Here is a 144,179-nt window from a genome sequence, read left to right on the forward strand (position 1 = left end):
ACACTAGTCATTAATGACGTCATACTACCAGCTGAGAAAGAACATCAGACTGAACGCAACAAATGCCGTATCAGTTACTGTGTGTTTTTTGTTTGTTTGTTTTGTTTTATTTGTCACAGAAATAGTTCCTTGTGACCACTGTGGGAAATAAAAAGAACACTTCCCACCAGAAATAGGCACACACAAGCGCTAACCTCACTTGTTGGAACTTTCCCCCAAAGGTCCGCTCAGGAAATAATGGGAAATGGCAACAGCGAGTGCTGTGAATATTAATGACGAGTTGTGGATCCAGCGCCCAATCCAACTGTTAATTTCCATTTTACTATTACAATGACAACGGCTGGTCTCATTGCTGTTTTCCAGATGGCACATGTTCACACCATGTTACATATTTGCAAATAAATTGTGCCAAGTTAACGTTCAGGTGGACAATAGGTGCAGGTATGTTCAAATTACCGGTAGTTCAACTTAAGGACTTTAGTTGGAACCGGAATGCAAAAAAATGTGAAAAACAATCATCACTACACCTTTTATCGATTGGGCGGCATGGTTAACATGTTGGCCTCATAGTTCAGACTCCTGAGTTCAAATACAGACTGGTCTAGCCTTCCTGTGTAGCGTTTGCATGTGCTCCCAGTGCCCATCCGGGTTCTGACACTCTAAATTGTCCTAAGGTGTGATTAGGTGAGTAAATAGTTGTTCGTTCATATGTACCTGGAAATAGGCACTGGCAAACCATTGACCCTTGTTAGGATAAGCTACAGAAAATGGATAGATGGAAATAATCAATTGACATTCAATATTCTGGATGAGACATTTGTTTTTCAAACTAATGTAAACACTCCTCCTATGTTGGATGGTTGAATAAACCTATTGAAATTTTGTTAGACCGGGTCGTTACCCTTTTTACCTCAATACCACCCGGAAAATACCCCCCCCCCCCCCCCCCCACACACACACACACACACACACAAAACAACAACCCTATTCCAATTCCCAAAGGTGTACCATCACGATGTGAAATCACGTAAATTGTGAAGGAGTGTAAATTTATTTGTGAACAAACTGTAATGTAGGTCGAACTATTATTGAGATAATAGAACAGTAATTTGGGTTCCCTCTGTCACAGTTTGGCGATGCACAATCCATGGATGGCTCAAGTAATCCAACAAATTTTGACTAAAATCTTTTTCCACGATAATTTTCCTTGATGTAAATCAATGTTGCCAAGCTGAAATATTTATATGATGGTTTGATACTCAGGGTTAGGGTTAGGGTTAGGGTTAGGGTTGATATGTTGTACTTGCTGAGGAAATTCTTCTTTTTGGACTTGTATATGCAGGAAAGAGCAGACAACAAGGCAGAGCACATTTAATAGTTTAATTATAAGCTGCTGTATACATTCAGTGATTATTCTGATGTTCATTTTGCCAGAAGCCAAGGGTGAGACCAGCAAAACATTCAGTTACAAGATCTAGATTTTTTTTTTTTTTTTTTTTGGATGCAGTCTGTTCACTTTCATTCACACAATCCACATTATACATAGTTTACTGCAAAGCAACATAAAAATCACATTGCTGATGTGTCTCAGATCTTTGTCATATCAGACTCAAGCCGGGGGTCCTCGTCCTGGTTTTACCGCTCTGATCAAAACTTTGTGTCCGATCGACAGATGTGTGACAAAAATGCTGGGTGAGCTTCAACTCTCAGTGAAAGATTTGAAAATATAAAACTTTATTTGGCCCAATGTGATGCCAGGTGGAACCCTGTTTATCAGCTTGCCTTTTAAAATTACTCAACATTTTATGTTTGCGCTGTTTTTTTTTATTTGGTTTCTTTTGCTATCTCACTCTAATGCTCACTGAACGGACACACTAATGTCGGTGCTGAAATTGCTTTTTTTCTGTTTTTTGTTTTTTGTTTTGTTTTTTTTGTGTTTTTTTTTTACATTTTCCAGTTGTCCACACAGAAACTTGATGGCACAAGAACTGACCATTAAGAAACTCTTTACAACAAGGTAGACTGCAAGTCAACAGTTGCCAGGGATAACACAGTCAAAAGAAAAATTATAATCCAAGTTCATATTTCAAAATTAAAAACCACAAAAAACGTTTTCGATATAAAAGCAAAAGACCAAAAAAAAAGAACAAAAGCAAGTTAATTTCAAGTATAACTTACTCATAGAATAACTACACAGCATTAAATATTCTCATTATACATTTTTAAATTATCTATAAAATATATTTTGGCATGTTTTTTTTTCCCATTTTTGTGTTTGTGTTACAAACGCTACTGTAGCTTCCGTTGAACACCAATGTTTATGATAATTTGTATTTTTTTTTTAAATCTGTTGAAACAAAACATTAAAGGGATTGTCACATAACAACAGGTTAATAAAAATGATAATAGTAAACTCTATACAGAGTTCCAGATAGCAAGACAAGAGTGACGATCCCTTCTATACTAGCCCCATAGTCAAAAGTCAGAAAAAAGTACAAGACTCCACGGAGCACAGAATGCGAACTTGTGCTCCGCTGGCTACAATCAAGGTTGGGTGTCGCAGATGTGACGTCATAAAACTGGATGTGAACACATGGCTTTGTCTGCCCCGCCTCTTTTTTTTTTTTTTTTCTTTTTCGCAGATAGCCACAGTTCATTTAGCTCCATCTGTGAAAGAGCATAAATACTGTAAAGAGCACAGTCTGGTGACGCTGGCGTGTCCTCGCAGATGCAAAGAAAGCTTCTCGTAGTAGTGGGGGTGGGTACAAACGGGTCGGGTAGGTCGTCATTTTACATCTGCCGCCGAAGTACATTTTGAGATGAATCCTGCGTGTCTGGTTCATTACACTAACAGAGCTCACTATACAAAGGAACAAAGAGCAGATTTCGGCAGCTCGAAACAAACTGCGAAAACCAAAGAAGGCAAATATTGAATCGTGATACAAAAAGTCATCGAAAAGGCATAACCGTACTCGGGCGTCGGCACCTCGGGTGTCCAATTTGTCCCGCTTTGGCGTGAGAGCCGGAATGCTCCGCTAGCCATGTCTATGAAGTCAACAGTAACCTGCCTGTTCACTTACTGCTTGTAGAAAAAAAAAAAAAAAGAAATATTAAGAAAGCAAACAAGAAGAAAGTACCGCGACTACAACAAAGCCACATCCACTACCTTGGCATGAGCACACAACTAGCTGCAGCACACTCTTGAATATTGCATACTGCAAATGGGTGTGCCTGGTCAAGTCCCACGGCCGGACTCTTCTTGTGTGTACGCACAGCTATTGCAGGTTATACTGTATATTTATATATGGGACGTGAGGTTCACGCAGCATGAGCTGTAAGCGTGTGGCGGTGAAGCTCGCTAAAGCACAATGTCCTTCAAGCGCTTGCTGCTGGGGGACTCTTTGTCGCGGCTGTCGTGCAGGAGCGTGTTGAACTCCCGTACCGACGGCTCACTGTCTTTGCCCTCCGGTTGCCGGAGCAGACTGTGGTTGGCGATGCGCTCGGCGTCGCGGCATTTTAGCGTGTTGTAAGCGGACGAGGGCTTGGACAGAGGGCTCTTCAAGTGCACGGGGGAAGTGATGGGGCTGGCCGCCTCGCGCCCGTTGCCGGCTTCGCGCACGGCGCCGCCGTTGGCCTTGGGGCTGCACACCTGAGACTCGTGAGTCCGTTTCGCTTTTACGTCGCCCCGCTCGACGTCCTCGGGGCCGTCCTTGCCGAAGGTGGCAAAAGTCCTCTTGGCGGTGCCGTCCTCATAATGCGGTACGTCCACCGTGGTGGCCTCGATTGACAAAGCGATGACGTTGCGGGCGTGCTCGGGAGACTTGACGCGGGCCGGCACAGGGACGCGAGGCATCCAGCAGCGGTCAGAATGTCCGAGGATGCGGCACTCGTCTTGACAGTGGAAGCCTTCGGCGGGCTCTCCTGTTCGAAAAACACAGACAATTTCATTGTTAGAACTGTTTTCTTTTGTCCATTTACTGTTTAGAAACACCCTCTAAGGCTACATATAGACAGCAGTTTGAAAAGACTCAATTCAGATTTTTTTTTTTTTCTCCCTATGCGACCCGGGGCAACATGGGGGAAGAGCAGTTAGGACATCTGCCTGACAGTTCAGAATCCCGAGTTCAAATCCAACTACTCCTTCCTGTGTCGAGGTTGCATGCTCTCCCCATGCCGGCCTGGGTTCTCTCCGGCCGCGTCGGCTTCCTCCCACATTCCAAAAACATGCATGGTAGGTGTATTAGCCATTCTAAATTGCCCTTTAATGTGACAACTGTGGTTGTTCCTCCCTGTATGCCCTGTGATTGGCTGGTAACCAGTTCAGGATGCCCCCTGCTTACTGCCCGTTGGAAAATTGATGGATGGTTGGACCTGTATCTGATCTTTTAATGGCAGATTGAACACAGATCCAAGTTTCTATGTACTATTTTCTAACATATGGACATTTGACTGTAAGCACTGAATAATTATGGACCGTATTCGGCAAAGTGTACCATAATATGAGCATTAAAACATAAATAGCATTTTGTACGCTGCCAAATTCTTGTCAGGAAGAACCTTTGCCTACTTCCAGGCTTCAATGTGGAAAATCTATCGAGGGCTCCAGCGACTCCGAATTCATTTATGTATTGTTAATCAAAAGACTTCTAACACCTTTGTGCAATTATTATTATTATTTTGGGGGTTGGAAACACAATATCATCAGAGACCGCTTGAAGCAACGCGATCAGATATCTCACAGAGACACCAGACAGGTTCCGGTGTTGTTGCCCCGGTTCCTCCCTTTCTCCGCGCCTGTCATCTGGCACCGACTCATAAATATGTAATGATGTTTTACTGTGTAGTGAATATGAGATTTGTCTGCAGTCTGTACAGACACACTTTTCTCATTCTGTTTATCTTTAAAAAGGGAATGACTTTCAGAACAGCCCTCCAGCACAAAGGTGTCATGCTCTCCCGTCGTCTGCAGACTAAATTACCTCATAGGATTGATTACAAAACGTTGGCCGCAGCACGCCTTTTAAAGATGATTGAGTCCCATAAAAGATGACAATACGTCCGCGGTGGGCCGTCCTGCCGCACAGATATGCGCTGACACATTTTTGCGCTCCAATCTGCTCATTGAGCATGAGCCAAACTCCATTTCAAGGGGCCCAAGGTGACAAGACAGGATCTCAGAGGGGGGGTTGTTTGCAATCGACCCAAATGCATACGCTTACATTTGGCAATCGCAGCTTGACAGATCACCTAATTAAAATCATTAATGATCTGTTTTTCTTCTTTGGTTCCTCGCACCTCAGCGAGGGCTCTGGGGATCGATAGCTGAAGATTAGAGATGCGGTTGTGACAGGTTGCTAGAGACCGCCCTCTTACATTACAGTCCAATCAAACTGACAACGTGGGAATGTGCAAGCAAACATGATATTCGTAAAAATGTCACTTGAGACCGATGTGAGACCACCGCGGCACCAAGAAAGCAAATCATGGGTGACCGTTGTCCAAAAGATGACATACTTAGGTCCTGTCACCTTTTATTGGGGTCCGGTCGATAAAATCAAACATTTATGGACCTTTGAATATCGGACAAATATAATGGGTCAAATGGGTGATATTATCCGATAAGTTAAATTTACTCTAACCATTTTGAAGCAGTTGTAAATGAGTGACCCCGGTGTCATTTTTACAACACATTGGCCTGGAAGTTAACTGTTTTACCCACAACCTAAACCTAGAAGTTCATACAATAAAATATATAGTGCAAACATTTCAAAACTGAAAATAAATGTAATTGAACTACTATTAACACTAACATGCATGACAATGATTATAGCCCTTATAACTTCAAGAATGCATTCTATTGCTATCACTCTATTGATGTATTTTTTTTTTTTATTATTATTATTGTTGTCACTGTTGTCTTCTGCTAGTATCCGGCAACTGGTACCAGGTCAGCCTGTGATTGGTGAAAACCCACTTATACTTTATGCCAACTGAAATGCAATGGGAGGAAACAATATTTATATCTTTTATTATTTATATATTTGTTTTTATTAGTCATGCAATTAATCAATAACATGTATTTTTGTTCGGAAATAAAATCAATAGGGCCTGAAAAAATCCATAAAAGTTGGGCCCTAATATTTAGCAAATGGAAAAATTATGCTATCAAGATCACTTCCAGAATGAGAAAATTCAATCTATTGTTCACAACCCGCACTCTTATATTTGCATGGGGGATGATTGGAGTTGCTGCACTGGTGGCAATCAAGCCGACTCAGGGTGCGAAGCTGGGGTTGTTGTTTCAAAATGAGGGATCCAATCAAACGTAAAAATGTAATCACAGCCAAAAGTCTCTTCAGTTTTACTTGTTCTACAATAGCGGCTGATTCCTGAAACCTTGATGATGCGTTGTCTTTAATTGGCTACCTGACTTAAAAAATGTGCCCTACTCCTCGGATGGAGGTTTGCACTTTGTTAATAGGGACAACTAAAAACATACATGGATGGTATTAAATGGTAAAACAAATCAAATTGGGTATAAAAGTAGACTAAACACTGACAATGAAACAGCTTATTAGGACACTTAAAGTGGGCTGGTACAGCATGTGTCAAAACCCTGAAAGGACGGGATAGCTATGTTTATCAATGTTTATCAATCAAGTTTCATGATCTTGTGTCTTGCTTTTACCATAACCTGGAATGCTGAGTAAATTAAAGCCATTCTCTACAATGGCTAATTCCATTTTGAGGTGTATCGGCAATGGACATCTGGTAGTGTTGCCGTAGAGACCACACCAACCAAAACAATATCATGATGTTATATGATATGTTCATACTGCAGGGTTTAATGCTCAAGTTTGATTTTTGAGGTCCGAATTTTTGTGTGGTCGTTCAGATTTCCAAATAAATGTGACAGGAGTGTAAAGGCAAGACAGCCCAGAACTGTTCTGCGTGAGCGTGTGATGTCACACATAGCCAGCATGCTTAACGTCAGTGTTTACGGAAGTACCACAATGACTGCCCGGATGGAGTAACTGGCTATAGTTCAATTGGCTGTCATACTGGAGCGAGAATATTTTCAATTTGTTGCATTTAAGTAGTATATTGATGAGGGGAAGGGAGAGGTTTGTGGCCATAGTATTTTATGCGTTACCAGCAACGTCTCGTTTGCTCACTCAAAGCGCGCGAGTTGGTCGCTCCAAGCGAGAGGCTTGATCGGTTTGAGCTAGTGAGAGAGAGAGAGAGTGCAAAAAAATGGAATTGGGTCACTTCAGCTTGCGGTGTGAACATGGCCTTAGAGAATCAACACTTTTGGGAGATCAGACCGACACAAGACTCTATCAAAATCACAAAAAAAAACCAAAAAAAACCTCAAACTGAACAGAATGTTTTTCTTATTACATTTGCAACAAAACAGATTTTTGCTATGTTGTTTTTGAGAGAGTACACAAATATTTACACACATTTAAATCCAAGCAAATTTGTTGGTTCAATTTTACAAATTATGCAGTGTCTCACTGATCACAGCACTAATAGTAGGAGTAGTAATAGTGGTTTCGACCGGTCTTAAGCAATATACAGAATCCACCCTGACTGAGACCGAGACATGATAAAGGAAAAAGTTTTCCAATTCCAAGATGATTAAAAATTGGTCTTGAGACCAATGTTGAGACCAAGACGAACTTGAAAACTGCAACTCTCGTATCTAGACCACCATCTTCTCTCTGTTGTTGTGTTTGACCTCTTTCGAACAATAAGTACCAGTAGGTAGCTTGAATAAGCAATGATACACAGATACAGGTGAGATTAGAGTGTCATCTGCAAAAGTCAAAGTGTGTATTGGGAATATTTGTTGAATTTTTTTCCCCCCAACACTTTCACATTAATGTCACCTGATTCATTCCTTTGTCCAATTCAAGGTCTACCTTTATTTTATATGAAACATCTTTAGAAAAGTCTCCCATGGCACGTTTGACAGTAAATCTCTCAACTGATAAAAGATTTGCCACCTTCTTGGTAATTAATGCCGCTTCCACCGACTCTTTCGGCTTTTTTCTATAGCCTAAAGCAATTTCAAAAGCATGAAAAGCCTTTGGGGCACAAAAAGAAACACACAAGCTGTATGCTCCCTACTTAGCAGTGCATGCATTTCCAGTGAATGTTTTTTTTTTTTTTCCTACCCTCGCTCTCTTGGTTCCTTTGGGGTCTATGGGAGAATAACCGGGGTTGTAAATGGCATTGTTGTGAAAGCTAAGTGCCATTAACACTCACACATCCTGTCTCTGCATGGAGCTTCATAAAACACAGATGTTGCCCTAAAGAACCGTGACGAATTTGAAGAGGCAGAATTGAAATAAAAAAGTGACCTCTGACAAAGCACAATCTTCTCCTATTCTCCCCCCCAAAAAATGTACTCGTCAAAGATTAAGTTCGGGATTCATTGAGCTTCGCTCAGCTTTGAAAGAAAACTGCTGCAGAAGCAGCAAAGATGGCGAAGGCACCTCCTGCTATGACTTCTGAGAAGAGCATGGCTAATCAGCTTCAAAATTGATTCTCAGTCTTTATTCACTGTGATTTTTTTTTTTTTTTTTATATAATTACCCCTAACCATCGCGTTGGTGTTCGCAAATGTCGGTGAAGGAAGCGGTTCTTTCGAGCTTGTCAGGGTTCTTTCAAGGTTGCCGAAGTTTGCCAAATATTCACCAAGTTCTATCTTATTTTTTCCCCCTAAATACATTCAAAATATACTTGCGACATGAGCAGTATAGGAGAACGTTTCACCTTGGTGGAATTTTGACCGATCTCTGGCGTTATTTTGGTGAATGTTGACAACATTTGACGCACCTCGATCAGCTCTAGACACACTATATTTGCCAGCGTTTACCACTTTTGGGACTTTGGAACAGAGTTCTGTGCCATCCATGTCTGAATGATTAAATGTCAGACCTATAATTGTATTGGTATGGCTAGGCGTATTTTATTCAGCAACTCCAAAAGACAGATAATATAACATCTGTTTTTTTTTCTGGTTCATCTGAAGGAAAACGTTGTCACATGACAACGTACATCTTCGTAAATCTTATCAAAATAAAGGCATAAATGTTTTTCAAAGGAATAACACAGCAAATTAATAAGTTGCTTCCTATTCCAAATGATTACCAATTTCTTTGAAAAGATAACCTTACTGTTTGAGAGTGCTGATACCTGAAGAAACCCTATTAAAATCTCACGTACCCACAGGATTACTCATACCCCCATTTAAGAACCATTAGTAGACCAAAAATAGAACATAAAAAGTAAAGCAACTTATTAGGGATCTCTGATGAGAGATGAAGGATTGTTGCATCATTTCCAGGGCTCTTAATGCTCATGCAGGTAACACGACACAGGTCTTTAGAAAAAGTAAGGCATTAAACATAGGCAGACTTCACACTGGACTGGTCCTTGGTCAGTCACAGGCACATTGAGACAGACAGCTGTTCACATCCATAGTCAACACCATCACTGTGAGGGAACTAAATTCAGGCTGTTTCCACAGAAGTCAGGCGAAGGCACAAGTACATCTCAATTCCAGCTGTAATTTAGTTCTGGCCAAGTATCACGGTTTACAGTTACTTAAAAGAGAACAAGCCCAAACATTCTTGACTATTTCCTCATAGTTTGTCACCACGCTCATTAAATTCTGAGCCTCTCTTCCTCTGATGAAGATGTCTTAACTTCCTGGCACAGAGATTTGAGGAATCCCTCAGCCCCGACAAGCTCATCGCTAAATTTGCCATCGCCTCGTGCGCCGCACGTAATGATCCCCTCTTGTCATACAGCTGGAGGTGATGTTTGTGTGTGGTTAATGGAGGGAAGAAGAAAAAAAAAAAACAAATCAGCGAAAGACTAAAAAATCCCCCCAGACGGGAACAGGGAGGAGATGCATTCACTGTCTGGAGGAGCTCGTCAAAAGAAACTCCAAGAGTTCTTTTGCGTCAACTTCGGCAAACACGCTGGAAGATCTTGAGCAGTGATGTCATCCGATGAAATACGCCAAAGAGACGGCCGGTCAGTCCGAAGGTCTGGTTGAGACACTAAAAGTTTATTTTCAAAGAATCCACAAGGCGAGTGGCTGATGCAGGAATGACACACTTTAGTCAGTCTGCTCTCGCAGCTTGATGAACCCCAAAGGGAACCAGAAACAGAACTGCGGGGTGATGAATCATTTGACGGGGAGAATGGCTGCCACTTTGGGCTCCAAACTACCTTTTTGTATTCCCCACTTTGCACTGACACTTTTGTTGTCGGTGCGGCGAGTGCCCGCACTGTGCTTGTCATTTGAAAATACACGTTCCGCCACTGACAGGCAGACATGTTGATGCCGCCGTGATGCCGGCGTTATGAAAGGGAATAATTAAGAGCAATTTACACCTTGATATGTTATACGTGCGTCTAGAATGAAGTGACACTTTGCTTTGATACGCCACTTTTCTCTTCCGCCGTCACGGCCTTTGAAATTAAACTCTATCAAATCAAAGTGCTTCGAAAAATCTATCTAGTGTGTGAAAAGACAATTATTCGAAAGAGGGAACAAAAAGGTACCTTTACAACAGGTAATGGCAAATTGGCTGCATTGAAATATCACTTTTTTTTTAACAAATAACCTCATCATGAATCTGGTCCAGGCTTTCGTGAAACAAGTCAAGATGGTATCATGCAGGCTTGCAACGGTTACTTTTATAGTTGTGAATATGTCGATTAATATACAAATCAGATTGTTTTTTCTTAAAAAAAAAATGTTAATTTCCTTCTTTTTATCAGTAATTTTCTAACTGACAGATGCAAATTCCACTAATGTCAGAAAATCTGTGTTTTCATCTTTCAGATTCAACACAACACTAATCCGTGTGCTTTCATAGCGGACTGAAGATTCTGGTCATTTGCACAATTTTAGCTCTTTTTATGATTAATTGAGTATAATAAAAAGTTATCGATTAATTTTAGGGATTGTAGAGTAACAATAACAAGTGTTGGTATCAGACTGATACCCGGCATTATTTGAAGGTATCCGTACTCACGATGGCACCCGGTAATAGTATCGGTCACCTTCTTGGAGCTATTTCATTGTTAATGTGTAATTATCCCAAATCAACAAACTTTGTGTGTGTGTGTGGGTAATTCTACTAACAAACTGTTCATTTTGAACCCGGTTCTGTTCATCAAAAAATGTGCAAAAATTAGGAAAAAAAATCTTAAAGCAGAGGAACAAAAACTCAAACAAATGCCGTTTTTATGAATGTGCTAATTGTAGAGGAGCAAATCAGAAGTTTTCAAAAACTACATGATTAAAAGTTTCAGTTCAACCCACAACATAACAAGGTTTTGAATCATGTGATTTGCAATGTATGAAGAGGTGGTGACAAGTGCCCCAGCTCTCTTGAGAGGGTTCCTAGCTTAAAAAGTTAGAGGCACATTTCATCGCACGCATAAAGTACTTTATCTGGTGCTTGTATTCGGTATCTGATCTCTTCATTTGACAGGTTACAAATTCAAACACATTTTTCTCCCAAATCAGCAAATGCACCGGGGCTCACCAGCCTGTTGTTTTGTTATTTGAAACTGTGTAGAAACCCTAAATCTTTTCAAGGAGAGTGTGTCGCGGCGCTCGCGTTTGTTATGAGGACAACACGGCAGCCGACACTCGCTGCCATGTTTCCATGAAAGGGGGTAAAATTTGCTGCTCGACAGCATCCACCCGCAGCTCTCATCACGCCGCTGCATTGTATCTTTGACAGTGAAATGGCTGTTTTGTAATTGCACTCCGTATTAATTTTCCATTCTGGCAGCCACACGGCGAAGATTGATTAAATCCAAATTGTTACTACAGGCCCTTGATGAAGCTGTTGCCGCAGAAGCGGATATAGACGAATCATATGGGAGAGCAATTCAAGGGGAAAAATGGCAAGCGCCATCAGCGCAGAGGCAGGTGAGAGCGGTAACCGGTTTGGGGAGTTGACTTCATGCTCACATGTAGTCATCTAGTCAGTCCCAAGCACAGCAGTGGAACGGGCGCTACGGCCAGCTTAGTCTCGGACAAACAGCCTCATCCACCACTCACCCGAGAGAGTCCGAGCCTCGCTGTCATCCCGGCGAGCCAATTCGGCGCGCGCGCCATAAATCAGCCCGCAGGCTCGGCTCCAGCGGGAGCGGCAAGATGGAGTGTGATGGTCTTGTTTTTACAAACAGTAGAGGGGCACCCTTACCGCGCCGGGCGAGCCATCACTCTCCGCACAGCATCGAGTCCCCTCCTTCATCCCGCAGCATCTGCTTCTTTTATATGAAGCTGAACCCGCCACCAGCACCAAAAACATCCCCGAGATTCATCCCGCGCAGCTTCCCCGCCACAGCCCATCCTTTATACGTCTCCTCCTCCTGTCCTCCCCTTTCATCTCATCAGCGCTGCCGTCCGACATACGCGGCTGTAATTAAATCTATCCCTCATCCGAAATTCTTCTCATTTCTGCCTGGAATGACTTCAAGTCAGGCAGTCATATTAATTGTGAAAGAAATTGGAATCACTGGGCGGTCTTGTTAGCTACTCCGTACGTGCGGCGGAGCCAAGGTTCAAGCGATAGCGCCAGTCAATTTATGAAGAACGGATCCAGCGTCGAATCCATCACCGGCAGAATGTCTGACAGCCCGTCACTTGCCGCACGCGTGGCTGTGCCCTCCCCACGGCTATTAAAACATGTCACTTCGGCTTAATTCTAAGCTATAAATGCCATTCCGTAGCTGCACTTGCCCGATTGTTGAAAAACAAACGGGCCGAACCGCACTCCAGGTTTTGACCTTGGCCGCTGGCGATCCAGCAGCCAGCAGGTTTTCTGGTGTGAGGAATGAATTACCTAACCCGTGTTAACAAACAATGCACTCGTGTCTAAATTGGTACAAACAGCAGCTGTTTAACAGCTGTGCAGCAGCGACGGGCGGGTGGAACAAACACCCAACAATGGACGCGCTGTTAATAAATCATTATATCATTGTTAAGTTCAAAGGCACGACCGTGGGCTATTGAACTGCTGTGTGAAGTACAAATGCGATGAGCGTTACAATAATAACGTGGGCGGGCGCTTTCTAATATCCAGGAAATGATGGGATTCTTGCACGGTATTGTACCTGGTGAACACCATCTGTAGCATAGGCAGAACTTTTATTCTCTTTCCTGGCTTTTGGAGTGGTATAAACAAGCTACAATTAATAAATGGATATTACGTCGAAAACGAAACGGCCTGTTGCAAAGCACTACATTTGCAGTGGTATTTTGAGGCATTTTCAGTTTTTTTATGCCTCATATGCCATTCAAGTTTGACAATAATGACAATGTGCGTCAAACATAACAAAATAAAGGCATGCCACGGGTTACGAAAGAGTCACAATAGCACAATTCGGCTAGAAGTTGCTTCGTTTTCCCATTAATTTGCTCTTAATTTGAAAAGTAAAATGTACTCTTCCTGTCACGGGTATAAAATAACATGAGTTTCCTGAAATGTGTAGGGATCCTGTTAAAATTTGACTTTCACACTAATTTGGGTCATTTTGAAAAACATATATTTTTTAATTGTTACTTTACACAAAACAACATAAAATATTAGGGTGTTTTTCGCAAAACAACAGAAAAAATATTGGTTTGTTTCATTTAAAAACAACCAAAAATGTTCGGACAGTTTGACACTAAAGAATAGGACCAATTTTGTCATGTTTTTAGAGTAATTTTAGTCTAGCTTGGAAACCGGAACCTCAAAGTGAAGCAGACCTGCAAACCACTGATTTAACATTCTGAAAAGAAAGCCAAAATAATTTCGTCAGACGCTAGAATGAAACGTCATTCAAAAGTCGAGTTTTTGTTCTCTGTATCACAAGTCGGCAGTAATGAGAAATACGGTGCTATGTTATTGACCTTAATGGCACATTTAGACAAACACTCCATCTGGAGATTGGAAAATAAAATAGGTTTGAATATGAATGTTTTCCATGCTTTTTAGGAGCAAGTTCTCAAAAGACAGAAATCCATCAAGGTTAATGGAAGAAACTTTCTATTCTGTAATTACTTTCCAGCGTTTGCAATAAAATATGCAGTGTGCCGTTCGCCACTGTAGCAGCACAAATGTCACCCTTGCCAATTGTCAGCTTTTCTAAATTGCCCTCCTAAAGGTAAGCTTTGCAATTAACCTGTGTTCTGGCTCTCCTGGTCCATGTCGAGAATACAACACCTCCCAAAGATTCCATGCAGCGGGTGCCTGGCATCCCAGCTGTGCACATCTGCATACTCCCCATGTGACAGCAGAGTGGACTGCCCGCTCCCTCGTATGCGATCGTCTCATTTTAAGTCAGTGGAAGACAATTTTAAATATGTGTCAGTTTATATTCAGTGTTTGAGCTTGACTGAGCTCACGTGCTAATTTGGTCCTAAAGCCCTCAGTCTGAGGCAAAACATAAAGGAGGGGGTGAGCAGTGGTATCTTTAGATGTGTTCAGCATTTCATGAAAGGTAGATAATGTAATATATGTTGTACTGATCATACGTACAAAACTTAAACAAAATAATAGCATGTTTTGAAAAGCAGTCACAATAACACAATTTGTCACGATGCTACCTATTGTTTCCATTAATTTACCCTCAATTTGAAAGTAACATTACTGTTTCCGTCACTGCAATAAAAAAAAAAACATAAACTGGATTATTCGATACCTGCAGAAACCCTGTCAAAATCTTGTGTCCAACTGTTTCTATCGGAATGGATTTTTGAATACATGTTTCTGGCATATATGTAGCTTTACAAGTGTATATTTGCAACCAAACATGGCTACCGAGCATATTATTATGTACTTTCTGTGAAAGATGGGAGAATATAAGTCAAATTGCGTGACTGTTACAACTGGGATTGCACAGGGGCAATCCACACCACTCTGCCCCCATGTCGAGAAATCAACCCTATCTCCATTCCCCCGCCTCCCAGGGTCAACAATCTATTTCCTGGACGTATTCTGTGATTGGCGCGTGTTTACCGACATGATGAAGGGGCAACCAAATATGATATAGGGGCAACAACCTTGAAAAACTTCAATTCATAAATGGCGTTTCAAGGGTTAAATGGTGATTAAAATCAGTTTCTTTGTTTTAATACACATTCAGTGGAATGTGTCTCTACATTTGTAGTTAAATATTGCATAGTAGCAAAAGTACACAGATCCAAATCACGCATTGCAAGTTGTGTTTTGATATAAATCTGTTATCCCATGATCCACCATAGAAAACTCTAATCCCACTTTGTCTATTTTCATTTCTTTTCCATTATTTCATTGATTCATGACGCTGCTTTATTTTGCCATGTGGAACAAGCAAACACAAAACCTTAGCGTTGCTAAATATGTGGACTTCAGACAAGGACAGCAAAATCCAAACCCTTTCTCTTTCTCTTTGCTTCCGACGCGCCTCAAAAAAAAAAAAAAAAGTGGTCTTACATAATTAATACAATGTGCCTTCTCATTCAGTCACATTCACTTTGTGTCAGGCAGACCTATGCGTTTAATATTCCATTTTATCTTGTCACCGAGCCCCGGTGAGGTACCCGCTCTCTCATTTCCCCCTCTACCTTCCGCTTTTCCTTTCTTCCCCCTTCGCTTGAAAAGTCTCTTCGAGGTAATTTTAACAACCTCTGGAAGTAGAACGTTGTAATACGGTGAGTGGCAGTATGAAGTATGAGGGGCAGCTTGAGCTCCGTGAGCAGAAAGACACACAATGAGGTGGAGTGGTTCACACTGGGTTAGCCATCATTGCTCACAGAGACACGGCTGTTTTCTCAAGGAACTTGAGGCAGTCAGCGAACGTTTGGACGTTGAACTACACTAAGGGGCTTCTGTGTGCTTTAGTCAGAAAAGGTACACCTGGTCCATATATGCTCCCCAACGGTCTCGCAGCTGTATGTTTCCCTACAACTTTGCAATGATGGATGTCAACATTATATAACTTCAATTGGTGGAAAAATTTAAAAAAAAGGATCAGCAACCAGTGGATACATGAGAGACATTTTTCCCTGCTAACGGGGCTCGAACTAAATTGCAGAATACAGTCCTCGTAATAATGGTTCAGGAGTTATAGATTTTTTTTTTTTTTGTATTTGATGCGCCACAGGCACATTGGGTTGCTTGGCAATCCGGTTAACACTCAATTTGCACCTTCATCTAAGCAGTCAGTTATGAGCACGGTTTTTCTGATTAAATTACTTTTATTGATTTTTTTTTTTTTTTTTTTAAAGAGTGACTGCAAAAACACAAGCTGCTGTTCTTCAAAATTGTCTTCGCTTTTCAGTAAACTAAGATATACATAAGACTGGGTAAAAAGTCGACCGGGTTGGGTAAGTCAATATACAAAATAGGTTGACATGTTTGTGCCTTTGTTTTCCACACCAACATTACTTGCAGAAACACACAGTGTTGTAAATATACATTTTGGCAAGGGAGGAAAAACTATGCCAATAAACGGAGGATTTCAGAATTTTGGAATCATTTCCAATTGGAAAAAATGTGACAAATGTAAAGTAATATTCCATTGTTTCAAAGTAAAACTCTACATGATCAATGCAGTTTGATTACTTGATCATTCGATGAATAAAGATTGGAGAGTGACAATCTTACATAGACAGTATTTGTATCCGAGACTCCAAACAGAGAAGCATTTTTTGGCAACAACGTGCAATATTTTCCCATCAAAAGGGCTATTCTTCAGCATTCAGCCTGTCAAACAGCAACAGCCGTGCTGATCTCTTTCTGGCTCCACATTACTCACCACAGCGAGAGCCGCTCCACGATACCACTTAATATGAGTCAGAATCAATAGCCTTAGCATTACCACCTGCCATCCAGTTCTGCACTCTACACTGTCCAACTAAAAAAGATCCGCACATGTGCACCAAAGGGAAGGGGGGCGGCGGCCGGTAGGGGACGGGGGAACTAATAGGCACATCTTTTTTAATTTGAGTTACATACGTAAGGACGATGGCAGGGGTCTGACACAGTGGAAGTAATTGGATTTCCCTGCATGCGCCCACTCATGATAACATGCTGAGCTGTGACACGCAAACGTTCTTATGCGCGGTGATGGGTGATGGGTGGGCAAGGAGGACGGCGGGGTGGGTGAATCTAGGTACAGCAGAGTGGAAGTGGCAGGTGTCAAAGATCCAATTCCCACCATCCGCTTCCCACTCTCCCTCTGAGGACGGCGGCCGATCGGCGACCTTCCCGTGCGTGGCTTTCCAAATGCGACGTGGCTGAACCTATGTTGAGGAATGAAGAGGTCATGCCTGCTTTATTTATTTCCTGATGCTAATGCGAGCAGAGTAGGTGCACACAACACACAAAAGCCCGCAGATCCTGAAGAAGGGGGGGCGCGGAGCCGTGGGCCTGTCCTCTTCATGCATTTTGCCCTCGTCTTTAACGAGCGCGGCATGAGAAGAGGCACATCATTAAATAGAGCCCCTCTGAGACTTGCCTGTCTGCCATTAAACTTAACAGCCGACCTCTCCCATTACCTTTTATCCTTCCCTTTAAGAGGCAAGGGACAGAGGCGCTTTGAAAAGTCAAATTTGGCCACCATCGATTGAGTCCCCAGCTTAGTTATATGAAAGAGAGGACAATAAAGCCACTTCGGTGAAGCCCCCCCGCACCTAAACCGAAGCCCAAGACGGTAAATAACCAGCAACCGATCTGCCTGATTTCGCATTAATGCCATAATTATGCTAATGCCCGGAAAGATTCGCCTGAAGGAAATATCCTTTTTTGTACAAATGGCTCTTTGTGAAGAATGTTGTTAATGTTGATTAATTCACTTAATTTGCTTATGCACCACCGCTGGCCATGATGCAGAAAACACATCCATGCATCGCGCTCAGCCGCTGACCTTTTTTCACGCTCAAGTGGGCGAAAAACAAGCGGAAACTAGCATATAGCACAGCACACTTCAGAGTGACTACTGGTAGTAATCATCTAGGTGGTGTTACAAGCATGCGCGATGCACATCAATGTGTATCATTTGCATGCTGCAACAACAACAGAACGCTCGAACAGCAAAAAACAGCAATGTCATTTTTCACCGGATCGAAACAAAACCTAACACAAGTCTGGTTTGTTCAAAATAGATTTGGGATTCTTCTCAGCCTAAAAACAAGCTATTGGATGTTTAAATGACATCATATTATTGCAAAAGATCATAGCATCGAGATTGTCTCCTGTAGCAGTCTTTCTCAAAATGGGGGTACGTGTACCCCTTATGTGTATGTGAAGGCACATAAGGGTCAGGCATCGGCAAATCTAATGCAATTTTGGTAATGCCGTGACTGGAACAGCACATTTTTCTTTTCAAATTGAGAGCAACTTAATTGAAAAATGAAGCTACTTATTGCTAAATTGTGTTTAAGTGACTCTTTTGCAAAGCGTTTTTATGCCTTTATTCTGTTAAGTCTTATGCAGATGTAGATTTTCATGATGCATTTTTCCTATACATTAACTAAAAATAAAATAGCAGAACTTGGGAATTTACCATCTCTTAATGTTTGATTCTTAAAACGATACTACAAGTAAACTTTTTGAGCGATAGAAATATGATAGTTTATGTAAAATTAAAGCTCTTTTATCATTTGCAAACAATTTTTTTAACTTGCTGAAAATGACTGAAAATAACGAAATATAAACGGTGAACAAATCCCATAAAGCGGGTGAGTCGTGATTAGTCTATATCTGAGCCTTGAGGACATGTATGGTCATTTTCAGTCAACAGCAAGTGGAAATGTGTTTACGGTGTAAATCGTGCATGTAAATGATTTAGCAGTCAAATTAATCAGAGACAAAATTTTAACTTTTTACTACGTAGATAACTAAATAATCCTTAGTATCCCTTTAAAGAATGTGTGAACGATATGAAATATTACATACAGTAGGTTTTCCAATGTAAAACATTAATTTGGATATTTTCAAACATTTCGTGCACATGTGATGGAAAGTTTCAAGGCATTTTCAATTTTCTGGTTATTTTTAGCTCACCTATCACCAGAGGCGAAACGGCCCAATTCCGAGTCTGTCTGTGACTGGAGTTAACATACAAGGTCTCTTGAAGAGCTTGGACCAAGAAAAAAGGTCCAGCCTCATCAATAGTTGATATCTCGTGTCACACGCCGCGCCGCTTGCTGCTGAGACCGAATGTCGAATTAGAGTGCGGCTGGCCAAGGTCACTTGGGGGACAGCGAGGGAGCACCGACGCTCATTGCTGAATGAAAGATAGTCATGAAAGGCATGCGTCCGAAGGCTTCCCTTTAACCTCCTGGTTATGTCTAAAGGGCTCTGCTCAAGAGTTAGGTCGGTGTCAATTATACCTATCCTGTTTTTTGGGTGAACGTAGGAGGAAACAGGAGTACCCAGAGAAAACCCACACAGGCACGGGGAGAACACGCAAACTCCAGACAAGAAGACAGGAGCCAGAATCGAACCCGCAAAGTCAAAACTGCGAGGCGGATGGGCAAACCAGTCTTTCACTGCCCTATTCGATATTAATAATTTTTTTGATAACCGATTAATCGTTTGAAGACCTAGAATCGTCCAAATCCTCAGAATACCAACTCGTCAACTGTTAGTATGATCATATTTCTCTCTTTTTGTTTTTTGTTTTTTTTTTAGTCAAAATGTAACATTTCAGAACACCTGCTTTTATTTGGAAAACTACGAACACCATTCTTCCCCATTTTCCATTTTTTGTTATCCTGTCTCAACCGATGCATTTTCCATCCCCTAGCCAGGCGTTTACCGCACAACGGTAAAAACGCGGCTCCTTATTCCAGTCAAGCTACTGCGCGTCATTGTGACGGACAGATGAGACAGAAGAACCTCAAATGGATTAATGAGGATAGAGGTGTATCTTTTTCCCACGGAAAAGGAAAGGAACCGAGAGGGGTTAAAAATGCCTTAAGGATCCCCCCCGCACCCTATTCGCTCTACCCCTCCCTCATCACCCCAGCTGCAGTGATAAGTGTCTCTTTGTATTCTGGACAGGAAAGCGTGAGCTACAATGTACTTGTCGGCGGCTGATTATTCCCAGTGATTTCAACAAAGCGTTTAATTTATATTCTTCCGAGATAAAACACATGGCTTTTTCTGTGCTGGTGAAGAGCGCGACGGTGCATGTGCAGCAGCTTCTCGCATGTTAATACTGGCCGCTTCGTCTCCGCTTCACGACTTCACTATAAGAGCTCCTAAATGTGAGTCAGTGCTACAGGTAATGGAGCTGATTATAGCCTGCTGGGCCGCGGGCCAGCTGCCTAGAGGGAGCGCGGACCGCCCGGTCGGTGTCTCATATCCTGGGATCCCTGTAATACAAGCCCGGCTTGGCAGTCTCTCGGCGGCTATCCTGCCCACTCGCGGGTCTCCTCTGGTCCGCGTGTGTATGCGTGTGCTTTCATATCAGCTTGTTTACTCCGCTAGTAACAATGATGCCACGAGTCCATTGTGACTCTGTTTATAGCTCAGCGTTGGCTCTGGAGTGAAACTAACTGCTATTTCCTGTCCTGGGGGGATGACCTCGGGGCGGGAGAGGTCCCTAACCTTTTCTTGCGCCATGGACCTCTTTCACACAAAGCACACTTCAGCACACAAACAAATGATTAAAAATATAACGATTATGCTGAATGCAAGTTGCAATTTGAGTCAAATGTCAAACAAGGACAAGTGTAGTTTGTTACTTTTGTCACGCTACAATGAAATTTTGTTCTTGTTGCCATCACTGCAGAAATTCTAGCGTTGATAGGATGATGAATATGGAAGCACAGTATTGAGTCTTTCTTTACTTTTTTTTTTTATCAAATTACACAGTAAAGGCATGTCAAAACTCGGTCCTTGAGGTCCGCTATCCTGCGTGTTTTTGATATTCCGTCATCCAATACAGCTGATATGAATGATCAGAATCGTTATCAGGCTTCCGCTGAGCAGGAAACAAGCAGGATAGCGGCATGTATTTATTTAATGTATTTATTACTTAAGTATCAATTTAATACTGAAGTATCTGGGATGTAATGTCCATACGCTTTAAAAAAAAAAAGTGAAAATATGTCTCTGGCATCGAATTGAGTTAAAACGTCAAGTAATTTATGATACTGAGTCTTGAAAATGAAAGTCATTTCAGGTCATAACACATCATCCACATTGTAACGGAGAAATTACAAAGAGAGGCAAAATTATCTCAGCAAAAGGTAGTTATGATATAATTCAGGAATTGTTTCAAATGATGTAAAAAACTTTAAATTCAAGGGTGTTTCCAAACTCTCAGAAGATGTTTTGGCTTTACGTTTTTATGATCATTTAGCATGACATGCATAGGGTTACAAGCAGACATGCTTGATATCATCCCAGTCTATTCATTTATATCCAATATAGTGGACATTTGTTCTGGTTCTATATATTTTGAGTTGTTTTAGCTACTTCCCTAAGTCTGAGGGTTCTCAGTAGAGGAGATATTGGCTTTTCCAATGATGTCTTTTATGTGGGCGGGATGTGATCCTTTCTTTCTTATTGACACACCAGTGGACACAAATAAAGAGGTTGGGTCCCAGGAGGATATTCAAATATTCTGACTCATGATAATGGAATATTTTTACTAGTTTTTTTGCGTTCCCATATTCTCAAATGTCCGACCGATACGAAGTTGGTGACTGGGTCCGGTTAATCGCAACAATTTTAGTGGTGTGCAAACAAATAGCACAGCTTAAAAGCAGCTAATCAGTCACAGAGAGTTCCCCCACAGGTTCAGCCTCAAGAAAATGTCACATTTTGATTGTGTAGAACGTTGTCAGGAGGGAAACTTTAATGTCAGTGTTGCAGGATTACCTCTACAAAGCACACTGTTACAAAAAAAAAAAAAAAAGCGGCGTAACTGAATCACATGGTAGTGTAGTTCATCACCCGGGCCCACCGCCGTGTCACAAAGACAAATAGTGCGCTCACCGCACTTCGTGACAAGTGTGTGTATGTGCGTGTAGGCGGGAAGCAGGTAAATAAGAGCAGCGTGGCAAGGCCCACCATCTTAACCTCTCCTTATGCTGAATGTGCATCATGCAGATCATGCAAATTGCCGCCCAGAAGTGGTGAACATTGCTCTGCTCCCGCAATGACCCGCTATAATGTAATCATACTGTATGAGCACAAGACGCTTCACACGGTAGGGTAACTGTGAGCATATCTATGTTGGGGAGATAATAAATAGCAAGGTTTTTAGACCTCCTATTGTCCACAGAGTAACTATATGTAGCAAAATGACCTAAAATGATTATAAAATCAGTTTGGCTTGTTGGAACTCAAGTTACACACAATGAACCAAATTAGTTCAAATTAAGGCTGGGCAATAAATATATCTAGATTTTTAACTTATTCAATGCCAGGGATATATTTTGATGTTTTTTAGGAGTCCAGACATTCAATCCCAGATACTTAAGTATTTAATTGATGCTTAAGTACATTAAGAACATTGATTTCCTGATACTTAAGTGTTAAATCAATATCAAAAACGTCAAAATATGTCCCTGGCATTGAATGAGTTGAAAATCAATACTTTGAAAATGAGCTAACATTTTCAACTGCAGGCAAAAGTAGCAAAATGTTCATTGGGTTTGTTCAAGGTCAAAAGCTTTGAATGTTGCAGGGATACAAATTTTTTTTAATCTGATATGATTGATAAAATGGGAAATAAAAAATAAAAACTATTCAGTCAGATTGCTTGAAATTGGCTCAGATTCTCTTTTCTCAAAAATGGACGGTAAAAGGGTTAAATGGATACTAAACTTATTGAGTCGTTTTCAGCAGTAAAAAGATCATAATTTGTCTACAGTATAAAATTGGTAATTACGTTGTCAAGTACAATCAATCCCTTCAAAATCACATTTTTCTACTTGCTTTTTACTGAAAATGCCATCACATATGCTGAATACTCAGATAATTACCAATTATGGCTCATCTATTATCTGGATTTTGTAGTGTTTGCAAGCTGAGTTGAGTTTATGTTAAAATGGATTAAAAACCAATAAACATTTTTCACTTATCATTTTGGACAGGATTTTTTTAATTTATTTTTTTATAGGCCAAACCTCTAAATAAATGTTTGTTGTTGTTCTTTTTAAAACAAAATAAATCTGGTTTAAAAGCATAATCTTCCAGAATTACTGAAAATAAATCTCGCTTAAACTAAAAACCATTACTCACAGGCTGGATTTTATTTAATTATTTATCGCTATTCCTGTCCAAGACCACAAATCAATAAAGGCATTCTTAGATAAGTATGAGAAAACTCAATCCTTACTACGGTGAAAAAAAAACAGAAACTATAGGAAACTTTATATGAGATTACCTGTAAAGGGAATCAACAAAAGAGAGAGAAAATGTGTTCAATTCGACAGTTTTAGAATGGATCTTGACTTTCACGACTTGTGATAGATCCATTCCCAAGTCAGTGTGCATTGGTGATACTTGCACTCTGGACTTTATTCTACTTTTCCAGTGGGCGCTAATTAGAAAATAAAACGCATTTTCACCAGGACAGATGCCAAAATTGGTGAGTTTTAGGCATGTTCAGGCCCACAGGAGGTGATTCATTTGCCACATTCCGAGAGAGCCATCCAACGCTGCATACCCCGCTCCCTAAGCATTCCTCTATCTCCTCATCTTTCCGCGATTAACCTTTAAGAACGGACTCTCCGACACTCCAGGCAGTGTTTGCGAGCAGGCCGTTTTAACATTCCGCTCCCTCTCCTAATCCAATCCATCCCTGCCCATCAAACTCCAGGCCGTTACCTGTTTTAATCCGCCTCCCATCCCCCGATCAAGCCCGGTTTCCCCACCTGCCGTCCGCCGGGGGCCGGCTTGACGAGCTGTTGGACAAACAAGTGTGATTCACTCTCTTTCTGTGTGGATTATTAACACACCTAGCATGCCACAGCATCATGAATAAGCAATGGAGATCCGGTAGCCTATTTTCCCCCTCTCTCGCTCCCTCCTCACACTCACACGGGCGAGCTGAATACCAGGATTGTGTGGAAAATGAGCTGTCAGCACAAGGCCCTCTATAAGATACATCAGACTCATTGTGAGCCCTAGAAAATAATGAACTATTCCCATTTCTCACTCCGATACGTTCAATACGCTATCCATGACAAGTGCATGGAGATAAGCAGTTTCTTTTTGAGCTGATTAAAACACACCGGCTGTATTCAGGGGAGCTTTGCTCGGATCAGGTGATGCTCCCGCCGTGTTACGACATTCCGCGGCCGGGAGATAATTTACAGACTCGGTTTGTCCCCGTATGCAAAACCCGGTAGCAAAAGACGCTTGAAAAACTTAACATAGGATCAAAACACGACGGGTTTGTTTAAATCCGTCCTCGCATCCCTCGACTTATTCCCGCTTGGAATTAAGTAAAGAACTAACGGGAGAAGGAAGGGCGGGGGAGGGGTTTATTTATTTATTTATTTTAAGAATTTGTTGATTTACTTATGCAAGTACAGCAAACAAACACTACTACCAAGAGACTGTCGCTATTTTTAAACATGAAAGCAGTGTACACGCTTGCTTAACATATTCAGATGTGTAAAAACAAAGAAAGTGATGGCAGCTCCTTTTCCACAGGGTAAAATAAATGCCAGTCAGCTTTTCTTTATATAACGAGTTGGAGTACACTATTTACATAGACGGGTGGCTGAAACACTTCCTCGTGCTGTTAGCGTTAGCACGACGCTAATATCAGTGGTTGGAATGTCTTGCAATTAAAGGTGTCAAACAATCGTTTCCGATGAATCACACCTTTGAATTTCAATTAATCACTGATTTAAAAAGGCTAAAGCAAGCAAACACTAAAGCAATCTGTGACGCATTTAACCCAATCATCCATGTTTAAAGGGACAATTTGTAAGATTTAGACCGTATTTCATTACGAACAGGAGGAGGTGCTGCATTTACCATTGTCTGTAGCTATATCAAACATGGCAGCCTCCGGAGGGGTGCCACACCCCATGTAATATAATTTAATCAGACTTACAATTACACGTAAAAAATACTGCTGGTCATTAACAACACATTTATTTGTAAGTTTTATTTAAAGTATTTATTTTTAATGAAACCGGTCTAAATCTTACACATTGTCTCTTTAAGCTAAAGGACCATGTTAGGTACAAATCAATAATGTGATTATGAGTTCATACATTTATTGATTTATTTAGCTATTTTTCAAACAAGTTGTTGCTTTAATTTTGACAGCGCTACTTAAAATACCAATGCCACAAAGGTGATATACAAATGGCAAGTTGAGCACATTGCTTTGTTGGTAACATTGATTTTATAGCATTAGCATTCAGGCTTCTCAATTTGTTTTGATTGCTGATAACATACTTGAACAATCCGCAGGATTTAATGCGAACAGCATAAACTCGTATTTAAAGTGAGGACTTTATGACATCTCTGCAATTAAACTTGCAGTATGGCTTTATAAAAAAAAAAGGCACTTCTAAAACTGTGTATGCTCAGCCTAATTCCACTAATTATTACTCTCCAGTTCTTCCTTCGATGGAAAAAAAATTGGAGCACAGATGGACACAGCTTGAAATTCCAATTTATTCCCCTTCATATTTCCTCAAGTCGGACTCGCGCTCTGCGGTGCACTTCGTCTTCCTTAACTCGTATTGCACCTCCCCACTGCTCTTTGTCACTGTCGGCCATTTTACCGCCATGGCTCCCACATTAGATTAAGCAAAATCAAAATGGATGATCCCTGTATGGAATTTGGATTGTGGATGTGATCATAAAAATATCATCATGCATGATTTGTTGTTGTTGACACGCTTGATTCGATGTTGCCGAAGTTTTATTCACTGGGAAAAAAAAGAAAAAAAATCACTCTTACCTGTCAGATAGATTTTTTTTATTTTTTTTATTTTCCCTCGCTAAGGCTGCCTACTATACTCCCTGCTCATCTCTCCATCTCCGTCTGCCTTACGTTGCCTGCTCCTCCTTCCTTCTTGCTCTTCCTCCCCCTGCTGTCAGCACAGCCCCGCCGCCTCGCACACTCTGACACCTGTCAGCATTTTCCTTAGGAGATCACAGAACTGCAAACTAGAAATGTTCCCGTGTTGAATATAGGGCAAGTTTTGCAGCGGAAACATATGAGGTGCTTTTACTTCTTTTTTTTTTTTCCCCCGATCAAATTCAACAGGGATAGGGAAGTGCTTGAGTGGCACAAAGTTTAAGGGAAGACAGAAAAAGACGTTTGCAATGAGAAAGGAAGGAGGGGAGACGCGAGATTCAATTAGGAGCAGAGAGACCCAGTGGATCCCACTGATGGAAGATGGGAATATGGAAGAATCTATGGCCCAAGGAGGGGACTTCCATTCCTGGGCTCTGGGCTTCAGGCACACCCCCACAGGGAACCGGCACATAGATGAGAAAAATTCTCCAGAGGTGAGGGGGAGCGAGGAATATGTCAAAAATAAGAGGCCTGTTCCCGGTTCGAGCTAATTGAACAGTCTCGCTTTCCTTGGTGTGTAAAAAAGCCACGAGCCTAGTTTTTTTTTATTTTTTTACCCCCACTCTAATGAACTTGAAATACCACAAAATCCAACAAACGTCACACTCCCCACTTTACTCCTACATGGGGAAATTTGACAAAACATGGATGTTAATCCCTAAAAACACAGCGGCTCATCCACATCCGCCAGGAATTACGGGAGAGAGCTGACAATCAAAGGAAGAAGCCCAAAAAAAAAAAAAAAAAATCAGCTGTCTGTTAGCTGGCTTCTATCATGACAGTAATGGCTCGGCACTGCTTAAGCTCCATTCAAGCAAATCCCTCCAGTTCCACTCAGAAAATAAAGAATTTATTTAATACTCCCCTCGTTCAGAGGTTACACTTTTAGCTATATCATCCGTTCATATGGCAGTGTTAAAGATAGCTCTTCTTTTATAGATTTTTAAGAGATTTAATGTGATTTGTTCTGAAAATACTTTGATAATCTAATCGGCCAGAGTGAGGTTTTCAAAGAGAGCTCCTCTTAAGATTCTTGGCAGGGATTCAGCAAACGATTAAGACGGACTAGAACGTTGACTCTCAGCTGGTGGGACACCGATAGTACGTCAAAAAAATAATTAAAACAATAAAAACAGGTTTAATCTGCTTCTGATGTTGGATTTGCGGTCTGGAATACATATTCATTCATTCAGAGATGGGACAAGGTTTCTCATCTGCACATCACAAAATCGAATTTATTTTGCATTTGTGTCTTATTTTTTAATGGTTTATGAAAAAAAAAAATACCTCCAAACGTAAGGACAGCCAATTTCAAAATAAAGCTGACTATACCAAACATTTTATGGACATGAATGACTTGGCATGGTTTTATTTTGAAGGTGTTCTCAGCAGTGTCATAATAACAGGTGACTTGACTCTTTCTGCTCTTACCGTTGCCCCTAGAGTGATTTATTAATTGGAACCCTCTGAACAACAACTGAAATCACCTTTAATCGCCAATTCAAGTCACTATAAAAATGATTTAACGATGCCTCCAGTATAAATTAACGCTTGAGTGCTCCATATTGGCTGGCGAGAGCCGTCGGATTACATTTCATGCTTTGAGACTTAGAACCTGAGACAGATGCTGTTCCTACTGATCACTTTTTAAGAAACCAAGGTGATTTGTATGTGTGTTCTCTGGGTTTGATGTCACTTTCATTAACTGAAATTTAAGGGGAGTGAGTTGTTCTAAATTCTCATACAGTACATTATATTTAAGTTGAAATGAAACATTATCAACAATGTACTACATTTGGGCACTTATAATGACGAGAAAATGTTTTATTCCTTGATTACATATGCTTTTCACCAAGCAAAATAATGTATATTTTTTATCCGAATACTAAAATACTTGAGAGCTGCTATAATGCTGGAAAATTAAAGATGCTCTGGTTACTTTTACCTGTGTGGTGATATTTTGCCTTTCTGGTTGGAGCAATGTTTGATTGGCAGATAAGACAATGATGGTTTGTAAATACTAAAAAAAACACGAGCAACACACGATATACATGCATTTTGTTCAACAAGACTGCTGTTTAGTGTTTGCTCAGTTAAAAAGAAAGCATTTTGAAAACAGGATATTATGATCAAATTTTGCAAAAATCTTGCTTCATCTTGTTCTCTTGGCTCTCATCTCACAGGATACGGTGTGTGTCTTGTCCCATCCCTATTTTATAATGCAGTATATTAGCCTAGCCCTTTGAGTCCAAGTTTCGGCTTCCCTTTACTTTGATTGCCTACATAAAAACGGTGTTACCCACCAAAAATGGAAAGAAGGTTCCACAGTAGTGACACAATAAAAGTGATGTAGAAAGGAGGATTGTCCATTGTGATGGAGAGCAGTCGGGGAGTTGACGGAGCACAAAGGGATTCTCTCATGAAAGAAAGCCTACATATTTATGGTGCTGCGGAGTGTGGAGGGTCTTTGTGTGAAGGTAACTCTCATCTCCTGGGCCAAGAGCACCTTTGCATGGCACTGGGAATGGTAAACATTTGCTCTGTTAAAGCCCCGGAGTTTAACGTGCGCTCCTTCTCGCTTGCTTTGTTCCCGGCCCTCACCAACACAAAACAAACATAACAATAAAAGTGCACATAGAGAGAAGCCTTCCCTGTCGTTGGGTGTTGAGCTGCAAATGCCTCACAGTAGGCATGCAAACGTTTTTGGTGAATTGTCATCTAATAGTCCAGCACAAATGCATTGCTTCACACTGTCCGATTTTTTTTTTCCAGTTAACCCATTCAATCCCAGAGATGTTTTTTATGTCTTTGCATTAAGAAAGTCAATCCTAGGTACTCGTTTAAAGATTTTCCCCCCAAAATTAGGGAAAAGATTCACAATGGATAGTGGATAGTGGATAATGGATAGTGCAAATGCATTCAATTTCCGAGCAGACTTACGTTCCACATGATAGAGCAAATAATAAAGTAGGCCAAAACAAAAAAGTAGTAGGGCAAAAAGAAAGCAATAGACTCACATTCTGATCACATGGAGTAGATGGAGTGGAAGAAACGATATACATATGAGTTTGATATTGCAACATATCATATAGTGCAAAATATTTTGTAGTTAGCAGCTTTCCTGCACTGTGCAGGATTTGTAAGGTGCATTTGTGCATGCGGTAAAGTGACTGGTAATGGAGGGTCTCAAAATAGTTTTCAGTGTAAAAAAAATAAAGTATCATCTAAGACTATTGAAAGATATGTAAAAACACATCTTTGGGATTGAATGAGTTAAGTGAACGCCAAGTGAACTCCAACCTGCCTCGAGTGTTATTTTTTTTCGTTTCCGCTATGAGCTCTTATGACTTGAAATAAATTGGATAATAGATGTCCAATAGTATTTAGACCAGTGCTCTTAAGAAATGTCTGGTGTTTTATTTTTAGCACTTCTCAGATGTTTTAGGTCTGCCTTTTTTTTTCTTTTGAGTGACCCATGACTCCCACCTATCACCAATCTTTTTGTCACAGGACATCGCACGTTATGCTCCTGAACGCCTAGATTCTATTTCGTGCCCTATTCTGAATGTAGCAATGGAGCCTCACAGCACATAAATGAACACATTTCGCAGTAAGTACAAAGTTTATTTGCTTGTTTGCATCATTATGGTTTCACCCACTGAAGAGTTGATGTGGTCTGCCAAGGAAATTCCCCCTGAAGCTCTGTGAATTGTCAATATCATTTTGTAAAATGCCTGCCAGTTTCAAGTTATATTAGGAATGTATTCTTTCTATAGAGGAAAGCCTACCAACAAGTTTTCCTAGTATGTGTATTCTGTTGTCATAAATTGACAATAACAAGTGTTTCTCATAACTTTTTCAGTGATGATTTATATTTCTCAGCCAAGCTCCCCGTAACCAATGCAAAACATATTTGGATTTAAAATTGGTACCATGCCATCCACGTCATCTCTATTAAATATTTCAACTATGTTTATGGTAATATCTCGTGGAATATTTTCTTCAGCTACTTCAGAAGATAGGTTGTGTAGCATAATTGGTTTTATTTCTCGCTCATTTGAAAGAAAAACATCAATGACCATACACACCAATATAAAACTTGACAAATTAAATGCTCACAATATTTTATGAAAGAGTCAATATATCATATATATCAGTAGTAGGTTACTTCATTTTCCAATTACATTGCTCTTAATTTGAAAATAAAAGTACCACACATTCCAAATACTGTAACTCTCACTTTGTGCATCATCTGTGTCCAGAAATTCCATCAAATCAGGCTAAATTGGTAGACTGAGAAATAATGGACAGTCAGCACATTTATCTTTCTTTGCTGAATAGCATGTGATGCTACTGAGAGTAGCGTTGACATCAGGCGCCTGTCTCAGCCAAGTTGTTACAAATGGCGTCGGGCGAGCGGCCAGGGAGGCGACGGCAGCGGCAGAGTCCATTTGCATGGCTGTCATTAAGTGTGTCTCCTAATGTTATTATTCCCCACTTACACAACACCCTCAGCCAAAATTGCTCCCAGCTACATCAACTTTAAGGAAGCCTTATTATTCCTTGACATAAAAGCGTATTTTTGTTCTGTCGCACTCATTAAAAATTGATTTTTGTACGTGAGCAACGGGGAGAAGAAAAGCGAGGTGCTTATTATGGCCGGAGTTAAAATAACACCACTGAGGGAAGACGCGGCTATTAATAAACCCTTTTTGCCGAACCGAGGGAAGGAAACTCCGGTCATCCGAAAAGTCTTCCCCAAAGCGGACACTCGTGCACCTGTGGTGTTTTCCTGCTTGTCTTAAATAGCTCCCAGATGCACGGCAACATCTGGGCCAGCTGTGGACGTCTTCATCCTCCTTCTCCACTGTGAGTGGCAGCAGTTAAGCGCCAACACGACCCTTTACACTGACTCCTGCCAGACGACGGGATGTCTTTTTAAACGCCCCAGTCAGATATGAAACATCCGCATTAACTCGCCGGCTAAATGATCCTTCTGAATAATGGATCAGGGCTCGTGGAGATATGTAAAAGTCCACCTTTGTGAGCCTAATTGCTGCCACGCTAGCTCATGGGGATTCGACGAGCCTTCAAACGCAAACATAGCCGCTGTCAATCAATGCGCGTTGCCTGAAGTTGCGTCAGAAGAGTACAATGCAGTTTTTTTTCTTTCCCACTGTCAAAAGTTGGGAGGGAAGATTAACAGTATCAAAATAACTTCTGTGAATAAATGATGGAAACTTCAACAATGTCCAATGGACACACTCCCCGTCACCAAATGACATTTACCTTTTTCTTCTGATATGTAAAGCAACACTACTATATTGTTGCGGTGGGGTCTAAACTACCAAGTGGGTGCCATTTGTGGCCCGCCATTCATATTTTAACAGCATATACCAAAAATTCACCAAAAAGGTTTGATGGTCAGGTGGCAACGATTGTGACAATGTCCTACGTTGCCAGTCGCGTCCCAAGGTCCTGCATTTTTTAGTGTTTATTTAATTTTGGGCCACTAAGCTAGTTAATTGTGTGGGCCATCCCAGTATAGCATTTCATATGATGAACCAAATGAAATTTTTTTCCGTTTATTTTATAAACATGTTTGCTTCTCAGTTATATTTTGCCAAACCCCACCTTAGGAAAGAGAAAACTTTTCACGTATCAATGTATTAATGTTGCTTTAAATATCAAAATATATATGTGTATGTGTGTGTGTGTGTGTGTGTAATAAATCAATCAAAACTGAACCATCAAGGATGCGTTTGCCATTATGTTGGAGTACAACACGAGATGTGGTCCTACCTTGGTCTGGCAGCTGGCAAACATTGGGAGGCACGGTCATGTTGAGCATTTCATTGACAGCCGTGTCAACATAGTGTCCTCGCTGGACGTCGTGTTCGCTGTCGGTCTGGTCGCTCTCCTCGTGGCCGCTGTCCTTCAAACTGTTCCCCTCCAAGTCCTTGAATGTCGATGTGCTGCACAAGGGAAGAGCGAGAAAGACGTTGATTAACTGCCACATCACCTTTGCTCATGCTCACCTTGGAGATGGCCATCTTTGTCTTTCTCAGGACATTTATTTTAAGTGTCTTTCCGCAGCTTCTTTTTTTTTCCAAATGAGGCAATTTTCTGTCTATTCTCGACATATTAAAATAACATTAGCCTCGGAATAGATCCGAGCGAAACACTCTACTTGAAATAATCCTGATATGAAGCGCTTGTATGAATCTCCCTAGAGGGACAGACCAAGACATTTTGAATGGACGCGGTGCCTTCAAGGGCATCTTGAACAAACAGGGAGTCAGTCGCTTGCTCACTTCAATCAGACAAATACTGCAGTAATCAGGAATTCCGGGAAGGAAGATGGATGTCGGAAACGCTGGAAGCATGCAAACGGCGCATCTGCCTTGCGCTGGGGCCTCGCAGTCAATAAAGCAGGATGGGGGGGGGGGGGGGGGGGGGTACAATCAACAGCTGCACGGTAACAGTCTGATTTCCCCTCATTTGAGTACCATCCCACTGGAACAAATTCACATTTATAAACAACACTAAAGAGCAGGGGAATAAATCAACATGTGTTCTTGGAAGAAGTAGCTGGGAGCGAATGTGAGGTAAAAATGAATGACGGTCCAAGGTAGCTGTATCCTTTAACATTGGCCAAGCATTCCCCATTGCGGGGCTGCAGTGGCGGCTAACGCTGACCTTCTGATGTTATCACTGTAATTGCACCTGTACCAGACCAGGGGGGCTCACTGGTATCCTGAGGGGCTTGCTTTGTGGGAATCTGCACTTCAATGCTCTTTGTTTACATAAATACAGGAAATCTTTGGAGGGGAAATTGTCATAATGGGACTTGAGGGAGGAGGGCAAAGCTGGGGGCAAACAAAAAGAAAGCCTACATTGTTGCAAGGCTGCAGGTAACAAAAGGACAATTGTGGAATCAGAAGGAGCTCCCTTGCAAAAATACACCACAGCCGGAGGGAATTATTTTGACCCCCGTGCCAATTTCCTAAGCCTGCATTCTCACGTAGATATCCAATTTTGGGGCAGAGCGGTGAACTTGTGGATCGCACATGTGCTTCACCGTTCAAAGACTTTCAGTGTCCGAATCCCTGCTTGGGCTTTCCTGCATATGAACACCATCCATCCATTTTCTATAGCCGCTTATCCTCACGAGATTCGCTGGCTTGCCGGTGCCTACGCAGCTGTCTTTGGGTAACACCCCGAACTGGTTGCCGGCCAATTACACGGCACAAAGGGACAAACAATCATTCACGCACCCAATCGTAACTAAGGACAATTTAGAGTGTCCGATACACATACCACACGTTTTGGGAATGTGGGAGGAAGCCGGAGAGAACCCATGCGGGCTTGCGGAGAACATGCAACTGTGAGGTGAACACTAGAGATTATATTTTGTGTACGATGGTGAATGGTTTTTTGTTGGCCGGGAGTGAATAATTTTGACATTCTGGTAAAATCCCACTGGGCTGGGCTGTATCATAAATTATTCCAGTATCGTCTTGTCAAACAGAGAAATTATCAGGGCTGAACAGTTTTCGGTCAACAATTATTTTATTTAATTTATTTTTTATTTTCTGACAGATTTTGCTCATTTGATCTCATTTACGATTGTCTTTTAAATAAGCTTCTGTGCAATAACCCCCCCAAAATACAAAAATATCAAAAAGTATATCATTATGATTTTGAGGATTACTGTACAAATCTATGTTAGATTTAATTCATTTTTCATGGCTACCATAAGCCAGTGTTCCACTATTCGTGCCTGTGCTAAATTGCTATTGTAGGCGCTGTCTTCTTTTATTTTTGATACATATTTATTATGAAACAAGTTTGATGTTTATAGTTGTTGGCTCTTCTCCCTAAAGTGGTTCTAGCCAGAATTCTGTGGAAAGTCGACTGTTCAACAAGGCACTTATTTAGTGTCTTTCCGAAGTTTCTTTCACATTAGCAATTAGCATACTTAGCGGCTCCTTATTCACTTTCAGGTTAAGCGCTACTTTTTAGTAGGATACTTTATTTCTCAGCATAGGGAAGATTATTCACGTCACAGAGCTCATTACTGCTGCTTCACATGGAGGCCATGTTGCTTAGCTGAAGCTAGCGTCGCGCCTAGTGTTGCCCGGCAGCCGCAAGAGAAATTGCTTCCTGGAGTTATCGTGGCATTGAAGTGATGCAAATACCTTTCAAAATCTGAATATTTACAGGAAGTTAGCAGTTGAACAGTGTTAGTTGTTATAACCTTTCTAGTTGAAGTGTTCTCATACTTGTACCCTGACCGTAATCATCTAATCGCATTCAGTTGTTAATTTGTTTTTATTGTAGTTGTTTTTTTAAACAAATACAATATGAATACTGTTGGAGGGAATTATAATGTATTTACTTCCACATCAAAACAGAGTCGACATCTGTTATTTATCCAACCAGATGCCTTAAAAAGCACAAACTAGTGTCTAGTTGACAAATTCTGACACCTCCAATATGTAGTATAGTGAGAGATAATATTTGTATATGCACGTAAGTATGCTAAAACATTTTCAAAGTGTGAAGTCAGTACTCATCTTATGACTCATTTACAAGGTCAGTGAATGGGTTCAGCTATTAAATGTAGTAATAAGTACAGTAGAATGAAAATATGACTTATTTTTTAAATAATCTGATTTGTATCAAACACTGCTCATGTATTACTATATATGAAATACGATTCACATAAGATAAAAGTAGATTCTCATGTGGATAATGGAATAGCTTTCATTGCCATGGCAACCCCACATTTCTTACGGTGTTGGCTCTTTAAGTTTAGTGGTCCTTCCTGGACACATTTTATATCACTTTAATGCTTACATTGATACGGATGATTTTCAGAGGTTTATGTTAAAAATCCTGGCGGTATGTCTCGTGTGAGCTAAAGTGAGTAACACTTCACAAATAAAAGAGGAGCCTGTGGAGGGAATACTTGTTTTAACCTGTGTTTAAAAGTATGACATTACAGTAGATTAATATGGCGGATAAAGTAGATTCTAAAACTGCGAATACCGACTTTGACATCCTGGCAATCCTGGATCTCCTACTTTTGTCTTTGATTATGGCAGTGCTGCCTTAACACATCTCGTGTTAGCACTAGCATCACTGCTAGCTTTTTCTTCCCAACAATAGGGAGACCAAAAAAACGCATTTGATTTCAAAAATAAAACTGCTTTGCATCATGTCTTGCTCAAGTATGAAATCCAAGATGATTGCTATAAGATAAATGTAGATTCTGATGTGATGCCTTGTTTGGTAATCTCTTTGCATCTTTCTTTCATTATCTTATTAAGTTATCTACAGGCATTTCTCATATTCTTTTCCAATGCCTATTACCTCCCTCTCCAAAACAAACTCCTACAAACTGCTGCAAGGTTTTCTGCGCTCTCATTAGATAAAACAATTAGAGATAACAATGGTTACAAGGTGCTTGAAACAAAATAATAATAATACCTTTTAATGAGGTGTGCTCTGCTGTTCACGTAACTGGAGTCAATTGTATAATTCTCCGTCTGTAACACAGAGCGGGATAGGGGTTGGGTGGGGTGGGGCGGTGGTTGGTGAGTAGGGAATATGGTTGGGGAGGGGAGGGGGAGGGCAGAGAGAGAGAGGTACTTTTAATAGAAGAAGAAAGTATAACAATGTTAGCAGTAATTGGTTTTCAGCAGGAATGTAATTTTACACAAAGGAGAGCGCCCTCTGCATCTTTTAAAGCACAAACACACACACACACGCACACAAACACATCGCAGCTGACTTGGAGTTGAGTGGCACACTGAACACAAGCTTCATCAAACCTCATTCACTCCTTTGCTGGTCAGCCCACCATCTTAAAAATGGAATCATTAGGCCAAGATGTGGAAGAAGAGACGTACCGCCTCCCTTCCCAAAAATGCCCCTCCCGCCCTCCCTCTTGCGAACGGCTCACTTCTAACACATTTGAGAAGATTACGCATTAATGTGGAGAAAATGAAATAAATAACAGCGAGAGAAGGAGACGAAATTAAGAGCGTACCGGGGGGAATCTTAACGCCGCAATTGGAGATGAAAAGACTTTTTCAGAATATGCATGCGATAGATCTCTGACCCACATTACTGCGTAAAGTTCAAAGGCATCCCACATTCATATTTCGCCCAGCGTTTATATTTGGTGAGGATCTCTGAACCCCCACCGCTCCCTTGTGTTGTATCAACTCCCACGAAATAAAAAGAAAAAGTGTAGGCTTCCAAAAAAAAAAAAGCATGGCGGTCCGGTGAAAAGCCAGGATGTGACCCTTCCTGCAAAGTGCGATCAGATGCAGGTGTTTTTCCGGGGAGAGAAAGCAGAGGCTTCACTTCAAATTCCAAAAATGAAGATAGCAGGTGGTGATAAGACGCTGCGGGTCGACCCCTTGACTAAACTTCCGCGTGAAGGCAGCTGTGCAGATATTGAAGGTATTTTGAAATAATAAATACAAGGCCAAAACAAACAAGAACAACAAAAATCACTTCAATGATGAAGTCAAGTCAATGTGTGCGCTTACACAACCTCAGCACCTCCTTTTAATCTTGATTACTTTAGCAGGGGGAAAAAAAAAATGTAATGATGGATGCAAGGACACACTGTACATTATGAATCAGTGTATTTGCCGTGAAGGTTATCATGATTTATACTCCATTTTTTGCTATTTAGCCCTAATTAAACTTTAACACGGCACTATGAAGAACAGATCATTCCTTAAAGGAAAAAAAAAAGGTAATTAATGTTTCATTGTGTGCCCTTAATTTGTTTTTCCACATGCATAGAACACACATTGACACATAAAAGAAGCAATCAGCATGTCTTTTAACAGAGATAGGAAAAAGGTCGTACAATTGGGTAAACAGGTAAAAGTTAATTAAATCAGATTTTTGTTCAATGACATTTTAAGACGTAACACAAAAGGTCATATATATGGAATTTGAGGGAAAAAAACTTCAACCCACAAAACTTGGACATGTGTGTTTGTGTTTGTGTATGTGTAGTCTAAACAGTGAAAAATAAAATTTGGCGAGGTGATGCCAGGGTTGGAGCGGATTAGGGAAAAAGCATTGTTTTTGTCACATGAAATGTAATTGCAATAAAATTAGAATCTTCATTTTTTTTATTTTCGTTTGACACTTTGATGCACTCGTTTTTTTTTTTTTTTCAGTTTTAGACTAAGCTGTAACCTGCATAAACGTAGTAAAAACAGTTGTTGAAAGTTGAATAATATTGATTTTATTTCCTTCGTTAATGTTACAAGGGATACAGGTTTACTTATACAATTTTTATAGATAATAATCTAAATTTGTAGGGGGGGTGGCTCAGTAAATATAATTGAGAAGCACTGACTAAGACCAAACATTGTATAAATAGAATAGAATATCCTTTATTGTCATTGTATAGCTTGTATAGAACAGAATATTCAAGAAATTTGCTGTGTAGTAGTGATGTGCCAAAAATAATGAATAAAAATAAATAGTAGAGGACCATTTGTGGTCCACATGCTGTTTTTGTGGAAAAAGGCACTTTTCTCACAATTCAAAATACATGTAAAAAATAGTCATGTAATGATTCATTCGTCATTTTGTCTTGCAAACCAGACCAGGGTAGGTCTTGGTGATTCTTGTCACATCTTGAGATTGAAGCAGAAATCATTGTCAAATCATTATAAATCAAAATTTCATGATCGAATTATAAACACCAAAATAAAATAAAATCGAATAACGGGTCTGTTAAAGATTCCCATTTATACAGATAACTCAGTTTGTGTTAGAAGTTAAAAGAACATGTTCAAAAGGTCTCACAATTTTGCAACCAAATAGAATTCAGCAATAATATAGCAAATATGTCTCACCAAACTTCTTTGTCAAATCATGTGAGAGTTCAGCATTCCCTACTAATGCTCAGTACATCAAACGTTCTTTTCTACTTCAATGATATCCTATGGTATGAAATCACATGGACAAATCAAAGTTATGTATTTATAGCGGACTATCATCACATGGCAATGAAAGCTGTCCTATCTGAAAGCTTTGCAATTTACAAGCAAGCGTGCAAGTTAGTGACTATTACAGATACAAATTTACAAGCAAGCATGCCAGTTAGAGACTAATACAAATACAAAGCAAGACTAACATGACAAAACATCCAAACGGCAGCAGGATGGCACTTTCCCCTTCCGCAACTTCAGCAAACACAGTAATTCTTCATCTGATTTAGTCACTTGCTAATTTCAAAAACGGAAGCAAGAAAATTTCCATTACTGCTACCAGTCGCCCGCTACGAACATTGACATTAATTTCACAGAGAAAACGTCTGCTTGTGCAAACAAGGCTTGTTATTCAAAGAATTCATCAGGAAATGACCAGAGTTCTTCTCGAGAACAAGAAGGAGCGTTCTTGATGAGTCACTCCCTCCCATGAAAGCCAAGCACAGAAACGCAACGCCTCCTCCTTCCACGTTAGCGACCGGCCTCAAATTGGAGGGCGTATCGATACGTCTCGCTGCGAGGGGTCAAGTTGCAGCCGAGAGCAGCCCGATAGGAGGAAGGAGGCCGCAAATGGCTCCTTAATCAGGTTGGACAATGTGTTGTTGTGATCCGAGCGGCCCCGGTTTGGCGGCCCGAGCCACTCTATTCCCATAATTATTGTTCCGTTTCATCTGGAGGACTGCGGGGAGGAATGTGACTGATCACTGTGTCACCGCCAGTAGGGAGGGGAGCCGAGGGAGCGCCTTTAAGATGGGAGGAAATGGGCGAGAGTTGACCTGCGGGACACAGAAGCATCACCCTGCGCACGACACCTCCTCCCTGTTATTTTTTTTTGTACTTTTTTATTTTAGCCTTTGCATCTTTCTCTCCAATAAAAGCGGGGTCACCAGGACAATGGACTCGCCTTTCGCCACGGAGAGAAAAAGCAATCTCCTCCGAGATTTGATTTGCCTTCCTCGAAGCGCCGGACGCACGGTGGGAAAAGAGTAAGGGTGTGCTGGGCGGTGCCAGTTCTTATAGCGGTAATCACCCGACAAGCTCAGCAGATTTGGAAAAAAGATAGCGAGGAGAAAAAAAGATAAAGAGAATGTCACAGCTGCCTCACTCTATGAATTACCAAGACGGCGGCTGCAAACTGCAATCCTTACGTTCAAGCAAACATGGGCAGATGGAGAAATAGGCACTAATAAGATCCCCCCCCAAAAAAGGGAAGCATAAAAGGTGTCACCGCCAATCTGTTCAATTTATACGTCGAGACTTTTCTGCCATGTTCTCTTTTTGTCCACCCGCAACAATTTACAGTTTAAAAATAAAGCAGCGATAACAGGGGATGCTGATAAACAATCATCTGGCAGACGGCATCTCTGTGCGGAGAGAATGCAAACGGTGAAATAACATTTACCGGTGCCAAAATAACACTGGAATAAAATGCAGGTACCACTTTACTGTGTTAGTAAGTGCTTATTAACTGTTTATGGATAATGCTTTATTAAAACTTGAAGCATTGCAAAGCAATAAACAACTGGACGTGATGGCTTACAATTAGGCAAGTGCTCTCTAGTTTACAAAGGCAGGCCATAAAACACTTAACACACTAAATTAGCCAACATTGTGCATTTTTCCCAAAGTTTCCCATTGCAGGATGAAATCGAATGCACTCGAATAGAGATGGCCCAATACCTTTTTATTCATGGGTCTATATCAATTAATAATAATGAAGGAAACACTGATCGATATTTGGAGCCAATTTTCAATTTTAGTAAAAGGGAATATATTGTCATTATAGTTAAACAAAAAATTAAGAATAAACTCCGGATCTCAATTTTGTTTCCAAGCATTTATTTTCTGAACTTTTCAGATTTGCATCATGCAAAGTGTATTTTGCCTTAGTAAATTTTAGACAACATACTTTTTGTTTTAAAATTCTGAAAAAAAATTCAACGAGCTCCCATGGTTTAACGTGTCTCAAATAGTCAAATAAAAAGTGAAATAAGTATATAGCTTCCTATAGTTTCTACAATAAATCAAGTTATTAATACATCAAATGATCAAAAACATAAAATTTTCACTATTTGTTTTCAAATTAAAACAGAAGGTGCAGTGTTCCCAAGGTCAACAGAATCAGTATAAAAGTTTCCTAAAAATGTCATTGAAAAGTGAAATTAACAGTTGGAATGGTCAAGTACCGAATCGGTCATGAATTGCCATGAATCAGTCTGTCCCTACGTTTGAATTTATCCACGACTGGAGGATGGCAAATACCCCAAAAGATTTAATTGGCTAACTAATTGTATAGATAAATTATTCACAAAGAAAAACAAATACTAACAAGAAGCTTGTTTAACGTCACAAAAGCACTCAAGTAAATGCGTGTTGATGACAAAGAAGTAGCTTACAGCTTTTAAATACGAACAATCACTGACTCAGTCTAATAAAATATTCCACAATTCGCCCATTGTCAGACAAAAACGAATGTTGACACTATTTGGCTAAAATAGTGTGTAAATCTTTGACAAAGAATCATAGATGCCTTCCAGCTGTGTGTTGGCTCCCATATTGGCTAGCCAAAATATTATTAATCAGCTTTTTAAATGTGATGCAAAGTCGTTATGATAAATTCTAAATGATTTGGAAAGCCAGGCGAGACTCGCTATATTCTCCTCCAATTATTTTAATGATTTATGAAGTCCAGCAAGAAATAATAATCGATGAACAGACAATGTATAACTCAAGCATGTCAACTTGCTGAACATCGCTTAGTTAAATGCTGAAAAGATAGCTGAGGTTTGTATGTTTCTAAAAGTAGAAAACAACCACAGAAACGAGTCATTCCTAACTGTCTGAGCCGCGACCATTTAGTCATTAATTTGTTGGAGAGAAAACAACCAAGATAAAAGGCGCACATAAAAAGAAAAAGACAAACCAGACCGATTCGATCAAAACACTTTGAAATGTATCTGTGGGGTTATGTGTGGGCAGGCTGGGGTTTGTTTAGCCGTAACATCAACTGTACTGAACAGCAGTGTTCATAGACACAGCAAGCAAAAGAAGAAGGGAAAATGCTTTTGCCAAGTGAGTGAGCTATCGCAGTAGTTCTCAAATGGGGGTACGTGGAGGCACTTCAAGGGGTACGTGAGAATTTAAGCAGCAGGTATCGGAGAACTTTATTTAATGCTGTGACAAGAATATTCCATATTCATTTTTAAATTAAGAGCAAATTGACCGGAGCGTGACATAACTTTTTGCTAAATTGTGTTTATAGAAACCCTTTGAAAAACATTGTGTTTATTTTGTTAAGTTGTGTACTGCTGCGTATTGTCAAGGCATGGGATAATCATGAGAGTGGCAGTAACGGCCCTCAGGTAGTTTTTTTTGCCATCAGGAACTAAAGGCCTTACTGATGAACATTAGGATACCTTAGATGTCGGTATTGAAGACTTCTTAAGGGTTGAGTAATGCATTTTTCGGACTATATGGTAGCAGCATCTGCCACAGCCAATCACATCCACTTCTTGGTTTGTCAGCTTCAATAACACTCTGTTAGCTACTACAGCTAACTACTAGGGCTAACATGTTTATGCTACATTTACAAAGCATTCATGTGATATCGCTCCAGTTAAGATGCGAGCGGTCTATCAAACTAAAGTAAGGGTCACGAAAGCGAACCCTCGTCAACATAAAATGACAGAATCCATGTTGTACTATTAATTAATACAGACAGTAGTTGAATGTATTATATATTGTATTTAATAATAAAATACTGTAGTTTATATAATCTAGAGAAATGGCTGAGAAAAAACATTTAAATGAACTATTTTAGAGCCGTGTTTTCAATACCGTGATATTTTTGCTCAAGGTTATCATACCGTCAGATTGTGATATCGTCCCATGCCTACTGGGGACCGCTACATTACATCGGAATACTCTGCAATTTCCCCATACCAGGAAGAAAGATGTATGGAATAAAACTAACCTGGGATCTTTTTTAGTCCTGAGTCTGCTCTCCCTTGGATGCAGACGCCTACGTCTGCATTCCCCCGTGACAGCAACTAAGCTTAACCGAGTGTTAATGCACATTTCTGCACACACAGATGCTCCCCCTTGTTGAGCTTTTCTTGTCCAAAAAACCCCCGACTTGGCGGGAATGCGCGTTTAAAGAAGGCGCCGGCTCACCTGTAGGTCTACCCCCCGCCGAGCCGCCGAGTCCCATTGTGACGACGCGAAAGACAAAGACTCCTCAGACCCATTGATGGCGGTTTATAATCTGTTTACCCCATACCGTTGAGCTACCATAACTCCCAAGAACCCTTGCCCCCTTTGCCGGCAAATATTCCACCTTCTTCCCGATAACAGTATTTCCCATAGATCCTCCGCCATCTGCCGGATTATAGATTCCCCTCTTCCTTGAGACAGGCCAGGACCCCTCAGGGAGGATCAGTGGCGAAAAAGCGTGCTAGAGAGCTTGAGGCCACAGCCATAGTTGCGGATGAGATTACATTTTCTATTTCTGCTTGCTGCGGGGAGTCAGCCCTGATGAATACTGAGAGTTATTACCATTTAATATCAACGGGCTCCCCCACACGCTCAAATTATATTCGATCAATTGTGACAGAGGGGTACACATGTGACAAACAACCTGCCACGTTCTCTGCATCATTTCACTCCATCACCCGTCAATTTAGTCCAAACCCAGCGGCCCTGTCCGGGAATCAATCATGCTAGCAAAGTGAATTATTGCGGCTGAGAGAACGTGTTAAAAGTCATCCCTTTTTCTTTGGCTTGAAGAAGAATTGGAAAAAAAAAAAAAAAAGCAATGGTCATCTGTTTGTCCTTGATGTGGAGTATTGTCCCAGCAAAGCAAATAATGGCCCCACTCAAACACAATGACACAGACGCGTAAACACAACAACACTTCCTGCTTGCATTTCCGTCGCTGTCGTTTAGCTTTCCCGTGTGAAGGTGAACAAATACTTCCCTCTCTTGTCGAAAAAGACAATCAATTGTGAAAATGGACAAGAAAGGCTAAGGAAGTCAACCTTATTTTACCCTTGTACCGAGAAGCAGCATTTATTTGCCTGTGTCTTCGACTCGGAACTCGAGGACGGGAAAGTCATCTTTTCTTTTAGCTAGGGCTGCACCCAGCCTTTATTCGAATCATCTGGCAATTACAGTATTTGATTAATTAACAAATCAGATTTAAAAACATGTTTTAAATTATGGATATTTATTTTAAAAACAGGACATTCCCTTCAATTCTGAACCACTAGCATTGGGGAAAAGCTCAGTTCAATGATGTCAAAAGTCAAACATTTTGTGTTTGGGCTGACAAAAATCCAAAATCTATTTTGAACAAACCAGATATTTTTTGTTTTGTTTGTTTCAGTTTGGCGAAAAAAAGACTTACTGTATCTTGCTTCACCGATAAAAGAGCACATCCATATATAACTTAACAAGAATGTAGTCTCTATAACACAACTATCCAATAAGTTGCTTCTTGTTCCAATTAATGTTCTCTTAAGTTGAAAAGAAATGTACTATTCCTGTTTGGGCATGAAAATGCATGAAAATAGACTTGCTGATCTTCAGTTATTCCGTTCAAATCACATACCCCCTGAAGTGCTTTCAAATAACCCCAGGGGTACTCAAACCCCCATTTGAGAAGTTCTGCCCTAAACCATTATTCGATTATTCACGAATAATGATCCATTATTTGATTATTGATTACGTGTCGATTCTTCGTTGCATCTCTACTTTCAACACAAATGGTCATTTCCTTGGTCATCCTCCAGTTATGTCTGTGATACTGTCAGCATCCTTACTGTATTGCTTTCTAATACGCAGCCCTTTGCTGGCTAGCGTGAAAGACGCTTGTGGCATTTAACTCTACCAACCATAAAAGCTCTTAACTCCAGTTTCCATGGCTATTTCCATGTAGCTCATCTTCCTAAATCTGATGTTGTTTTTCTCCAGGCCAAATATTGCACCCCTATTATTTACAATCAAGCAGCGCACTCAATATTGCTATTTCACCAGTGATCAAAATTCAGTTCCACAGAATCGACAGTATTTTTACGATCACTTAATCGATTAATCAGTCACTCCATTCATCCGTAAGCTCTCTATATGAAAAATGCCTATGATGCCTGCTTGTTGTTTTTACTGCCAGACTCAGACAATAGTCCAGACTTGTCTCCATGTCACTCAGGCCTAGAGGCTCCATAGACATCCAGTTGGAAGACATGTGATTAATTATACATACATTGATAGAAACTGCATTCATTATTCATGTGTTTTAGAGCCACCCCCCCCCCCCCCCCCCTTTCAGCATGATGAAAAGATCTTAAATAATAGGCCCCCCTCTGCAGACATCTGCATTCCAACGTAGTCGAGCGACTCTTAAGCAGCTTAAGTCAGTTGTTTTTCTGTTTGGGGAGGGGGTCGTCGCTCACCTCTGACATAATTTCTCAAACTTTGGTGGCCGTGTGACTTCCTGCGGCGGTTGTTTTGTGTTGCCTTTGTCCCGAGTGACAAGGCTGATCGGCGTCTGTTGAATAGCGATCTTGGTACGGCGTTATCAAAAGTCTGAAGCGGCGTAAGGCTTGCATTGAACACCTGTTCAGCATTCATGGCCGCACGTGCCCGCAGACTCAATCCATCTCAAAGTAAGAAAGAAGCGTATGAGATAAAGTTATACCGTTTTACATAATAATACGGCGGGAAGACGGTGAGAGAAAAATGTATCTGCGCTGTTTCCTATGAGAAATCAGCTTAAGAATTCCCCCTTCAGGGCAAGTCTTTGGGGATTTGATTTCATTTGGATCTCGGGCTAAAAAGTTTTCAGTCATCTCATCCCTACCAAAAAATGTGTAAATTGTCATGAAGGAGGGAGCTTTGGATTAAAGGAAAAAAAAAGATCTTGCAACTTTTTGCAAACGGATTTGTGCTTCTGACCCTTTGGGAACAAGCACTGCGCACATAAAATAATTAGCAGTCACTTATTTATTTTTTTGGTGTGAGAATTACTAGATAGCATTGATTCCTCTCACTCGTGCCCTACATTAGCCAGTGTTGTGGAGAGAAGTGAGGCAAACTAATTTGGAGCATGAGATATTCCCAAAGGTTTACACCCCCTCCCTTGGGCCGAGCCTTACAAACACACATTCGGAAAGCGTGCACATTATGTAAACACTGGCGACTGAGCAAACAGCCTAACTTTTCCTCACAAAAACCATAAAGAATTGAGCGTCAAGAAGAGCTAAATTAGCCAAAAGAGAACTGATTAACATTCAAACCTTACAAATTGACAACACATCGTTGTATAAAGTCCTCTTTATACCTGGATTTACAAGAGCGCAGTTACGTTTGTGTGTTTTACAGATTATTTGGGTAGTTGGTTGCTTGTATACATCGCTGATGTATACAAGGAAGGATGTGTTGCGTAATTTGATGATATCGGGTTTGCATTGACACAGTAGATCCTATCTCTTTGTTAATGATGCGGTTGCATCAGCAGCCATCCGATTCGTATCTGATTCGATCCACTTCGGAACAAGCCTGATTATATGCTGCATGCTTCAACATAGCACAATTGTGCCACATGGGCTGGAAAGAGATTTGTGTCAAAATTATTGACACAAATCTTAAAGCTATGTGTTTGTTTTGTTCTAATTCACAAACATTCACAATTTTCATGTGTTTTTAAATTATCTTTTGTAAAACATTCTATTTTGCTTATAAAGTGTAGAAGGTGTGTTTGTGGTAATCTGGTACGAACATTTATTATATTCACATAGATATTCACGTGTTGTACGACTGGCTAGTCCTCTCTATCCGCTAAGAGGAAGCCTTTGTCTGATCTTTTATTATGTGTATATTTTAAACATGTTGGTAAATGAAATACGAGCGTAATTTAGTTTTCTTGAACTTCTTTTGACTTGTCACAGAAGATGTTCTTCTTCTGCTGCTACCTCTTCTTCTACGAGAAGACTATAGTTTAACGTGTCGAGGCAAAAGAAGCTTGAAGAAAGCTAATTACAGTTTCATTTTGTTTGCGTTAACACCTGATAGGAGATCATGGAGAGGCTTGTTTTCCATGTTTCAATTTCCTCTTTTTAAACTAAAAACGAAAGGTTTGTAGTTCAGTGTAGACTCTGCCATCTAGTGGATGGAGGAAGGATAACCATTCAACAAGTAAATACCTTAGGACCTGTGTGCGTGAAATTGCATGAATGTCGTCTCAAAAATAAATGCACCTTCTGACTGAATCGCGAACATGCATTCAACTCCTCAAATAATATTTAGAAATAAGAGATTGAGATGAAAAAAAAAACCAAAAACGCATATTAGAGGATCCGAAAACCGAACCGAAAATCACAGATGCGTCACTGTCAGTAATTCTGAGACACAACATGGAAGCCGATAGGAAATTGTGTAGATCCAGCATTGAAGGTGAGCAGCGCACCCATCTTTCTGTGCTATGTCCCTCCTCACGCACTGTGACAAGGCATCTTTCCAGACATTTCAGACTGACGGAGATTTGCAGCAGCTCATTACAGACAGCAAAGACTGGGCCGGCGGATGCAGTCGCTCAGAGATGGATTGAGTTGGTCTGTTTATTGACATGCCTTAATCTGACACTGGGTAAAGGGAATTAGTCACCGCCTCCAGACATACTCCGGCTTCACGAGCCACTCCGGCAAACATGGAGGCAGTGCCCGGTATATGAGTGGAACTTCATCAGCGTTCATTAATCCCACCACCCCGGGCCACTCTCCCAAACAAATCGTGTTTACACTATGGCGCTCGGGTGATGGGGCGACGCAGCTTTTAAAGGGCAGGTGCATGTGCTGGAATATCTGCGTGTAACAGCTGCGTCAACCAGTCCATGCGTCACAAATCCAAAAATCTAAGTTGGGAACAACATTTGTATTTTTAAACCGATGCTTTAGATCAGTGGTTATCAGAGGGGGTAGGGATCAACAAATCTGATTTGATGCTTGTTAACCCTTTCAGTGCCATGAACGAAATTTTTGTCATTTAAAATGCTTAGGTTGTGTGCCTGTGAAGAGAATCTTAACCCCCAAGTTTTTCTTTTCTCATGAATGGGTAGATGATTGTTGCGGCCAGCGCTCCCCTTAATATTATGCAAAGTGAGCACTGTTGTAATGTAGTTATAAACATACGCAAACTGTTATTTTTTCATCAAAAACACATTTTCACCGTTTTTGTTCATTTTATCAAAGGGAAGGACTGTTGAGATGTTTCAGATGCTATTAAAAAAATATTTGCGTCAAAGTCACTAATGTGCAGAAAACACATCTTTTCACAAAAAAGCTCATTTTCTCCTTTTGTCCAGAATAGCTTGGTGTCACTCAAATGACCTACTTTCAAAAAGTGATTACTATAGAAATGAATAAGATAGAATCTTACTTTCTTTTCTAGGAAAAGAACGGAATCCAATCTTTCATATGGTACCAGCAATGTCTACATCAGGGGTCACTTACGTGGTGCCCGCGGGCACTGGTTAGCCCCCGAGTATCACATGAGTAGCCCGCAGGCCTATTCTGCAAAAAGCTTCAAAAAGATAGAACAATGGCGATTTTCTATGAATTTTACAAACAATTATAAATGTATTGCATTTACATTACATATTACACTTGATTTGCATATTTACTCCAGCTGTTCCTTAATTGTTGTGAAAAATCGTTAACATGATCGGTGTCTTCACATAAACTGGAAACCCTTCGTATTACAGTACCAAAGAAGTACCTCTCACTTTCAAAAAGGTTGGTGAGCCCTGGTCTACATAGTCATACAATACAATATTCTTTCGGCGTTGAAATATGCGTCAAAATGCTCAAAATCGGCTCGCACTCTAGATGATGCCTTTTCAGATGACCCAGATATCCCAAAGTTATGGTAGACCTTTGTTTCTTTATTGTGTTTATATAATTAGTGTGCCAGAACCCAATTATAGGCTTTTTTAAATCAAAACAATCACTGTTTTTCACAAATGAATTTGCAGATCGCCAAATCATAGCCAACCCCCAAATCGAGAACCACCCTTTGCGATAACCACAGCAAAGCCATGCCTCGCAGTGAACCAGATAAGCAGGTACCGCACTATGATTTTGATCCTGTTTGCTGCTAAATCAATGTGAGGCACATCTGTTCGGTCATCAACGGCAATGGTTTTACTCGGCAGCTGTCACAGTGACAGCAAAAGCATTAGCTGCTTGCCCATCATCGCCGCATCTGTAAATCCGGCTTCTTAACCGGATCGGACGCTCTCCGATGGGAATAACATCCAGCGCTACGCTTCTGTTTATAATCCATTACCGATGTTAGGAAAGAGAAAAAAAAATGTGGGTGAGAAAAGTAAGGGAGGGGCTCAACAATGTGCATTCCCGGTGAGTCAGGAGGGGAATAACGCAACAGGAATCTGCAGTGAAACATGTGTTGACCCAAGCGCACACACATAGTCGCAGTGGGAATGAAAACTGGAGCAGCCATCTCCATCAGGGAATGGCAACCTAGCAGCATGCAAGCAGGGGGTCGCTGCAAGTGAAAGAGAGGGGCCAGATGCAGTGGGCTTGGCCCACTCAGTAGTGGGGGAAGTGTTTGTTTGTCTCTATGTGTGTGTGTGTGTGGGGGGGTGGGATTAGCTGAACTGACTTTATTTAATTGAATTTGTATTTTGCCCCGACTTCAGGGGGCAAACTGTTTTACACCGCGGGGGGGATCCACGGGGGAAAACAGCAACAGACGGTGAATCTGCGCCTCCTCGACAGGGGGAAGCCGAGGTGCTACCGTATCACCGCGCGCACACATTCGCAAAGACGTATCTTGTTTCCCTGTAATTATGTCTCCATTATGAAGTTTAATCTAGCCCATTGAAATGCATCTTCCACCGGCATCCACCTTTCCACAGCTTTGATTTCTTCAAATGAAGTCCTTTCTAATCCTTTTGTTCTGCCACCCTAAACAACATGTAGTAATTTTCGGCGCTTATCAAAAGCGCCCGCTCCGCGCGCACTCGTGTTTGTATGTCAGCGTGTGTGCTAAGCCGTTATCTTGCAAGAACATATCTCTGGGCTGGATGTTTATCTGGGCTGATTGGAAGAGTTCGCCTTGTCCCAGCGCCATAGTACACAATTTTATCTTTTGTTTTTCATCATTCCATTTCTCCCAGGCCCCGATAGCTTGATGGTCGACGGTCGAGAAATCCCTTTAGTCACCCCCAGGCGTCTAATGTACTTTTACTTGTAATCTGTGAATTTAATAAATCAAATGGGGGAGGAAACAATCCCTACACAATTGAATGCTTCAACTCTCTTTTGTGCTGCGGTGAGGGGGAGGCATGGCTGTCACTATTAGGCGGAGGAGAAACAGCTGCAGCCAGCAAGTACACAACAAACACAACACGCCTTCCTCCTGACGGCTTTATAGGAAAATAGCGCAGGGCTCGGCTATCAAATCCCCCGCCAGCCAAGCCCGTCGTCCTTTTTAATGGGTGCAGTCTAAGCAGTACTGTGCTTTTTAGAACAAACAAAGCATTACAATTGTTTTTGATCGCAGTATGTGATCTAACATGGCCATGAGGTAATGCTGGAATGTAGCCACAGCCCAAAGAAAGTGAGGCATAATGGATTGTACGAGGTGCCAGAAGCCAACAACGGCTGTAAACAAATCATCGGGGGTCAACTAAGAGGTTTGCCTAAGTGGGCTCCTGAAGAAACAGACCGTCAAAAGGAATGCAAATTTTAATGCAGATATGGCATAGGTTGAGGTTCCACGGGAACCTTTTTATGTGAATATGAATCCATCGTTTTTGGAATATTCATAGTGGGTAAGATTTTTTATTTGTGGTGGATTTTTTTTTTTTAAATGTAACAACACATACACCTACAGGAATACAAACCTAATTCACAATATTTAGCCGAAAAAAAAGGTCATGTTGATGTCTGGAGACGTTCAATACCACTTCATTTTTCAAGCACTAAGTAGTAACAGTTACTGATACTGATACCATGTACCAATACCACTACTATTTTTGATATATAACACCATCCTCAAAAGCCTTACATATTCCAATATCATATTTTTCTTTAAATATGATATGCCATATCTTTGACTATAATATGCCATTACAAGTACCGATGCCTTGAAACAGGGCCAGGTATCGGTTCTCGCCCATTCCTAGTTTTGTTTATAGAAATTGTGTTGCCTAAAATAGTTTTCATGCAAAATATATACCTTTAAAAACATGTTTTTTTCACATGTTCTCTGATTGGTCATGCGACAATTTTCAGTTGACAGCAAGTGGAAAAATGTGGCTTTAAAGGTATTAATTGTACGTCAAAAAATATTTAATCGTCAAATTGATTAAATACTAAATATTAACTTTTAAATGCTGAAAATTGCTAATAAGTTTAGTATCCTTTTTAAATGCCAGGAGGTTTAGTTTGAGGCTCAACTTTTGTTGTTTTGCTTTAAAAAAAAATCAAACAAACAAACAACTCACTTTTTGCTAAATAGATTTCCAAAATGTAGACATGGAGTGTTGATTATTGAGGAAAATAGAGTTTTTGGTTAACGATTTTACAGTCTTTCCATGCTATCCTGTGTACACTCTAAAAACTAACCCAATTATAGCTTTGTCAAAAAAAAAAAAAAAAATGCAGTTCACCTTCCATTGCAAATTCACTTTCGGCAATTAAACAATTCCCTGGCAGTGTTAACATGTTTTAGGTATTTGTGCATGTTTCATATTTGCTATTTATCAAAATGTAACATGCTTGCTGAGTTCCCTAATTGGCGCCTTGGCTTGACTGCAAATCAGTTTCGCCCTGAGCTCCAACTGGAGGACCTTCCTGTTTTACTGTCTGCTCTTTTTAACAAGGCAATTACAGCACACCAATAATCACACAGCATTTGAAATTGATATTGAGGAACCAACAATGAATGCATTTCAGGGTTTGTCTTCAATAATCCGTCCTTATAGGAAAGCACAAAAGAACATTTGAGTCTGAAAATCATATTTTGTCCTAATGCAGAGGCCAGAACTGCCTGTTCAAGACTATCAGACGCTCTCTAGTAATCATCTTTTTTCCCTTCCCTCCCCTGGCCCCTATCAAAAGATGTTACTGTGCAAAATGTCAGCGAGAGAGAGCGAGGGGGAAAAAAAGAGGCAAGAGAAGTAATCTCCATCTCCTTTTTGATCACAAGTGGAATAATTGGAACCCTCTTAGGCTCATTACACAAGTTGCCCGCCAGCCAAAAGATAGCTCCAGCTGCCCCTCTCCATTCATGTCCGTGCTTTGAAAAATACTGCGTTCTCCAATAACAAGTCTTTATGAGATACAATGACAAGAGGTCCTATATTAAAGGCCAATGTTTTTTTTTTTTTTTCAAAGGGAGATATAGCTTTCAACAAGCGCAGTCAAACATCCGTCAAAGCGGAGAGCCGATAAAACCAGCTTGTTAACAATGAACCCCGTGACTGATCTGCTCTGTGCTGCTATCAAAACTATGTTTGTCATGATTATGATTCTAATTACTATTACTGTGTTAGCCAGATTAACCTTAGCGGCAGCTTTAAATCACCTGCGCTGATGGCAGCCCAGTCATGCCTATGAAGAGTGGCGCCAATGTCCCCTCAGATAAATCCACTCTAATTAGCCATGTGCCTTGCAGGGCCTATGTGCTGCTAATAATTAGCGCTACTGTAGCAAAGGTCATGCAAAACTATTTAGAGAGGATGCGGGCCGCATGGATAATGAAAAACAGGGAGGGGCGGGGCTGAGGATGGCGTTCTTCTTTGTCACCTTTTAAAGCGTCTTTTCAAATCGATTTAATTGCACGCTGCGTCGCTGAACTTCGCTTGACATGAAATGCTACAGGGTGTGCCTTTATACCTTTGGAGGTGAGATCGCTACCCCCCCCCCCCCCCCCCCCATCCCCCCGATGTTGCATCTGTTAATTAGCTGCCGCCTAATGTGTTAGAGTTTAAGTCCCATTATTAATTGTGAAAGAGCAAGGAGGTTTGTTGCGCCAATCGCGGGCACGGCCTAACGAGCTGAGGCACAAATGACGAGGCTGCGGTAAACAAGTCCCTCCGCTGAGGTGCATCTATTTCCACGCCAGTCTCACCTCCCCCGTGTGGTTTTGGCAGCATCTTAACTCCCAGGCTGCCTCCCGAGATAAGAGCTGAGGGTTTACGGGCGAGATCCGCAAGGAATTCAGTCACCTTGTCACCATCGCACCTCCGACAAAATAAGCAACAGCCTCACACTTACACAAGTATCTCAAGCAACACATATGCTTATGTATGCCAGATTGGTGTCTGTTCAACTGTTGTAACCGTCAAATGCAACTGGCAGGGTGAACTATTTCCTGCACAACACCTGAACCATGCGCTCACCTTTTTGTTTTATTTTTTGACTCCCGCATTTTAAAAACATACATGAAAGGTTCCTGGAAGACTCTGAATTATCTGTTGGTTTGGATGTGACTGGACTGTTGTGTGACGGTTTGATGTACTGAGCCTGCGATTTGCTAGTCAGCCACAGGTCCATCTAAAAATGTATTAAATTCTAGCCCAAAATAAAATGGTCTAATCAGTTTTGTTTTTTTTTGGTAAATCCATTGAGCTTGGAGTAATTTTTAAATTAAAATTGGTGATTGGCAAACTGCTGTACAACTAAAGAATTGAAAATTAAAGAAAAAAACGCTATATCCTCCTGAGATATTGTCCATTCATTTATGCCCACTGTAGTGGACATTCTTTTTTTTGTCTGTATCTATCTTTTGACTCATTTCAGCTACCCTTCCATGTATTCGCCTTGCACGTGTTGGGGTGTAATTAACTTTGCTGTCTTGAGACAAAATGGACAAGACAGGGGACATAAATATATATAAACAACTGTGTATATATATATATATATATATATATATATATATATATATATATATATATATATATATATATATATATATATATATATATATATATATATATATATATAGGTATCGGTCTGAGAAAAAAAAGGGTATCGAACATCATTAGTTACATTTAGGAGCAAAGAGAACAAACTTGTGAAGCCAGAGCCAAAAAAAAAGCAGCAACCACCAACCAATCCAACACAAATTGAGGAAGTCACACATCTATATGTGTGTCAATCGATGTTTCAACTGTGTGTTAATAAAGTCTATGTGGGCTCATGCTGTGCTCAATGCTGCTGTTCAGTGTTCTAAAGTTTAACTGAGGTGAACTTTGAAATGTGTCATAGAGCTCTGTGTTTGGAGGTGTACAATGAATGAACACTGCAGTGGGCTATTAGCATACAGAGAAGACAGCCAAGTAATTCTAATGGTAGGATTGGTCGATATTCATCCATTCATTTTTGATACAATTTTGATGGTCAATGAAGCCTATTCTTGCTGCCTTTTGGACTGGATTGGTCGCTTCTTGCTAACCACTATTCCAATGTGCTTGCCATGACAAAAATTAAGAAGAAAGTAAAAGTAAAAATGCATAAACATTTTTACTTTTACTTTCATGGCATAAAGTAAATTTATGTTATGAAGAATATGGCCAGTGTCATAAAGGCAGAGACAAATGATTTCAGCACAAAGCTAAATGTGAGTAATTTGCTTCATTTCTTTTCATTGTAGCGCTGATCAGTTTGTCACATGCTCCAACCATTTCGGCAGTTTTTTCAGCTAGACTCCATTGTGGTGTTAATAAACGATCGAAAGGCACTCGCCAAACTCAACGGGACTTCTCATTTTAGCCTCTTTCAGTCTATTAAAAAACAATAACTGAAAGTCCTTGGGTGGCTGGGAATGGAAGCATATGCATTTGTGTCTGTTGGGTTGTGGGGATTGGGTAGGGTGGTTTAAAAATGGCAAATTGTGATTACCATTGATCTCATTTGTCAGATGCCTAATCTCTGACTCATCTCCACCTCGGCCACATCCGGTGACGCCGAAGCGCCTTCCCCCGCTCTTTAAATCCCAAACAAGTGTTGAGGGAAGCGGCGCAAAGCGGAGCCCTTATCCTTTTAAAGACACTCCCGTAATCCAACTGTGGTGGGAGGAGGGAGGGGGCTTCATCCTTGAGAGGTTTATTCTGGATTAGAACTAGTCCCCCAAATTAAACCAAAAAAGTCTGTTCCTCCAGTTGCTCATGAAAACGGAGTGACTGGCTCACTACCAGTTCTGTTAACACGCCAAGTGATGGAGATCTAGAATCGGAAAAATGCTCTCGTCCACCACGTTCGGATTCGTCTCCCTTTAGTCGACCATTGGTAGCAATGCCCAAAATTTCTTGCATGCTACACGTACCTGATTCTCTTTGCCAACCAGCTTAGCCTCACACAAGCTCCTCAAGCCGAGCTATCCTGTCCCTGTTGACACGACTTCCCATGGCAAAAACAAGGCCAAATCTTCGGCTTAGAGGCTCAAATAATCATCAGCGACTAGCGTACAAATCAAAAGGCACAGCACCATAACCATGTCCTTCCTCCCCCAATGCTCTAGTTCTCCATTTTCTGTGCTCTAAAAGTAGGCAAGCACGTATAAATGTGGAGCAGAGATTTATTTTTTTATTATAACACATTCAGATGTTGGCAACTAGACAGCACTAGGATTTCTATATTGGGCACAAACGCACGCTTGTAATGGGGATTTCTGCCCAATTTTGGTGCCAGCAGTTGGAAAGTAGGCTGTGCACGACAAAGCAGCAAACAAGAACACAATATATGTATAAAAAAAAGCATTTAGAGGTTGTACTTGACAACCATCATGATGCACTGTTAATTTTACTTTGCCATAATAGAAAATTGATGTTTTTTAACTGGACTACACAAGCACCTGTAAATGAAATAAACATGTTTCAAAACAGTTGAACAGGACACCCAGGAAAAAAGAAATATAAGTAAAAGCATGATATTATAACTGCTAGTGACTAACAAATATCTAAGAAGATTTTTAATATTACAAATTATGTATTTTATGTGTTGTTTTTATATGACAATGCTGGACAATTGACCTGTGAATTTTCCTTTTTCTTTTCAAGTCAGTTAAGCCATTTTGAGAAGCTAACATAAGCTTGCAAATAAAATGTTTTAAACTCTAGTTTAGCTCATTTTGATGAGTTTTGTTTATTTGGAAGAAATATTTACAAAGCTGGATTCTTAATGTGTATCTTTAAATGTGTAAATCTTATTAACTTGAAAAGAATAAGCAGTATGAAAAAAGGTGGGAACGTATGGAAGTCCTAGTGAATAATAATTGGTTGAAAATGCTTCACTAGGAAGTAAATATTGGATTTTAATATGAGAGTTTGACTGTGCGATTTGCATATCTGCGACATAATTTAACTATAAATTGTTACATTGAGCCAACTTAGAGCTAATTCTTGTCTTTAATGAAGCAATGTTGATTTGCAAAGCTCTGTATCTGACACGTGTTACAATTTAGTTCACAGTTGGGTAAAACCTAATTAGGCTTACATTTCCATGTGCCATGTGGCTTCATAACATTGCTATTGACTCTGAATCAGGCGTCATGTATGAAGTTAAACAAATGACCATTTTAAATGAATTTGTATTGTAGAAGTTGCAATCATGAAAGCGTGCAAAAAGTGGCACTTTTTGGGGGTGGAATATCTTATTTGGAGTGATTCAATACTATATCGTGGCCACACTCAATAAGAACTCTTGAACACAGCTCTGTGACAACCTTCCTGCTTTGGTCGCCAAAGGAATCATCAACCTACATTATTAAAGCCCAGAGCTTATAAATGGTGGCTTTTTTTCTTTAAGGAGCACCAGCGCTCTACCTTTCTAACTGGAACAAGGAGCAGCTCTCAGGTGGAACGAAAGAAGTTAGCGTGACAAAAAAAAAAAAAAAAGACGACACTTAAAGCCACCTCAGTGAGGCCAAGTGCTTTTCCTTCATTAAGTTGGCTGTCTGGGCTGTGCTATGTCAAACGTCGGACGTGAGGGGAAAGTCGAAATGCCTGAATATTATTTCCTAATGCTGAAAGCGAGCAGCGGGTGGAGGCGGAGTCATTATGAATTTCAAAGCAAGGCAGTCATAACTATTATCATTAGTGATGTTTTCATCCTCTCCATGTCCCCAGCACAGAAGGAGACGCTATCATCTATTCCTGGCACACTTTCCTGTCTTAGCAACTTGACCTGGTATTATTCAAGCAAAGAAATGGATTCTCATCCCTCTTCAAGCCGCCATTGGGTGTAAATAATACGCCTAGGCCCTTTTCTGGAAACCTATAATCCCAGCAACACTAGCCCGGGCAGAAACCCGCATATATGCGTGTGAATGCAAAAATGCAAAGCACTCTTTAATGGAAAGGTGAGACTTTCAAACAACAAATCCCCGACACCTAACATCAGCAAAATTCTCTCCCGGAGCCTTCATTGTGCTGCTTAATTCTTAATGTCATCTCGCGGCTCCTCCGCTTTATGTCAAGCTCAATCACACCGACTGCTTTGAGATTTGCACACATCATGAATGAGAATAGGAGCTAAACACACGGAGCTGGGGGAACGACAGCGGCTGAGGTAGACGCGATAAAAGAGGGGGATAACAGGGGTGACGGCGTCTGGGGGGGTGAGCACGGGGGGGAAAAAATGGCAGCCGCACAGAGCAGGGGGAACGTGAGGCCTCCACACTCGGTCATAGCCCATTAGGCTGGCTGGCTGCAAGTGCTGCAGCTCATTACATGCTCTACCTCTGTTGTGTGGATGCACAATGCACAATTACGCCACCCCGCTGCTCAGACGGCCACGTCGCCCTGCGCCACTGAGACAGCTGATTTCTGCCACCGCTACAGTCCAAACCGCCATATATTAGTCCCTGATGCAAATGCAGGTTTATGTCTTGAAACAAAAGCGAAATTTGAATGTTCTCAAGTGAAATGAGGGGCCTTTGCACCATGGGGCCAAAAAAAATAAACAATGCAGCTTTTCACGACTACTTCAGTGCCACTCTGTTAATACACTCTGGTCACTTTAGAAAACATTGTGACACAAGAATAAGTCAAGCTATTTCCAGCCATGATAGTTTTCTTAAGACGTTCTTAACGACGGTCCGTCGGCAAAATGGATCACACAACGATCATTTTACACACCTTCAAGTAAAGGCAGGGGCAACGGCGTAACTTGAACGCAGTTGGGTTTCTTCCACCCGTGCCGGCAAATTGTTTGACAAGTCCTCCTACTTACTATTCTACAATAATGCATGCAGAAGTTGACATTTAATCTGATGGGGGGGAAATGCTAACTAACATCCTCCTGCTACCTCCTTGTTTTAGGCCTCCGCGAAAAGGTCACTCTTCCCCGGTGTCAGAGCTGGCTGCTCGAGGAACTTTTCATTCACGCTTAGTATTAAATAAATGTGTCTGTGCCTCTACGTTGCAGGAGGGAAAAAGCGATAAGACCATTTCGCAAAAAGAAATATTGCAACAACAAAACATTAACTTGCCAGCTGCTATTTGCCATTGTAACCCTATTTGTCATTCTCCGTGAAACAAGTAGCCAGAAAAATACCAAGTGGCAATTTCTTAAAATGTTGACGTACAGTATGACAAATGCTAATGTTGAAACCTTGGCGTGATATTTTGTATCGTAATATTCCGATATAGCGATTGTATAGACTACGGAAATCACACCGGCCTGATCATGAGTGGATGATATTTGCCATTTTATGCAAAGTCAGGTGCGATATCATTGGCCATTTTTGTGATTAGATCACGGAAATCATGATCCGCCCCAAAATCTGTTGTTGGATACGCTGTAAAGTGTTTCATTGGCTAATAATGCAGTGATATATGTTAAATATCTGTGTTAATCTACTGTTTATTGCATGAGAGAAATGCCGATATTTCCTTACGTTTCAGTCATCAAAAATCCAACCGTCATTAGAGAATGTTAGTAAATAAATTTGATCAGAATATCTAGCCACAAACAGGTTTGTTGCCAAAAATATTACCGAAACTGCATTCTACATGATTTACTGTATCATTACGTTCATGATGATATAAATAACAACTTTATTGATATTTGGTCAAAAAAAGAATGAAGGAAGATTAATCAACACATGCAGTAAAAAAAACAAATATTGAAAACTTTATGAAAAAAATAAAAGCCACTGTACGGATTGCAAACACATTTCTCCCTTGGCTATAGCAAAACTTTGTTTTCTTTTTCTGTTTAAATATGCGAGCTGACCTTTCTCCCCTAAACAAATGTAGGCCATTTTCACGGGCTACACCAAGGCCCATTACTGCAAGATGAGCTATTTCTTTTTCCGTAATATCCTCCTGGAGTCATACGTTTTCTTGAAAGCTTAATAAACCTTTGCAGGAAACAATGTTGATAATTATGCGCTTGATGGTAAACATTTGCATATTCATGTGCCCTGTTGGGACTTGAGACAGTCCGATGATTTCAATGAAAGGAAACACAATGTGGCATATTTATGTCTGAGAGTTTAATTTGAGAAATTAAAAGCGGGAGTGGGGCGGGTGAAAAAACGCCACTGGATACTCATTTAAATGGGTAATTACGTCCATGCAGTATTGCTTGCGGGGCTTAACAAGGTGCGTAATGATGTCCTGTTCCCCAGCGATAAACATCATCACGATGTCCATTTCGTCCACTCCATTTAGCCTTCTCCAAATTACATGTGGACCCATCAACCTCGGTTCAAAGTTCTTGTAGCCATGCTGCGTTCATGTCCACTAAAAGTCTTCAGAGAGATTTATGCTGCTTTGTTACTTAGTCTCACTCTGCATTAAACCCAATTTATGACGTATAATACAAAACATGTCCACATTTACTCCTTTTGGGTGGTTTTGGACAAAGCTGGATAAAAGATAGATGATTATGGCGACTACTTTGTGTCTGCTGAATAGAATATATTGTCACACGCAGTACAAAATCCACTTAAACCACTATCTTCACTTAATGCCACCATCTGTGTTGTTGGATACACTGAAGTAATACAAGAATGAAATAATCCCTTCTAACATTAGAAATGTGACATTTTCTGCCATTGTCGTAGTTGGAAATGGTAAGGAAGAAAAAAAAAAGTGTTCTTATGTGAAGGCCAGGTTTTATAGAAAGAAAAAAAATAGCACTCAGTAGGGTGCAGACCTTTGCTAAGGCCAAACTGTCATGAACTGAATCAGCGCTAACTGATGGGCTGAAGAGTAGATGGTGAATGTTTCGATGGATAGATGGACATATAACCCCTGTCCAAAGTTGCAAAAACTTACCAAAAATACAAAATTGAGTTACCAAAGTTCCTAAAATGTTGTCCATTTACATATTTACCTTGTTGTTTTTTAAGTAACATGCCCAAAAGAAACCAAAAGTGTTCCCTAAAGCCTTTAATAAAACGTTATTATCACTTACCCAACGGAATACATTTGGTAGAGTCTGCTTTACTCTAAAAATGCTATATTTGGTCCCTGTCTACATGTAGTCTAATTTAAAAGCAGCAAATATAAGTGTAAATTTTAATCAGTTTGGACAGGGATCAAGATTATTCAGACTAAAACAAAATTTTAAGTATAAGTTAGAAAAAGACCCACTCTATCTCTGAGACCCACTTTATCTCTGATTAGACTTTTTTTTTACGTTTCCTAAATGTGTATGCACTGTTTTTTTTATTAACTTTTTTTTACCTGTAATTTTGATGAACATCTGTTTATCCATCCAAACAGAGTACAATTTAAAAGCAGTAAATCCAAGTCTAAATCTGTTTGTAGTCTGAAAAAAAATATTTTTTCAGAGCAAAATGTACTCTAGAAATTGAGTGCAATTTTCAAAGTTTAAAAGTTAGTAAACAAAGGTAATTCAGCAAAACAAAACTTTGGCTTGTATAGTAAAAGAAAATGTTTCTGAAAATGAACTAAAGGTTAAATACAAAGAGTAACCAATAATTTCCAAAGGGTTTCTATAGCTGCCAAAACTGCCAACAAAGATTACCAAAATGTCACCTTAAGTAATTTCCAAAATCACCCAAAATGTCACCAAAATATCACCAAAGTTTAATTGCTCAAAATTATTATTATTTTTTTTTCCAATTTAGTTAGCATTGAAACCAAAAATGTTACCAAATGTGAAAGAAACATACTTATTGTAAACCCGGGCATTGAACAGATAAGAAAATATAAGGAAAAACACAAGCAATCTTCCCTGGAGGAGGTAATAACACGTTTGAGGTTGAGGAAAATCATTTTTTATCAACAGTTCTATCTCCCCTGTTCTTTGTGCCCTAGGCACTGCTTGTCACTTGCACATTAAGGACACATATTGTGATGTGTGGACCTTTTTTTTTCCCCCTGCCGCGCCTGACTTTACAACCTCGACTTTTCAACGTCCACGCGAAGGGCGACCCCCTTGGCGAGCTCCCATTGTGGAAGTGGTGCAACAGCGAAATTAGCAGCTTGTGTGTGTGTGTGTGTGTGTGTGTGTGTGTGTGTGTGCGTGTATGGAAGCACAGCCAAACTCATTTAGAGAAGGCTCTAAGTGCATCTCTGTCACCCGCTGTTCATTAATTTCTGACGGCCCAGGCTTTATTCGCCCTTATAAACACCGACACTTGAAAAATAGCGCAGTCTCTCTAAAGTCTCTGCCTTACAAACAACTTAAATCATTAACGGGATGATCGGGATCATCTGCCACTCAATCAGGAAAGACTGAAGCTTTTTTGGGGGGTAAGATGAAATGCTTTGTTTTGCAAATCCCCTTGATGGGAGGAGATTTTAAGTGCTCCACATACATTTGTCATTCATGCTTTGCTTGAACTTTTCGAAACAATTCTGCAGTCGCTTTCATGGGCTGAGAAAAAGTTAATTTTGCTACCATATCAACAAGCTAACAAAGCCATTTCCCTTTTAAAACCCAAGCTAGATATACTGGGCAAATAGGCCTTATTTCAATATACAACAATAAAAGGTCAAAACAATTTGAGTCACTGCTGCGATTAACTATATACGGTATTCTCAATAACACTGGCCCTGAAGTACTGTAAAAGACTCACAGCGATAACTGCAACATTTTACGGCCGACCGTATATTAAACACAAACTTACAACTAAAGAGCATTAAATGGGAACTCTTCATGCAGGCTCACTATGACGTCCGATTATTGACAATGCCTCTTCCTGAGTCAGCCCATAAGATGTGAATGATAATGTCACATCTCATGTTTCAAGTAAATGAGACAATCCATAAGAGATATTTAGAGTGTGTGGGTGTGTATCCATCACAAGTGTAGAAGGCCACCTACAATCATGTGAATGACAGCAACACATTTGCCTCTCACTCACCACGATATGTCTGGCTAGCCATGCATCTCTGTGAGATCCTCAGAACCTTGTTTGAGGCAGGTAAACCCATTATCTTTTGTAGCTAACCAGTGAAGAACACAAAAATTGTGCGGTAGTACATATACTTCTTTATATTTATACATCTAGAAATTTGCATTTAAAAAATATTGTAACGTGGACTGATTTTGAACTGTGGAATGTTATTGAAGAATATGGAATTATATTAAAAGAGAATGCCATGAGATTATATTGAATATAATTAATGTTTTTTTTGTTTTTTTCAAATGTGTTATTGGGAATGACTGTGGATTTTTGTTGAAATTTTGGCACATCAGAAATAGGGCTGGGGGAAAAAAGTCGACCTAGTCGGGTCCGGCTAAAAATAGGTCACCTAAACATATGCGTTTGGACGCGCCACCAGAACCATGTTTGTGCCTGCCACCTTTTTCATCACATACCTTTCTTACATAGATATTCAGCTTTGCATTGGCAACAAGGAAAATACTTTCCCAAGAAACAGGAGATTTCATAAGTTTGGGATACTTTCCAATGACAAAAAGAGTGACAAAAATAAAGTAATGTTTTGATTGTTAAGTGGAAAACTCATACCACAGCAGTAATTTGAAGGGGGAAAACACCATGTGTACTAATTTAGCAGCCATATGGATTTTCATAAAAGACAAGCTCATGGAAATTCCCAAAATAACAGGCAGACCTTCAACTCTCAAGTTTACACATGGTCAAAGTATCCTCTGTAGGTGACTTTAAGGACAGTATTCCATATGGTATCTGCATTTAAAATTATGTATGTGTGAAGTAAATGATAGAGTTCGTTGACCATATATGCTAGCATGCAAATGCTAGTCTCACCTGCTAACCAGTTAGCATAGGCAATAAAATAATGGGTATACCCTCTTTCAACTTTTTGTACATTAAACATGTATAAACCAAAATCAATTCATGTTCAGCCCTTATTTAAAAAAAGGGGGGTGAAGGGAAAGCTGCTCGATTATTTGATGGAATAATCAATTGGAGAGTCATTTTGTTTTAAAATTTGATATAGCCCTAGTCAGAAAAAAAATTCCAAGGTGAATTCAATAAGTTGAACATTTAGAATTTGTAATGGGGAATGATGCGAATATGATTTGTTGAATGTGCTGCTGGGAATAAATAGGGATGTTTTTTTATGGCCAATATGATGGCGAAAATGTTGCATTTTTGCTCAGTGGCTAGTTCAAAATTGAATTGAGTAAGCTGAATGATTGAAATTTCAAACGGAAGCAATGTAAGTGTGTAATATTGATGAATGTACCGTTGGAACGTATGATAACTAAGTTTTGAGGAAATCATAGGGAATGAATGGGGACTTTAATTGTATTATTTTGGGGTGAACAAAAGCAGTAGAGTTATCCAAGGGTGTTTTAGCTGATTGCATGTTTCAAACCAATGTGTATCTAGAATGAAATTGCAACGTTTGCAACTTTTATGAAATGGTGCATAGTGACTGAGACCTGTATTGATTATCAGTCAGCGAGAGAAGTCCTACTTTCTGCTTCATTTGTCACCCTCTCTCATTAATTACCAGTATAAAATGGGACGTAAAAAAAAAAAAAAAAAAAAAACACCTGGCTGAGATGAATCAATACGGTTAGAATAATTTATCTTCCTGGTATGTGCTCGTTATCTGGAATCACGGGTGTAAGAATCATTCTAACATATTCAAAAACGCATTGTAGCCAAAGGCCATTCTTTTACTGTGTAATTGTCTCTCAGAGCAAGTGATGAACTATAATTAAGCCATGGAAGACAGCTCCATGTTCTTTTGAGCGTTCGGATCTGACATCGGCAGCTCGAACAAACATAGCACAGCTTACATGCTTCAAAACAGTGAACAAGGGGGGATGTCGGGGGTTGTTCTGTATATATACTGCTTCACGTTCTCACCAGGGAGAAAACAGTATACACAAGTGCAGGTATGAGGCCTTTGGGGAGACCTGTCACTGTTTTCACAGCCAGGTCTGTTGTTTGGATACAGGATGTGTACGTGTGTGATGCAGCAACCTTTTGTCTGAAGCAGGAAACGCTTCGTAACCAGCTGCTTTACCATGAGCATGATACTCTATGACTCACGTAAGCAAACGATTGAGAAGTGCATAGATCGCAAGTCTGTATTGAAACAAATTCTTGCAATCTTCCACTAGCAAAACCAGAATGAACTCATAGCCATGCGGAAACTGACCGAAAGGACATGATTGGGTAAAGGAATGTGCCATGGAGTAAATATTGAAAAAAAGTATTGCAGTGCTCAAAAATAGTTTTCACTTTATTATTGAAATAACGACTTCTACTGGAAAGCGCTTTTGATTTTGTTATCTTGTCATTATTTAGAAATGTTCATGATTAGTTTTGCCGAGTGGCCAAATATTGCATCCAGGTAGTTTAACAATAGTTTAAAAAATAATGTACTAGAGGTCAGTTATTTAAATTACTAAAAGTATTTGTATCGGGTCGATACCAAGCCTTATTTCAATGTACTCGCAAAGGCAGTCAATTATTAGAATCGGTCACTCTTTTACGATCACGAACTAGAATTTACAAATGAATAACTAGAACATGACCATTAATTTCACAACATTTTAAAGAAATGCTTGATTGGTGAATGTAAGACTCAAATCGAAGTTAAATGTTCTTTTTTTGTTTTGTTTTTTATGGAGTGGTGTATGAAAAATGTGTGTGCTCGGTACTTGGAATCGTAATCTGTGACTACTTAAGAGTTGAATACTCGTAATGGTGTCAGCCTGAAAAAAAAAAAAAAAGTACCAAACGTTTCTACGAAAAATGTTACAAAATGTTGGCAAAATTCATATGAGGTTAGTTACTGAATTACCAAAATATTGCCAATTCATGAAAAACAGAAAGGAAACGTTACCACGATAGTTTCCAAAAATGTTGCTCAGTTAAATTGAAAGTAGTTCTCAAAAACAATACGCCCTTTTGCGTAGAGCAAATGAATCAAAATGATAGAAAGCAGCTATTCAAATCATGACGGAGTGTCCGACTCAAGTGGTTCCCATTTTCAGATGTCTCCTTGCCAGTTCCGATCCATTTCAATGCTGTTTGCCAGCGTTACAAACGGCGCTGTAATTATACCTACAGCATTTCTTATTTAAACGCAACATTTGCGCACGCTGCGGTACTTCTGTCAACGGCAGATGTCGCGGCGGGAAGCAGCGAAAACAACAGCAACTGTGCCGTCGAGGTAAACGCGCGTGGAGGTTATATCGCGGTCTCGCTGGCGTCTCCAGACACGGGGGCCGGCTGGCTCAAAGGGATGCTTGTCAACTTTAGGAGAGGTGGCCGGCGATGGAGGCTGCGTGCTAAGCAGGCCCGGCCTCCATCAAGCCAATCGAGTGGCTCCGAGACGGCATTGGCCCAGACACCTGGCACTGGCACTCATTCACCAGTCTTCGCTCCTTTCTCCCGTCTCTGTTTGCCCTCGCACGGCTCCATCAAGGCGGCTAGGAGCTTTGCATATAAGATTATCGGAATCAATCGAACCTAATTTGTCTAACTCTTTACTTTTTCATTAGGCCGGGCAAATCAAGGCTTGGCTAATCCGCTAGCAAATGTGCTTTTATTGAATGATTAAGACACGGAGGAAGGATGCTTCAGGAGCGCGTGTGAATATCCAGCCAGGCTGATGTGTTTTTTGGGGGTGAAAATTAGAGTTGCTGCCAGATGACAGCCGTTCTATAGCAGCGTTTCACAACCTTTATCTAGCCATGGCACATATTACACATATGAAAAATAGATGATCTCGTCTGAGTTTGATTTCGGCCTTGTTTTGTTGAAATCAAAGCCATTGTTCTGTTCGATGAATGGCAAAAAGTAGCTATGAAGTTCATTTTTATGGTTCTGTCAGTCACTTGCATAGTGAAACAAAGGACAAGAGAAAGGATAAGAGAAGTCATTTTGTTTTGCACCCTAGTCTAAACCCAAAACACCTAATTTGGGGAAATGCCAAGTACTGATACCTCGACAATGTATTATGGAGGGAAAAAAAGTGCATCCAAGTTGTTTTTCCTGAAGAGGAACACAACTCTACCAAAATGAGACAGTTTACACGGCTGGTGAAGCAGCGGTTTCAAGCAAGGATAACATTTAAATCTTTTTTTGGGGGGGTAAATACATTTTTCAGGTGACATATGAATCTAGTTGTGTCAAACGAACATTGATCCTTTATGCCACGCTAGTTTAGCTTCACGTTAGCTTCCTGTAACAGCTACCAGTTCCCCCACTGGCCTCGTGAATTGCCGCTTTTTCCGGCTCTGTTGAGATGCTGTGTAGTTATAAGTGTAGAAAATGTCTTTTAGCAATGTTGGTGTACCTCAGGATTACTTTGCTTTCATACCACTCATTTTTCTTTCCTATGACTCTGATCAGCTAAAAAAGATGTGACTGAGCCGATTCAAGTGATCTGAATCGGGTCATCCTAAAAGGAAGATGCATTATTTGTGGTTACATAAAAAAAATGTCCGTACCAATTCAGTTAAATGTTGCTGTACACCAGCAATAAAATGGCAATAAAGAAGACAATAAAAAAACAAGAATTGTGTAGTTTCCTCTCATCTGTGAAGTTCCATGCATCACAGTTGTCAAGTATCACTCATTTAGGACACATATCTAATTTGCTAAACAAATTGAAAATTCTGAGCAAAAGACTGTTCCTAAAAATTATCCACCAGAATGATGTACAAACCTAACCGGTTTACCCAGATCATATCTAATGCTTCAAAAATAAGTAGGGGCCGAGCAAAGCCTTTCAACTATCCAGTAGAAATGTGGCTACAGGAGCACACACTGTCGATCCTCCAAGCGTTGCCAAGCATCATTTCATATTCCCTGTCTTATTCAAGTACTGCATCAAAACCAGCTCAGACAGGCCCAGTAAATCAGCATGCCTGTAAGTAGGTCTCATTGACCTCTCTGGATCCATTGGTGCCGGAATATCTCTGGATCATCAGCTCAAAACATCAATATCCATCTTGTGTTTCTTGTTGCAAAGACCCCCAACACCCCACCTTCCTCTCCATGAATGTCAAACAAAGACTGGAGCCATCAATTACGGCCATCTGGTAGGGCGTGTGGACGCAGAACCTGGTACCGCCTGTAGGAGTGAGCATCTAACAAACCTCCACCCCAGACAAAGCAAAGACGTATATTTGCAGTCACTCACGCAAATCTCGCAGGGTTGAGAAGTGGGTCATGACGACAGAGAGATGTGTTGCACAAGAAATCCAATGAAGCAGTTCATATATTGGAAAATCTATGAAATAAAGATCAGCTGGTCTGCATACGCTGTCAGCTCAAATAGTTTTTCTCGTCAGACCTTCTCTGCTCTGTTGGAGCCGTGCATGGTATGTCAGGATAATTCAATGGCTGGCTGCGCAGAGCAACCATGCACTCACACCGCACGCCCGCTCTGCCAAATGGACGGCGGGCAGGCAATTTAGGCAATGATTATTCTTTTCCCTAGCACCTGAAATTACACGTGATGGAGCCGATTAGCCGGATCGATAGATCATCTCTCAGAGAGGTGCTCTTTTTTTTTCCCCTGCACGAAAAACAAGAAAAAGGGCAAATCATTCCTTTCATCCATTCCAGGTCGTGACGGCGAAATGCTTTCAGGCTCGGGTCAACTTCAATATCTCTCGAAATGCCTCGAACATTTCATTCAGATGCAATGACGTACGGTCACACATGCCATTTCAAATAGCTTAACCTTCCATCAGTGACGGCCAGACATTTCACTGACAGCACCATCTTGGCTGTGATGGAGTGCTAAATATCACCACAACTCGAGATATGTCAAATAGCATCTTGCCATTCCAAATCAGACCCTCGACGGATATCGGAGGGATCTTTCAGACACTCTTGAGCGATGGAGGAAGTCTGACAAAGCTTTGCTTTCGGGGTTTGCTCTCCTACGAGGTAGCCCGAACGTAGTCCAGAGCTACCGTTGGCGGATTCTCACCTCAGGCAGTGGCATGCCGTTGATGATGAGGTCAGGCTGCTGGTGACCCTGCCCGGTGAACGAGTGCTGATAGCCGTGGTTGGGCGCGGAATTGCGCGAGTTCTGGTTCTCCACGTTGAGGAAGGTGCTCTCGGAGCGCCTGCAGCCCAGCGGCAGGCTCTGCTGGTGGTAGTCGAAGTAGTTGAGCGAGGAGGTGAGTGACGAGCAACTCACCACGTTCATTTTGTCCGTCTCCTCGACATCCCGCGGCACCAGGCGGATGTCGTTCTTGCTCAGCTTCTTCTTCTTGCTTGACTTCTTCTGATTGCCGTAGGAGTACTCGGCCACCCTGCGCAAGTAGAAGAAACTGAACAGACTCAATAAAGCAGTGCTCTGTCTTGGCTTTCCTTTTGCACACAGTCAAAGACGTGCTGCCACCATCATGCCAGCGAGGATTACGATCGCTTTTCTGGGCGCCAAACAACTGCAAATGGCCCATGTCCAGGGTTGGCGTGGCCCATTCAAAGGTCAGGGAGCAAAGATTTTATAGGCTCTGTTTAAATTCATACTTTCATCGTTCAAATTTAGGAAAGCATAGTTTATGTCGCTTCTAAGAAGCTGCCAACCATAAATTTAAATTAAATATTGGATTTTACTGAAATTATTCTTTCTTAGCAGGGTTGCACCAAAAAAAAAAAAAATGCAAATGAGAGACACTTGGCTTAAAACCTGAAGAAAACAAAAACAAAAGGTCAATAAATGACTGTTAATTACACAAAACAGCATACTATGGCTTGGCTAAGTATTCTTGTTCAGTGTTTTAACTAATGTTTAAAGAGGATAATTAATTTGTGCCCCTGTTTTTTTTCCTAAATGTTAATCATATACAGTATAACAAAGGCATGTTTATTCTATACTAACCACAAGGATGGAAGACAGAAGCTTTGTTCTTTTACTAGGTATTATAAAAATAAGTCCGATGATGGCCCATTTATTGTTCAGTAAAATATCCAAATTGTTCCACCCCCATTGTTCTTTTTGATGCAGTATATAACGGGAAGACCACAATGTTTAGACATTTACAGTTATTAATGTTTAATGCATTGATAGGCATTTTTTTCTGTTAGAAACATATGCTTGTGTTTGAATGCATCACGTGCACTGCATACATAGTTAGTTCCTAGCGCACATTTCCGGTGACTGAAAATTTTGACCATTTGGAATTCTGAGTTTTTCCAAACATACCAAAGCTTGAGGCATCACATAAATATTTACTCAATCCACTACCGGGGCTACCGGAAGTGACGCTATGATGACTAGAAAACAGGCTACAACATAGGGATAATTCCCAATTTCAGATATATTTTTAGAGAATTTCGGAGTATTTTTTGGCAAGTACCGTTTTTTAATTTAAGGTGAAGACCATCACGCACAGAGGGCGTTAACATTCTGTAAAACAGCCATGAAATCTCTATCCACAAGGTTGAAGATGTGAGGACAGATTCTGAATTGTAGTTATTAATGGAACTGCTACATACCTACTATCTAATCATTTTGTAATTATAGTTATTCTCTATAGAAGAGTTCTGGGGTTTTCAATAAAGAATTTTCCAATCTTCGCTCGCTGACCTTTAAGGGGCACCCCACCCTGAGAAAGTAAACAAACTACTTTTTTTTTTTTTTTTAATATGCTTGGATTTGCATGCTCAACATTGGACATGTCACAAACAGGCAGGCAGTATGCAAACATGCCAAAAACCACAGATACAAAACAACACCAGTTCAGCCCAGCACCACCCGTATATGCAATCATAACCAAAGCAGGGGAAACCACCATTTTTTTGACTATCAAGCAAGCATACTAGCAATATGAAGATGGGTATCAAATGGGGAGGCTGCAGATTCAAATTCATTTTGCCGCCCTCCGAGTTTTGCACAAGCTCTAAGAGACAATTTTGACTGAAATAAGAGCAAATGAGCAGCACACTTGTGCTATGTTTCCTCAAAGGCTTCTCCGGGAGTAGGAAATGGAAAATTCTTCACACAAGCTTGTGGATTTCTGCAGGAGAACAGATGCTATGTCCACATGTCACTTAGCATAATTACTGCAAATAATTTGTGAAATGTCTTTCTTTCATTTATAAGCCATTTTTGTCATCACTGTGTGGAGCATATGGTTTATATTGTTCAAATGCGAGTGAGAGTCTTCTCCAGTCACGCGTGGAATATCTGTGTGATTGTCGCCCCCACTGGCCTCCCGTTTCTTCACTAAAACGCAGCTCTAATCCTCCCAACAGTTCTACAATCGCGCAGGCTAAGAAGCGGCATTGTTTTTCCCTTGCTTTCATTTTTCTCTCAGATTGCATCTTGAAAAGAGCTACCGCACTCATTCTCACCCCCCCTCCCCTTTTTTTTCCCCTGGCCCCTTGATTTAGAGAAAGAAAATGGCCAGTCGCAAACAAAAGGCAGAACGTTCTCCACCTCGTTTTCATTCATCATTTAGCATGCTGCCTTCCGCTCTATGTTGCTTCCAAATGCAAATTGGATAGTGTGTGTGTGTGTGTGTGTGTGTGTGTGTGTGTGTGTGTGGGGGGGGGGGGGGGGGGGTGTCTGAGTCAGGCAGGCTGACTGAAAACAAGCAAATAATTAGCGATAACTGCTCCTCATAGTCAAGGTGGTGATGACTGAGTAAGAAGGGCACACATCCCATCACTGCTGATTATAGCGGTAGTGCGGAGGTCTTGCGTATTGGAATTCATAGTTGGTAATTATTGCTACTTTGAGCAAGGTTTGTACCTAAGCAAGAGAAGTCATCATTTCAACCTGCAAAAGGATTTCTATTAAGCCTCTGCCAGAGTGGCATCCATCTACAGTAAATCAGACTTCAATTTAAAACACTTTGTCTATTTTTACCCTACTCAAAGCTGCTTGGAAGAGCGCTGTACTCAGCAGCCACAACATTAGGTATGATCATATCATCTCGTAGTGCTGTCAATTTATACGTTTTTAACTAATTAGTTGCAGAATTTTCCGAAATGAATCGTGGTTAATCGCGTATTTCATTAACAGTTGTGTACTTGAGTAAAATCCCTGAAATGATGTGTAATCAACAAAGAATTCCATTTCAAAGACTTCTAATAGATTTCTTTGATCTTTTAACACATTTCTTTTCATGTGAATTACAACTGTTGAGCAAAACCACCGAATCTGTTTTTTTTTCTAGTCTTCTCACACAAACTATTCTCCAAGCAACTTTTTAGAGTATATGTATGTAAACGTTCATCTTTGTTTGTGATTGTGACTCTCCTCTTAGTTTTGTTGCAAAGTTAGCAGAATTCAGCTGTTACACAAAGTAAATAAAACTGAGTTAACAAATGTTTGATGCTTTATAAAATGTTGACTAATTCCCGCTTTAACTTCGACAGCCCTGACAATAAACATTTAGTGGATTTTGTCAATCAAAACCGAGCATTGTCGTATTACTATAGGCAGACATTTTGATGTTTCTTCATAATCTTGCAGCTAATGTAGTGTCCAGTGAGTATATTAAACCAGACCATGTATAGCAACAAGTAAAATTTGCGATGCAGTATCCTAGAATGGTGATCGACCCAGTGCTTGGGAAAAAAATAACATCCAAACTTGACTTCCAATAAAATTTGAAGCAAAATATGATTATGGCTGCAGGTGAAGTCTCAAATCCAATCTATATGTAAATGCATAATGTTAATGTGGCACCAGGGCTGATTGCAGATTGATGAACAAAAACAGAGCGTTCAGTGTGCAAAAAAACTAATGATGTGCCACTTCCAAGGATATTTATTAATATTACGCTTTGAGAGCTTTTTATTTGAGCTCATCCAGACCACGTTTGAAACTATTTGTGATGAGTTTTGCCCGTGAGACATACGCCAAATTCAAAGTTGGGCTCTAGTCGGATAAACTCCGTGATCTTAGATTATGGACAATGATGAACAATCAGACACGGTTACATGAGACACGTCTGCGATTGTCACCGAACCAGCAAAGCGTTAATTGTCCGGCAACACGCCCACAAATTGAACATGACACTCATACTTATGAGCCAATTGGTCACAAAGGAAGGATTAAATCAGTCGATCACAAGCAACAATGTGCCTCAGATGGACTAATTCTATTTCAAAAGCAGCTTCAAACTAAACTAAAGAAGAAAGAACTGTAGCCCGGCCCGGAATGCTAAACGGGGGATTGCGATGCACATACACAAAAAGTGGGTCAGTACCTGCAGTTGTAGGTCCGGATTTCCTTGTTGTCCCTCTTGCACTTAACCGCCACAAAGATCATAGTGACAAAGAGGATGGCGGCGATGGAGCCCAGAGCGATGATGAAGATGAGGGACAGGTTGACGGGTCCGATGGATTCCTGGGCGTTCAGGTCCGGCGACAGGTATACCACGATGTAGGCCGAGGCGGACAGCGAGGGCTTGCCGTGGTCCCGGGCCACTACCGTGATCTCGTAGGTAGACTTTGCGTTTTCACTGAACATGCGGGTGGAGTGGACTTCTCCGTTGACTTGGTCAATCTCAAAGAAGGCCCGGTCGCCTTCGGAGATGGTGTAGGTGAGCCGGCCGTTCTCGCCTTCATCGTAGTCATCCGCCTTGACCTGGGTCACCATGTAGCCGGCGCCGGCGTTCCTGGGGATTGACACCTCGGCGGTGCCGTTCACCAGAGGCGGGTTGGTCATGACTGGCGTGTTGTCGTTAACGTCCAGCACCACGATTCGCACTGTGGCGTTGCTCGACAGGGACGGATTGCCGTTGTCTCGCGCCAGAACTTTAAAGTCAAAAGTCCTTGTGTACTCGTGGTCGAAGGATCTCATGGAGTAAATACGGCCAGATGGGTTGATGCTCACATAGGTGTTGACGTCCATGTGCTTAATCTCACCTGGGACTATAGAGTATGACACGGTTCCGTTCATGCCCAGGTCGGGGTCTTCTGCCGAGACCGCCAGCAGGCACGACCCTGGCAGGTTGTTCTCCATCACCATCTCCTGATAGTGCGGCTTCAGGAAGTGCGGCGGGTTGTCGTTCTCATCCGCCACTTTGACCACCAGCGACTTTGTGGCACGCAGTGGAGGGATGCCGCTGTCCTCAGCCTGAATGGTCAGGTTATACGTGTCCTTCTGCTCGCGGTCCAGCCGACCGTCCACCAGGATGGTGGAGAAGCTCTCATACTCCTGCAACCGGAAGGGGACGTTGCCCTGCAGCCGGCACTGCACCTTTCCGTTGGCCCCGGCATCTTTGTCGGAGACACGCACCAGGGCGATGACGTACCCGCGCTGCGCGTTCTCGCTCACCTCCACCATCTCTGTGTTGAGGGAGAGCAGGCTGATGACAGGCGGGTTGTCGTTGGTGTCCATCACATTCACCGTGACTTTGCAGTGTGCCGGGATGGAGTTGGGACCCAAATCTTTGGCCTGCACGTCAATCTCGTATATCTGGGCCGTCTCGTAGTCCAGAACGCCGTTGACGGTGATGATACCTGTCCGGGAATCAATTTTGAACGCTTCCCTCGTTTTCTCAGTGACGTAACTGTTGAAGGAGTACACCACCTCCCCGTTGGTGCCCTCATCCGGATCCGTTGCGTTTAAATCTATGACTAGAGTGTTGATCGGGGAGTTCTCCATCACATTAACGGTGTACACAGGCTCGTCAAAAACAGGGTTGTTATCATTGGAATCAATGACTTTGATGTTTAACTGAACCGCGCCTATTTTTGGCGGGTCTCCTCCATCCTCTGCGCTGATCTCATAATTGTAGTGGGACTGAGTCTCTCGGTCTAATGATTTTTGCACGACAAGCTCTGCAATTTTGGAGCCGTCTCCCCGCGTTTTAATCTCCAGTCCAAAAAGCTCATTTGGGGTTATAGAGTAAGACTGCACTCCGAAGACGCCTGAGTCTGGATCGCTCGCCCCCTCCAGGGGAAACCTGGTCCCGGGGGACGCATTTTCCGAGATCTCGATGTCAATGTGGCTCGTGGGAAACCTGGGCGCGTTGTCGTTCAAATCCTCAATTTCAACTTTGATGACGCAGATCTCCATCGAGTTGGACATCACCTCCAGGGAAATAATGCACTTGGGGTTCTGGCGGCACACTACGTCCCGGTCGATCTTCATTTGCGTGGTAAGAATCCCGGCCGGGCTGAGTTCCACCCAGCGCGGCTCCGAATTGGAGATGACCCGCAAGTAGGGCGGCTGCGGCGCAATTTGGAATCCTTGTTTGAGCGCGTCCTTTGTCACGTTCCCAATCACAGAGCCTGGCTTCATCTCCTCGTTTATTCCATATTTGAGGTTAATGACAGCCTCGGCGCCGAGCCAAAACAAGAGCAGCAGCACAATTAAATGTATTAATTCCATTTTTTTTTTCCCGGACCTGTTGAGTTCACCTTAAAAATAAAAGCTGGTTACTCACGCACCTCCGAAATCATCTCACATATACAAAAAAGTGTTGAGACAAGTGTTTTTGCGTGCATGCACATTTGACATCTATCGGAGTAGTCCTTCATGCAGTGCCGAGCTCGGTGGGGTGACGGCGGGGCTATGCGCCGCGCACGGTGTCCGGGCAGGCTGCAGTGATTTAACCGTCTTCATCCAAGTGCTGCTGTGCATGTCCTCATCGAGCAAAACTGTCTCACTGGAACACAGTGCATCATTGATCCAAAATGAACGAAAAATCCACTGAGGCAAGTCCCCTAAAAAAAATGTTGAAAATCTCCCCGGTGACGATGCTCAAAAGTCTTCCTTTGATTCGTGTTTAAATTCTCTAATTCGAATTCCTTGCACACAAAAAATAAATACATAAATAACTGAAAATATATCAACAGCTCAAGTCCGGTTTTGAACGCCTCCTCCAAGAATGTCACATCACATCAGCAAAGTCCAAGATCTGTTTTAATTCCAGCACATCCTTTCCCTCTTACATCCCCTCCTTAAGTCTTGCGGATGCCACTTTCCCCTGCAAAGCACTTGAGGAGGTGAAAACACCGAATATCAACGTCATTAAAGAAATCCGTCACAAATTAACAAGAAAGAAAAACGCACACAAACGTAGCGCCTAAAATGTGAAGCGAGTGAACACTGGAGGACCCAGCAGCTCCTATCATCCCAAATAAAAGAACTCGGGCTCGAACATGCGCTCCTCTCGCTCCACTGACGCACACTGGCAGACGCGCTGTAGCTCCAGAGTCGAGCGCTCAGTGCGTGCGGACCCGCAGTCTCCCCCCCATCGCTCCCTCTCCCTTCCACTCCCCTCCTCAGCCAATCAGGGGTTACACTGTCAGGGCTGGAGTCGCTTGTGGGTGGGGCAAAAAAAAAAAAAAAAAAAACATGCACGACGGACATATATATATATATATATATATATATATATATATATATATATATATATATATATATATATATATATATATATATATATATATATATATTTACAAGCACCTCCTCCTTGCAATTACAACATGCATACTCAGGCATTGCTTGGAAGGGGTTCACTTCAAGGTAAAAAAAAAAAAAAATGTGACCCCCTCCCTCCCAAAAAAAAGTAAGCAGTTATTGACACAAGATTAGTTACGTCGGCACAAAAATCAACTGCCTTGAAAATGATGCTAAGTTTTACTGCAATATTCAATAGTCATTTAATATTGTGTAACATTTAATAGCCATTTCTTGTTCATTGGTTACATAGGGGAAATTGCATTTGAAATCTTGTGTAGGTTGTCCTTGCAAACGTCTTGTTCCTGCATCATCTATCATAGCATAAAACAACTAGTTTGAATCCAAGGCTCCCATTAGGAGCAAAAACATTGGATTCCTACTATTCAATAGGCTGGTAGAGTCAAAATACAAAAATTGATCTGGTCGCTCGATTGATTTCATCACTTTTGAGGCGTACTTAATGTTAAAACGTAAAAAATGACAACATCCACACATTGCAAGATTTACGTAGATTAGATAGTAACACGGTCGCGTCTTCGGTCTGACTTTGAGGTTAATGTCGAGTTCTACTTCAGGCCACACGCGCGCACACTGACTATACCGAGACAGACCATCTTCAAAGTCACAAGGGTGACACCTAGTGTCCGCAGCTGCATGCATTGCAACTTCACCCTCTGTAGAGGCAAGAGAGAGAGAGCAAAAAGACAGACTTCCAAGCCAGGAGAATAACAATGGCACAATCAATTTGCTCTTTATATTGAAATGGCTTTGGACAGTTGGCGCACAAATTAATGTGCTGTCCAGGAGGTGATAGAGGACTGAGCCACAGCCAATCATTGTTCATCAATGGTGGCCACAAAAGGAAAAAAGATGGCTTTGAAATAATGTATCGTTTTAAAAAAAAATGCAAACAGATGTGCGATCATTAACTTTACCCTCAGTGCGATGGATTTACAAGCATATTTAGAGAGGATGTAATAGTGAATGATGTTTGCAATACACTGCATGAGAAGAATACCTGGCCCAGGTTTGTTGAAATCCTCTTGTTGCCAGAAACACACAGGTGTATATACACAGTATTTATCTCATTTCTTGCGCCACCTCAACAAACAAGCAGGTATCAAAAGCAATTTGTTTGCTTCTCCATAACACTTTTCGAGATGTGTCGCCTTCGCACAAAAGAGGGGGGAGAGCGCCGCAGGAATCTTGAAGCTCATAAATTCTTAACGTCAGCAAGTTAAACAACCGTAGGCGGCGGCTGGGAACGTTCGTTTTTCTTGGGGGGCCTGGGAGTGGGGGTCTGCATGTACAACACGGTAGCATGGTTAAGATGGCCGTCTTTGGCGCGGACCCGGTGGTTTTCAGCTAATTAATTTCACAACATGTGCACTGTGACTTCTAAAATAGCCTCAGGTGAATTTTGCGACTGTCCAATGTACACTCACTACTAGTTATATAATCAAGTCACATAACCATTCACAATCACCTGTAATTTATGAGGAAATTTTATTAGAGTCTTGTGCCCCAAATATGTACGTTTTTGAATGTGGGTGAAAGCTGGAATACTCCACAGAGGTATTATTAAAAATAAGTGCATGAAGCACCATATAATGTAACGCTTTTCAAATAGGGGTACAAGTACCTCCGGTACGTGAATTCAAGTCAGATGGTACGTGAGATTTTAACAGGGATTCTGCGGGTGTCAGCAAATCTAATTTGATGCTCTTTATTGCACCGACAGTAAGAGTACATATTTATTTTCAAATAGAGAGCAAATTAATTGGAATAAAAAGCCACTCTTTGCGAAATTCTATTATGGTTATTACATTGCCTAATGTAAATTTGTATTTTGTTGAGCTGTATATGGATGTGCAGGGTCACCTTATCAAATAGATAATTTTACACACTCTATTCTCTGGTGTTGTCTAAGAAAATACAATACCACTACAAATGTAGAGACATTTGACACAGGTGGTACAGCACTTTGTCTTTTGGACTGGTTAAAGGGTACTTGGCAACAAAAACATATTTCAGGGAGGGTATATCATTGATAAAAGGTTTAGAAGCACTTATGTAGGTAAAGAGCTTCATAAGTGCACTCCAAATAGGCCATTTTGCAGTTCTAGTGAGGTCATATTTACAGGAAATATTTGGATAAAAAATACTTAGGCTATAAAATGAAAAGGGAAATTAGAAAATTAGTTTGTTTCGTAACGTTTGGCAGCTAATTTTGCCCCTGGGGTCTTGTGTAACCGATTTAAACAACTCCGCTAACTAGGGCACAGATGAGTACAATAAGGGAACATATTTGTACATTTAGGGTACAGATTAGTAAACTGAAGGAACTAATTACCAAAGCGAGGTAACAGATTAGTAAATTTAGGGTAAATATTATTAAATTGAGGGAACAGATTAGTAAATAGAGGGAACATATTGGTAAATTGTAGAGACCGATTACTACATTTAGGGAACAGATTAGTGCTAAGAAAATTAGTAAACTGTGGGAAGAGATTAGCAAATTGAGGGAACATATTACTAAAAGAAGGGAAAAGATTAGTACATTGATGGTACATATTTGTAAATTAAGCGAACAATTGTAAACTGTGGGTATAATATAGAAAGTTGAGAGAACACTTCAGTAAATTGAAAGAAAGGATTACCTCTCGTTTTCTTTCTCTTGCACTAGAAGGGCTCTGAATAATGTAATGTTTACATCTCAAAAAATACAATTTTTAAGTTTCCTGGAAAGTAGGAATCTCTGAGATGCAATATTTCCGATGCCAGCCATTTAAGTTTGTGAATGGTTATATAATATGTACCCTTTGATTGGTGAATGATTACTTCAGAGCAGTGGTTTTCAAATGGGGATACGGGTACCCCTGGGAGTACTTGAAAGAAATCGAGGGGATACTCCAGATTTTGAATAAAACAAACAAATAAACAAACATGCAGAAATAATTTTAATAAGAGTGATTGGAGTCATTGAATGATTTAGGAAAATATAAATTCATAAAAGAAATTTTATTTTCAGTAGGTTATTCCATTTCATTATTTTAAAGTCAGATTCCCCCCCATACTAGAATGGTTTGACCCAACTTCCCACCTCTTGTTACCTGTGAAATTACTTTAATCCCAGAGAGGGCACATTATGTTTCATATTTTTCTGTGGACAAATATTTATTGATAATTTCTTTTTGAGAACAGGTCTGACACTTTTGTTTGATTCTATTTTTGTGGACAAATATATCATATTTAATTATTTAAATGAGTAAAGTTATTTATTTTTGTATGATTGAAAAGAGGACACTTTATGTTGAATATTTTCTTGTGGGTCAGTACAAAAGAAGTTTGAAAGGTTCTAAAATTTAATAAATTGTGGGCATGTTTTAAGTCTTTTTTTTTTAACCCCAAATAGCTTTGCACTGGTTAAAGTGTACTTGACTGAAAAAAAATATTTCACAGAGGGTACATCACTAAAAAAAGGTTGAGAGCCACCGCTTTATAGTATATACCGCCTCTGTCCCATAGTTTACTGATATGAGTCCCAGGACTATATGAAAAGGAAAATGGACACACACAAAGAATATTTTTACTTTTTCTTTAGCTCGTTTTAAATCATTCCCTGCCAGCCTAGTAAAAATGGATCCTTGACAGATATAGCAGTCAATGGCATTGAATCAGGTGTGAGTCAAGTGTTCTATGAAACGGCAGTTTTATTTATTTAGCACAAGTTATAAAAGGTTGAAAATTAACTCATCGACTGTTATCCGAATTGAACCGGATCATTGATGTCAATAGCTTTACGAATGTAGATTTTTTTTGTGATCCATTGCATTGACTCAAATATTCTGCCAGTTTGCGGTACGAAGATATTTCTTAGGTGTTTCTTCATTCCTGTCAAAGGCTGAGTGTTGCTAACCAACATATCTGAGAGTTTATTGTCCTCGGGGCCAAGCTGTGGTCTGCAAGTTTCTATCCAATTTGAGCTGCTCCAATGCATGAGGTGGATCAAAATGTTGCAGATATATTTACCCCCGCAGTAGGGTGCAGCCTGGAAAAAAAAAAGAAAGAAAAGGCAGCAGTGTGGCCCGGAGCGGCAGACTCAAACATAAACTAGCGCAATAATTTAGCCACAATGCGTTTCTCCCCTCGCAGAGAGAGCGGTGGCATATTTCATTTATGAGCTACAATCTAGCTCGGTATACTTCCTCCTGTTGACGTGCCTTTTGTGGCCTTTATTGATTGGAGCACAGTCGAGGTCCTGAAATGTTATGCAGAGAGAGAGTGGTGTCACACTGACTGCGGCGCCGCCGTTTGATTTCCAGTCAGCGTCCTTGAAAGCATTTGCTCGTCTTTTAATTAATTTCTATACTGTATTATTCATGTTAATCATTTCTATTCCAAGCACACTGGACGAGTAGTTAGCACGTCTGCTTCACAGTTCTGGCTTGTGGGGGATTTGCGTGTTCTTGCGTGGGTTTCGCTTGCTATTCAGACTTCCTCCAACAAAAAAATCCAAAAAACAGGAAAGAACCCACGTGAGCATGGGGTGAACATGGAAACTCCACACAGGAAGGCCAGAGTGATCTGGAATTGAACTCTGAACTGTGAGGTGGATGTGCTAACTCTTTTCTGCCGCGCCCACCTTGACGATAACAAGATTCAAGAGTTTTACACAATGAAATTCTTATTCTGTTCACTTCCCCCAGCCGACTACATTCCATAATCGAGCAAATAATAAAGTAGGCAATAAAACAAAAAACAGTAATAGGGCAGTGCTATTGAACCACTAATAAATGCATTCATACAATGCAAGTGGCTAAAAATCCAAATCCACATTATTGTCCACCTGTGGACAGGGAATAAGTAAAACACAGGCTGACATAACAGGAATTGAATAATTAATTGCATTTCCTGACACATATTCCGGATGGTGCCTTGCGCACTGCGAGGTTTGTTCTTTAACTTGAAGGCAACAGGCAGCATAAGGCTATTGAAGTCCATGGGAATTTCACAAGTTTGCATGGTGTTTGAAGCCATTTGAAGCACTTGTGGCAGAATGCTTGAACCGTTGCAGCTGGAAAGTACACACGGAATTTTATCTCATATCGCATATATTTTTTTTTTCTTCTGCTCTCCTGCCGAGGAATGGCACACGTGGCCGCGGTCTTGTCCCTGAAGCTGTGTGACAGATGCTGGCGTTAGCATCCCTGTGGCCCGCCTGGCAGTCAAACTTGGCAACTGGGCAAGAGACATCGAATACACACGGGTCTACGCCACCTCTTGCCCAAAGTTACCCGCCATCAAAATGAGCTCAAGTTTGTTTGTTTTTTTTTAGTTTACCAATCTTCTAAGGTTGAAAGTTAGTTGAATTGAAAGGATATTAGCACTCATTATTATCGTCTATAAACAGAAATTTTAAGACATAAATAAAATATGCTAATGCTAAACGGTTAGCAATCTCAATTGAATTAGCGTGCAACAAAAAACTACAATTTAGTTCACACGACATGTTACATGTGCTTTACATATGTTATTGTGTTCTTAAGGTCACTTATAAATGTGAGTTTAGCTATAATGGGTCAATAATTTCCTGTTTTGATTTCTTCTTAACATGCACGCTAGGCATGTTTCATTCTTGACTGCTTCCTACCTACATTTTGAACACCCAATACCAAGCCATTATAGATTATTTATATTGCCAGGTTGTTTTATCATATAAGTCCACCCTAGTGCTTTTTGGGAAGATAACAACTTAACCCATGCGCTAATATTTTCTTTAGTAAAAGACAGTTAAATTCTTGGTTTTAACTACGCAAAAAGCATATCCACAAGATGGTTTACCAAGACAAGCAATGAAGTCGAATGTCAAGATGGTCTTTGCACATGAACATATTTTTGTCACTGCATTTTGTTTGAAATGGTCCCAAAATTGTTACATCTATCTATCTATCTATCTATCTATCTATCTATCTATCTATCTATCTATCTATCTATCTATCTATCTATCTATCTATCTATCTATCTATCTATCTATCTATCTATCTATCTATCTATATATATATATATATACATATATATATATATATATATATATATATATATATATATATATATATATATATATATATATATGAATATATATTTATATTCAGCATTTAATTCCATCCAACAGGTTGGACAGAAATGTGGCCTAGGTGTTGTTGGCTGAGGTCTTTGCTCCTTCGAGTGCTATTCTCACTAGCGGTGGAATAGCTGAGCCTGTGTGACAGATGCTGGCGTTATCACCCCTGTGGCCCGCCTGACACCGGAACTTGGCAAGCACGCAAGAGACGTCAGACACACCTCGTTTAGCCTGAGCCGGAGATTACATTGGTGTTATTATGATCCTTATCGATAAAACTTCTCAAAAGTGGTTCCTTCCCAGTGCGCCTTTTGCCAGAGGCGTAAGAAAGAAAGACAAACTGACAAGCTTAATCTACCGCCTCTCGTCAATGACGATACGCCCTTCACGCCATTCCATGTCACCACCTTCCACGATGCATCAATTAGCATCGATGCTAAGCATCCTCTCGGATTTCCAGTTTCAACCACCTCAGGGCTCGGTAGCAAAACAGGCCTTTTTTTTCAAGGTTTTCCACAGCTTTTTATTTTAGGCCACTGCTCGTTTAAGGGCTAATTTTAATCTGGACCTGTTTTTTAATCCAAATCTCCCCAAAGCACATGCCTGATGGGACTAGCTGTATTGGAAAAGAAATTGGTTACATTTGCTCAGCTTTGTGTGATTCAGTCAATTCCAATAAGGCTCAAAACATTTTCTTTCACTTTGTGATAGTTTGCCATGCTGGGGTGAATCCAAGATGGATGTTTGTGGTTTTTTTCATGCTTATTCCTCGACTTGACCAAAGTGGCTTTTTTTTTTTTTTTTTTTAACCATAAGGACCATTTTTAGAGTGCAACCTTTAATTCACCAGTTTAATTCTCACAGAAATCAAAATTTATATCGCTAGTGATAAGACACCATTCTAACATTGAGGTATTTCCTACCTTTTTTTTCAAAGGATAAACGATTAGGCTTTCTGATAATTCTATTCCTTTCTTGGGAGCATACCGAGGGCTAATTCAAAGCAAAAAATAAGATAATAAAATGAATGGCTGTGGAATTTAAGTATCGCCATCTACAGACTGTAGTAAAACCATACTGGTGAGAACGTAATGAATTGGAATCAAGATGTACAATTTTAGAGATTCTGCCTCGACAGATTTTTTTCCCTTTTGTCAGTGACATTCCAGTTTGATCCATTTTCATGAGAGGTCAAGGCTTTTGCACAATAATGACATTAGAGCAGTTGCCCCATTTTGCAGCAAATACATGCAGATGTCCTTGCATTGATTGTCTGTTCCATACAAATGCTAATAGGGCGAATGAAATGTCTGAATGGACCGTTTGAAGTTGCATGGTTGGTGGGGTCCCTGAACATCAAAAGCCTCCTCTCATTTAATATGCAGTTTGTTGACATTTCAGCAATTAATAATTAGTAACCCAATGACCCATTTGCCTCTCCGATGAAAACGTGTTTAGGAGCAGTTTATTCCATTTGTGTTTGTTGGCGCTTTTGATGCTTTTAAATAACAATTAATAGACGTGTTGCTCACTCATCACCATTGTCTTGGAAGTGGGTTTCTTTTGCCCCTAAGAAAATAGCAAAAATGACCACGTAAAGTGTGGCATTTTTGTATAGTGACTCGTTTTTGTTGTGTTTCCATTTTTTGAACTTTGGAACTACTACTCCTTTTTAGTGGCATCTCTCACTGTATTAAATTCAGCAACTCTGGAAGTTAGATTTGTATACCATCGTTTAATTTCTGGCTTGCCTATCAGAAAACTGCACCACTCATGTCTGCAGAGCCATGTCAAATTTGCAAACAAATGCCAACAGTGTTTTGCAAAGGTGTCACAATAACAACATTGAATAATATGTTGTTTCATGTTCTAGTTAATTTGCTCTTAATTTGAAAAGAAAAAATGCAATGTTGCTTTCACGAAATCAAACCGCATTAAATTTGATTTTCTAATATGTGCCAAAGCCCTGTTAAAACCTCACGTACATCTTCGGGGTACATCTTACCCTCATTTGAAAACTAGTGGCACATAGTCCCCTCACCCATAAAATAAATAACACAAATATGACCATGTAAGATTGTAAGGTTGTTTGTTTTTTTCTTCAATCTGGCTCACTTTTACTGTATAGTGCACCGTTTGACAACATTTATCTTAATTTACCGGTATTTTTAGACGTTTTCTTGCATGTATAATATTTTCATGAATGCGTGATTATAAAAATGTTTAATGATTTGTTGCATAGGTGAAAAAGAAATCAAAAATGTTAGCACATTTCTTGCCCTTGCATGTTCTAATATTAAATATTCAAGCCAGTGGACAAAAGGTTTTTGCTGGGTCAGCCTCGGTCTACTATTTAAAAAAACAAAAGTACTACTGGCCATCCAAATGAAAGAATTAGGCTTTTGCTCCAGTTTGGTTGCATCTGAAGTCTAACATTATTATCTTTGCATAGGCCTAAGATGGGCACCCAGATGTTTTGGTCAGCATCTCAACCTACCAAAAAGCATCCCAGCTGACTATGCGAACAGCAATCCCAATGTGCAACAGTCATATCATTTAAATAAAAACACCTTTAACAGAAATTAAAAACCCTCTGTCATAACGACTACTGCATGAATTTATTTCTGGCGAATGCATCTCGGCCGAAACTTGAGTTATTGTGAGTATAAACAAAGCACTTCAAGTTTCTAGTAATTACCCAAGCAGAGCCAAAAATCTGCAGCATGAAAAAAAAAGATGTGAATTTAGATGACTAAAACCTTGATCCTGTTGTTCAAAAACATTCAATATTACAACAACATGCTTGTTTGACGGAATACAGCTCAAAATATTGATTCGCCTCATTTTCTTTATTGTATCTATCTGCAGTGTGTGAGATACATATCGTAATGCCCTGAGTGATGGAGATGCGCACCCATACTTTATGCAGAATGAAGAACAATTGCCAGAATATATATTTGCATTTTCTAGCACTCTTTTTCTTATTAAGGTCATGGGTGAGCTGGAGTCTATCCCAGAGGCAGTGTACAAGCTCCACTGATCACCAGGCACATCTACAGTAGACAAACAAGCATTCAGACTCATTGAACAATTTGGAGTCTTCAATAAATCAAACATGCAAAGCCCATTGGAATTTGTTGGCATTAATACCATCATTTGCTTTGCTAATATGATCATGACTAACAAAAGACGATTTATTCCTCATTCATTTGCTCCATTTAAGTTCTCACATCTTGCGTCTCTCGCAAAATCCATGCAACAATTCTTTCATCTTTCCCTTTTCTTCCTGAGAATATTGACCTCCTGACGGCGTTGTATCAACCACTCTCGAATTGTGGCCATGTAATATTTTACCAAGGCGATGATCGCTTAAGGGAAGCCCAACAAAATACGCTTGTTATTTTCTGGATGGAGTGAATATTATCTGAGATGCATGTTTTCTCGACAGCTTAAAATATGATACTGAAGTCCAACAAACCCCGCGCCACCCTTCAACAGGTGCTGTGAAGCACAATAGGCCAAATCACAGACGTAATGCCATGCTAGAGTTTTAATACAGTGCTGATTACCTTTTGTCCCCAATCAGTTGTCTTTGTTATAAGGCCACCTCGTCAAAGGCGCGGAAAATATAGACACCGACCTTGAATAGAGAACAAATTGACAAAGTGTCACCTTAAAATTCAAATGCTGGAATGACAGAACTGACCTGATGAGTGTGCCCTAAATTTAGTTCAGCTTTGTTGCAAAAGATTTTCACTTTAACAATGGGCTGGAATTGGTGTTCAGTCAGACGATGACACTACAGTTCAAATTGAGCTGACAAATGCTATGCAATGCTATCTGTGTGATTTTTTTTTTTCTTAAGTGGGTATAGTATCCGTGGGAAAATGCATGTTTAGGAATGTTTGGCCTATGTGTGGTGGAAGTGAACAATACATGCTAACACTAGCCCCTAGCTACCACTGACACTTTTTCTAACTTGTGTTTAAAGTTGGAATTTTTATTTACTTCGCAATTTGCATTTAAACATTTTATCATTTCTCATTGACGAGTCTTATATTGTATTACCCCGTTAACAAAATAGTGTAACACTTATGTTTTCATTTTTTGTTTCTCGTGTCATCAGTAGCTTCATTTCTTAGTGAGACGTGGTAGATCCTGGTCTGGTTCATATAGATATCAACATCCATTCTTTTCCAATATAGAGTCTTCAGTGAACCTCTCAAGCATGTTTTTATAATGTAGGAGGAAGTACATCTCCAAGCACAGAGTGAGTAAATTTTCAACAAAAGTATTCAACATTCAAGAACATCCTGGAATAAGTCGTGTTCAATTTTAAGGTCCCGCTGCAGTGTGTGTTCACAAGTTGTGCGGTCAGTAAGGTTTGTGCTCATTCACCGTCATTACCGATTAATCAGCAACATGTGCCCCGCACAATGCCTGAAAATGTAGTGCGTGCCATTTTGGGACTTGGTTGCCATCTAATAGCATCGCTGCCACGAGGTACTTATCTCAATGGCGACCCCTTTGGGAGGATTTTTACAGCTGTTGCCTCGTCAAGATAAATGAGTGCGACCGCGTACCTATTTTACCTCATCGGAGTGAAGCAAATGAATGGAGACATCAGATCGTTGCTCTGTCCTGTCTGTTTGTCTGTATGAGTGGGCACAGGCAACCCTACAGGCACCCATATGTTGGCTGTGTGACGAATGCAATGGCAAAGAGATGTTTTGTTTTTTTTAAATAAGGGTTAGGCATGTCACAATCATTGCAGCACTATGACGACTTATCGCCCAATGAGTAAAAACCCCCGCGAGAGTTTTTCGGATTTGATAAATCATCATTTACATGAGGTCATAGGTCATCGGCATTCACTTGTGCTGATTCGTTGCCTTCATCATCTGGTTCAATTCATTCAGGAGTCGCGAGTATCATCGCGTTAATAATAGCCATGTATCATGAGTGCTAATAGATGAAGTGATCGGATAATAGATATCATGGTGCTCTTTTCGTATCATTTTATTGCTTATGCACCATAGGTGCTGTACAATAAAATATTTTTATAAATCAGTCATTTTTTTTAATGTGTTGTCAGAGCAATATTGTGTTGTTTTTACCCAGGAGAAACAGTTTGTGCAGTAGAAAAAAACCCAGATCTCTGCCGTTGGAGGCACGAGAAATCTCATGGGTTTCTAATTTCATGAGATCTCGTCCTACGAGATCTAATTCCACCCTCGTAGTTTAACTGCTGGAAAAAGCCAACCGGAAAGCTTTTTGTTTGTGCAGGATACAACAATGTAAAAGCGCTATCTTTTTCACTCACAATGAACTCCCATACAAAGCAAATGCTTATGCTCTTGACACAGCAGCCATGTCATTAGCTAACTCATGTGAAGAAGTTATTTACGCATGTGCTTGACCTAATCATCAGTCGATTTAGAGATGTCATCGACGACTGACCACTTACATTCCTCTTTTTCGATTGATGCTCTTTTTTTATTTTTTTCATGTAGTGCGATGCCACGAGGTCAACCAACAAAAGGTGGACACATTGAGCACCCTTGGCCTTCTACGTCTCGTAGCCAGCAAATGAATGAATGAACGTGAATAATGTACGGGAAAAAAAATGACCTTGTCTCCATTTGGACACAAATGTTCTTTGAAATGATGTGATTAAATTATTTTTGCTCGAAAATCACAACAACGATACTACAATTTATAGCAAGGCTTTCTGGGAAGATTGCTGTCGTGACAGGCCTACATGAGACCTTTTTACATGGGACGTCGCGTCACGATTGAGCCATTGAAAACGTCGCACTTTATCACCTCATAACACTCAGCAACATCTCATTCGAAGGGCTTGAATTAGCGGGTGTCAACACCTCGTCTTCATTTTTGCCCTCCTGTCTGCAGCAAATAAACGCGGACTGTGTTGGCAGATTGTGTCGAAGGGCAGATAAGAGGTGAGAGTGCTTCTGCTACGTATTTGTGTTTCCAGTACGCCGCCGTGTGAGTGTGCGTGCATGTCAGCGCCATGTGTCGGAAAGCCATTCCCCACCTCGGAAAGATGTGAGTCCAAAATAACAGGCGCACGGGGCAGAAAATACAGAGAGAGAGAGAGAGGGAGTAAAAAAATAATCTCATGCTATGTTATCCCTGCAAAAACCTGACAAACCACCCCCGAGACTGATCTGGCTTAGCATTCAGTGCGGTTAGGGGCTTGTTTGTGCTTCTATGATTGCAGCGGGCTGGCTAAGTTGGCCTCATAATAGTCCAAGCACAGTGGAGCCCCAGAGGAGCCGGGCTGCCTGGGGATGGCGCTTCTGTCTCTCTGTCTGGATGCAGCAAAGGCAGCAATGCATCTCCTGGCCGGACACGCCAAATGTTTCCTCCTCTCTCCCGAACGAGACTTATTAATTGCACCGATGCCGCCTGCGCGCAGACATTGTGAATTCCAGGCGTGTATCCCAGAATGCAATTAGACCTCAGCCATTAGATGGAGCGACACATGTCTCCCCGCCTCGTGCCTGGTCTGGAATTACAGTCATGGGATGGAGAAAAGGAAGAAATTAGCATGGAAATTAGCTCTCTTCTAAGCCTTTGGCGTTGGAAGTGGCGTGAGGCTATACGCGGAGGGGGTGGTTTCGTTTGATGGAGTTCTAAGTGAAAATGTATAACAGTTTAGTTTCATGGTGAGATTGTGCCTCTCTGTAGCGTGTGATGTGCTGTTAGAAAGACCGCAACTGTACTTACTGGTGAGCAGACTGCACTTGGAAATGTGATTATAACAATTATTTTGTAATAAGTCACATTAGTAGTACATTGGTGCCTGTCTTTGGACTGACGTCTCGCTAATCGTTCTGCAAGCTCCATCCCTCCATTTATAAAACGTTTCTCCTTTGAGTTGTGACCCCGCATGAGACCGCATTGTTTTATCGTGCCATTATATTTACTGACCTTTACACGGGTCGCAACGGCGATATCGGCAGATATTTTCGAGGGATGAGCAAGTAGCAGATGTTGTGATCATCAGTATCAGTACTGGTTTCCGATCATCAAACAGAAAACGGAAGTCACATCTGCAGATTTAAGGGAACTTGGTAAACTGGGGTATATCATGTATTTGCAGAATAGGAGATCTCATGTGTCTTAATTAGCCAACCTACTCCTAGGCTGAAGAAAGGGTACACAGTATGAGCAAGAGAAAGTATTACAATAGATCGAGAGAGGCAAATAGTGTATAATGCACTATATGCAAATCATGACTAGAAGAATTGAATAATTTAAGCTAAGGGAAATAATCAGGTCATTACTGTTAGCGAAGATCTACAGTAAAGTAGGCAAAGTACATTGGGTAGAATTTTGGCATAAAATCACTCTTAATTTAGTAAGTTGTGCTCCTATTTACACCAGGGCTAAGCCACACAGTTTCTCTCCCTTCGGCGTGTTCCTGGCCCGCGTAGATCAGGTGAGTCCTGGTCTATTCTGTGCAGGCTTGGAGGTAGCTTTGCAGCCCAATCAGCGCAGCACAGACCTTTCCCTCGCCTGAATTCAAGAAAGCCCTGAGCCGCTGATGACTGAAGGGCAGCGTGCGCTTTCCCTCCATCTTTTCCTCTTCCCTATCTATCAACTTCAAACTTCAGGCTGCCGCCGCTGAATTCTGGCTTTCCTGATGCATGTGTGCAACATGAATGCACCCCTCCATCATCCGGGCTTTGATGCTAAATACCAGCATATTTAATATGATAATCCTTGGATTCATTATCTCTTGTTGCTTAGCATGTAGTCAGCGCGATGGCGCTGCTTATTTTGGCCGCGGGCGATCTGGCCCCCAGGCAGTGGGGATTCCTTTCCCCCGTGTGTCAGCTCGTGTTTACCCAGGCCTGAAGACCGAGGGTGGATCACAGCATTTCATAATCCACTGACCATACGGCAAAGCAAGGGCGGAAAAATAATTCTCTTTGTGTCAACAGTTATTTCATTCGTGGCCGCTGCGGTAGAAAAAGAGGGCGAGAGAAAGAAAGAGAGAAAGAGATGACCATACTGGGGGAATTCTGCTTCTTGATTGGCTTTCTCGGTTTCTCATTTGTGGTGTATACTGCAGCTTTATACAATACAAGCTGCACAATGAGTTTGATGTCTGCGTCCCTGCGAGAAAGGCACCCTGGCACTCTTCAAACTTTCATGCTCTACAAATTTTTCCTGGGCACACTGGCTGCTTTCCAAGGAGGTGTTCAAATAAAGAACATATGTGGAAAAATCATGTATGGTACACTATTATTATTATTTTATATGCTTTGGAAAGGTTTCTGCAATTAGGCCTCTGACAAGAATGAGGCAGTATGTGAAGTCAATAAAGACAAACGTCTGTTAAGGGTTTCTAGCTTCTTGTCATTTACCCACATATTTTGTTAATAGGTCAAACTGACTCAATTGAATTGCATTGACTAAAATTGGCTTTTTTTTGTTTGAATTTTTTTTTTTCTTTTTTGATGAATAAGAAAAACTTGGGTCACTAATGTTATTGCGGTCTCTGGGAGGGGGTCACAGCTTTAACCCCAAAAAGTTGAATAAAAAAAATACATTAAAAATAAATAAATGAATATATATATATATATATATATATATATATATATATATATATATATATATATATATATATATATATATATATATATATATATATATATATATATATATATGTGTGTGTGTGTGTGTGTGTTTTATTTCACGTGTGTTACTCAATTCAATGCAACTTTTAGGGATAAATAAATGGATAATCCAATACATTGTGAAAACTGATGCATAAAAACATGGGTTGGTGTGTGAGTTTTTCCTTTTGACCTAATAGTATACCTAATATAAGATCAATTTTATTGTTTGTTGTTGTTTTATGTTAATACCTAATTAGTCTTGCAACAAGAAACAAACCAAAACTATGTTTCAAATTCTTGTTTTTCAGGCGTGTTTTACAGCGATGAATGCAGATATCTTAAATATTTTTGGGTGAAAAAGTCTAGTTCAAATGTAATCCTTTTGGCTTTTCATAGCATTTCCGAAAGAATTGTCTCGACGCAGACCTCTCGCTAACCCGCCTACCCTCCAGCATCAACATTGCTGTTAATCGTGCCTATCGATATGTATTCATACTGCTGGGAACGCAGCACACCGAGTCCACCTGTTCTGCATCCCTCAATATTCATCAGCGTGGAACACTGTTGACGGGAGCCTCATCACGGCTCATTGCCTACATCAGGGCCCACGTTCCACGCACGCTTTTGCACGCTCCGACTGATATCTGCAGGGCGCAGGGCTGCAAAGGAGGGATCATCTTTAGGTGGATAAAGAGCGACTTTGCCAGTCGTTACCCTTGTGGATTAACCGCTGCCTTTTCTCTACTGATAAGGAGGTGAACTGCACATGCTGCGAGGTTTGTCGTTGGCCAATGAGGATCAATTGGTGACACTGTGCGGCATTGTATCGGTGTTTGGTTAGTCACTTGATTGTTATGATGTCTATTCAGTCGGTTATTTGTTCAAAAGGGAGCAACACCCTTGGTTACTTTCTGAAACTTTCTGGAGTCTAAACAAGTGACATTTCACAATGGAGTAACATTCACCATAAATTAATTAGTTTAATAAAAACATGTGAAATTAACTCTGTGGATTTTTGCTTTCAGTAAACCTTTAAATCCATACACTTTCGAATTTGTGTGACCACCCATTCCGAGCCCTATAAATCTCACTGAATTTCACAGATTTTTTTTTGTCATCTATAGGCTACAATGAACTATAAGGTCTTCCGCACCGGATTATAAGGCGCACCCTCAATTAATGACATATTTTAAAATTGTTTCGATATATAAGGCTCGCCGGATTATAAGGCGCACCATCAATTAATGACAAATTTGAAAACTTTTTCTATCACAATAGAGAAATACTCAAAGTAATAACAAAAATAACTCAAATAATAACTCTAAACTCTCAATAGCATAATAACTCAATGTCAATATGAGCAGCCTTGTTCAACTGTAAACACACAAAAGAAACAGGTAAAGCTTACTTTATTACTTCATTCCCCATCTACGGATCCCAATCTCAATATTGATCCATATCTAAGGCGCACTGATTATAAGGCGCAACATCAGCTTTTTAAAAAAAAAAATAGGCTTTTAGGTGCGCCTTATCGTGTGGAAAATACATTTTATATATATATATATATATATATATATATATATATATATATATATATATATATAGGGTCTTTTTTAAGACAAGTAAAATAAGCAGTTCTACATCAGAAAATTTAAAAGTTGCATACATCATATTTTACCAACCATGTTTGAACAAAAGAAAAAAGTGACTCAGAAAGCGAGTCTTATTTTGCACAAATTATCACTGAATTAAATAATTTTCATCCGGCCCCCTGCCAGCTGTGCCTCCTTCTGTTCAAGAACACCAAATAATCCTTGGGGTGGAAACAAAAAAGTTTCTGCCACTCTCAACATAAAACAAAGTAACAACTTTGCAGCCTGCACTTTATCTCCTCCTGAATGTCGTATTTTCTATCAACCTCGCCATGTTGCAATGGCCGCTGCTCGTGCTGTGGAGATACTTGTGAAATATAGACAATTTGTGTGGTATGCCAACGCCGAGAGTCGTACGCGTAAAACACGCTCATTGATTTAGTTCCCGCGAACTACGTTTCATTAACGTTTGCAACAAAGTGATTAATTTCAGCGCTATGAGATCTGGTTCAGCTCATGGTGCGGAATACATTTAATGTAGGTCTCTGCTTGATAAGCAGTTTGTTTGCAGTTTTTACACTAGGTATGGCTTATTAATTGGCTTTACATGGTGTCCGTTTGCTTGAAAGTCAAGCCAAGGAGCAGCTGGATGCTATAAGCAGAAAAGCCAAAGAAATAGATTCCCACACAAAATATTTCTACTGTGTGCCTTTGTGTGTGTGCTCGTGCCCCATTTATACACTCAGACGAAAAATCACTACGGTAATCATTCAGAGCTGCTCCGCATTTCCACGGACAAAGCGGCAGCCATCCGCCGCCATCGGCCTAACAAGCCCTCGGTGTTAGATGAGGTTGTAATGAGATTGAGTCGAGCCTGGGCAACTAATCTGATATTTCACCTCAGTCAGAGATGGGAAAGATATAAAAACGTATCAAGAGTGGGCACTAAGAGGATTAAAGTATGCAAACGGATGTGTGCCGGCATTTTTAATCCACTCGTGCTTAACCCTATCAAGCTGGTCCCCCCAAAAAATGGCACACAGACGTCAACGATTATAGAGCTACTGTGACCCCTCGCTACATCGCGGTTCGGTTATTGCGGCTTCACTCAATTACGGATAGCGCCGATAACCCGATTAACAGTTTATTGTGGTGTTAAAAGTCAAGGTTTCAATAACCATTAATGCTGTCTATAGTTAGTATTGAGAACAACTCTTTTTTAATAAAGAGGGCGTTTAAACAGCATTTTTTTAAACAAAAGAAACTAACAAAAAAAAGAGAAAAACACAAAATGAAGAAATGGGGGCACTGTATTGTTTTTGATGCACAACAAAGCTTAAGCTTTTTTTTTTTAAACAGTTCAAAAAAGATAATTGATTTTGCATCAATGTATTTTTTCCAATTCAAACCATCATTAATAATGATTAATTTAAGTGTGATGAATTGTTGGGGTCAAGCCAGACCCTAGATGTCACATTTTAGTGAATTTCATCAATGGTTACAGGCCAGTACAGAAGAATTGGATTACTTTGTGGAATTTTAATTTTTGTATTTTTGTTGTTGTTTTTTTTTTCTTATATATAGAGGAAAAAAATGCACCTAACATCCTAAAAAGGTCTTCTTTATTTTTTTTTTTACAGTTTTTTAATTCCATTGGACCATAAATCAAAACATCTTCTAGGAATCAATTCGAAAAATGAACAATTTTTTTCTCCTTTTTATGTTTTTATCCTTCCGATTTTCCATCCTTTCTTTTTTGCTGTAAAATGTGCATTTTCAACATGTTGTCCCCACTTATTGGCCCATTCCCATAAACAGTACATGTTGGAAATGTGAGGTTATTAATTATACAAAGTTGACATTTTGGGGGTCTACAGAAAAGTGACGATTCAGGAGATACAAAGACTACACCTGACAAATAACTCATTTATTTTTAGCTAGATATTAACCCTGAACCTTGCTTGTATGGATAACTGAATTCTGATTACTTTATTATTTCAAGGTATCAGTACTTGCACTGATAGCCGATAGTAGTATTAAACACTCTCTTGGAACAGGTTTTCTAAAAACAAAAATGACAAATTAGAAGACTAGAGGATTGCTATAATTTTCTTGAAAATGTTAAGGAAAATGTTTTAATGAAATGGGTATTTATTTTTCAAACGGATCAGAGGAAATTTTGTAAATCAAAACTATTAGAGGTATTGTTACTTGGTATCAGTTACTGTTTGAGTGCTTGTACTCCTATCGGTGTGAAAAAAAATCCCCATTTAATATAATTGTGCACCACTTCAAAGTCTGATAAAAACTCACCTGCAAAGACTTAAAATTTACTAGGTCGTTCTCTTGGCTAATGTAGCAGATCGCGCAGAGGAGGACTGCAAGGTGACACGAAGCAGGAGTCAATGCTTCACCAAGTAGGATGTAATTAATAAGGATGTCAAATTCCGAGCGCATGCATGACTTCATTTTTCTTCTTAATTGGGGGATCATTTGGAATTTGGATTGGAAGCAGATCACATGTAATGATGATTGACACCTGTGATTCCTTCACCTGTCTCCACTAGCCGTTGTTATTAATGGCCATCCCTCTTCTTTCAGGTTACCGATGAGCTCTGTTGTAACAGCTTTTGTTGCAGAGCATTGGTTTTGAGCCAAAGTGGCCTTGGGTGCTGAGAGATCGCAAATTCGAATTGACCTTTGTCAGACAGAGATTTTTGTGGCATGTAAAAATGAGATTTCTATTGATTTTGAATTAGATCGAATAAATATTTGTGATTCTTATTCTGTTTGTTCCTTGACACCGTTCAATAAGTCACAGATTTCAGATGACCTTTGCCCAAATAAGACTCCTATTCTTTTCTTTAATAATATTTCTGATGTACCTGGGGTTAATTTAGTTTCTGGTGGTCACACTCATGACCCCCATACCCTTGCTGCCTCAAGCACACCTTTTACATTTACCTTGAAACTGTGGCATAATAGCCACCTCCAAAAAAGAAAAACATCCCCGTCCCTCATTTGCTCACAACTGGGCATAAGACTACCAAAGACAAACAAAGCAAAGGATAGGATTTAGTCCCAACCAATGCAAAATTAGCAGCATTTCTAATGGAATATTTCCTTTATCACCTCTTTTCTACAGTACACTACAAATAAGTCATGCTACGAACATAGCGGGAGGCTTCTTTGCATTGTTAATGCTAGTTATTGTATTACTAGCACTGCTGATATGTGGTTATGCCGAGGTGGGCATTTTACTCTTAGCGTCTTAATAATTCTAAACATTGCTTTTGACTTCGCCTTTAGAATCAATGTGTTGAGTAAGATTGTGTACAGTATGCATTTCAGTTTATGAAACCATGACTCTGAAACACTGCACAAGCAATGACTTTCTCAGTCAGTGAAGGGACATTTTATTTCTTTCTTTCTTTTTTTTTTATCTGCTTCATACTTAGGCCCTCGTACTGTGATTTCTGGGTGCATGTATGTATACTTGCTGGATTTTAAGACTGTGTATATACGTTCTTGCTCCTAAGTATATATCCCATTTGAAACATTTCTCGCAAATTTGGAAGGTGTAACTGGGTGATAAACCATTACCAACGGTGTCAGGTGGCACAGGTTTTGACAATTCCAACACCGGATTAATATGACAAAATCTACTGTTCTGTTGGCCTTAGGCCATTGTTTTTCAAATTTTCATCATTTGGCGATCTTTCGGTAGAATGTCAGTCCGTCAGTACCAACAAACTGCCCACATCTGTGTTTCTATATGCCCGAATATGCACTTTAATAATCGCATGCTGTTATGTGCATGCATGTTTGAGTATTTTACCAAGGGTCGTGGCTTTGGTGAGAGTCTCAAAATTGAAGGTAATAGTGAAGTGAGGCTACCATCCAACCTGTAAAACAGTTATTGCAAGCTACTTCTTAAAATCCCCAATGTGTTATGATTTCATTATTGGACTTATACATCGGTGTGAAAGTATGTCACAAAAGACAGGAAGAAACGAAAGGAAAACATCACAGACATTACGCATTGGGAAGCTACGACAGCTGCAGCCTTAGCAACCGAGCTGGGTGACTACGTGGTGTAATTGGCTGCTCTGTGAAATGGAAATGGACTTTTATTATCAAATTAGTCGTGGTGAATTAAAGTACTGTTGTTCATCCTGTCCTCTCATCTGTTATTTAGTTCCTTGACGCCAACCACATTGCAGATCTTAACAGCCAATTTGAGTCCCACAATCAATCAGAGATGCATGATGGAGTATGAAAAATAGCAAAACTCTTATGGAAAATTTTGTAATATATCGCAGAAATGTAAAATACACTATCTCTTGCTGTCCTTCTCACATTTAAACCTCAGACACAATCTTCTTTCCAGGCATGCAGCACACCAGATTTTTGAATAAATTGGTCATGTCAGTGGCACTCGTGCCCTTGTGAACATCATAGTGATGGTTTGCACCTTTGCAGATGGCCTATTCCTCCCCAGTGAGCCTCTGTCCCTCACAATTATGTCTTCAACTTGGCTGCCTGCTCGACGTACAGTTGGGGCGTCTTCTGTAGGCGAAATGCACGTCAGTCTTGCCAGATGCAAACAAGAATCCACCTTTCCTTCTGTGCAACATGTGATTAATGTTAATGCGAGCGACACCATTTAAATTTGGGGTGCCCACCAAGCTCTAGAATGGAGTGAAACTGTCAACGTTTTTCTTTTGCCTTAACTCATAGCAATGGATTTACTCTTACTACATCAGTGGTTCTCAAACTTTTTTCAATGACGTACTCCCTATAAAATATTTGAACCCTCCAAGCAACGTAGAGCATTTTTTGGAAGAAAAAAAATGACTTAACAGATCGCTGTGCCATTCATGTCTGACTTAATAAACTCTGGAACTCCATTTGTGGAAGTATCTCCAGGCGTATATTTTTTTCCAGCACTTCCAGAAGATAGATTGTTTAACATCATCTGATTTATTTCAGGTTTTCCTGATGAATATATTTGGCACTAATGACAATGCACAACTGTATAAAATAACAAACGAAGGAAAACATCATTTTACATACTGCCACTGTAACAATGTAGCAAAAAGTTTTGTTCTGGTTTATTTGCCCTTAATTTGAATGGACAATCAAACAGTTCCTGTCATGGCATTAAACAAGCATTAATTACTGTATATTTGCTCTATTAAAATCTAACTTACCCTCTGAAGTGCCTCCATGTACAGTCTTAGAGGTTTACCACTATAGTAACAACTGCTGTGTGTTTCATATAGCTCAATTATATTATCTATGTATCTGCATTTACCTTTTTTTTAAGTTGGTGATTTAAAATGTATTTACTCATTTGGAGTCTAAAACATTCATAACATTCATTTGTGTTGTTGTATTGTTGGTTAATGACTTGATTGTACATCATAGTAAATGCATCATTTTACATTTTATTTGAGTTAATAATACTTTTATTAAGTAATTATGAAAAAAAGTGACTAAAAAAGTCAATAAAATTACGTACTAATTTGCCCTGTGATTGGCTGGCAACCATTCCAAGGAATACCCACATCTCGCTCAAAGTCACTCGGGATTGGCTCCAGCTCTTGTGCAACCCTAATGAGGACAAGCACTTTCAAAACTAAATGAATAGATGAATTCATAATTGCACTAAGATCGTAAATACCATGTCATTCTTACATAATATGACATGAATATTCATACGAGTGTAAATGTGATTTTAGAAATCAATTGTATAAATACAGATTGCAGTCTGGTCATTAATTATACATATAAAGTTACTTATGAAATGACAATATTAGTGCATCAATAATCAATAATCATCAATAATGATGCTGTGAACTAAATTGTGTTCCCTAAAAATCATGTGACATTTTCTGCTATTCTTATTGGGTAGCTTTAAGTAAACTGTGCAAGTGTGCACAATATACCAGCTAGTAACCTGAGAAGCCTTGTGCAAATGATAAAGACATACCATATTTTCCATACTATGTACCTTCAATGATTGGCTAATTTTAAAACTGCTTTTGTATATAAGGTACACCGTCCTATAAGGCGCATAGAATAGAAGCTACAGTAGTGTCTGGGGTTGCACTATGCATCCACTAGATAGAGCTTTCAGACCTTCCCGTTCAGCATTCTGCTCCGCCTCCTCTTCGTCATGTTGCGCTCCAGATTCAAAACGCTCAGCAAATTGTCAGACAATCTGCAATGAGCATTACAAGCCCTGAAGGGGTCTTGGTAAAGCTGTAGGGCCTAGACAATGCTTCACTTAAGTATGATAACAGACCAGCGGGATACACCTAGGGCATTTTTTCATAGACTTCACAAATCGCTCGCAGCTTAACTAAAAACTACTTGCCGTTCTTTGCTGAAGCTTTTGCTCGAAGCCAAAAAGTCAAGAACTGTGTGTTTAGCACTTCCCAAGACAACAAGAAACGGACGTTTATAGGTGTGTTCAATTAGCGAGGGGAATTAGTTGTGTTCCTGGTGTGTTCTGTGGTGTTTTGTGTTTTGGTTAGTGTCAGGGTTTTCTGTTCCTTTCTGTTCAGGGTTTCTGTTGTCTTTTCACACTCTGGGTTGCTTGGACTTTTGTTCATGTTCTTAGTTAGTTCATCTTCCTGGCTTCATTATTTTACTTTATGAAAATATTTGTCTCCCTATCAGACAGTTGTGTTGCTAATTGCAAGTAAATGTGCTGTTGATCATTGCTGATGTCTATTGATTCTTGTGCATACACAAGGACTTTTGATGTCATCTCCATTGCTTCCTTGCTGGGCGGTGGCTTTTGATCAGGAGTTGAACTGGGCACATCATCTTCTTCATTTGTTTTTTTTTCTTATGGATGCCATGATCTACAAGACGTAAATGAATAACATTAAAATGTTTCGTAACTACAGCCTAACTCATAACAATAAAGTGTCACTTACATGTGGCTGTTTCGGATCCGATGATGGAAGATTGAAAAAGGAGGAGCAGACACAGTTCTTCTCTAGTATCAAAAGGGAACTTCTTGCGTTTGCACTTCTGCAGGTTTTCATATGGCTTCCAGGTTATTCCAAATGGCTACCAGAAGTTCCGTTGCAGGGCATCGATCGTTAATGTAATATAATCGACCAAAATTTCATGCTTACTTTTTTTTCGGGTTCAAGAATTTCCTTTTGACAGAAGTTCATAAGTAGGAATTTTAACTGTATTTAGTTTGCTGTTTCCGTTCAGTTCTTGTCGGGTCATCACCAAAGTTGACGTGGTTATTCCTGTCTGGAGTTTGAGTCCTATTTTTTCCGAAGCATATAGTCAAGTCTTGTAAGTTTACTTTTTGGTTTGATCCTTTTTATGCAGTTTTTCGATATACAGTAGTTTATTTTGTAATCTTCATATTAAATTCTTATTTTGAGCCCACACCACAAGTCTGCCTTTCTGCATTCTCGGTCCGTAGCTTCTCCCATTATATTTGCATGTGACAGTTCCAGTCTAGACACACCAAAATGTGAACAAATTTACAACAAAAATACCCACACACAGCCCACAGACACCCACCCACTATATATTCTTCTGTCAGTCTTAGGCTGTCATTTTTAAAATGTTTTCGTAATTCTGACATCCTTCGACAGAATGTCGGTCCCTACTGATGAACTGCTCATTTATGCTTATTAGTACGTTCCAAATTTTCTGAGTGAAAATGATTGTTTCTTTCCCATGCTTGGTGGATAGTTTGACGTTCTTACGATTTCTGAGTCTATTCCACCCAACAGTGCAAAGTAGGGATGAAGAGTGTTGCACACTTGCATCTGCATGTAGCGTTTCCCACATGACATGTTGCATGTCACATTTGAAAGTTCATTTTCATTTCCCCAAAGCAAAACCGAATTCCACGCGGAACGATTTATCATTAAACACAGCCAAAGATGCTGCAGGCCAGGTGTTTTATCTACAGCCTCAGTGAAGCACATGAGGTGTAAGAGATGGAGAACACCGAAGAAGCAATGTGGCAGATAAACACTTGACGAAAGCTGACTGTAGTTGTTGTCGCGCAGCCTCTTGCCGCCTGACCCGTCCGTGGCGATGAATAATAAATGAGCTGGACTGAAGCTACCATTTGGAGATGGGTTCCTGATGAATGATTACCAGCTCCATTTGGTCTGTATTTGCATAGGAGATGAAAATGTCGGAAGGAAGACACATAGCTGTTGCTGTAGCGGCGCCACTAATACTTTTGTCTGCTGAGCGGGCAAGTCCTCTAATGTTATAATCAACGAGCTTGGCTGCTCATAAGAGACCGCACATAAAACTGAATAATCAAAAATGGGTGTTGGCTGTGGCGAATGAGAATACGCTTCAAATGGGTTGCGTTCGGTTGTTATGCTAATAAATGACTTGTCTGTCGCAGCAGAAAGTTTATTTTACGTTTGTCGCATTCTGCTTTCCTGTTTATTTTTAATAGCATTTACTATGGGACATCAGTTATTAACAAAGGGAGAGAGAGAAAAAAAACACAAGTTGGTGGACATAAATCAGGCACATTATATTTTAATGGCAATTTGTCCCAAGTAGCTTGCTTCTTGTGATTTATGTGTGAGTTATTTTGGTGAAGCAGCATGTGGTGCATTAACAAAGGTTCTATGCTCTTCCCAATTAAAGGTAAACGATCATGATGAGACTTTCTCTTAGACAAGAACATATTTGCTAGAGTACATTATATTCACCTCCAAAATTCGTAGCAACTGTGGATAATGTCTTTATTTTTGGCTTTGTCACAAACAGATGTATTTATTTCCTGTAGTTATAAATATCGCTAACTTATGATATCAACTAATTTCTCACATGAGCAAAATTAACGAAAGTGATTACTTGTGTGATTAAGTGAAAAGAAGTTGATAATATAATAATGTCTAATAATGATAATATCTAATATTATTATAAATATATTATAGCTAATATTTTTTGCTTCCTGTGTTGCAATGGCAGCAAGAAAGACAGACTCAGGAGAATAACATATCACAAGTTTGGGATAATTTCCAATAAATAAAAAATGACAAAAATAATGTTTAATTATTCCAAAGTGAAAAAGACATACCACAGCAGTAAAAAAAAAAAAAAACACCACTTTGGCATACGGCTCCATTCCAATCGATGGACTGCATTATACTTAGCTCCGCCCAGTCATTACCATGCACTAACTCTGTTTCATGGTTTATGCACCAAAAAGAGGATTTGAGAGAATTTATTGAAGCAAACATGCCATGGTATGCAGTTGTAACATAGAAGTCATTGCGTGTATGCAGTAGTGTCACAGGATTTGGAAATGAGGTGTTCCTGTCACAAGTCACAAGTTTGTTTATGACCTTTGGCCTCCCTTTCTGGCCTCATCGTGTACGATGTTTCGAGCTCTAATCAGCGCTCTTATTTTTTTTTTTTTTTTTTTTTGGAGGCGGCTTAATCTTGTCAGGCCTGACAATGACAGCTGATCTCCTCTGTTCTTCTTTGCAGTGGGATCATCCCACAGCTCGGCCCATTCAAACTGAAAGATCCCCCGGAATTCATAATTATCAGTAGCAGGGATTTTTTTTCCCCTTCAATTTTCTTATTCAGTAAAAGAAGTGAGTTGCATTCATCTCTCTTGATCATAAGCTTTACTAACTGAATACAAAACAGGCCTGCCAAATTTTGAAGGCCTTCCCTTTCAAAGACTTGAAGCTTTTCTGTGGCGCTGAAAAGCAACGAGGAGACAAGAGTCTTTTAGTGCTCTTAGGGTTACTTGGCTCTTGTAAGTGAATGGACGAGGGAGGAAGCATTCTGAGTGTAGGGAAGGCGAGAGACTACAAGGCTACTTACAACTCCTCCACGGAGCCCACTTGATAAAATGTTGTGCAAGCTTCCTTTTATTATTCAGGCACTTTTGGGCCAAAACATGACTGATGTCATACATGGCAATGCTCCAAATAACTTAAAATTTGTTTATTATGCAGCATGGTCATGAATATGGAGCATGTGAAATTCTTAAAAAAGAAAAAAAAACCTCCCACATATACAAATATTTTTTTCACTCTCATGAGGTCATTTTCTAGAGCTGCTTATCATCACAAGGGCCACAGGCTTGCTGGTGCCTATCCCAGTGGTCTGTCGCAGTAGGCGGGGCAAACAACCATTCACGCATCCATTCTTACCTAAGGACTATTTAGCGGAGGTGGGCACTTTGTTAGCACTTGACGAACTGCCCCTCAGTCCGTCACCAACGGTTGCCTGTTTTGCTGGCTGGAATGCTAAAAAAACTAAAACAAAATGTGAATTAAGATTGTCAGTAGTGCATTTTTTATCCTCCGTTGTAATTGTCAGGATAGACATTACTTCAGATCTCCGTCAGTTCGCCACTCGCCTTTTTGCTGACTGATATTTAAGTCAATTCACTTGTGTGTTTGTCTGCTATATTGCTGCAGCTTTAAAATATAAACTGCAATCAATCGCCAGTTGATGTGACAATAGTCAAGACTATTTGTCATTTTCAGTTACAATACAGCTTTTATTTTCTTTACTGGAGATTTCTTTGTAGTCGCTCCCTTTCTTAGTCCTGGTTTCACGAATCAAAATGCATCCTGTACACAATCTCGCTGACCAGAAGTCAAAGTAAATATTTAAAATTAAGTGTTAAGAGATTGTTTGTTTTATTTTGCTTTTTAAATATGTTTTACGTATAAGAGCATTATGGAAGGCATTTTCATGGCAAGGTCACTCTTTCATCCAACCAATGGGTGCTCAAAAAATGTGCACGCTTTCTCTGATTGGCTCTTTGCCAGGAATTGCAAGATAGACTTTTTTTTTTTAATTTCCTAATTAAAGGCGTTTCCCATCTGCATTCAATCAGATGCATTTTAATCAACATGGTGGTGTATTAAAACTTAAGGTTAAAGCCTTTAGTTTACTTAAGTTTTCAAGTTACTACTCTACAAGTTGTTACTGTTTTGTGATTCAAGTGCAGTACAACAGTAGAGTTACAGACATTGGGTTAACTTTAAGTGAAAGTACAAACGTGAATGTTCTGTCTCTAATAAGGTATGTCAATTCATTAGTATCACGCTAACAGAGCTGAATATAAATGAAGAAAAAGCTAACTTGGCGCTATTCTCGTGCATTGTGTTGAAACAAATGACAATGCTTCTTTTATTCATCATTTGTAGTTAATGGCACTTGTTGTATAGGGGGAATAGTACATAAAAAGAAAAAGTCAGCCATAAAAAAGAACTTCAATCGAGAAAAAAAGAACACAGCGTTGTTTACTTCGAATGCTGGTCAAGCTGGGAGGTAAAGATGATCAAGTAGCAGATCATTGTCACAACCTAGCATCCAAGAGGAGTTTACAAATTGTAGCGTTCATTTCATTCATTAAATAATACCCCACATTTTATTTTGAAGCATTGTCTGGCTTCCTCAAAACGCTTGGCTTCCCAACAAAATGACAATGGTGTTACAGGCAGCTTATTCTCCAAATCTCATTTAACTTCTGGACCATCAAGCTAAAAAAAAAAAGATCTCGGCCCATATTTACTGCCCAGTAAATACGTCTACTCCGCCAGGGTTATTTTAATCTTCCTTGCCTGAAAGGAGAAGCGATGAGTGCTTAAAGCCTAAGCAAAGCTGAGCGAGTTAAACTTCTCTCTGCGGTTGGATAAATCTTAACCCACGAGCGACACAACACAGTGCATTTTCATTTATGGTATTTACTAAACTGTAATATCACGAAAACATTGTTTGGTGATATCGCTGTGAAAGAGGAAATAATAAATATATAATAAAAATAATTTTAGTGTAATTGCATCATCGGTCATTTTGATTTCAACAATAGCTCCTTTCAAAGACCAGGAATCACCCCCAAGTAGATTGCGGGAGGTGGGCTGCCGGAAAACTAGTTCCCTATGATCTGGGCACCTCTGGTTTAGATTAGTGGTTCTAAAATGAGGGTACGGGTACCCCTGAGGTTACTTGAAGGAACACCAGGGGTTACTCAAGATTTTAAATAAAACAAAGATGCAGGAATCATTAAAAAAAAAAAAAAAAAAAATTGTCACGTGCCACCTCTCGTTACCTGTCAAGTAATGATGTATTTTGTGAACAGATCTCTACTATGATCCCAAAAGAGGACCCTTTAAGTTGAATATTCTTACATGGACAAATACCTTTTTCTAATTGTTTCTTTTTGATAACAGGTATGACACTTTATGTGGATTATTTTTGTTGACCAATAAAAATTAAGTTTGAAAGGTTCTAAAGTTCAGTAAATCAAACACTGATGGCTTGTTTTAAGTCTTAGTTTTGGGGGGATTTTTTTGCACTGGTTGAGGGGAACTTGGCAAAAAACATATTTCACAGGGGCTACATCACAAAAAGGTTGATATATATATACGTATATATATATATATATATATATATATATATATATATATATATATATATATATATATATATATATCTCTTAGGGTTAAATCATATTCCCACCAGCATGTTGGCCGCTTCCTGGAGCGATCATCATCGTATCATCTCCGCTCTGAAGTTGACGCTCCAACGAGTAACAGAGGCCGCGAATGGAGCGAAGTGGGGTTGGATGTCAAAACTGCTGCGCAGTCTGCATGCTCTTCAGGCTTTCAGGTGCGGGTCAGTGCAAGCATTTCTAAATTGGCTGCGAGTTCAAAGAGAATGAGAGAGCGGTGAGTGGAGTTGATCTTATTTATCTCGACGATCATACCACACACTCTGAAGCCTTTTTTTTTAAGTGATGATACTATCTACGGCTCACCAGAGCAGCACCCTTGGGCCATCTCAGCGTGGAGGTATCAGCACATAATGTGCGCCTTCCATTTGAATATGAATCCTCTTTTAGCTCTTTAGACGTGATTATGCACAAGTGGAATTATTTAAGGCTGTCCTGGATTCCCAAACTCCTGTCTGCACCACTCGTCTTCTGTGATTCATCAAACATGTTTTTCTTGCTCATTGGAAGCTGTCACAAGGATGCAGACAGATATGTGAGACGTCAGGAGAATAGCTGACGGCCTAAATCATCTTCCTGTTGACATGGAAGAAGACATTGGCCAAAGGGCAAATGGCAACATGCTCAACTTTTCTTTTGGGGGGGGCTGAGATAGGGTCAGAATGCACAACACAGACAAGTGGCTCTCTTTACAGGAAGTCTGTTGGTTTGTTGTTCCGAAATTCAGCCAGCCGGCTTGTTGATGAAACGCATTATGGTCTGTGGTGTTTATTTAAATTCACAGTCACACTTTAAACAACTGTAAGCTGGTTTTACATATTAAAAGTATATTCGGATGTGTGGTTCTGTTGCGTAAACAGACCGGCTCGCCATCTGTCCGGAAGAAAACTTCCATTTGTTTAAAAGTTTAAAATCATTAATATTGAATGACGACTGCTTGTATATTCAACTGTGAGTGCTGTGACTATTTGCATGCTGTATTTAATGATTGTAAACAATATATACTGTACATTTAGCTTACGCTGGCACGTACCTGTGTGGTACGTGTGGTCCTGAAAGGGGGGGTACACGAAGACAATTCCAGGAGTACGTTCTCAATAGATCGAAGATAATGCTTTTTAGTGGTGACAGCAACAGTGCACCTTTCTTTTCAAACCAAGAGCAAATGAATAGGAAGATGAAGCAAATTATCGCTATAAAGTGTTATAGTGAATCCTTTGCAAAACTGTGTTGTTAAGTTTTGACATGTCATAAGTGACACATTTTTTCTGCAGATGAGCCGGAGATAAAACAGTTGTTTTTCTGAGCTGCTGAATAAAATATGCATTGAGATATCTCGACAAAGTTACTCTAATTTCAAATTCTAGTAAATGAGACAAAGATGTTTTTAAGTGTATTTATTTATGTATTTATTTATTTATTTATTTATTTATTTTTAAATCCAAAAACACATTTGCTGGTTTGGAGGTTCATAGTTAATAAAAATTACTCAAAGGTTACACCGTTAAAAAAAAAGGTTGAGAAACGCTGTGATAAAATGTAGGTATAATGAATATAAAGAAAAAAATATCAATAAAATAAATGATGTTAGTATATTATAATAGTTAAATAAATAAATCAATCTTAAATATAAGTGAAAATGTGTATATGACAGTTTATTGCTTTTTGAGAAATTAATAATAAATAAAAAAAAAAATTCTTGTTCATTTTATTTTATAGGTTAAGCCTATCTTTCTAAGCACTCAAGTTAAAAAAACAAAAATTGCTAAAAAATGTATTTTTGGTTCAATAACCCACAAGTAATGAACAATAAATGTGTTTTAAAATGCAATATTTAAAATACATAAGAATCTCTCTGCTGATATAGTCAATTTATTTCCATTTTGTGCTTTTTTCAGGAGCATATCGTTCGAAACAGCGGTGGCTCTGGCGTTGGCCACAACATAGTGACATCACAATTATTTTAACACATATTTAATTCGCAGTTATCTCCACACAATGGAAATGACTTCATTTTCAATGAATCACTTTTTGTTTTTCTTCGATTCATGGAATTGTATGTTGTTATTATAATAAATGACAGGATTGTCGTAAACTGAGGATAATACTGTATGGCATTCTCTAGTTAAAAAAAATAAAATAAAAAAACAGATTTGCAACCCTCCAACCTGTGATTTACTAAATTACTTCTCAATGAGAATAGCACAGTACTTCTTCACCCGCATAGATGTAAGCAAAAAATAACAGGATTTATTATTTGGCAAAAAGCAAGCACATTTTCCAACTGTTCCGGGGTCTACCGCCAGTCTCGTAAAAGTTGGATTAGAATTATGAAGCTCGCTTAATTGGCTGACACTCAGTTCGCTCATGATTCCATGATGGGTGCAGCGGGAACATTAAAAAAAAAAAGCAGAACTTATTGGTTTTGAAAGACGCAAGGATGTTTTTTTGGGGGGGGGATCCTTGCTCGTCTCTTCGCCAAGGACTAATAAAGCCTATTACTAACTTTATTTGCAAAACGCTTGTGGGTCTGAATTTAAATGAAAGCCAATTAAAATCACAGCTTGAAAGCGAACACTAGTAGTGGCTGGCTGGCTTGCTCGGCTTTAACGAGATGATGGTAAGGAAAATGCTTTGTTTGCATTAAGCATTTTTTCTTTCGACGGATTTACTCGTCGGAGCTGCATTCTTCAGCGTCTCCCTTTTATTTATTTATTTTTTTTCCCCAAGAGTTGCACTTGTTTAAGAGCTCTCTTTTGCCCAGTGTGCTCTGCTCTCGCTAGAGTGTTGGTGAGTGAGTGTTCCTCCTCACCTGCCCACTCACTTATGCATGTGGAAGCCAAATGTGAAACGCAAGCAGTCCCTCATTCACTGAGCAAATGTAGTACAGTAAATAATACATGCAGAAACATCCGCATCTACTCAACTGTACCTCTTCGTCTCAATGATTTTTTTTCCTCTCTCTTTGCAATGCTGCCGCCCAATCGTCAAACATTACCGTAGCTATTACAAATCGTGATTTAGTGTTGTTGGGTTTGTTTTATATTTTCTTTTATTCAGGTCAAAAGAATACAAAACGTAATCCTACATTTTCAGTACTAAATTTAGTAGTTTGTCTCTCATTAATATGACGACTAAATTATTTTTAAAGAACAATTAATCCTGTTAAAAACGTGTCAACATCACATGTGCTAAAGGCTCAGGTAACAACCAATCACAGCTCAGATTGTGAACAACGTATGACAAAATCCTAAAAATAAGCTTTAAACTCAGAAATCTGACTATAACGTCAACATTCTATACATAAAATTCGAATTCTCACGGTATCATCAGAATTGTCACTTTATTCTCCAGCTTTAAGTTTTCATTTGAATATTCTGTCTTCATTCTCTGAATGGCTTTAAAGTCAGAATTCGATTTTCAAAGTGAGAATTCTGAAAATTGTCGGACTTTACAATGAGAATTTTTTTTTAAGTTCGATATATTTATGCTCGGTAGGAATTTATAGTCAAAATTTTGTCTTAAAGTGAGAATAAAGTCAAGACTCCCACTCTATTTTTTTTTAAACTTTCTTCTCAGGGTTCTGGATTTGAAGTTAGAGTTTTAACCTTATTCTCAGAATTCTCACAAGTCAAAATTTTGACTTCATCTTTTAAATTTTGATTTATATTCATTCGTTTTTTAACAATTGTGACTTTAATGCCAGAACTGACAAAGTCAAAATTCTGCTTTTAAATTGAGAATCCAAGAAAGTGAAGACTTTTAGACTGAGCTGTAACCCATGTAAATACTGTAAAAAATAATGAACAGTTGTTGAAAGTTGTTTTATATCATTTTGTTCTTTTGTTAATGTTAAAAAGATACAGGTTTAGGTATAATAAACAATTTCCATAGATAATAATCTTATTTAGAGTCAGCGCGTCATGGGGGGGGGGGGGGGGGGGGGGGGGGCATGAAAAGTTTTCTCTTTCCTGGGGGGCTTGACAAAATATAATTGAGAAGCACTGCTTTAAAGTGACAATTCTGAGAATAGAGTCAGAATTTTGACTCCTTTTTCTTCAATGGCCCTAATCCTCCTCCGTAGTTTTTTAAAATATATATTGTGGCGAGGCGAAGAAACCACACGTTGCTGTGCTAGTGGAGATCTTTACTCTTCGCATGCCATCACAAAACTGATACAACAAAGTCCAAAACAGCAAAGACAAAGCCAACGGGTTCAAAGCATCAAAGGATCATAGCAACATGCCTACTGGGTGAGAGACATGGTCCTAGTGTCCGCCACAATATTTTAATATTAAACCGCTTTTAACTTGACCTTGACCTTTTCATCTTAAACAAAACCCAATCAAATACACTTGTCGCTTTATTATTGGAGTTTAATAATGGTGACTATTTCATGCTGCAAAAAGAAAAATAAAGTGAACCTAAAGCGAAACAGAAACGGCAAGTTTACTCCGAGCAAGAAACTGTATATGCAGTGAGCGTTTTTGCAGCAGAGCAACCCCTGCAGGCAACAAAGCGCTGTAGTGTGTTTATGATGTGTGTGTTTGTGTGTGTGTTGGTGTCTGATGAAGCCAACCGGCAACTTATCTCACTTGAACAAGCGCCTGGGGAAACCGACTGTATTTCAAAGTCCACTAAAAGGTGCTTCCAGCGGCGTAGCGAGCGAGGAATGCTTTATGAACACCCGCTCGTTGCTTACCGCTCTGGCCGCCTCGGTCGGCACGGCCTCGCCCACATCACGCCGTCCTCACTTTTATTAGCTCACGTTCATAACTGTTGCTTTGCAGACAGCCTTCGCAATTACCGTGTGAGGGCACCGCTCCCACGGTCAGCAAACCCTTCGTAACCACCACCAAACTTGGTGGGTGTCGCGGCTTCTTTGGAAATGAAGATGGCTTCCGTCCAAATGTACGTGTGTGTGTGTGTGTGTGTGTGTGTGTGTGTGTATATATATATATATATATATATATATATATATATATATGTATTTTTTTATACATATGTATTTATATATGTTTTTTTTTTTTTCTGCGTGGAAATGAAGCTTGGTACTGAAGAGGCGAGAGCGGACGTAGCTTTGAAGCTGCTGTCAGCCAAATCCACTGACGCTACTTCCATCCACTGCTTATCCTTGCAGCTGTCAGTCTAATGTGGACTAATGACAAGTGCTAGATGCTGTAAGTTCAGTTCATTACATGAGGCAGCCCACTCTTAATGTGATTCTGGTGAAGCTGCAGGCAAACTGTAAACGCGGTGCTATGGCGAGGGCAAACTCACTTTCTCTTCCTTTAGGAAGAGCAACGCAGTGTAAAGAGCTCACGTCTTATTTTTAGTCGCCCAAAACACAAGAGGCGTCATGCAATGGAGCAGACAAATGCAGTGTGGGATTCTGCATATGTTTTCCATGTACAACTACAGTAAATACTTATGGATAAGCAAACAAACATGGACAAAAACAATCATATGATTTGACTGTAAGTTCCATTGTTTACTTTTTAGACATTCTTCTAGAATGCCTTTTGATCTTTCCTTGACTTATTCCTCGACTACGACAGATTTCAGACCAAAAACTATAAAAAATTTACAGAAACTCTTAACTTTACTATGTATGAATAAGAATTTGTGCACGTTGTGTTTAGCAACATAATTTGTCCTCTTTGTGTTCATACGAAAGAGCTGTTTCCAAATAGAACTCCAAATAAAGTTTTCAAGTGATTGACTTCAGATGTAAGTTGGCCTACACAGGTTGAAATAACAGTTTACTACACAGTATATAATTTGGTACATATGTGCATGTTAAGTTAGCTTTGAGACCTTTTTTTTGCTCGTGTGTGTGTGTGATTGACCGCAAGTAACACATTGAGCACCCTTGACTGACACTTTACCTCTGAAATATTGACATAATTTTATGGGTTTTTTTTCACAAAATGATGCGGAATACTGAGTTTTTACGTCTCCTCTTCAAGGTATTTATCCAGCGTCATGATTAACATCAACAACTGTTATGACCTGTGGGGTTGGTTGTGTTTGTTGTTTTGCCTCCCTCTTGAGGCGTTTTAAGGTAATTCCTCTTATTTTCTGTTGGCCTCAAACTGCCTCCGCTACAACGCATCACTACAACGCTGGTCTGCTATATGCTCGACTCCCTAAGATACTAGTTCTATTATTGGTCAGCGTGATGGGGTCACGAAGATGGCTGCCTAAAGACTTGATCTCGTGTGAGAGGGCTTTCAATTTCGTATTTACTATGCATTTTAGTGCTTAATTCAAGCTTGAATTGGTCATCCATGATTACCAAGATTGCTAGTGATGCTAAAGAGAGAAGAAGATGATTTAAATGGATATGAAGCTGTAGATAATCAAGAAATACAAAGAAATAGCTTAGCCTAGTCTACCCTTACTAGGGAATATGGCCATAACAAGCGTCACGCATAGGTAAATAAATCCTTTATATATTTTTTTATTTATGATTTTATTTAATTGTATGCATGTATATTATATATAAGTAGCACAACACTATTTTATACCAATTTTTGAAATATATATATATATATATATATATATATATATATATATATATACAATATTTATGTTTTTACCTGGGGTTTTACACGCATTAGCTAATTAAAATAGGTTTGGATTGCCTGCCACATAGCAAATTTATGTTACGTTCCCAACCGGAACTGATTAATCTCGTAAACCGGGGGCCCACTGTACTGCATTTTAAATTGCCACGCCCATATGACAAATACTGTGTGTAAAGGCAATGTTTTATGCTTCATAATTACAGTAATAATGAAGACGATGTTAGTCATTTCAATCATGAATAACTGACACATACATTAAAAGCAAACTTGATAAAAAGAATACAAACCTACCAGAACTAAACGACTAAGAGTACATCATTTTGATTCTTGGAAGAGACACTTCTGCTTAATCATTCACAACTCACACTGAAGCACGTGTTAGTCCCCAACAAAAGTGTTTTGTACTTGTGTGGAGTGTTTTCTAAGCTAGGATGCTTTCTACCATTTTATTGTAAAACAACAACAAAAAATCTCTGCAAGGGAAGCATGTCACCTTGACATTCTGAGGAGCGATGCGGTGGCCATTGAAGCTTGTGACCTTCTGGCCTCCAAACCCAATCGTTCCAAAGTGATGTAGTGCCTGCCTTGATTGGACCTCTGACCCCAGCCACCACCATGAGTCATATATCAGTCAAAATAACAGCGCCTAGGAAGCACAGATTTTTCCCAAGGCTCAAGCGTTCGATACCCACGAAAAAAAATCAAAGGAGAATGCTAAGACAATCTCGCCGCTTTATGACTAAAGTGACTTATACGTTACATCCGTGCATTACAAATTACAAGCCGATATTCCGCTTCAGTGTAGAGTGATTGCAGAGCTGAGAATGTCACCTGTGTCATCCTGCAGAGGAAGCTGACGGTGCTTAATAATTCAGCTCCCAATGTGGAGTCTTTGCATGGAGGCGTCTTGTTAAACATTCATGCTCTCAGCTGTGCCTTCGCCCCCTGGAGGACATTTGACCACCGACGCAATAACTCAAAAGTAAAAGGTTTCTCACAGACATTAATATCAATTTGATATCTCTGCTGTTGGCCTGGAACAGGTTCATGTTGCCTCACATTTTCATACACAATGCATGCATTACTTATTGAGTTATGTTCTCAAGAAGCAGTTTAAAAAGTAGGATCCTTGTGTTGAATAAGGATTTCAACATGAAATCCCCATTAATACTTAAACAAGTTGATCTTAGTATTTACAATGTGTAGACAAATGAATCAATAGCAATGTATAAATCATTCAAATCCCCTCAAAGGGGTATCTTTTTAGTTTGAACTTTTTTAGTCTGTCGTCATTCATCAAAGTGGAACGAGGGACACGACTATGATTGCAACTTTAAACTATATTATTAATTAATTATTTAATTACCATTTTACTTGCTGTTTTCTGAAAAAAAAAATATGGTTTAGGAATGAAATGACTCTTCAGTTGTAGCTGTGTCTAGCATAAATTAGTTGCTAGCTAGCAGCGTTCGAGTGCTGTTGATGTAATGGACGCAAATGACTCTGCAAACTTTGATGCCGTTGCCACTGATCACATTTGGACGAACCATGCTGCCTCATATACCGCCAGATACATCTTATAGACCAAAATTCATAGTTAGAGATTTGGAGGAGGAGGAAAAGGAGAATGACAAGGAGGAAGAAAGAAATGTTCTCCTAAAAAATGATATTCATCAAAGTGGCAATGTGTCATTTTGCTCTCTTTGTTCATAATTAGTTTTCACCCATCATTTCTTAATATTTATCCTAATACTCAAAATTTAAGTTGAATATTCTGTATGATACCTCAATTAAAAAAAAAAAATCTTAATAGCTGCAGCCCTAATATGGTTTACCAGCTGCATCTGTATCTGTTTTTGGTTTTGCTGATTGTATTAAACTAAGCTTAGAGTAGCTTGATAAAACTATTTGTTGAGACAACATGCTCGCATTTAAAATATGTCTTAAAAAGAACTCAACAAAGATGTCTAAAAATCAAAATCCATGTGCCAATGTAAGATCAGACAGCAGCAAAGAATAACAAGGTGTGACAGTGCTTGCTCCATTAATGCAATCCACGCTCAGCATTTCAATAGTTCTAGCTGCAGGCCTGCTTTTTTTTTTTTTTTAGCAGGTACTGCTTAAAAAAACATCTGCACTGTGCGAGGTAAGCGTGATGAAAAATAGACAACTTTTATTCAACAAAAACAGCAGCAGCAAAGCAGATGCTGCCCGCTTGGAATAAATTCTATTGATTCCGAGGTGGTGAGTCGATGGTTTGTCGTGTTGTGCTGAAGCGCAAACAGAAAAAAATAAAAGTCATAATTCTTTCATCGTGTGCTCTTTGGACGGCTAAAGAGTTTTTAAAAGGTATTGTTGAACTCTTTCTCCTTTACAGGAGCACAGAGCGCACACATCAATCACACTGGCCGTGTGAACAACACAAATTAGTTCTTTTTGCGCGCTAGTGATTTATAAGAATGACAGCTGGAAAATGCAAGATTACATTTATTTCCCTCCACTTTCATATTTCATTGAGAACAACATCATTCTAGAAGGTCAGTGTGGTGCTACGAGATTGTTGTTTCAAAGTACAAAAATTAAAGTTAAACAAAGCAGTTAATGAGATCTGGATTCGTGTACTGTATGTAAAAGGCTACAACTAACAACTATAATCGATTAAGAGATGACTAAGCAATAAATTTGATTTTTATAAGACATTTTAATTTCCATGCCTAAATGGTATTTATTTATTTATTCATAATTTGGCAGTGCAAAATAAATAAGTAAATAAATATGGTTTTCTTGCTGTTTGAAACATGTCTGAGGCAGCTGCCTCCAAAAGTTTCATTTTATTTATTTACAATGATAGTCTCTTTTCATAGGCTAAAAAAATATTGTCAAAATATTGATCATTGTCAAATAAAAGTGTATGTATGCAAATGATGAACATTCATCTGCTCTCATAGATGAGATTTGAGTCCTCTATTTTATTTTAAGAATATTAAATTCTAAGCGTTTGGACAATTTTAGGTCTCAAAACAATTATTTTACTATCCAAAATAATGATTGATTAATTCAATCAATAAATGGTTGACTAACCATTGCACCAAAAAGTATTCATCGGTTACCCTAGAGTGTTAATTTTTCCAATCCTTTGATATTTACATCAAAAGGATTTTTCGTCAAAAAGGAAAGCATTGAAAGAAAATACTAGGAAACTGAAATTCACCCAAATATTGACAACATCTCAAAGTTCAACATGGCACAACCATGTTGGATATAATAACACCATGAGAATGATATGAAAGAAAGTGGCCCAAAAAAAATGATCAAAACACTTTGATCAAAACACACGGATTATGTCTAGATTTTCGTCTTATATTTTAATTTGGAGTTCAAGAGCTACACCTTCTTTTTTAGCAATTGACCAGTGAGAATTTTCTTTCTGCTTTGCCCAAAAATTTCAAATTCAAATATTCAAGCAAATATCATAGAAAAGAAAATACTTTTCAATGAGCCCTAACATAAAAATGTGGTGATTTAAAAACAAATCGCAAGCCATTTATAAGGGTAAATCGAATCATTAATAACCCTAGTGTTTGCCTATTTGTTGAATAATGTATAAAGTTTTTATTCTAAAAATGTTCTGAAATGCCAACTAACAAATTAGGCTCACTATTTGTTAGGTGGGAGGTCACTCATTCAGGTTTTTAGAGGGTGTCCCTCTTGCAGTGTGTTTGCATTCAGTCAAATTGAAATTCAAGACATTCGCTGATGGGAAACTTTGAAAGAGTTTTATAATAGAGTCATAATTATCATTAGACTGTATAATGAACTACAGTGCAATGCTCACTTTGATTTCCATCCATTTGAGCAAACTTTATTGGGGTGGGGGGGGGGGGGGGCATTAAAGCGGAATAGTCAATGTCACTCCTGATTTGGACATGCCTGACCTAATCTACAAATTAAGAATTTGATACATGTGAGTAATACTGAAGAGTTTTGAAGTTGGAACCATATGTGACATTGTCAAACAATTTTTTAAAGCTATGTTCATCACGTTTGCTGGTTTTATGTTTTTTTTGTTCCTTGTTTTTTTATTGCTGCTGGCGTGTTTGGACTCGCAGGCGGCATCGTGCAGCAGTAAAAATTTCATATGGATTTTCTGTGGCCGGTGTCCATTTTCATCAATCTGTTTATGCGACTTGACGAGAAGAAAGCGCACAGAAGAAACTGGAGACGGCTACATTAGTTTTATTTAGCCCACACACGCTCGCCATGGTAACAGTCCAATGGTTTCCTTGTTTTTTTTTTGATACTTCCAAATGCAGGCGGGTGGAGGTCAGCGAGCAGACGTGCAAACATATGAGACGTCACGCCAAGGAGCGAGCGAGACGACCGATCCATCACGTGGATGACAAGCAGGATTGTCTTTTAAGCTTTCCCGTTGTAGCACACATAAATTAGCCTGGGCCAAAGTGGCATCAGTCAATGATCGCTGGAGGTGGTGATTAGCGGCGGAGCACAAGCATTTTGGAGGGGAGGGGGAGATAATCCCCATCAGCCCAGACAAGACACCCACCTTCACCTCCTCAAGGTGACAGTCTTGACTTTTTGCGAAAAGGTTGAACTTAAACTTTTGAGTCATGCTCTCAGGAATCTTAATATTAAGCCTTTTGGACATGTGCCTGGCTCATGGTCAGTCAACGTTTTAACCAAATATAGTGCTCAAGATATCGTATTCATTGGACATGTTGGTGCTTAATTCAAACTTTAATTGATTAGCCATGGGTCCCAAGATTGCTAGTGATGTTAAACGGAGAAGTAAGATTATCATTACTATGAATCTTAATACTAGGAATCTTATACTAAGCCTTTTGAACATGTATTTGGCTCATGGTCAGTCAATGTTCAAACCAAATACAGTGCTCACGATATCATATTCATTGTACATTTTAGTGCTTAATTCAATGTACATTTTAGTGCTTACTTCATTGTACATTTTAGTGCTTAATTCAAACTTTAATTGATTAGGCATGGGTCCCAAAATTGCTAGTGATGTTAAACGGAGAAGTAAGATTATTATTACTATGGAAACCTAGCTGGAGATAATCAAGAAATAAGAAGAAAACACGTGCTTCGTTACCCTCGCTTGGGAGTATAACCCTAACTAGCTCAAGTCACGTCTCTCCAAAGGTAAATAAAATTTAGTTTTTCCTTTATAAATTGTTTAATCATGATGTTATTTAATCATATGCATATATATTATATATAAGTACAGTAGTTACTAGTTATTACTAATTTTTAATATGTATAGAAAATTTGGATGTTTTTACCTGGGCTTTTGCACGTATTAGCAAATTACCATAGGTTTCTATTGCCCGCCATACGACAATTTCACTTTAATTAATGTTGTATGGTAGGGTTCCACAGTAAACTCTAAATGAGGGGCAGCACGGTGGAAGAATGGTGAGCATGTAAGCCTCACAGTTCAGAGGTCATGTGTTTGATTCTAGTTCCAGCTTTCCTGTCTGGAGTTTGCATGTTCTCCCTGTGCCTGCCTGGGTTTTCTCAGTTTTCTCTCTACATCCCCGCAGAACATGCACAGCAGATACAGTTTATTAGGCACTCCAATTTTTTGAAAGTTGCAGTTCATTTCTGTGTGCCCTGTGATTGGCTGGCAACCACTTCAGGGTGTACCTTGCCTGCTACCTAAAGACAGCTGGGTTAGGCTCCAGCACTCCTTAGTGAGGATAAGAAAATGGATGGATGGACTCTAGAACACCTCAATGAGCCCCATAGACGTTTATCAATGAAGACTTTAACCTTTCAATGCTGAAAATCCTCAAATCATTTCATGCATTGAAACCTTCATTGAGTAAGGATACTTACTCAAGGATGCTGTTATATCAGTTGTACCATGAACTAATCAGTTGCACCAGGAACTAATTATAACAAATTTTATCGTTAATCTGGTGACCGGTGGTTTGGTTATGACGTTAGCTAATGCTAAATGCTATCTTTGATGATGTTCAACAGCACTTTAAAAGAGCACAGTAAAATTTGTATCCCCTGCATCTCGTGGCGATGTGCTGTTCTGATTTAAGTTTTTCAAATAAATAATGAAATGTTTCCATGTTACCCCCACCGATGCGTTTACTGATAAATCATTGCCACTTGGGGCATTGAATTTGTATTTCTATTGACGTTTGAGGTGTCCCGCTGTGTGACTGGTCAATGAACGCATCTCCAGTTAACTGTGTGAGGAAGAACAGCACTCGCTTTCTTTTGCCTTTCCAAATGGCTTTTGATTGTTGACTGCGAGCATTTTTTTCTTTTGAAAATCTTTGTTGAAAAACAAATGACACAACATAACTCGATCGCCCACATAGGGACAGGGAGCGAAACCTGCTCTGGTCTGACTTCATTTCCCATGATTTTTTTTACATGGAAGCAGGAATTAGTTCTCGTTCTAGTATAACATAAACAGGAAGTTTAAATTCCTTTTAAATGAACGTAGCCTATCAATCGGTAAACTGCAAACAATTAGCTTGTTGGATTAAGAAAGAAATTAAACAGCACCTCAGGGTGCGAAAACTAAAATTGGGACAAAACAATGGGGCTGGTGAAATTAGTTGAGATGACGAAAGACTCAAAATACGCGCTTAAATAAAAAATCCGTTCATCAAAATTAAAAGTCAATAAGGATAGAGAATTATAAATCTGAAATTGCAAATTCAGTACAAAGTTTTTTGTTTTTTTTAAGAAATGCAAAAGTCAGACAAGTGTAACCATAATTAATGCTATTAAACAAAAATACAATTACCATTAAATATAGCCATGACTAATAAGACAACAATTGTCTTATTAGTCGAGATGCGGATTTATTTTGTGTGTGCAGACATTTATTATTTTCTGGCCATCTTCTCTGTTCGATTATCAAACTTGGATGTTTTTCAAGCTTGTTGAGGAAAGCGAGGGAGAAGTAGCATTACACATTTGTTCGGTGTCATGTTTGACATTTGGTGGATGTGGGCAGTGTAAATTTCACGCCTCCGCTCCGTTCTTAGTTTTGCTTTATAGTATTGGATGTTCAACGGAAGCTTTCCATATACCATATGCTGATCCTTTCCTTTGTTTCATTCAAGCTCTGAAGTATGAGAACAGTTAGGCTCCACAGCAGATGCTGCAATAATGCCTTCAACAGCTCACTTTCATTTCCGCACATGTTCTTCACTTGATCCCCCTCGCCGCAACACAACGCATCCAAGCACTGTTTATCTTCCATATCTGTCTTTCGGTGGTGACTGACGCAAGGCGCGGTAACCTATCTAGCGAATTCTTAGGTAAGCTCGACATGATAGTGGGCTGCATGACGTCCTCGCCTGCAAAAGTACCCTTTCCGTTTTGAGGGCACCCAACAAAATCCTGGGGAAGGGAACCTCGACTTCCCAGCTAACTTTAAGGGATTAATGTAATGATACAGAGGGGCTTGCATATACATACATACATACAATCATAGAGATGGGCAAATAATTTGAATTATTTTAAAAATCAGTCGACAGCAAGGACAAAATATTATTTTGTGTTAGCTGGGTATGAAAACTAATATAGTTATCAAATTAATTATAGATAAAACATTAACTTTTCACTGCTAAAAATGGCAAAATTAAGGGACAATCCCTTTAAGCAAGTTATGCACAATCTCTGAATGTTAAGTTCACAATTGAAACCTGTTTTAAATCATTAGTCATGATTTTTGTCTGAACATTTTCCAAATGATTCTCTTTAATTAAATTAAAACTTTGAATGAATTGTTGTGTTTATTTGTTCCATTGAAATCAGAATTAAAAAAAAATTGAGATTGTATATTTTGGCCGTATCGTCCAGCCCTAATGTCTACTATTGATTCCGAGGTTACGTACTTCAGTCTCTACTAGCCGAGGGTGGCCAGTGGGGTGGGCCGTCTCCCGTTGGTGCCCCTGAAGTGATATAAAGATACGTTATTATGAAAAATGCTTTTACTGAGCATAAAGACATGCACATGTATATGTCAGTGTCGTATCCCTAGCAACATGTGAGTAATGGGTTCAAGTGTGACACACTCGAGCCCGCACTCCACAAACCAGAAATAAACAAGCTGCTTTCCGTTAACAGTTCGATATGTGAACACGGGTGTCTTCTCTTGTCTACATGAAGTTCAAGGCGACATCGGTTCACGAAGGCGAGCGATGGTACCGCATAAAGGCTTTCGGTGTTTTTACGCTCATTCGATGAGACAACTGTGGGCACCTTCAGCCCGTGTTTTCTTTCCCGTTTCCAAGTCGACGCCATTCATCATCCTCCATTAGCGTTGTTTTAATTGGACTCTACAACTACCGTCACTTTGAGGTATACAGATGTAGCCGGTGCAGGTACTTTCCTGTCAGGCTATCTGAATTGCATATGTGGGCTACACTGATCCCAAGAAGCCTGTTCAATTCTTTGGGACACGCAGTAATGAATCGGCCAGGCAGTTTTAACTGGAGACGTTGCTAAAACGCTCCAGGGCTCGGCGTGCTATCAACGCACACCTCTCCCCGCTAATATTCCGGGCACATTAGAGATTCCTCTTCTTTTGCTATCTTTTCAAAGTTTCACAAGACCTACTTTCATAACAGCGCTTGTCTTATTTTATGAGAGCGCGCCATTTTTCCGACAAGAAATGCAGATATTCTTCAGCTGGCGAGCAAAGCCAGAAGGCATCTAATGAGCCTTTGAGAGTCTCCTGCTAAACTTAGCATAAAATACCCTGCATGGGAATATGGAGATCCAGCTTCAATTTGTCCGGAACGAAGCTTTCGAGTGTCGGTGTAATAGACACAGCAGCTAGCGCCCGTCTCATTTGTTCAATTTGCTTTTATTAATAAATAAAGGATTACCTCGTTTGCTCAACGGAAGATTGGATTTGAAAAGGGCTTGGCGTTGTCCCTCAAGCCGTCCATATTTTCTCATATAGCTCTGCTCTGTCAAACGTTGCCAATATCCCTTCCCTTGCTCATTAGTGAAGCTGGTGAAGTTGAACAGCGGACATCAAGTACAACACTTACTGTCAATGCACCGGATGTATCAAGCACGCCTATGTAAATGCAAGGTGTATGAGTTAAGATAAGATAATGCTATCGTAAAGTCGTAATTACGGTGATACGTTTCCTTTGTGGATTTGAATATATGTAAAACATGTGAAGATAAAAAAAAAACATAAACCCTGAAAGAACGGATCAAATAAATTGGGAAAAATGATTTTTTATCATTATTATTATTATTTTTATTTCATTTGCAAGTCACAAATACAAGTATTGGCCAGGTCACAATAAACTAGAGCAGTAAGAAGATTTATTTTACCTGCCCCATATCAGAAATTGGTTCCAAAGAACAGAATTAAAACAAAACATCAACGACAAAAGCAACAACATTAAACCACAAAAACAAAAAAATAAAACAAATATTACAAATGGCCACTCAGGCAGTGGCATAATGTAATGTTCACAAGTTATAATTCGGTTAGTTCAGTTGATGCTAAACAACAACGAAACTGTTGTGTGCCCGAGTACGAAGAGAAGTATGTGGTGCGTGTATGTTGAAGCAGCGTGTAAAACCAAATAAAATGAATTAAAACATAATATAATGCTGCATTGTGAACTCTGCCTCCCCGTCTTACTCTTTTTTTTTTTTTTTTTTTTTTCCCCCTCTTGGCGACAGGCTTCAGTTAGGTGTTCATGCAACAGCCGCTACCCTGAAGGCAACTTCAGCTCTTAACTTCAGCGACACAGGCTAAGCCTGGCACTTTAAGAAGTTAAATTTGGATGGCGGTGGGTGGGGCTCAGGGCTGCGGAGACTCGGGGGAAGTTAGAGGCTGCTTGTAACTTTCTAACTCATAATATGTTGTGTGTTTCAAAAGAAAAAAACATTTTTGCCCAAAAATAGACATGCTTTTTCAGCCTCTATACAATAATCAGGGGATCATTGGGCATGGAGAAGAAAGGTAGGCAAGGTTTTCATTAAACGCATTTCATAAACTTAATTCATGACGTAAAATATCCGTCAGAGGGCAAATCCGACTTATCGCATGGGTTTTCTGGTCCCGATTAACAGTGAAAAACACTGGGAACACTGAAATCTCAATATCTTAATATTCACCTGTGCTGGCATTATATATAATATTCAAAGGAAGGCAGTGTCTCGGAATGGAGGGCTGATTGGACGTCTGTGTATTTATTAGGGAATATGCTTATAAACTCTTGCTGCAATAAAAAGAACTTTAATGTCAGCCGGAAAACAATGTATTTGGTGTAACCATTTGTTTTATAGCGTTTGTACAGCAGACAGAATTCTGTGGAGCCTCACTGCATTGTATATTCAGCGTTTCCAGTAAATAACAAGCAAAGTGACTTAGCTTTGAGAAGAACATGATTTAAGTGCATGCATACGCCAGTGCCATATCCTGTCTCCCAAAGTTTGAAACGTCAATTTTTATGTTTTCAAGCCTCATAAACAAGAAGTTGCCTCCTCTTGCGCAGACAACAGTCTTGCTGCAAGTGATCTAACCATAATGAGGCGTCAGCCGCACAGACACAACGCAGGATGTTCACTTTGATAGTAAAAAATGTACAGCCGTTTCAAGTTACTCCACTATTGATGCGCGGGGGAGCCTGCGCGGGCACTGAGGCCACAGTCGATGCTACAAGTGAAGTAAGCGTCTGCACCCACTCGCAGCACGAGCCCGAGGCGTCCACTTGGGTGACAAGGATGGCAACAGATGATCTCAACGGCAAAGGTTAAGAGGCTAACATGCGGCCTTTGGGTTTCAATGGTGTTTGGCCACAAAAATATGCTGTTTAAAAATGGTGATTTGTGGGCTTATTCCTGCACAACCACATCCTAGCATTATACAGTATTTATTCCCAAATTGTTTCCACGAATTTGGAAAGATACAAATGACAGAAGTACTACTACTAATAATTATAATACGACTACTATTACTACTGCTACTAGTTTACTACTACTGAATACTATGAGTAATACTTCTACTAATAGGCCTACTACTACTACTATTAATACTAATCATGCTACTACAGTATTAATACTAGAGCTACTACCAATACTACTAATATTGATACTACTACTACAATTAATATTAATACCATTAACATTACTACTACTACTCCTACTAATACTGCTATTGCTAATACTAATATTACTAAATAATTACTACTAATGCATAATATTACTACTACCACTAAAACTACTGATATGACTACAAATCCTACTAATATGGCTATTGCTACTCCTAATGCTGATGATAGTTTCTACTAATACTAATATTACTACTACTACTACTTTTACTATTCCTACTACTACCACTACTACAACTAATATGACTAATGGTGCTACAAATATTACTACTTATACCACTGATAATAATACTACTGCTGCTAAAAACTCTGTTTGAAGTTCTTTTTGGTGTTCCGTATGGATATATGCTAATGAGCGCTCACTTTGATGGGGCCACTAATGTCAGTGACTGGGGTTGACAAAGGTGTGCAAGGCTGCATCCGGCGGCCTCATTAAAGCCCTGTCCAATTATAGAAAAGTAATTGATCATCTGCTTGTGTGTGATCATGCACGTCTGCATACACCAACACACACGTAACACAAACATACGTACTTTCTTTGCATGTGGGAGATCCAGTTAATGCATCAGAGTTTTAACATGGTGACTGTGAAACACCAACATTTAGTATTAAATTGAATAAATAATTTCATAAAAGTCCAATTGTGTTGAGAAGAACACAACTACAAATTTGTCCTTGATTATTTATTGTCAATTGTTTCCTGTCCAGGTGTTTCGTGTTGTCTCATTAGTTCCGAGTGTATTTAGTTTCCAGTCTCTGTTGCTGTCAAAGTGTCATATCAATTATTGGTAGTATAAATATCAAGGAATAAATATATGTAAATATGTAAATCCATATTTGAACTAGAAATGTTTTGACTGTCTCAAAAATCTGATGCTGAGGAAAAAAAAATCATTGAATATTATTGAATTAAATTAATCTAGGACAATAACCATTAGCAGCAATATCTTAAACATGTTAACCTGAAGAAAAAGGGTATAGATATATAAAATTTTGTGCTAACTCTCTTAATCACATTAATGAAGCAATTGTTGGCCACAATGCACATTGATAAGAGCTGTCGGCCTTTGTATTGTATTACTGTTAAATATTTTTCCATGGGGTCTCCTGAGGGGCTTGCTGACAGCAAACTTAAAAACGTTCTTTAGAACTCCCACACAGACTTTGACCTGGTGCTGGGGATGCTGCAATTGCACTTCACATGGCAAAAGCAAAGCCTTTTTTCCGTGAGGTCATATGTGCCGCCGCCCAATTAAAGCAGGCAGGCATTAATTGAGACGAACTGCAGTAAAGCTATGATAAAATATGTATGTTTGTTAAACATTCAAATTTTAAAATAGAATGGAATAGAATGAATGCAGTCAGAAGGAGATCAGCGCCTAACGAAGATCGGCATAAAAATAATTGATGAATCACGCCCTCTAGTGGTGGCGGATGGATGGGAAAGAATAGCAAAATTTGCCTAGTGGTGGGTAAAGTGTGGGCAAAATATTATGACAGACCAGAAAAAAAGTAAATTTTGCCCTCTAATGCTGACGGAGGGATGGCCAAAAATACACTGTTGGACCGATGATTACAGTTTTGCGGAAATGGGGGCGGGGCTCTGATGAATGACGAATGTCGGACCAGCAAAATAGTTGCCCATCTCTAAGTTTAACTATGAAAAATATTGTAATTGTGTTTTTTTTCTTCATGTGTCCCTGTCAGACATTTAATGAAATGTTGTTGTGACCTAAACTCTCCAGCTAACTGACTCAAGTAACCCAATAAGTACAGCGCTATCTTGACACGAACCATGCTGGAGAGCACCGCTGTTTTCGTCAAGGTGCGTTAACGCCTGCGCCTCTGATGAGCTCACATATTGACAAGTCGAGTCAATCGGCAGCCCAGGGCTCATTTATCTCTCAATTAGAGCTCCGCCTTCGCGTGGCTTCGGTCTGCCGGCTTTTTTGTTCGGCAACCGACATGGCTCCTCCGGTGGCCCATTATGAATAGACGCACTGCCTTCGTGTGGGCTCATTATTAAATAAGTACGGGGATGGAGGAGGCAGACAAACCTTTTTAAGTCTTGTCAGCGTAGACGCCATGGCCATTAGAGGCTGAGCATTAACAATGGCAAGACAGCAACAGTGCGCATGAGAAAGAGACTGAGTGGGAATGGATGGACGGATGGATAGAATTGATTATGGTAGTATTGTCACTTTGTTATTAGTTTGTATAGCATTACATACGGTTGCCACAGTTGCATTTGTCATCAAACAAAGAAAAAAAATGATGAAAGCTAAAAATAACACCGGAACAACAATGGGCTTCTTGACAATATCATCAATATTGAGCATGAATCCTCCCTTCATTAATGCCATTCATGACAATAATTAAAGCTGGGGATGATAATTAATTTAGTTTTAAGCACGCGCGGGAGCCCGCCACTAATGGACGCCACCGGTGAAGCCGCTCGCTCACGTTTTGCGTCGGTGAGTCATTAAGTCGCCTTGGAGGAGGGAAGTCGCCAAATCTGATCCATCATGGCAATAATGAGACAACGATGAACTCATCAATTTCATGCCGCCCAGCGCCATGCGGCTTCTTTTTTTTTTTTTTCATAACAGCCGCCGTCTGCTCCTCTGCGACGCCATCTTCAACGACTCCGCCTCCCCACACTGCTCCAAACCCTCCCTTAGGTGTTCCTTTTATGACTCCTTCAAGGTGAAACTTTATCTGCGCAACAACTTTCTATCAGCCAATTTTCTTGTTTGTTTTGCCCTTACACCGACCCCCCTTCGCAAGACACAAAAGCCAACAAATTGTCCTCATGCTCTCTAACAAAGGCAAACGGTGCATATGCACACAATCATTTTTTTGTGTACTCATTCCATCTCCAAAACGCTAATATAATATCCAAACCCATGTACTTTTTTTTACAGTATTTTTATTTAAGTTATTTAGGTAAATGCGTGACCAAAACCAATTGGCACAAAGTAGGTTCATTTGTTAAAAAAATATTTTGTTGGAAATATTTAGGAGGTCCTCAATTTTAATGTTTCAAGATTACAGATGCCACAGAATGACTCACGTCAACTTTGTTTAAGAGCACTTAAAAAACAGTTAAATAATCTTCTGCAAAATGGTAGTTTTTTTATTTACTTACTACAAATAATCCTTTTTTTTTATTCTTCATGATTTATTCAGTTTATTCAAGTTGTATCCTCTCCATAAACCATTAAAAATAGATCGTTGCCATCTATAGCCATCAGTGACAGTGTTATATGATCAAATTCTATCAGTCCTTTATTATAATTGTGTTGAATCAAAATGAAACATTTACCAATGTCTGCTGTTTTGGGGGAAAACGATCAACATTTGTTGACGTTACGGATTAAACTAGTCACAAAATAAAAATTGCCAGGGCATTTTCTGCACTGTCTTAAAAAACAAAATTCAATTGGGAGGAAATTACCGTATTTTTTGGCAGTAAATAAGCCGCTCCATCAAAAATTGTCAAAAAAAATTGTCACGGGTACGCCGCACCGGACTATAGGCCGCAGGTCATAACATCAGATATTTACGCAGAAAAATGGTATGTGGAAGTTATATACCTTTTTTTGTTAATATGTATCCAAAATGTTTTAATTGCCTGCTTACAGCAACAGTGTCAACATATAAACACATTGCACATAATTCAGAAATACAATCATATATCAAATTACACATCAAAAGCTGTTATCCAAGATGTTATTCATTCTATATGTAATTTTTACCTTTTTAACACTATATTTTTAAACCTCTTTGAATACAGTCATTGATTCACATCGAAGTTGTTTCACAAAATGACCGATAGATACACACACAAAATGACCGATAGATACACACATTTTTCTATTGGTGGACCGCCTCCTGGAGGCAAGCAAAAAAAAAAAACTAACCACACACACACACACACACACACACACACACACACACACACACACACACACAAACAAACAAAAAACTCCACTTAACTGCTCGGGACTATAAGCCACAGGGCTCAAATCATAAGAAAACGTGCAGCTAATAGTCCGAAAAATACAGTAAAATGTTTAATGATTCCTCTATAACATAATTGATAGATTACTCCATGATTGAAGTCATAATTAAAGTTGCTGGTCTACATCAATCAAAGAGCATGTGACACCACTCAAATTGGTTGCAATAACCCAAAAGTTGAACATGAAATCTTCTGCCCCTTTTTTGTCTACTCTCTTGCTTTATTTAAGTCTATTTAGAGAACTATATTATTCATTTCCATATGGCCATACTAAAATGATGTAATAGTGCAAACAATAGAGCCAACACTTCACTTGAATATTATAGTACATTACTGCAGCTACTCAGCAACGCCTCTGACTTCTACTTAATTCTTAATCAGGAACAGAGAAGGAATATCTGAGCCAACATTCAGTCGCCATCACATATTAAGACCACCTTTATGCGCAATTGTTCATCCAGCCGTAAGGAGTTTCGGAGCTATTGTGACCTCATCCAGTTCCTCGGCTTTCCATTTCCTCCATTCGCAGTTCATCATCAAGCTAGCCGATCACTGGCAGCACTTAATGATTCATGAACACAGAAACTAATGGAGTACTTTACACGTTGTAATCGAGTGAGGCCATTATAGCGAAACGAGCTTCTCGCTGGGCCTTTGATTAAGGGAGGAACATGGGGAAGATGATCATGTGACACCTCACATGTGGGGAGAGCTCCGCACTCGTATCGTTTTAGATGGAAATCATACTGGAACGTGTATGTATGGCAGAAAACGATTGTTTTCAAAAGAGCCTGTTAACTTCTTGTTGAGTGCTAAAAGAAAGTTGGCTTAAACCATTTTGCCACACTTCATCAATGGCACCCTTGTTCTCACGCAAACACATTTTTCACACCTGTCAGTACATTCTTTTGTTTTTTTTTTATTATTCATTTTATTTTCTCCCTACCTCCTAGAGAACATTAGCTCTGTCAGATTCATTGTTTCTTATATCAGTGAGTTTATCTTCCTCGCCTTTCTTTCATATCTAATGTATTCCTGCAAAGTGAATTTACAAACACGGTCACCACAGAATTCACACACAAACACACTCCAATTATCTGATATCTGCTTCATAATCAGTTTTGTATTGAGTGAGTCAGTTGGTTTTCATTCATTTTCTTTCATCTATTTTACCAAACACTTAAATATTCATCTCTTCATGTCTTCAGGGCATGATACTGAAATGAAATCGAAAATATATCCCAATTGTTCTGCCTTTCAGAAACTGTATGTTCAAAGTGTCCTGAAAGAAGTGACTTCACAGAAAACTATTTTACACATAACTATCCAATCAGCTGAAGATGCACACATGCATCTGGTATCAAATATTGTTGTCAATATGTCTGACACCAGTTCAGTGTTATAATTTTTGGAGTGGACAGCCGATTTAAAAAAAGTGAGGTTTTTTGTTGTTCTCCATCATGATCAAGTCATGCTAACAATGCAGGCGTTTCTTTGGTAGAAGAGTGTAGTGAACGAAATCAACGTTTTCAAAAATTGCAAACAGATTCAAACATACATACTCCACTTTGAGTAGATGTGTTCGTAAAATTCCCTCTTTGGTTTTTTTGACTGAAAATTTGGGGTGTCAGCAATAGATTACTGTAATTGTGATGCACTTTCACAAAATCAGGCTCATGTCTCTAATTCTACCTTTAATTCTCTTGAAAATTATATATAATACACGGAGGTACTGTAGAGCAAAAATTGACAAACGTACAGCAGTCTGAATGTGAAATCAGGTGAAATCAAGAGTTTTGAGAAATACATTTAAAGTTTTGGCACATTTATCTTTCAATGGTGCGCATCGTCTACTAATCCTTTTTTTTTTATATATATACACTTTGGTTACGAGTTGGCTATTAGGAGATTAAAAGTCAAGACCTTAAGGAGGGTATTTTTGTAGAAAACTCAATAGGACTTCTTTTTTGAAAATGTGTATTTTCGTTAATGACTCAAAACTAATCTTATCTACATAAGCCTTGTTTTGTAAAAATACATCACAATTAAATTTACATTATTTTCTACAATAAATATTGGCGGGCTGCTCAGTTTTAGTCAGGTGTTCTGGAGCGGATTAGTCGCATAAAAAAAAATAAAGTTCCACTGTACATGTGACGTAATTGTGAAATGATCTATAATTAGTTTTTATCCTTCGAAACCAAAACGTTATAAGGTTGAAGTTTCCTGAATCGGCATGGACACTCGGGCCCCCTCCTTGATGTCTGCCTTAGCCCACTAAATTAAAATGCTGCTCCACTTCTTAGTTTTTCAAAGATTAGAGAGCGCACATGTCCTCGTCTGCTGTTTCATCCTCCCCGTTACATGTCGGATAAGAGCTTAACTTCCTGAGGGTTTCCATCTTAGCCGGGATCAATAGCCGAGTGGTCTCCGGCCAAACCGTCGTCAGTGTCGAAACTACGCAAGACGAGAAGTCGACTTTACAAGCCCCCCGCTGGCCACCTTAACTCCATTTCCTAGCCGAGACTTTGCTCCGCTGTTCTGACAGGTCCATTTCATGGTTTAAGTAGGTGACCTGAGGGAGCTGATCCAAATGGCCCAAACAGCCTCCGGTTCATTATCAAGAGGCCTAGAATTTGAGATTATAGGTGATTACGCTCTTCTAAAAAAAAAGAAAAAAAAAAAGATAAATCTGTTTAATCCTCCTCTCTGGTGAGGCTTCAGAGGGCGCCCAGGGACGGCTGGCATCCACGGTGGGCCCAGAAAAGTGTCGGGCATATGAAACGAGGAGGACCGCTGGCCCCGGCTCGGAAGGGGAAGGAGGCCAGTTGGCCGGGGAACAAGAGGAGCCGGTCAGACCGGACTGGTGGAGACGAAGTTTGGCCAAGGATCACAGCCGTCGTCCAAGACCTCGATGGCCTGCCAGCTAGCGCGGGGAGCGCTCACGGGGAAAAAAAAGGAGGGGCTGTAGGAGTTCAAGACTGACCTTTGACTTGGTGCCACTTGACCACCCGCCAAATATTTCCTCACCACCGACAGACTGACCCAGATCACCAACATTTTTCATTCAATCAACATTATGACCAGGGGTGCACATAATTTTTTTGTGGGTAACTTAAAAAACATTCTTCTGCAATGTCCTAGTCAGTGTTGCTTCCACACTAGCACCACACCATTGCCGCGGTTCGTTGGGGACCCGATTTAATTAGTCCAAGGAAGTCAGAATGAAGTTTTTGTCAACTGTAAAGTGACAACGTAAATGATCTCCTTCACACCTCCACGAGAATGATACACAGCCCTGAAAGCCAGTCCAAGCCGCTTCAGTAAACAAACAAATATCCCCAGAATAGGAAGACAAGGGATTGAACGTGCTTAGCTTCATGAAAGGCAAGAAAAAAAACTATTACATAGAGCTTGCGTTGTTTCCGCAGTTAGTGTCGCCACCTAGCAAGAGGGCGATTAGCTGTTGCTTCAAGATTAGCTAGTTCGAAATCCATAAGTTGGGCTACATTACCGTGTTTTTTTTTTATACTTGTCAAATAAAGAACTTTTAGATATATTAGTAGCGCTGGAATTCAGTGGAAATCAGTGGATACTCGAATTGTCATCAAGGTGGATGTGCATGTTTTAGCCAGCTAATGAGCATTATATTAAACTGTAATGTAAAGAGATTGAAAGCCATTAATGCAGTGTATCAACATTTTTGTCATTACTTTGCTTTGCTATCACAAAAAAGTTTACAAAGTTGGACAATAGAATTCCTCCATTATTAGTTTAGTGCTTAGCTAGCCAATACAACAAATGCGATTTGGATTGGATGGATTTGAACGTTTACTTCAAGCGAAAAACTTTTCTATGTGCCAGTGTACTGCGAAGGCTCTTAAAGGTTGAAGTAAATGATGTAAGACTAAAAATGAAAACCTTTCTATAGATTAATGATGCACGTTGACCGAGTTTGGTACGTAACAAATATGATTCCAAAAAGTGATGATGGCTTAGTAGTGCACTTTAATGGAGAAAAGTGCACCCAATTAACTTTTACAATCAAATTTTTATTTAAATCAGTTAAACTATGACATATTTTTTTGGTGCTTAAATGGTTAACTAATTTGAGGAGTCAGTCCAGGCCTTAATTTATAGGTATACAATTATACATATGCACATACAGAATACAGAATGCACCAATACAGTCACACATTTTAGCATACATAGTCACATGGTACATAATTTGTTTGTTTTTTTGTTGTTTTTTTTGTGTGAAAGAACACATTTGAGATGAGGTGAGCTGAAGTAGGTGTGTGACAGACACAAATATTTCTGCCTTTTAAACCCCAAAGAAGAAAGAAGGGGGGGAATCACAGAAGTTGACAACAAAAGCTTAATCCTGCTTTAATACTGATGCTCCACCGAGGGATTTTCATGTCAAAATTTGACATGTTAAGTACCACCTGTTTCCGTTCTAGAAGTATGTCACAATCCAAAGGGAAATATAAGAAATACAAATTTTACTGTTTGTTAATATTTTTCATTCATGTTTATTTCATATTTCATTGTTTTCAAGATGACACTTTTGTGCTTAATCGTTTTTTTTTTTTTTTTTAATTCCTTGAGATTCTGGCCCTAATGGTCCTTTCTAACACGGATGACTTGGTTCATTATCATGACTTTTGTTGCTATGGCTCCCGATTGTATCTACGTTAGAAAGAATGGCTACTTACGAGAGAGGGAAAAAATGGTAATGGCCAATCACGATCAGCATCGTTTTCGTTTCATTTGTGTGTTCATGTGAATTTCCATGTGCACAATATAATGGTGAACGTAACATCATTTGCAACCATGGCGAACTCACCAGGGTTTCAGAAATACTCCACGGCGATTCAATGACACAGTCGCCTGTCGGCATGCAGCATTAAAGCCGATTACAATGACGTTCATCCCGGCACGACAATGCTCGATCAAGGCGCACGGACGACCGATAGTGCCTCTCTCTCTTCATCCCTGCTCGGGAAACAATGTCTTTCCATCCTTGGGAACACCTGTCACCGCGCAGGGCGACAAAGTCGGGCCACCGCAATGCCGGGAGGGGGAAGAGCCCTCTGACCAAAAGGAAACGCTCATGATTCATTCATGACATGGTTACCACTTTGCAGAGTGTCAACAGCTTGTCTTTGAAGTGATAATCGTAACATTGAGGGTGTCCTTGAATTTGGTCTCCCCATTAAAATGCTTAATGGGAGATGATTTCTGTAATTCAGCGAGGAGGAGCTCTCCCAGCCTCCTGTTAGCCAAAGCATGTCTAATAAAAATTTGGCGAGGGGGGGAAAGGCAAAAATAAAGTGAGAAACAGTCTATCTCGCTTGCTTAGGGATGCGATGGTAGCGAATAACTAGCAGTGGAAAAGGAATGGTTATTTTTATGATGGCTAAAGTCAGGCGAAATGTGTATTTTTCCTTTTCCAATCATCTGGGAAATTACATACTTGTAAAACATGCCCCATTCACTTCACCTCACCTTGGAAAATTTAATTACACAACATAAAGACAGATACAGTGAGAAAAGGTGGAAAACATTCTTATATAATTGCACTCTTTTCATATGCTATAACCTCAACAACTCAATTTAAAAAGCGGAACTCATTCAAAGTGAAAAAAAAAAAACGTGCAATCATATGTACATCTTGAAACTAATACTTTGTTGCAGCACCTTTGGCTTATATTACACCAGTCATTCATTATGAGTCGGCCTCAGTCAGAGTAGCACACCTTGATGTTGCAACATTTGCATTCTAATCATTTGAAAAATACTCTAAATTTAGATGACATGAGCATCTATTGCGTGCAGCACACATTGCTGCTTAAAATTCCCTCCATCTTGATGAAAATCCCATTTCTATCTGAAGATTAAACACTTCAGTAATCATTATTACATCAGTATCAGTATTATTATATCAAAAAATGTTGCATTTGAACGGGGGTGACTTCATGTCATATTTTTGTGTTTTATTTGCATATTTATTTTTTCTAGAAACATTATTTTAGTATGTTTTAAATAAGTATTTTAGATTGCCCTTTTGTCATACAAATGTTCAAGTAAAATTAAATTTTACATTTAATTTGGCTAGGTAAATAACGAGCTAGCAAAATAGCTAGGTAGCTAACGAGATAGCGAGCTAGCTACAGTAGCTAGATAGCAAGATGGATGGATGGATGGATGGATGATAGATAGATTTATTTTTCCACATATTCATTGCACAAATGCATATGCAATAACTTGTAATTTAATCATCGTGAAAAAAAGTTCTTTGAATCGTTTGTGCTGTTTTGTTGTTTGAGGTAAATTGAGATACGTGGGTGGATGCTGGCTCAAAGTCGATTGTCGCTTTTCATATGCACTTTTATTTGGGCCACGCAGATTAGCCGAGGCTCATACTTCAACAGTTGTGTTCTTTTTATTAGGCGGAACGCGTTGCCAAGGCCGTAAAACAGAGAGCTCCAAAGGGGGGGGGAGGGCTAAGCACTGCTAATGTTCACTGTGATGATCATCACACAAAGACCAAATGAAAAGAGTCATGTAACCAAATATTGTTCGGTGCAGATAAAAAAAATCTTCTCAGCAGCCAACTTGAATCATGTGCATGGTAATAATAATAACGGGATGATAAACTTCAGCTTAAAGCCCATCAAGGAAATCTGTTAATACCCGCTTTGCTTTATTTCATGTCTGATGTAATATACTGTGTTCTTCATTACATGATTAAAAGCACAGTGGTGCAGTCCAGAGCTGTGATAACATTCCCCACTGTCAACATAATCCAAGCTCATGTTGCACGGGGACTTTAAACACAGGCATATGTTGATGGATTTATATCATACTTAGCAGTCCCACTATGGTGCAATCAAAGCAGGAAATGCACTTACTGAATATATGCTTTTGTTTTCTCGTTCATTTTAGTAACCGCAGAAACTTGCATCATGTATGTTTAACTTTGAAAAATGTTATCCGATGACAGATCTTTTCTTATTGTGGTTTTCTCTGAGATGTTTGTTTCCCAAAGCATATTATGTGTGTTTACCAGAGTTTAGCTTGATTCGTTGTGCTAAGTTTGTAGATAAGGTCTTCATAAATCAGGTGTTTAGTCTGGCCTACGTTTTTTTTACACACTTACGAAGTGCAATACTAAGTTTTTTCATGCCCTCTTTACGGCATTTTTCCCGCTTTACAGCATCAACAATAATTATAAAATTAAAACTTGGCGGTCAGTGTTCGTGCGTATGACTCTGCAAGTCACACCACGCTCATACGTCACTACATGAGTCACTGCATACGCCACTAAAACTGGTCTGCTATTGGTCGGCGCTACGGCGCCACTAAGATGCTGGTCTGCTACTGGTTGGTATCACGAAGATGCTGGTCTGCTATTTCTATATTCCACAGTGTCACTAATGCCGATATGCTAAAGACTTGATCTCGTGTGAGTGCTTACAATATTTGATCTATTGTGCATTCTAGTCTTTAATTCATACTTGGCCATGGGTTCAAACATTGCTACTGATGATAATGGAAGAAGTAACAAGATGATTAGTATGGAAACGAAGCTGGAGAGAATCAAGAAATACGAAGAAGGCTAGGCTATGCTAGGTTACCATCACTAGGGAATATGGCCGTAAGTATCTCAAGTCAAGGTCGCTCCAAAGATAAAGTGTCATTTTTCTTTTATATATATATATATATATATATATATATATATATATATATATATATATATATATATATATATATATATATATATATATATATATATATATATATATATATATATATATATTTTTTTTTTTTTTTTTAATTTAAGTTGTTATTTAATGTTTCTATTGCCTGCTATACGACGATTTCGCCTTACGATTCCAACTCCGGAACGGATTAATTTCATATGGCAGGGGTTCAATGTACTTAGTATCGGTACCTGCCCCTATTATTTTGCAATTCATGTGACTGACATCTAGTATTATATTTTGACAAACTTTTGAAACAAGTTTTCATAAAATTTTAATAACTTTTATGGCATACTGATAATACATTCTGAATAACTAACTAATGCTACATGGTGATAATGTTCTGTAACTTTTTTTGGAATACTTGTAACTGAAAATTGGCAAAGCAATGATTAGTTAAGAATCTGTTGTTAGACCAACCTGCTGACATTTGGCAACATGCGTAGACTCTTTGGTAATGAACACAACCATTTTTTTTGTTTTGTTTTGATAAATTAGAATAACAAGAATCAAGCCCCCCCCCCAAACCAAAGAACACATTCCCACCACTTCTTATGTTTTACAAGACAGCAGCTTGTCAAACAATATACAGAAAGATGAATATTGATACCAACCTCAAAGGTGCCATTCCCTCAAAAATTATGCTCAAAATGCCAATAAAACAAGCGATTCAAGTGCAGCATCAGAGATAATTGGCACAGCCATGAGCCATGATAAAACGGTTTAATTCCAGTGTGTAACCTAGGTTATAAATCTCAATCCTTCGGGTATTTTGACAATACCATGTCACAGACGTGTTATCAGGACACCAGGGAACTCTTTAACTATGGAAAAGAGTAGCTAATATGTCTCCTTTAAGTCATCACACATTAAAAGGTACGGCAGCCCACACGAGACATAGCGCGTGGCAATGCTAGCATGTATGGTGGCTCCCAACAGCTGTTTGCACGAGCCCGGGGAGGGAGCATGTCAAGTAGGATGCCTTCTGCTGTCACCAGCTCCGCAAGGTGTTTATTAAAAAATGTTAATAGCGTCAACAAGACGCACACATTCAGGCCCGGCCCCCGTGACGAGCGCTTGGCAGCAGCCAACTGTTTCCACTTGCCGAGGAAAGTGCGACTGCGGTTTCATGCCCCGCAGGATCTCGTAGTGGGGAATACACTGTAACAGGCAGACGTGGGCAGTCCGTCGGTACTGACGAATTACAAAAACAATTTAAAAATGACGGACTACGCCCAACGGAACATATTTCGTCCTTTAATTCACTACCACCTTTCATCAACACCAAAATGGTTTATTCAGTTAAATCTTCCAAATTTCTAAGAGAAACCATATTCTTGGGAGCATTAAAGCATAAACAGTCCGCACAAGATACAATTAAGAGAGAAAGTAGCAACATTTTCTCCTCATAGAAAGAGCTGTGCAGTAGTAGAAAGTCAATGTTTGAGTTACGTTTCAGTGTGTGTTTTATTAAATGAAATACATGCTGGACACTATTTTGCTCAGCGCATTCATTGCACAGACCTCAAATAAAGAACAATGTTTGTGTTGTTTTGCTTTTTAAATATGATTTGAATTAATATACTACTGTGTAGTTGCTTTCTGGTTTGCCTGGGCGGTGACAGAATTGAAGTAACCAATGGAGACATCACAATGTAACAAACTCAGTAAAATTAGCTTTTATCCAGGAAATGCAAGATAGAAGTTGTTAAACTGGAACAAAAAAAGTTTTCTTTTTTTATTTTTACCAATTCTCATGTTCAAAATATTGTTTCAATATTTCAAGGTTCCTTGAATTTCAAAATAAAAAAAAGAATGTTTCTGTTCCAATTTTCACACTTTTTGACCAATGCACATTAAATTGTCCAGCTCAACCCTACAAAAACTGTTTCCCCAAATTTCTAAAAAAAAACAAAACAAACAAAAAAAAACTAATACCATAAAGCGGGGACAAAAAACTCAATATTCCACATTGCGACATGAAAAAAAAACAAAAGCCAGAGACGCTGTAAACCTGGGGTCCACTGTATACGAATTTTAGCACTTGTGTGGATTTGCTTCCCTTTCCCACTCCATCACCTGAACATAGGAATATATTTCACAGCAATTTAAGTGTTGAGAAATATTGTTTCACATAAATAACTGAAATAGTAAATAATGTATAATCTATATAAATTAATGAAAGAATAAAGCATGGTAAAAATCCCATTTGGCCCTTTTCATATCATCCCATTGGCCTCTTTCATAACAGCCAGGCCATCAGAATCTGATTCCAGCCCTGCAAAATTTCAGAATCTAATGTTTTAGTTATTCTATCTCTTTCTGATAAACCTTCTTGGCAGGAAGGCCGTGTTAAAGGTAGTCAAGTAATGTATGAGAATTACTGACCTCTTTTGCCATCTGAGGGATTGCATTAACATCCACCGCGCTCTTCCTGAGCAGGGGCTTTTTTCATTCAAGAGGTGAGCATATTTATCATTTTATTATGTAATTTAAAAAAAATGATGGAATAATGTAACTAAAATATTTTGGGAGGGATTCAGTTGAAAACCTTTTTTTTTCACAGTGAAACATTTGGTCACTCGAAGTTACTTCCAGAGCAACAGCTGTCAAATATTTTGGTATTCAGATATTTGTCAAATAATCGGATGTTTGGATAAAATAAAATCTCAACTTCTGCTTGGTTGAAGAACAATGATTAATACAGAAGACAAAGCACTTTTCCACTTACCATATTTCTCAGAATACAAGTGTTATGGACTTATAGCCACATAACTAAAAAACAGACCAATTTTTTCCACTTATCGGTGTTTGAATAAGATGAATTTGTACATGAAATAAGTAATGGCAGCCATGATCTGTGTAACCACTAAAGTCAGGTGTACCCTTCTCACTAGCCTATATGGAGCACTTGCTAGCCGCTAACCCTTTTAACATCTATTGGTGCTCGCTCGCTGCTAGCTGCTAATTTTGGAGGTGCTGCCAATTGGTTGGACAGGCACCATATAATACAATGCCAGTGGTTTATCCTTAATTAGCATTACTAGCAATTGAACTTTATTTCAAAACAACAGTGTTGTTAACATGGGTGATAAGCTAAGTCAGCTGTTGACAAAGCCGAGATCTACTTCAAAATCAAAATGTACCCAAGCATTGATGTCCATATGTTATTTGAGAAGTCACGATTTATATTGAAGTTGGCTTTCTGACCACGTTTCAGGTATTAGCTTGACTTTTTACTGACAGTGTACACCAAATAAAAACTGGTCCCTCAAACAGAAAAGAAATGACTTGACCAGGTTTTTGAACAGAGGTACTCAAATTACTCGAACACTTGTTTGGATAATTGCGTTCATGTTTCTTATCTACATAATGGCAGGCCATGTGTTTCGGACCTGAGCCTTTATCTAGTAACACATCGATGCCAATGTTTTTCAAACAGTGTCAGGATATTGCTTCAAAATAACAGCTTTAATATGCATCCCTTAATAAGGATTGTCTTGTGTGTTGCCATGGAAACCATGGATCACCTCCACTTTTGTGGTCTTTAATATCGGTGGACTACCTCTAGAGCTTAGAAAACAAACAGTTCCAATGCAGAAACCGGCTCCCACTGGAAGGATCATCTATCCTAATGCAAAGGTACAGACGGTTAACTTTAACGATGCCGCCAATGTGGCCCGCGCATACGTTATCATTATTATTGTCATTATAGTGATGAGCACAAACAGAACAACACTGAAGCGTCGTCGTCACTCTCTTCGTGACGCGATCGTAAAAACGGAGCAGACACGTTGTCGCAGTTACATGGAGGCTTTATTCATCGCTGTCTATCAGCTTGGGGGCTACATTTATCAGGCTGCCATTAATGAACGCCTACTGAGTGTTAGGAAGGACACAGGGGAGTGTAATGTGCAGGTACACCGGTTCCACTCAAAGATGATGCATTAATTCATCTTCTATAGAAATTAAAATCAGACTTGAAGGGCAAAGTCATTTTGAGAGTAATTATAGGGATGTTTGCAAGCACAATACCTCCCTTACGATCCCCCAGTGGATTGGAGATGGACAAACATGTTGTCCGGTGACGTGAGGCTTTTATAGCGGCAATTGGCAAGCAGGGCGCCTATTTGGACCGGGCGCTCTGGAACACAGGCTTTGAGGTTTCGGGTTAAATGGGATTTCTCCCTTTGAATCATTTTTGATGACCCGCCACAGCTGAGTCTGCAGGTTGTGCTGCCTGCTTTAAAGCGTATTATGGGACCGAGATTGAGCACAAGTCGCGGCTTAGCGTACGCGCAGGCATGCGCGCTCACACACGCATATACACACTACAGAGACTGGAAGTGTACCTGGGAGAGAACAATTTGCGCTGGTGGCAGGCGAGTAACACAATGAGGTTTTGGTAAAGTTGGAGGTAAGGCTGGGTTTGTTTTAATAAGTTTGGGTTTGTTGTGAAGGGCTCAGGTTCAGGTCGTGGTTAAGGTGTCGAGGTAAGGTTTAAGTTAGGTTGATGGTCACAGAAAGGTAAGAGGGTTGATAGTGCTAGTTTAGAGTTTAAGATTGTGGAATTGTAGGGTTAGGTTTAGAGTGGTAAATGCATGATTGTGTTCGAGCTTGGGTTGAGTTAAGGCTAAGGGTCATGGTGTTCAGTGGGCGTGGGACGAGATCAGATCCTGACGGGATGATAACCTTGAGCAAAAATATCATGGTATCGTGATATTACGTTATTGAAATTACAGATCCAAAACATGCCGTGATTAACCAAATATAAGATGCAGCGCTGTATAAGACACACACTTTATTTTAGGGTCAACTTCTGGTATTTTCTAAGTTATCGTGTATAGGATGCTCCAAAAATTTGCTATAAAAACTATAGCAAAACAGAATAAATCTCATCTTCGTAAATTATTCATATTTTCTAATGCTCATATCCTTAAATTATACTTTTGTTGCAGGATAAATTAAGAATTTCAAATGTCCCACGCCATTGAACGCAGCACCAGCATAACATGCTCCAAGCAGTTGTTTTTTTTCTTTGTCTAGCAACGCAGCTCGGATATAGTTTGCCGTAAAAACCTCAAGTTGCAGACCATCCATGTTCCATTAAGTTGATGATTGTGTGTATATGCCAAAAGACAATTAATAAACGAGTGAAATGGAATAGCTTTCTGTGTTCTCTAACCGGAGCACTCGTCTCTAGCTGCTTCAATAAGGATTGAAGGTTGCAAGGTATGAACCCAAAAACTTGACTTGGACTCGACAGACCTGTTCCCATCTCTGGATTAGGTATGTTATGGGACAGTATGTATGCTTTGATTTTGAGTAAGACTAAGATTGGGTACAGTTTAGAGCAGTTGTAGTTAAAGTTAGTTGAAATTGATGGAATTATTTGGTTAACGAACACTGTTTATCAATGCACCATATGTTTTACAACTTACATTTTTCAAAGCAGGCACCTTTTGCCCAGACAACAGCTTTGCACATCTTGGTATTTTATCAGTCAGTTTTATTATGTGGATGATGCTTTATGACTGGAATGACTTTCACTTCACAGCTGTTCATTTTCAAACCATAACATCTTAAGCGCTGAAATGTGCTTGAGACCATTTGAATTGGAAGGTGTCTTCTTTTGTCTCCTACTGTAGGTTTATGGTTAAGTGTTAAGTTGTACTCAAACACCCCCCCCCCCCCCCCCTCCTCCAAACTGTCAACGCACAGGACTCTTGAGGACTTAAGACTGAGGGCCATACTACACATTTTCCCCTTAAAGATGTTAAAAGGTGAGGGATAATCTAAGACATTTTTTTTTCTACATCCTTTGTACCTATTACTGGTGGATAAAATTATCATGACCACCACAGCAGAGAAGGAAAAGGCCAAAGCCCTCATCAGCAACTACAATCACTGGCAGAGCAATCAGAGTTTGCACTCTGTCCATCTAAACTCACAACGGTTATATTAATATGCAATAGCCCCACTAACAACTGATTAATGGCAGATAGGGATCTCATCTCTCTCTCCCCTTTTCCCTTTCTAGTTTGCACCCTCACCTTACTCATCTGACTTTTTGCTTTGGTCATGACATCCATAATGAGAATTCTAAGATAGTGTAGCTTATGGTGTTGTGAGTGTGTCACTTAGGTCGTTCCATTTCGCACAGTACAAGACAGAGGTGGACATTTAACACATTTTTGCTCATCCTTCATTCAGTGCCCTGGGCCCCCCTTGCATCATCATCAGCCTGCCATGCTTTTCAAATCGAACCAAACTGTAATCGTCAGTCCAAAGTAAGCATTTTACAAATTCTTTCAGGTCTGAAATTCTTCGTCTGTCTGGAAAAAGTGCGTCCAAGGGTGAAGGACCGATAGACTCTCCACGTCTGGTAGAAGACCAAGGGATGAGTCAACACGGAATTAATGACTCCTGTTTGATTTTATTTCTTGCAGTTTTCAACATACAACAAGCTGTTTTCAAAGTATGACTCATCTCACTTCCTTCTCTATCTCACTCATTAATTCAACTGCTCATACAAATGAATTTAACATCTTTTCAAGCATCCATTTATTCCTTCATTAATTGACCAATCCACCCTAACCATTCCTTCATTTACCACAGGAGCTTCCCTGCAATTGATCATCCAATTCATCGATCATATAATCCCATTTGAATCATCAGTCAGTCCACCACACCGGGGCTTCTTACCATATCCACCCAACCATCCACAACGCTCATTTAATTAATTAATCAGTCCATCAATTCAAGACATCAGCGTAATCGTTGTTCTTACATCCATTGATTCTTCCGTATTATAAAGGCACCATCCCATTACTTCATTTTTTTCCATCATTTAATCCATCCCTTGAAATCATCTGTCGATCCCTTCCATTATACATCCAACCATCCGCTGATCCAACCGCAATATAAAAATACAATTCATGCTTTTCACCCGTGCCTTTCAATCCATCAATCAACTCATTCCAGAAGACTAATGAATTTCTTTCATCGCTCCCATCCATTAATTCATTCGTTGGACAGTCGGTCTCGGGTATGCCCTATTCTTTTCGCCCCATTGCATCCATCAATACATGACCACAGAGACATTTTCTCACCATCCATCTATCTGCAGCCAAATGTTCCCGTTTTCACCAGCAGGTACTAAATCCGGCGCAGAAGGACAACTGTTTTTAGTTGTTTAACGGTGACATGTTCTCCTTTCATTACGGCTCTTCTTAAAAGCTTTGTGTGTGTCAAGGTCTTACGCCGTTGCAAAGCAGACATGCATTTTGTATTTTGTTGCGGGGATTAACATCATCAAGTTATGTGTATTTTAGTTGTGTCACTTTCCATTTCTCTCTGAGCACACGCACGGTAGAGGTCAAATCTTTTTCAAACCGCATTTACTTTTATGCCCCTGACATCTGAAAACAACATCTTTTGACCATGATGGCCTAAAAAAAAAAATTGTCTCCAGGAATTTTTAGTATCTTAGCAATTTTAGTCTCTATCGGAGCGAAGAACTTCCCACACAACCTTTTGGAATGTTTACTGGTACTTTTAGCTTTTACGCTCTCCACCTCAGCCCTAACCTTTGGCCGGTACTCAAAAACTCATCTGCCTACCTTCACTTGTGGATTCCGAAACATACAGACACACACAGAAGCTGATGCATAGCATACTGACACATTCTTCCATACACATTGGCATATAGGCCAGGAGACCTGCAGCACCTTTATTTTCACTGACTTTCATCTCCCCATGGATCGTCCATCAGCCTATTTTTTGCCCTGGTCTCTTTCTATCTGCGGGACCTCGGCAAGGTGGTAATGGAGGGCTGACGGAGGCCTGTCACTTTATGCTCTTTCACCCCGGAGACTCGGAGTGGGAAAGTAATGGCCGAGCCTGCCAAATGTAGCAGTCACTTTTAATCAAGTGTACTGCTGTCACTCCACCTATATTGATCCTGGCGAAATCCCCAGGCGATGTGCAATCAGACCGGTTTCTACCTTGCAACAACTTTCCCCTTGCCTTTCAAACGCTCCCCATTTTGTGGCATCTCAGCCAAGGTGATCATAATCCAGCCGTCGCCGCCACAGACAACAAAACCAGACGGGGTCACGACATCAACCCACGACTGCACGCATTGCTTATATTCACTCTCCTTGGAATTTTTATGTGAGCCCGTTATTTGCATAAAGCTTAATGAGTCTGTCCATCGTTGTGTCGCCTCATCCATGCGTGACTTGATGCCTGTTAGTTGAACAAACTCGACACACGCGGATGCTCCTTCAATCTTTGTACTATTTGGACAGACCGTCCTTGCGAGGAAAACAACAAGGTAGTCGATAAAAACCAAGAGTCCGAAACATAGCGTGAAACAGTAGCGTGAACTTCACGGTCGCATCTGGTGACATCAGCAACGTTAAGTACAAAACAGGGCTGGTTGAAAAGTGTAAGTGGATGATGTATGAAATTTCGGCGTCACTCTAACAATTACAGTCTAATTTGATGAAAGCAATACTGTTTAGAATATTTCAGATTATGTCAAGTGTTAAGATAAAAAATCATGTTTGATTATGATTCACTTGGCCATGTCTAACATAGCTCAACGAAATGTAACTCGGTGAACCTTCTAATTTGAGCTATCAAAGTTTAAGTGTTAATTTGGGAGATTAATTTAAATCTTTTAATGTTGAAAAAAAATATCTTCACCAACTATTTACCAACAGACTACAGTATAGACAAAAATGGACCTTAATGTAGCTTTACGATAAAATCTTGCTCAATGGCTAATAGAGAGAAAAAAAATGCTTTGTGAAGCATAGTCGTTGGATTTCTTTTTTTAAACCATTTCAGAGCAAAACACGCTACTCTTGTTACCTCCACTGGGCCTCCCAAACGTTGGTGGATTGTGGTGCGAATGAGCAGAACTACACCTAGAATTGAGACATAGGCAGAATTGTTTCTTTGAGGTGGAAACAAAAATTGCAGATACAAATTAAAAATTGGTATTAAAGTAGTATAGTAAGTGCTACATATATATAATATACATGTATACAATGAAATAACGTCATAAATAAAAAAAATATACACAGGGTTTGTTTACCTTTGAGTGATGTGATGAGCTTGTCATGGCCTCATTCCCTAGTGAGGGTAGCCTAGGCAAGCTACTCTAGCCTTCTTTCTATTTCTTGATTATCTCCGGCTTCGTTTCCATACAAATCATCTTCTGACTTTAACATCACTTGCAATCTTGGGACCCATGGCTAGCAAAGTAAAGTATGAATTAAGCACTAAAATGCACAATGACTACCATATTTTAAGCACTCTCACACTCGATCAAGTCTTTAGGCAACAATCTTTGCGACCCCGTGCGCCGACCAATTGCATACCAGTATCTTAGGGAGTCGTGACGCCGACCAATAGCAAACCAGAATTGCAGTGACGTAAGCAGTGAGGCAAGAGTGTGCACTGACCACCATGTTTGATTTTTTTTTTTTTTTAATGTTGTAAAGCGAAAATAATTGTGTAAAGAGGCACAAAAAAACGTTGCGGTCTACATCGTAAGGTGAAAAAAAATGGGTGTCCACTGTAATTTTTATTACATGAGGGTTAGGGTTAGGGTTAGGGTTAGGGTTAGATAGGGTTACATGATTTACATGATTTACATGTTTTATAAGCTTTATAGAAAACAATTGTTGAAAAATGCAACTATTCAAAGTTATGCAAAATGTGATTATTGGTTAAAACAATGTAATCGTGTGACAGCACGACTTCTTAACATATGATTAGCTAGCATTGTTTAGTCATAAAATAACACATTAGCAAGGAACTCATTTCAGGCCTTTACCATTATCTGCACACCCTAATAGTGGAGGACAGCATTCTGGTTATTACTGTGTTTGTGGAATGTGAATTAAGCAGCAAAAACACCCCTTTTTATCCATCTCGAGGGATGACCATTTTGTGACTTGCTGTCAAGCGAATGTGACATCACAGTAGGGCTGGGTTCATGTAACAACCAATCACAGGTCCCTTTTCTCCTGACCTGAGTCATGCGACATTTTCGGATTGAGCCATGATCGATTCTTATCTGAGTTCTGAGCAACTATGGTGTCATTTTAATTCAAATCTATTGAGTGACAATTTAGTAGGCTTTGCAAAGTTTCCTTATTGCGTCTCCTTGAATTTTGAGAGTTAACTTACTCTTGTCATTTCAGCACAAAGCGGTGTTGTGATTCATTCTGATACTTAAAACGGAGCCGAGGTTAAGTAGACAATGATAAGTGATTGTTGTCTTGTCATCACCTCGTTCAAACAGAAGAATGGGTGAAGAGTGTGCGGCACCTCCGTTTTTCCCGAACCTGTGTCGGCTTTTCTAGTTGATTTGCTAAGGCCACGGGGGCGGACTATTCCTGGGTCATAACTCGGCAGGCTGATGAGGATTGAATTTTAATGCGAATTTGGCTCCAACCGGGGCGCTGGCTAAGAGATGGAGCGCACATTTGGGAATAAAGCATGCAAGCATTATTCGTTATATTGAACGCATAAGAGATAGAAAAAATCCGTGGCTTGTGCAGAAATGATGCTCATCTTGTTATTTGTGTATCTCTTACGTGTGCTGTGTGTTTTCCTGACTGCCTCGGATTGTATCATACTTCTTTTTCAATGTCATTGGAAGTGAAAGCTGCCATTCTTGAGAGAGATGCTACAATACGCTGGTCACTTTTGATTCCCGGGCTGTTCTTCAATCATCGGCAAAATTCATTTTGTACGTGTCAGAGTCGCATCTGGCTGCAGG

The 144,179-nt window shown here is 39.7% G+C and overlaps 1 protein-coding gene across 4 annotated transcripts; it reads right to left on the minus strand.

Annotated features, from left to right (window-relative positions):
- Positions 1-1,366: 1,366 nt before the first annotated feature.
- On the minus strand, positions 1,367-74,700 carry pcdh19 (protocadherin 19). Of its 4 annotated transcripts, none has more exons than XM_088432096.1 (5): positions 71,759-74,700; positions 67,732-67,846; positions 35,578-35,636; positions 31,885-32,057; positions 1,367-3,921 (listed from the first exon to the last, which is right to left on the minus strand). In XM_088432096.1, exons 1-5 carry the CDS (start codon positions 73,888-73,890, stop codon positions 3,359-3,361), a joined length of 3,042 nt encoding a protein of 1,013 aa, XP_088288222.1. In that variant the 5' UTR covers positions 73,891-74,700; the 3' UTR covers positions 1,367-3,358. The 4 variants fall into 4 exon arrangements, with proteins under 4 accessions (XP_088288222.1, XP_088288220.1, XP_088288221.1 ...); XM_088432094.1 differs by having other exon boundaries at positions 67,519-67,846; XM_088432095.1 differs by having other exon boundaries at positions 67,732-67,864.
- Positions 74,701-144,179: the final 69,479 nt, after the last annotated feature.

Source organism: Hippichthys cyanospilos, chromosome 13 (assembly GCF_059441005.1).
Source record: "Hippichthys cyanospilos isolate Australia breed blue-spotted pipefish chromosome 13, RoL_Hcya_1.0, whole genome shotgun sequence".
Lineage (NCBI taxonomy): Eukaryota > Metazoa > Chordata > Actinopteri > Syngnathiformes > Syngnathidae > Hippichthys > Hippichthys cyanospilos.

Bases quoted from the DNA above. Each gene is read 5' to 3' on its own strand.
- pcdh19 (XM_088432093.1), bottom strand. From the start codon at position 73,890: ATGGAATTAATACATTTAATTGTGCTGCTGCTCTTGTTTTGGCTCGGC. The intron at 67,865-71,758 runs GTACTGACCCAC...GAGTCTGTTCAG, and splicing joins ATCCGGACCTACAACTGCAG to TTTCTTCTACTTGCGCAGGG. The intron at 35,637-67,518 runs GTGAGAATCCGC...TCTGTGTTACAG, and splicing joins ACGGCATGCCACTGCCTGAG to ACGGAGAATTATACAATTGA.